Source organism: Larimichthys crocea, chromosome I (genome assembly GCF_000972845.2).
Source record: "Larimichthys crocea isolate SSNF chromosome I, L_crocea_2.0, whole genome shotgun sequence".
Classification (NCBI taxonomy): domain Eukaryota; kingdom Metazoa; phylum Chordata; class Actinopteri; family Sciaenidae; genus Larimichthys; species Larimichthys crocea.
In genome coordinates this window covers 15,944,653-16,066,548 of record NC_040011.1, presented here as the reverse complement: position 1 = coordinate 16,066,548, position 121,896 = coordinate 15,944,653, and the positions used below count along the sequence as shown (strand labels likewise).

The 121,896-nt window shown below is 41.0% G+C and overlaps 1 protein-coding gene across 7 annotated transcripts; it reads right to left on the bottom strand.

Annotated features, from left to right (window-relative positions):
* Nucleotides 1-2,048: 2,048 nt before the first annotated feature.
* chl1b (cell adhesion molecule L1-like b) lies at nucleotides 2,049-65,861 on the bottom strand. Of its 7 annotated transcripts, none has more exons than XM_019267290.2 (29): nucleotides 65,734-65,861; nucleotides 31,261-31,450; nucleotides 30,053-30,070; nucleotides 28,940-29,048; nucleotides 28,535-28,725; nucleotides 27,798-27,920; nucleotides 26,733-26,903; nucleotides 26,421-26,447; nucleotides 26,129-26,240; nucleotides 25,822-26,003; nucleotides 24,501-24,632; nucleotides 22,914-23,054; nucleotides 21,544-21,655; nucleotides 21,115-21,281; nucleotides 20,869-21,034; nucleotides 20,614-20,741; nucleotides 20,170-20,271; nucleotides 19,639-19,836; nucleotides 19,344-19,414; nucleotides 18,334-18,556; nucleotides 16,688-16,803; nucleotides 16,247-16,451; nucleotides 15,992-16,114; nucleotides 12,684-12,863; nucleotides 11,530-11,559; nucleotides 10,603-10,674; nucleotides 7,419-7,550; nucleotides 6,331-6,403; nucleotides 2,049-4,340 (listed from the first exon to the last, which is right to left on the bottom strand). In XM_019267290.2, the coding sequence occupies exons 2-29, from the start codon at nucleotides 31,358-31,360 to the stop codon at nucleotides 4,136-4,138; spliced, it is 3,609 nt and encodes a 1,202-aa protein (XP_019122835.1). In that variant the 5' UTR covers nucleotides 31,361-31,450; nucleotides 65,734-65,861; the 3' UTR covers nucleotides 2,049-4,135. The 7 variants fall into 7 exon arrangements, with proteins under 7 accessions (XP_019122835.1, XP_019122837.1, XP_019122836.1 ...); XM_019267292.2 differs by having other exon boundaries at nucleotides 20,614-20,738; XM_019267291.2 differs by lacking the exon at nucleotides 65,734-65,861 and adding an exon at nucleotides 40,190-40,523.
* Nucleotides 65,862-121,896: the final 56,035 nt, after the last annotated feature.

The following is a 121,896-nucleotide window of genomic DNA, read 5'->3' as shown; positions in this document are numbered from 1 at the left end:
CTTTACAGGAGTAGAAATTATCTAACAACATAACAAAATGAGTCACATTATTCACACACTAAGTAGTCATAAAAAGGTGAGTTTGTGTTTTGAACGTGGACAGGTTGGTGCAGAGGGAAGGGGCAGCTATGGAAGTCCAGTGCTTGGTCATTAACAGTTGAGACAAGAGGTCAGCATTAGAGGAGCAAAGGCTGTGGGATGGAGTGTGGTGGTGGTGGTGGTGGTGGTCTATGAGGTAGCAGGGGGCCTAGTTAAGGAGGGCTTTATGAGTTAGAAGGACTTTGAATTGGATCCATTGTGGGGCAGAGGGCAAGTGAAGTTTTTGGAGGACACGGGTGTACATTGACGTTATCTGTAACTTCGCTAACAATGGATGCACGGAAAAGTATCTGTGGGAGTGTGTCTGTGTGTTTGTGCTCAGCTCTCAGCCTCTGACTGAACTCAGAAGTCACCAGAGACTCCAGTTCTTCTTGTTATTTTCCTCCAGTCTGTCTCCTTTTCCCCCCTCATCTCTGTACATTTGTGAAGCTGATTTACTGAAGGACTAGTGTGTAGGATTTAGTGGCATCTAGCTATGTAGTTGCTGACTGCAACTCGCTTGCTCCTTCCTAGCATGGCACTAAAGGGCCTATCTAGAGTCAGTATTTAGTTTGTCTGGGTTACCATAGCAGACAGCATCCAGAAGACATTCAGCTTGTTTTTTTTATCTATCGTAGTTAGTATCTATCTAGATATACAGTCAATCATATAAGTTAATGTGTTACCGTACAGCATCTGTGAATGCAGGACTGCAGGCAAATCTGGCAGGCCACTTGATTTTGCAGCCAAGGCATCAGAAGACAAATAGCATTTGTAATCTTACCACTAAATATGTCTGAAAGTACCTGTAATTATGTAATTATACACAAATGAAAACACAGTTATGAATATTATATTTAATTTCGATCATATTCTGTAAATAAAAGCCCTTAAATCTGACACACTTTTACTACTTTACTTTTAAAAGTAGTAAAAGTCATTAAAGTTGGTTGATGAAGACTGTAAATCTGGAGGATACTGAAGCAACTTCATTTCCCCAGTTCAGATTGCTGAAGCTTCATTTTAGATTCAGTTGAGATTAATACATTTTCATAAAGAATTACTGTGGGTTTGTCCCCCAGCTCAAGTTAAGTAAGCTCTTCACAGTCAGTATGGACAGCAGGGATTATTACAGTGACAAAGAACTGTGTTGTATTACTGTAAGATAGACTTTCTAATCCAACAGATCTTTGTACCACTGATTTTGTGTCATATTGTATTTTCTCTAAGAAGCTTTGTCCAAACTACATTTTCTCTTGCTGTGATGTAATTCACTTTCTCTCCAGGGAGAGATAATTGTTATGTTGCAGTCAGAATTAAGCTCTGTAAGTAGCTTTCTCCATCACTGATTGCATGCGTAGAGACACATCCAGCTGTTCGCATTGTTGCTAAGAAGCTGAGGACCTTCAATATGGCTGCCGGAGGGTCCGTTATCAACACCTGAAGGTCGTATTTGTGAAATCTCAAGCCTCCAAATGCAGCAGCTGAGGCAAACCTGGCTGAGTGATGACAGAGTATCTGAGGTAGATGTGAGCCATGCAGTGAGAACACTCACACTGACACTTCCCACTCCCTACTATCAACCATCAGACATGATTACAGCTCTCGCTCCATGATCCAGTGCCTGCCTGAGCTCACTCCTTTGATTTCTCGTGATTCTCTCCTGCAGCCAAGGTAATCAAACAAGACGCTCAACTCAGACAGAGACTTGACCCCGGCGCAGCATTTGTTAAAGTCATACCGCAAATGGGAACAATTTGTCAAACATCTTCTGCTTTATTCAGAGGGAATGAGGACGTTTCACCAGGAACTGCTTTCTCTCAAGTCATATTTTACTGCTGACTCGAGGTGAAGGCACACATTTATTCAGTCATGTATTCATGGGGGCAATACAATATAAAACACTACTGTGGATACCAAGAACATTAATAATCTGTCACCAAACAGGCAGTCAGACTATTACCAGGATGTAAGAAAGTAAAGCAATTTAATGACATCAAAAACACCAATTAACATTCTTAACATGCAATGGCTGAATCTTTATAAAACACTGCAATTTTTTTTCTGAACATGGTGCTAATGTTAACACAGGACAACAACAGAAGGACTGTGTCTTGAATGGCAGTATATTGAAAGTAAAGCTTGTTAAGACTGATGCAACACTGAGTACATTGTATCCGAGTAGGTAGGTAGGAAGATGGCAAATGTCACGCAACCAGATCAAAGTAATCTGATTACAAAAATATTCATTACAGGTACCATGCAGAGTACTATTCAGTGTATAAATACTGTTGTAGTGTTCTGTGGCTCTGGAGAAGTACTATCAAGTCTCAAAACTTAACCCTGATGATGTCACAGTGATGTCACCAGGGTTGTCTCAGCTTGGACTTGAGACTACACATTATGGCATTACAAACTGGAAGTGTGGAATGTGAAAGACCTGGGCATTTACCTGATATTATGTTTCTAATGAGAGAAAGGTGGATTGTGGAAAGTATAGGATCTAGTATTTTTTAAGTTTGACTCTTAAAAGTCAGAATATCGTGGCCTCTGCTGCAATTTTCATCATTATTTCTTTAACATGTCTCAAACATTATGGAGATATGATACTAAATCACTGGAGCAGCTTAAAGGAATAATTATTAAATGTTTTGGGACATAAGTTTATTTGCTTTACGAGACTGTCTGCACACTGATTATAGACTACTGCTAGCAGTGTGTTAGCTTTGCACAAAGACTGGAGTAATAGGAAAACAGCCACCCAGGCTGTCCAGAGGAAACTAAATCTGTTTACCAGAACACTCACCAGCTCCAAGCTCATTAATTACCACTGTATACTTCATCTCTTTATTCCATGAACGTTTTATAACGACATTTACCTGTTTCACAAGAGCTATTTATGGTTTATGGCTAGATATGGTTTTTATTGAGATTTACAGGTTTCCCCATTTCCAGTCTTTCTGCAAAGCTAAGCTAAGCTAAGCTAAGCAGCTGCTAGCATCATACTTGCTGTACAGACATGAGTGATGTCAATCCTCTCATCTCACTCTTCATAATACAATAATAAGCAAACACATTTTTCCCAAAATGTCAAACTATTCATTTAAAGATATATAATTTAACTAAATTGTGTTTTCAGAGAAAGTTCATTTGAAATAGCAGCTATTGGCAATGGCAGTATTATAAAACATGTTGTCTATAAACAGGATTGAACTGTAATTGTACTTTATTAAAAATTCTGATAAAAAGTGAATGACTGATTCAAACATGTTCTACTCATAATCAGATTTGTAATAACAAGTGTTGGATTACATTTTTGAAACTGTCTTTCACATCTGCTGCAGCAGTGATGTGTAATGGTATTAATAAGTGCAGACTGAGGTTTGTGATTTATACTTGCCAGTGGAACTAAATGCTAAACAAGACATAATAATTCATTATATTTTCTTCTAACATCACAGGGAGAATCATGACTGGAGAATCAGTGAATGATATGTAAGGATATGTAAATGTTGTTATTTTGTCAGGTATAAAACCACTGGAAAAAATAAGTTAATAGGCAACCTTTATACACATCTTACATCATATTTAATGAATCCATTTCAAATATAAAAGGTCAGTAATATTCGCTCCAATCTTGATATCCCCACGTGGTCTACTACAAGATGACATCAGAGGCAAAGCTGCATTTAATGATGTGCAATGGAGAGTGAAACATTTGTACAAACAGTACTGCAGCTGAAGTAATGGACATAAAAAAAGAAAGAAAATCCAAGCCCTCTAAACTTTTTGTGTAATAATAATTATAAAAAAAAAGACACTCCGCACGTACAATATACACTATATATACACAGTATTTAGTAATGGTCATTCTGTTGCAACTTGACAAAACAGAGCTTTATAAAATGAGGGTGGCAGTGTGCAGTTTGCAATGACGCATTACATTTGACACAAAACTTGTGCTCGGTATGGATAATGTCTGTTTCCTTTCATTTGTTCATCGAAGCAGGTTTAATGAAAACGGTGTCCGGGGGACAGTGGATGGCGGTTCTGCTCCTCATGCCGGGGTCTGGACGGTGGCTTTGATCTCAGCGGACACCCTCTTCTCCTTTCGCCCGGCGTACTCGCCGATAAAGGAGCCGTCCTCGTTGAACTGAACGTCCTCGTCACCGTAGTCCACCAGGCTGTCCCCGCTGTCCCCTGCTTTGATCTCTCTGCTCAGCGAGTGTTGGCTGCCCTTCAGTGGCTTCTCGTCGTTGTCACTGCAAGAGAGGCACAGTGGATTTCGAATCACCTCATTTCACCCATGGCTTCACACTATGGCTTATTGGAGGGGACGGGAGGGTACAAGCTCGAGCTATCACTTCTTCTACGATGAGCCTGTGTGACTGACATGAGTATTTACCTCTGGCTGACCAATGGGAAATGATCACAAACGCACATGTTGAGACATTAATCACTACGCTGTGTGTGCATTAATGCACATGACAAAGTGATGACTGGAAGAGAAATGAGATATTAAGGAGATATTAAACTGGTGCTTATTATTGAGGCAGCACATGCTGTGGGGCCTGTAACGCTTTTTAACTGCCAGACTACTAAACACTATGTGCTTTAATATGATCAGGTTCATAAGTAACTTTCTGGACCTTGACCGTTGAGCTGCTTTCACCAGCTACACCAGCTGTTGGTAAGGTCAAACCCAGCCTAGTTATATTATTATCATTGTTAAAAGTATTTGCTTAGTGGAGATTTCGGCATCACTTTAATATTTTAGAGACAGCTACTCTCTCCTTAAGAACTCATTTGTGTCGTGCAACCAGTTTTAATGGCGTAACAGTGTCAGGTGCAACTGTTATGTAGCAAGCAATTTATATTTAAAAAAATAACACTATACTGCAAATACTGCAAATAACACTATGCCAATAACACTGCCAAACCCATTCTGAATAAATACTTTGGGTGTTTGTCTTATGTTACAGTGTCATTCCTGCTGTTCAGGGAGTGAGTCTTTATGCAAGAACCTTTTTGGTTTTGGCATTTCTACTTTTTGCTCATAATTGTCTTCTTACTACTACTATAAAACTACAATTACCACCCCAACTTGCTAGAACCACTAGCTTCGTGCAAATACTGGAACCAGAGCGAAGCGGCTAACACGTAAAACGTAAAAATGGTACGTTGTGGTTTTACAGGTGGTTATGTGACCAACTCTTCCTTAGTTAGGGGAAGTAACTTCCTAGACCCTCATGGTCACTGTGAAGGGTAAGGCAACCAGCAAACACTAAGAAATAGTTAACTGAATGCTGGAGGTATCCTCATATTTTCTAACTTAATTACTGTCAAAGTAATGAATAAGCATATTTATTTAATATATTGTTTTATCATTTATGTTACTTATATTACAAACTAACACAACATCCTGTTTATGTTGTTGATTCTTTTTGATCACAGGTCCTTCATAGCTACAAGTCCTGACAAAATAAGACGAGTTAAGTAGTAATGGTGTAATCAAACATGGTGTGAAACCAGCTGGTAGTTAAGTTTGCTTCACACACAAACTTTGTGACAGATTTATTAATAGCTGCTGCAGCCAGCTTGTGGAGTCAACATGACAAAATATAAATCCCTGACACACTGAGACACTTTTGACTCCATCACATCAGCATTTGTTGTGCTGTGCAGATCCCACTGATTGGAGAATTACACTGGGATTCGTACTGCGGGAGACTGTTATGAATTGGACCACTAAAGGATTAATGAAACGTGCCCAGATATTACTGCCCTGGAGATGAGCCGCTTTCAATTACACTGATTGGTTTTAGCTTCCTGCTGTGTGCTGGGCAGCTTGCATTTAGCTCCATCCGGACAGAAAATGGCAACATCTGAATGGGCCTGCGGCTCCCTTTATGATGGGATGTCTATCACAAACACCAACACAACACTGGAGCTAAGCTCACAATGTCCTATAAAGGGATGCTACTACCACTCTGTCAACATTGATGTGTAAACAGCTCTGGGATGCTACCGCTGTTTATCGCATACTTTCCAGTTACTCAGTCCTTCAAATGTCTTGAACAGAAGACATGTGAGGCTCCACGTGAACCTCGTGCCTGCTGGGTTGTCTTTTCAGCGGCGGGAGAAATACAGAGAGAATTAACTGAGCGAAGAGGATGGAGAAGGGAAAATCACACATGTTGCGTACAAATTGCAGTGAGGTGGTGAAATATGAGCTCTGAGGGCTCTGCTTACCTGTATTCACAGAATGTGTCGTCATTCATGCCCTGGGACTCCACGTCTGGATGGAGGTCCTCTTTTTCTTTTACTGCTCACAAAATGAAGAAAAGATATCAGTGATTTCCACAAGAGACGGCAGCCAATGAAGATCACTGCGTCCCCTGGCTGGTAACGTTGTTTGAACAAGTTTGAGTGTCAGTCCCTGGGTCCCTGCACTTATTCATTGAACGAAAGATGAGCGCAAGTCTTAGAAAAGCTTTGTTCGACAAAGCAATGTCAAACAAATGTTTTCAAATAAGTTCATACCTTTGTATGTCATACTTTTAAATACAAATCTAATTATATAAAAATATATTTATATAAAAATCAAGCTCAAATATTTGTGCATTTTTTCTATACGTCTTCATGATAAAATAACAACCACAATCCACAAATGGATGGGTTCTATATGTGATGTAATGGGTGTGGGGGGGGGCACATGGCAAATGAAAGAAAAGGTTGTTGCAGCTACGGGTGATAATGAGAACTTAATGAGAAAACAAAGGACAGAGCTGCGCCTCGCTCTTTTTTTCTGCTGACAAGCGAAGCGATCGCTGCCCAGACGACAACCTGATGGCCATTAGCTGTGAATAATAAAGCCGATAAGGACTCTCGCGTCCCCAATAGGAGGAATAACATTGAGATACCACAGAGCTTATGTCATCATTCCCTGTGCAGCCACCCCGTGTGCAGCATTTGCATTTTGTCTCGCTGTGGGCTGCACTTTGTTTAGATTGTTGCTGGAAAAAGGCTGCGTGTCTAAATGATGCAAAATTCAAATGCTGGACATACAGCAGAAATGCTCATTTTCCTATCAATACACCAGCCTATTTTTTTGGCGCCTGCATTTGCATTAAAATAATTTTGTGGGCTGAAATTAAAAAAACATATCAGCTTACATATGTATTCCTGTAATGGCTTCTGGGATGATTGATAATTTCTCTCATGGCAACAAACGGGAAAATGGAAATATAATGAAGCTCGAGGCAGCAATGAGTATTCAAGCAGGTTGGTGTGTGTGTGTGTGTGTGTGTGTGTGTGTGTGTTTGGAAGTGAGTGCCTACCTGAATACTTCCCTCCCTTATTTCTGTTGACAAAGCAGGCGATCAACACAATGAGTGTGAGGAAAGCGATGGCGCACATCAGGCCGATAAACCAGCCCTGGGTAGATATTCCTCCGTGGATGCTGGCCAGACCTGAGGAGAACAAAACCCGGTGACTTTGACACGCCTTGGCCTTTTCATCGGGACACTTGATTGAATGTTTATAATCGACAAAGCCTATCTGATGCAGAGGCAGAAGGTGGCAGGGCGCGCCGCTGCTGGAATCCATCCAATATTAATATTAAACAGCTAATCCTGCTTGTCTAATTAATCAAGTAAGGAACGCTGTACAAATGTAATTCCTCTCAGCGAGTCCACGCAGACAAATTAAATCCTAGTGACACAGCAAAGGACCACACACAACGGCTTGAGTCACTGCTCAAGGACGCGCTGGGTGCACCTGCACTGTGTTCAGCGAGAGGTCAATGAGTTTTCTTTCTGTTTTTGTTTCAACTGTGGCTATTTTGGGTTTCCCTCCTCACCTGTAGACCCGGTCGAGATAACTTCTTCAAATATACTATTATTATCAACCCAGCTGTTAGGAATAAGGCGAACAGTGTAGTCTGTCCCAGGTTCCAGCCCGTCAATGATGTGGAAAGTCTTAGAGGTGTTTAAGGCCTCTGATATCTTCCAGAGACCATCACCTGTGCAGAGGGTGGATGATCAGGATGAGTTAGTACTCATGTGAACACTAAACTACCCAATCTATGAAGACATGAATGAAAACACACAAAGGACCACATGAGATACAACACATCTAAAGCAGTTAAGATGTTTCATCTACAGAGTCTACTCAGAATCACTCCAACAACATCCAGAAACCAACAGAGAAAATATCAGCTTACGGTTGCTCATATATGCAATGTAAAACTCTGTGTGCTCTCCTCCTGAAATCCAGCTGATATTTGCAAAGCTGTCACTAACAGCTGAGCTTACGTTCAACAAGGCCGGGACTAATGGAGAAATGAGAGGAAGATGAGAAAGGAGAGAAATGGCAGAGGCGGGTTAGTAAAGGACGAAGCAGATCAAGGCCATGGCGGAGGTGTTAGGAGTGTTGTCGTTATGCGATGAGGGATGATGCTTTTCACCTTCCTAAAGAAGGGGCGAGCGTGCTCTTGTGTTCCCTAACACTTGTATAAGGAGGCATCAATTTCGTCTGACGGAGGGGGACATCAGGTGAATCTCTCAACAATAAAAATGACAAGAGTGATGTGGATATGGAAATGAAATGGCAGGTGGAGCCTGGAAAGCTTGGGATCTACAGAGATCTGAGGGGAGATGTGCCATCAGAGCGGTGTGATGATTTCTGAATGTTCTATATAATTCTTACTTTATGTTATTATCACATCACAGGAAGACATTTCACACACCCACACTGGCCGGCACTAGTTCAGATACTCAGGGCCGGGGGATTTGAGAAATATTGAGGTCAAATTTCCCCGACAGAATTTTTACGAGCCACAAGAGACATTATGAAAATGGGTTCTTCTTCTTTTCTCATCGTATTCCATCAATTTAATGTTCAAAATATATATCATGTAATGTTGATCTCAATGCATGGTGATCTAAATAACTCTGGTGGAGAAATACGGAATACTTTTATTATATTATTTTTAATATTTTTTGCCAAATAACAGTCCCATTTAAAGATGTTTGTAGGGCTGCATATGTTCATTACATATTAATATTTTGATCATTTTTACAATTCAATTTTACTTTATTTTTATAGTGCCAAATCATGACAGAAGTTATCTCAGGGCGATTTTCATATAGGTCTAGATCTTATTCCTATATATTAATATGAATTATTTAGATTTGAATTATCATAACTTGTCAGGACACAGTGATCTCTATGGTAGCAACAGCTCTGATTGTACTCTTTCTCTGTTTATTACTGAGCTTTAAAAATCACATTTTCATGTCGTCTGATCTGAGAGCAAGAGCAAATATCATCTGTTCAAAGCTTCACCTCCACACACATCGTGTAATGTAGCCTTTTGATACCCAACTGGGAAGAGGAAAAATCCAATAATGTAGAGAATGATGTGCATCATTAGTATGGGAAAAGTATGCTTTGACAGCAGCTGTCTAAGCTAGTCAACAAAGCACAATCCACTTCATTTCCCCATGGCAAACATGCAAATCTTCCGCTGTGTCTCCAGCTCAGGTGCATTATTTGCTCAGGTGATAATTCAACACACAAGGACACCTGCGTCTACGCTGCCCATCCCAACCACAGCAAATGACACCCTCTGACTAACGTTGATGGATTAGGCTGCAACTACAGTAATTCCAATCATTGGAACTGTGTGATGACTTCGACTTCCCTGAAACTAAAAATATCCTCGGGCTGGCTGCCGCGGTTTTGTCGCCGTGCTACTCAGCTTGCTATTAAATGCTGCAGAAAGCAGCTGCTCACCCAGCGGGGAGCCCATGCCCTGGAAGAAGCCCCTTCAAAGTCAGAAGGCCATTAAATATTCTGATATCGGCGCTTCTAACAGCTTCCACTTATCCACTTATCTCAGTGTCCTGTAAATATCACCTCCCAGTATGAGCTCACACCTCCTCGCCACTGCCCAGGAGGACGTTCCTCCTCACTACATTCTCTCAGCTCAGATACTGCCCCGGACAACCTCTTGTCTCAGAGCGGTGTTGCTGTTTACCCACTTGAAGATTACATGGAAATGTCAGGTGACTGTTGGGTCAATATTCTGATGTGTACAGGAGGGACTGAGGCCCAACAAATCAATCACTGACAATTAGACATATTTGTCCCCTTCAAGTGACTGCACTCTACAGCTACACTGTCGGCTCGGGATATAGATCTAGTAGCCTAGATTTCCCCCGTGGTGCAGCAGAGAAATTAAAACCAGCTTTTCCATCAGCATGCGCTCGTCAAACTGAGCTGGTTTAGACGGGAAACAAGAAAAATACCTGAAATAGCTAATTAGCCTACATAATATAGATGTGTGTTGTATCTTTGTTTTTATGTTCTCAGTTCATTTTGAGTCAAGAGCCAACCGAATGAGTCCGGTTGGTCACCTAGCAACCGGAAAACGTTCTGACAAAGCATTTATTTGGTTTCATATTTCTCCATATGTATTTATCTGGCTGGTTGTGTCAGAATGTGCTGCAGTAGCTCTACCTATGGTGGAACGAGTGGGTTTGGTCACTGGGGACTTTGGAGTGCTTGGAGGTGAGGGGGAAGCTGACTTGCCTGGAAAGAAAGACAGAGCTTGTGGTTATCAATTGAAACAGAGCTCGGGGGCACTACATTCTACGGTTAGCAAACATGCCTCTCTTTTTTTGAGCTAAACTCTAAAATTAGTAACGAATGGAGAAGACTACGTGACTACGCTGAAACATTTTGTTTACAGGCGAGGTGAGATGTTGTGTTTTTTAATCTTGTATACATATTCTTTCTGCATATCTTTAAAAGGATGCACGTGTGGCACATCTGTCTGATGCTCTTCCTGGGTTTGGCTCTCAAAGCATCATTTATTTCCTCAGCTTGACTTAGACAAGTTGCACTCAACCTGCTGTTGCTAGGATAAAAGTCAATATTCGTTTACAGTCACTAATGAGCCAAGATTAATATTAATTTATAATTAGGTTACTAATTATCATTTTTATTTGAGGGGAAGCCACAAACTTTATCTAGGAAGAAGTTGACATTTTTCTAATGAAAGGAGGCATCAGAGTGCTCTCTGCTGATGGCAAGGGCAAACAGCAGACAAGGTCAATTATCCGCAGAGGAGCCAAGTGTTTGGAGCTTTTTAATTCAGCGCATGCAAAATAAAATGTGTGGAAATGTTTGACACATGGTGATTCATTCAGGCCCGTAGCATCCACACCTGTCCGCGTTTCTAAATCTAAAGCATGCACCCTCTACCTAAAATAATCACTGTGACTGTTACACATGTCATACCCACATACGGCAAATTTAGAAGTGTATGATTCCAAAATGAAGAGACAGTTTGAGTGTGTGTGTGTGTGTGTGTGTGTGTGTGTGTGTGTGTGTGTGTGTGGGTATGACGTGCCACAGTTTCTACGTAAGCACAGATCTACATACTGAGGCCGACAGTGGAAGCCAAAGTGGAAGCTGCAAGAAAAAAAAAAAAAGTGAAAGGAAGAAAAAGAAAGAAAAGGACAAACAGTGCATGGCTAAGCAGAAGTGAACACATTCACAAGCATTGACAATGCACACTGTGTGATCAAAGGTAACGCTCAGAGCGATGCACTTTTTAGTGGCGTCGGAGAAGCAACACAAACATGTAAACACTGTACAGATAGCACAGCTGCCACAAATAACTTTCATGCTTAACTCTTAAGAGCGCCGCAGAATTGCATTTCAATACATAAAAAATTAGTCCTTCTCCCTGTAATCACCTTCACTGGCTTTTCAGCATGCTAATAAACAACCCCAAAGAGCCAATTAAGTTTCTTGTGTGATTGTAAGGATTCTTCTAGTAAACTAAGTAATCACTCGCATATTCAGCACCTGCAGGGTGTTTTGACATTAACTTGAGCTTTTTGTTTTTGCATAACTTTGAATGACATTTCTTTGGGGGTGCATTTGTATTAAAAAGCGCAGTCCAATTATTTATGCTGACGGTATCTATTGCTGCAGTCCATTTTTAACTGACACTCAGGTGAATCCAAGTACAGTTTCCTGTTTCATTTCCTGTCCAATCATTCATACCGCCGGCGCCTGCTAGCTCGCAGGAGACATGACTTCTGACTCGACCTGAGTCAGAGCCAGCTCGAGTACAACGTGCAGCCCTCCACAAATGATATGTAATTGAAAAGAAAAGATTACATGCTACGAACTGGCTCATTATGATTACTTCAGAATCAAAACCTTCAGTTTCCCTTTTGCTTAAAGCAATTTTCTTTCTTAGCTGATTGTTTCATAGCTTGCGCTCTCCATCCAATCAATAAGCACTTGCTCTCTCATGACAGTGACAAATGAAAACCTCTACTACACCCCTATGAAATTGTTTATTCACAAAAATTACTTACATGGAGATATGAGAAGCTTGGCTGCCCAGGCATATATCATATTCCACTAGTTCAATGCCATTTTGAAACTGAAACATCGTCACCTGCTTCACTTAGCCCGCATTCCGCCGTCGCCTGTGTGCTCATTGTCTCCACCGGGAAGTGACACGCTCACGTACATACACACCATCTAGTCATTTGCTTTCCGGGCCCTTGAACACTCACTTGATTCTAGGGTGGTGGTGCACTCTTCGCTGACGACAGGCCCGCAGCCCACCGTGGTGCAGGAACGCAGGTAGAACTTGTATTTGCTCACGGGCTCCAGGTCGCGCAGGATCCACTTGGTTGTGTCGGGGTTGCTGATGTCTACACTCTGCAGCTGCCCCGCTTCATCTGTGTCGTTGACTAGGTGTAAGAATAGCAAAAGAAACAGATGTTTTGTATGTAAGATATCACACCAGGAAGATACTGGTAGGTAAAGGAAGTAGTACAGAGAATAAAGGCCTAACAAATGAGCATTTAGGAGGTACATTGATGTTTTCCAACTTCATTAATATAACTACAGTACAGTATGTGTACCCTGTTCATTAATAATAAGAGTAAGTCCACATACCCCGTATATACACTGTAATAAGGGGGCGTTCTCATGCTTTCTAAAAAGTTAGATAGCGTTAAATAGTGAAAAAGCTAAATGTTGTAAATGATTTTTTGCCTTGATTGAAAAGTTTAACTTTTAGCTTGCACTCCAAAAAACTCTGGAGTCACTGACATTTCAAAAATACTTCCAACTGACAATCACGAGAGATTTCAGGGACGCCAAAGAAAGCAAATGTCACTTGTCATTTTGGCTTCCACATTTGCTTTTTTGGCTTCCGCAATAGACAAGTTGTCATTTGCTTGTTTGGCTTAAAACGTTATTTGTATGTAACAAAGAAGCAGACTGCAACGTGCACTTTCACAACAAGCAGAATGCATTGGTGTTCGTCTCTGTCTACATGGTGATGGGATCTCATTTTTCACTACGTAAAGCAGCCCCAGTAGGTAGGGAAGTGGCATTTATGTTCTTTGTAACAAAAAAACAAACACAGCAGGTGTCGAGGTGACCTTTGCTGTGAAAGAGGTGCCGCGTCTCTCTGGTAGGAGGCGACAGAAACAATGACAAGAATGTATTGGTCTGCTTCTCTTTTTGCCTGGATACCACCCACTGTTATCAGACATCACTTCTTTTTCTTTTTTTTAAATTTGTTTTGTGTTGTTTCATCTCCGGGGATAAAAACAGTTCAGGTTTGGTAAATTCAGTCCAGGCTGTTGCAGAGAAGAGGCCACGAGCACGATGTCTTCTACCTCTTTGGATGGATGCTCTCTCACTTATCCGGAAAGACTCTGGCCTGACAGCTGGTGCACATGATCGTATAGAATGAACTGGCTGCAGACTTTGGCTCTTCGGCTGACTTCAGACAACAATATCTCCAGATATTCTTCAGCCCTGCTGGGCCAAATACGGTTGGCCTTGTGTAGCGTGAAACAAACCAAGACTCGAGAAATGTGAGAATGATCTGACAGTTAGCATGAGTTCAGCTCAAATGGGAAGAGAAAGAGAAGAAACTGAAGCCAAGGTCATTTTTAACTCCCACTCGAGTATATATTTCACTCGCTTCACAGTAACTCAAATACAGAATGAGTATTGGAAACATACATGAGCTGTGTAAATGTATACTGCAGCTCCTCTGCCACACAGCAAACAACAAAATGCAACACATATCTTTAAGTGTAAACGACTGCAAACAAACAGGGAACATATCTTGAAATGACAGAAGGGATGCTTCACCTCTGTGACACACTTATGTATGCCTTGTCAAGTGATGTGACCAGCTTCCTGACAAGCAGGATAATAGTTGTTTAGTGTGTGCTGGCCTGCTGTGCCCCAGGCTTTAAGGCAGTGTGACCATGCCACCCACTCAGTGGTTAGGGGAACTTCAGGATACATTTAGTCTTAAAATTCAGGAATTTATTTAGAAAATAAAACTTTCTGCACGAGGTCAGTGAACAGATATTATTACCACTACACTGTGCTGGTGTCTACATCTGCTGGATGTATTCCCCCACATCTATCAGCGGGCTGGTCTCGTGACAAACTCCCTGATCTTCTTCGGTGACAATCTGCAATGATCAATAGGTTTCCACATAGGAAATGTAGCATTTCAAAGCAGGTTAGTTTAACTGTTCAAACAGGATGATAATTCCGTGTGCTCATTGTGTGACAACAGGTCCTTTTCCTAGGAAACCTGCGAGACGTGAAGCCATTAAAGGCTGCTCTGAAGCTGGGCGTAGCCGTAAAACAGATGCACTGCAAGCTTGAGATTTCACTTGTGTCACTGATGATCTGCTGTCAGCTGGTTACATTATCCTTAACATTTCACACATGACTCCCTATCAAGGGGACTTGAAGAAAAACACACACTTCAAAGAGCTTTATCGCTGTGGGCACAATGAAAATGTCCCCTCCTGAAATACTGTATGACTCTTGCCCCTTCTTGTGCAGACGCCAAATCAAACTCAATTAGCCGGGAAATGCGGCGCTAAGACATCGTTGGAAGTTAGTCATTAGCTCGGTTGGGACTTTTGTTTAAGGACAGCAAAGTAGGTGGGATGAGTTTTGTGGTGGTGTCCCCCTGTGGACTGTGGGCTATGGTGAAAATGTCCACTGTGGACAGGACTGGGTCAGTAAAACTAGACCTTAACAGACTGTGACAAGCCGGCTTTGGTCAGCACAAGCCGAGCTGTGATCGTGACAGCACGGGCCAGCAGAAATCACCTTGACATGTTTCCTATACAAACACTCTGATCTCAGTATGACCCTGGCCCTATTGGAGAAGCACAAATGATTTTTCGTGCAGAGGATCATGGGTTAGACAATCACCAGCAAGCCAAAGATCCCCCTCCTTTCTTTTACCAATAGACTCCTGCACTGTCTCAACACAGTGTGTGAGGTTGTGCATTTAAAACAGTCTCGGATATAAATGGTAAAATGGTCTGTACTTATATAGCACCTTTTTCTAGTCTTCCGACCACTCAAAGCACTTTACACTACATATCTCATTCACACATTCACACACAGATGGCATTAGCTACCATGCAAGGTGCCAACTGCTCATCAGTTTGAAGAGCTAACCTTTCACACCGATGGCACAGCCTTCGGAAACAATTTGGAATTCAGTATCTTGCCCAAGGACACTTCGACATGCAGACTGGAGGGGATCAAACTGGGAATCGAACCGCTGATCATCTGATTAGAGAACAACCTGCTCTACCTCCAAGCAACAGCCGCCCATATACACACTCACTGTTTCCAAATTGAAATATATGGCCTGTGTGTTTTTGTATATATTCTCATTTTCTCTTGTCTTAAGAGGCTGAAAGATGTAAAAGGAACAGAGGGATGTAAACAAACGATATATCCTCGTGGCAACACTGTGGCATCACCATTATATCTGAGTTAGTTAAGCATAAGCATGAGATGCATGGATACGTACTGAGCTGATAGTCGAGGAGGTACCCGGTGAGAATCCCATTAGGCTCCAGTGGTGGGGCCCAGACCAGAGAGACACTGTGCTTCTGCACATCCGTAGCCCTGAAAACAGGATTTTTCTCCGGGACTGCGGGGGCAAAGAAGGTAATACACACAGTAAGCAGTCGAATTCTGCAACCCAGTTTCCTCGGCTATTATTAGATTTTCTCTTCAGTAGTTGTGAATCAATACACTCCATGCTGTTTTTCCACAATCCTACCTCCCTCTGGGGTTTTGAAGTTGATGGGATGGCTGCCCGGGCCGTTACCCCGACCGTTGAAGGTCATGACGATGAGGGTGTACTCGGAGAAGGGCGTTAGTCCCGATACCACAGCGTGGTTCCGGTCCCCAGGGAACGCTAGTGATTCTTTCTCTCCATGGTCTTTCTTCGAGTTCACCAGACTCCGCAGACGCCACCAGCTTATCTACATTTGGGAAAGAGATATGCAGAGCCATCCAGACATCAAAGCTTGTACATATGTATATGTGTGAGAGAATGCTGAATTAGTTTTTGTGGAGTTTTTTGCTTGTTGTGGTGTGTGCACTGAGCTGGCCAAGTAGAGAGACAGAGTGGGGTGAGAAAAGTAAACGTTTAGAGCAAGGTCAGAGCCATTCCTTTTAAGCTGTGTCTAAAAGCAAAGGTCTGTTTTTGAGGTATTACCCTGTAGCCTCCCAGATGTCCATGTAAGTTGTCCTTGTGTACACGCGTCCAGCTAACCTTGACCACTGAGCTGTTTATCACCTCCACAGCTACATCATCAGGTGCAGCAGAGGGAACTGCAAGGCAAACACACATTAGAATCTACAGTGAGGCAAGGAAAAACAAGCACTGTGGGGAAGACAGACGATAAAAACAGTTGAGTTGTCCTCAAAGCAACTCAAATGATTTCATCTTAAGGCTACACAACAAAGCAAGAAAAGACAGCTACACTGTCATCACCTATTCATAGGAAGACCTACTATAAGACTGATATCACTAGACTCTACCTACAGTCACAAACGATAAGAGCTAAACGGTGTAAATGCTGCATTTAAGGACACCACATCAAGTGAGGACACAACAAGTGGAAGAGTCATGACCTGAGGCGACCTCCTGCGGGCAAGTCCAGAAGAAAGCTAAACACAGGAAATACAGTAAACTTCTGTACATGCTGCTTGTAACCGCTCCAGTACGCAACCTTGAAACTGAGAGTCTAGGTCAAATTCCCAAATCTGAAATATTTCAACCAAATCACAGAGCTTATAAATAAATCATTTCTCAAGTACACCTGAATATTGCAGGTGAAAATGTCAGAGTTAGCAGATAGTGCAAAAAAAGTTTTTTTAAATTGATCTCAACACCACCTAATAAGTTTAAGTTGGTAAACTCCAGACGCATAATCAGTTTTATACACGACAACTATCTGCAACAAGAAAACAGATGAAATATTCAAAGGTCTCGTGTTCTTTAGACTGTGCTCGTGTTCCTCAGAAAGAACTTTGTTTTTTTTTTATTTGTGACCAAAATATTTTCTTGCTAGTTTCGATTGATTTGAGTTTAAAGCTGACTTTTGGGGCTGACCACAAAGTCCATAAAGACTGTTTAATGAAGTTGAATTGTTTCTAAAAATGTTTATTGTAGAGTGTGGCTCCTTTCAATGCATGACACACAGCCTATACGACAGCCTTCATTAAAACGTTTGGAGGCAGGTGTAGATGCATATTTATGAGATGTTATCAAGTTGGAAAACAATTATAGCTAATGACAGGGCTAGTTAGAGTCACTTAAGCTTGAATTCATTCTTTTTTTTTTTGTTTCCTCTTTTTTTAACAGTGCGCCTTTTTAGCTACTTTCAAAAAGCAACTTATCGCCGTGGTTTGGCCGCAGCAGAGAGTATAATTCATAGTTTATGAATTCAATTTTCTGTTTGTTTTTTTCCACAAGTTTCATAATGTTACTTCATCATCCATTTCAAGCTGTGTTTCTTGGCATCTGGTGAATTTAAGTTGAGTATTCACTCTCCTTTCAGCATTGTTTTGGTCTTCATCAACTCTTGAGGGAAATTTGTAGCAGTTCAGCTGCTAAATGCTCCACTATGTTCACCAGCTAGTCACTAACTTTGTCTGCCGGTTGTTACCAGGCAAGTTGTGGATTTATTGGAGGTTTTTTTTTTATAACAGCTGCCTGCTGCGGAGTTGCAGATGGGGAAACGAAACAAGTTAAAAGAGGCTAAAATATATATATGATATATATATATATATATATATATACTATTATGTGTTTTTTTTTTTTTTTTTTTTAAATCACCAACAAAGATCAACACTCACAGTCCTCTCCTGAGAAGCCAGTCACTATCTTTGGCTCGGGGCCCCAGCCCTGATGGTTTCTGGCTTGGATCTTGATCTCGTAGGGCACAAAGGTGGGAGTGTTCTTCACCACAAATGAGTGTCTCTTGACCATGTGCTCCTTCCAGTCCTCCTCCACGTCCTGTCTCTTATAACTCACCTTATACTCCAGACCAGGACCATTGTGCTCAATGGGTAACAAGGGCTGAATAATGGAGGGAAAAGAAAAAGGATGAACAGTGGTGCGAGCAATTTCATAGAGACTTTCATAGTTGCATAAGACACTCCTTGTATTTCACCGCTCAATGTCACTGCCTCTGTGGGATTAAAATGACAAGCTAGCCCAGTGAACTGTGCCTGGAGTGCTGACACTGTTTTATCCTGCTATCTAATAAAACAATAGAACAATTGACCTGGTCTAGCAGCACGGCTCTTCTTTTGATATAGGACTTGCTAAGACATCACAGATGAAAAGATTTATCTCCTCATAGAGAGAAATGAGAAATAGAATGAGATACCATTATCCACAAAAGCAAATCATTAACAGTGGGAGAGCCTATGAATCCAGGGTTCAGGGGCCTGCGTTACCATGACAGGGCAACCAGATAATAAGTGAAGGAGAGATTTATCTTTCTACAATGAAGCTGAATATATTACTGTATGCATTAAAAGAAAAGAAGAAAAAATCCTTTTCACACGTCTCCTTTCTTTTTCTAATCAAAGAAAGGGAGCAACCATTCAAGGTGTTCCCAGAAAATGGTGATTCTAAAGATCTGAACCTTAGAATAAAACATCAGCAGTGGACTGTTTCCACTTCTTATTTTCTATTGGTGATTTCCTATGAAACATTGATAAAATCTTATCCAGGCTCTCTCAGATAAATTCTTTGACTCCCCAAAACTGTAGAAGTGAATAATTAACTATGCAATGGGTAGAGGTATTACAGAATTTGCAGAAAGATGATAATAAAAGACCAAACAGCCTTTTCTTACCTCCCAGTTGATATCCATTTCATGTGGCAAATGACCTTCGATTTTGATATTTTCTGGGTTCTTGTCAGGAGCTGCAGAAAAGAGGGAATATGGATTTTGTCGGCATTGTTAGTGGAAGAAATCTCCGGTGAATAGGCACACAAGAGAGCAGATTTTCAACGAAAAATGGAATCAATTATATGGCAGGTCTGAGTGTTTTATAGTTCACAGAGCAGCAGTGTTGGCAACTCAAGTGGCCTGAAGGATCTTATCAAAAAAAAACTATAATAAACAATGAAAGGAGGATGCCTCAGACCTGCAGGCTGGGTTTTGTATCTCTCTGTGGGCTCACTGGAAGGACCCCTCCCTACAGCATTAACGCCAGACACGCGGAAGCAGTAGTCAACGTGGCCGTGGAGTTTAAGGACAGCCGAGTTGTGGTTCCCGGGTACGCGGAGCAGCTCCTTCCAGATTCTTGGCTCCCACTGGCTTTCCTCGTACTCGATAATAAACTCTGTTGACAGGCAGAAAGACAATCAGAGTGATCCCTTGCTGCTCTGGTTCTCGCCAAAGGATTGCTTATCTAACTACCAGCTGTGCAGAAAACTCCTCAAACCCATCTCTGGGCTTGTGTATTCCTCAGGGAGACTAATCATAATTCACGCCTGGATGAATTGATAATAGATTCATATTGTACAAGATGGTATCAAACAAATCTATTTACATTCAGAATGACGCCCAAAAAATTGTGTATGTCATATTAATGCCATTCACGGCAAGAAGCAAGTGATTCAGTGTGTACCGTACGGTATGTGCTGACACCTGCACACACAGATGCTCCTTTTACCTGTGGTTGTACTGTTGTGATCGTCCCCGGGGATCCATTTCAGTTTCACACTTTTGCTCTTGTGTTCAGACAGTACCAAGTACTCAGGTGCATCAGGGACATCTGAAAACCATCACAACAACATGGCTTTGGAAAATCACAGACATCAATCTCTGCAGCAAAAAATAAAAATAAATAAAAAAAGGCCAAGGGAACAAACGTTCAATCAAATCACCCTGAGGATGTGGAACGAGCTGCGTCTCTGCGTATGGCTGCCGATATTTCTTTTAGACTTTAAAAATGTCAGAAATATCTTAAATGGGGGATTGTCAGTCGCAGGGCTGCACTAATAAAGCCGCGGTCTGCATGTTCACGCTCTGCTTTGGTTTCCTGACATATTGATCAAACATTAATGCAGCACCGGGGTCTCTGATCCTTTGGTTCAGAGCAGAAATGTTTTCTCACCTAACACCATCAGCAGCGCAGACGCCGTGTCTTGGTCCACTGGAGTTCTCGCCACACATGTGTACACACCCTGGTCCCTGTGGCTTACATTGAAAATCTGAAGAATGCCGTCCTCTGCAAAGTATCTGCTGAAAGAAAAACGGAGACGCGGTATTGATTGACAAAACTAAAAAGTAAAATTACTTTCCAGCTGGGATTATGTCTTCAAGGCTGTCAAAAAATAAAAGAAATAAATAAAAGAAGTCAGTATCCTACCTTGAATTCTCCGTGTAGTTGAGGGCTATCTCCATATCATCTTTTTCCCACAGGAGCTCAAAGTCGTTGCTGAAGGACTTGTCGTACTCTGCGAGGCATGAGAGCTGGGCCGTGGTACCTATTAAGATCTGCTGGCCCTCTGGGGGCGCGACTATTCTGGTGGGATCTTCAGTAGGAACAGCCATATTAGTTACATTTCAAGGACTGGAAGCCACTGCAAATACTTTTACAGGTAAAACTGTTTACCTTTCACATAGAGCATGGCCTCGACGGCTGACGTTCCCTCTGTGTTTTTGGCTAAACATGTGTACTGCCCCGTGTCATCTTTCTCGACGCTGTAGATCTCCAGAGAGCCGTTGTCGTGAACGGTAAACCTCGGTCCCACCACTGACTCAGAGGAGTCATCTTTGCTCCTGGAGAACATTCAGAACAAACATCCATGAAGCTCGCAATTAAAATGTTGTCAATTAGTTCAATTAATAGGAACCCAACAGATATGACAATGTGGCAGTTGAGAAGAAATAAAAGTTTCTGAATTGAGTGTTGAGTGACAGGGTTGCTTCAAAAAAACACCAAGAAAGTCACATTGTATACAGAGGGGCCGCATGCATTGGCCAGCTGAGATCTACTGCTCTCTGCTGGTGTATGGCAGACAGGAACAAACTGCACACCTACCAAGTGATTGTAGAAGGAGGAGAGCTGAAGACCTTGCAGTGCATCATCACTCCTTTCCCCTCCACAGCCGAGTAATCCTCCCCACCCGTGGTCAAAATCATGGGGGGCATATCTGTGAAGACCATGCAGCAGCAGTTAAGCTTCAAAAACTGGTTGCTTGACTCAATTTGAGTTTGTTTGCATTGCTGTTTGTATGAGGACAAAAAAATCAAGAAAACTCCAAGGCATTCTCTTTAAAATGCTTAAAATGTCTTTACCGTCACGGCATGATCAAGTTAGACCTAAAAACAAAGTTTTTCGGCATCAAGCCTTTGTCAGGGAGTTAAAAAATTTGTCAATTTGCTAACTTGCCGTGACAATAAAGGCATTTTATTCATTTAAAGAGAGTACCTTGGAGATTTCTTGCGATTTTTGTATCAGTTTAACCTCATTTGAAAAGCAGAGGATGTGAGGAGGAGTGTTCCACCGCAGCTAACCTTATGTGTCGCCCTTGCCGAGTGTACTTTTAGCAATAACAACAACGCTGAACTTGATCAGGTTTGCAGTGATAAAAACAGATCAAACAGGAAGGAATGAGGCAGATAATTGGGGCTTTAATGAGGCGACATCACTGTTACCTTTCGCTGTGTGTGTGTTTGTGTGTGTGTGTGTGTGTGTGTGTGTGTTAATTGTCGTTTCCTTTTGTGTCAAGAAATGATTCAGCTGTCAGGTTGTCAGAAATGCGTCAATGTGAAAATGAAATCAAAGGCGAAAACAATGGAATAATGAGTTAGCCGTGCACAAGAACCTTATCAGTTGTAGCCAAAGCCTCCCATTAAAATGGTCTGTCTCTCCTAATTGTTTACAAAGGCAGCAGCTGGGGCTTCGCATTCAGAGACTGTCCGGCTTTATTAACTCCTGTGTCACCGAGAACAAACTCTCTCATGTTTGTGTATAGAGACGGAAAGCAACATTTTGTCTTTCTGATTTATTTATCTGCACTTGTAAAGCAGCACATGTTTGTCTTATGGCCCTGAAATCAGTATGGAATTGAGAGAGGGGTGGAGGCGTGTTAGCATATAAATGATGGAAAATTGGGCTTGTTGCACCACAAGGGAGAACTTCCAGCCTGAATGAAGGAGTACAGCTTGTAGACAGGCCCTCCTTCCCCACGCTGCTCGCTGCTTTATGGTCATATGCCATCATCAGCACCAGCTCTATGGCTTGACACGTCAGTCAGCGGTCTCACTGCATGACTCACTGCAAAGCCTGACACTCACTCACAAACTCAGTGAAACAAACACTTCTTATAACTGGTATTTGCATGGTGTTTTCAGTGTGCTAGTGATGTACAGTGATGAAAATGGCGAGCTAAAAGCTGTTGTACTTACTCATGATCATGATGTTTGCGTTGGACAGAAGCGTCCCGTGTCTGTTGGAGGCCTGGCACTGATAGACTGCACTGTCCGATGCTTTGGCGTTGTGTAAAACTATAGTGTCATCTAACACCTTCCTGTTGGATGCAGGGGACTCTGTAATACAGAAAACACAAATGTTTAAGATTACTATTCATGCTGCAGCAGTGTGTGTAGAGGAAAACTGGACTCAAGATCGTTTTGTATATTTCAACAGTTCTGTCATCCTCAGATTATCATTCAACCTTAAACTGCAGGTCAGATGTGACTCTCGTCGCTGACTTTTCTCCATCAACCTGGCCCCCTCTCTGCCCTGTACTGACTTTTTACCCTCCTGACACGCACATATGGTGGAATTATCATCCTGACTCAGGTGGGACTGCAAAGTTTCAGGCTACAAAACCCCCTGGTCTTTTGAACCTTTCCAACTTTGAGGTTTTAAACTTTCCCCTGAGACATTCTGTCTCGCATAAAACACCCACGAGAAAAGCAGCTGTAGGGGTTGTTACCATATTACAGTTAACTTAGTTCCTTGTGTTGAATGATGTTTTCACACAAATCTGAACTGAAACTTTTTAATCTTGCTGTTGAATAGTCAACATCATGTTTAGAAGAGAACTCCACATATTTAGCATCACACTGCTGTTAAACAATGGATACACAGATATCAGATATATGTCATGGTCTGGCTGTACCGTTCCCTTCACACACACGTGTGTGTTTGTGTCCCTGGCCACCTAATCATCCTCCCCCTGCCGCAACCCACATCTCATCCACCACTCATGACTTTGCAGTATATCTTCCTCGGCTCCTCACATCAGTGTCAGATTGTATAGTCACTTATGTGGGACTCACACTATAGCCAACATTTTAATTCTTGCCTGACTCTGCTCTCCTCTGCTTCAGGTTTATTACCCGCTGGTCTTTCCCTGTTTGCCTGTCAAGCTGCCTTCAGCTCAGTCTGCCTGCCCAGCTCCAACACTGTCTGGATTCACTCAGTCAACTTCAACCGCTCATTCTTGTGAATAAACTTGTGTTAACTATTTTTATCTTTAAGGTTGGAGTTCTGTTTTGGGGTCCAGGTCTTATAAAACAGCAAGAGTTATTCCATGCATTCCAAAAACTGATGCCTACACCACAATGCAGACACATTGTGGTCAGATACTCGGGTGTGTTATGCTGCTAACTAACATAACCTCAAGCTGCTATGCTCAAGCAGAGATGAGGAGCCGGCTACAGAGGTCTGTTAAGCTCACTGCTTTCCACACATCCAGATTTTTTTCAAACATAGTCTCCAGCTTTAAACTGATGCTGACTCAAGTGACCTCACTTGAGGCAATTTATCTGGCGCAACAAAAGACTTTTCACAAAAAAACTTTTTCACACATGTTGTTGTACTTCCCAATAGTTTTCCCAAAAGATTTAAATGCTTTGGTAATATGTTATGTAAATTACATAATGTAATATGTTGTATTTAAAGTTAAGCCAGACAACATTTAACCTTTGTGTTCACTCAGAATAGCTCTGTCAGGTGAAGTGAGGCTGTTGTGTTGTTGGACTCACCCCGCAGCGGCACGCCGTTCACTTTCCACGTTATAGTCGGCTCAGGACTCCCGCTGGCAGAGCACTTGATGGACACGTCTGAGCCAATCATGCTAAGCTGGCTCTCAGGCTCAGACACCCACTCTGGAGGTTCTGGGGAAACACAGACGGCATATTATCCAACTGATGAGTGTCATTATAAGAAAAACACTGAGCACTTAACAGTGGACGCAATTTCAGGAACACTAGTGCAGTATATGTTATTCAGTATGAGAGCCCTGCTGCCAGAGATGCTACATTTACAAGTCTACCCCCTGACAGACAGACAGACAGACAGACAGACAGACAGCTGCTTACTATCGGACCACAATCATCGTAGGGAAATATTCTGTATGAGTCTAAAATGTATTTTTAGTATTTTACAGTACATACAATGTACTCATATACTTTATCAGTGGTGGACAGTAAAGTACAATCCAGTTAAGTATAATCCTGAGCTTGTACTTAAGTATTTCCATTTCTGATATACTTTATACTCAAACTCATTAATATTTCAAAAGGAAATGTAGTGCTTTAAACTTCAGTACATTTCTTTGACATTCATCTGGTGTGTATACAAAACATTGGGTAAGCCTATAAATTAAATAAATAAATAAATGTATTTATAAATAAATACATTATTATTAAAAGATTAAACCAGTGGTTTTCAACCACTGGAGCTTGTGAGCTCTTACATAAAAACATTGTCTAGTCAGATTTCAGATATTTGTGTTGTCAGAGACAGAGAACCCTCCACACTCCCTCCCAGAGTTCTCAGGTGGTTTCTTTTAAATATCAGTTTAGGAGAAGAGAAAATAGTCTGCCTTACTAATCATCATATGACTCCTTAGATTTCTCTTGTGACACTTAAGGGGGGCTGCATGCTTAGGTTGGAAACCAACAGAACAAGTACCCAACAGTATATACTGTAAAATACTTTGACCAGCTACACAAGTAAAATGCACATTGAAGTATTAACAACCTGATGTTGTCCTAAATAATAATAATGATGTTTTTTTTTCCTTTTATGTAGAATGAGTATTTTTAAGTACATTTAGTTGATAATACTTCTGTACTTGTATTGAAGTATTTTTACATCTTTGTTTTTGTAGAAAAGGATCTGAGCACTTCTTCCATCACCCAACTTAATCTCCTCTCCTTTTATATTCTCTTTTTAAATGACCATTAAAAACAGTTTGTTCATTATAATAATCTAATTCTGCACTGTTTTACAAAGAAGTGAAGTATCTGTTATTCAAATGATTTCAGTCACAGTCAGATGTGACAACACCTCTGTAGTTACCTTCTACTGTCACTGTGAAGTAGTGGACTGCTTCCCCGAGTGTGTTCTTCGCCTTGCACATGTACTTCCCGCTGTCTTCCTGCTCAACTCTCGGCACAATCAGCAACTTGCCATGATTCTCCAGTTTTGCTTTAATGGGGAGTCGATGACCAATCTTCACCCACTCAACCTGTGGAGTTGGACTAACAGAATGGAGGCAAAGAGTTAGATATCGCCTGAACATGAAATGGAAATTATGCAACATTTTTTAAAAAGATTTTATTTGTTTTTGGACAGAATATAAATAAAACATAAAAACTTTACTTACAATCCCTCAGCAATACACTCTAATTTCAAGTCCTCTCCTTTGACCAGCTGTGTCTCTGATTTGACACCAGAGGGCGTCAGAAGAGAGGGTCTTCTCTCAAGGATTGCATTAGCTGAGAAAAGTGCAGCAGAGATTAGACATTATAATAAAAATCATGCATGTAATGCAGTTTCCCATCAGCTACACTTCTATATTTAATTCATCTATATTAACACAGCTGCATTATGTACACAGATGTTTAGAAATTAATCAAAGCACAAGGATGTTTTACTCTTAAAACCTTCAAACTCACCAGTTTCAGGACTCATGTCACTTTTTTCTGAAATGGAGGTGGATGAGACAAAAAACAAATAAGCAAAAAAAAAAACAATGAACATGAGGACAGTATGGAAACATCACAGACATAACAATCAACAACCAAGATTTTAAAAAATCACCACGTAAAACCAAGGAGGTGCACAGAAAGAAGACAGCGTGACACTTGGATGGCTTTTGAAGTGTCGCTATGAATATGGACATCAGTGAACATGTTGGAGATCAAAGTTTGCATCACGCCCAATCGAGAGCGCTCGAGCGAAGGCGAAGAAGCCCGAGTGACACCTACTTGTCTTGACAATGACAGACATGGCAGTCTTCTGAACGATGGTTCGTATTCTCGGGAATGCAGCGAAGCAGCAGTAATCTCTCCTGCTGTCCTTCTCCACCGCGTGAGAGAAGTAAAGGTCTCCGTTCAAGCCCATGGACACCCTCTCATCCTGCTCGATGTGCTGAAGATCTAAGCACAGAAAGAGGAGGGTAGTGCTTATTCTGTCATGACCTCTGTTTTCACATTACATTTACATTCCCTCAAGTACAATTTTGAGGTTCTTATACTTCTGAAGTATTCCATTTTTAGAAGCTATAGCCCCATGTTACTTTTCAAAATAAAATTTTATATTGACATAAACCACATGACTTGTGACTGTTTATAAAAAGTGTCTAATTTGGGCCTCTTACTCTTCTCAGTAGGGCCTCTTATCTAACTTTAAACACATGATTACATTCAGAGGCATAAGGGGGTCAAATTATCAAATGTTTCTGAAAAAGTAAAGATTAGAGGTTCACACAAACTCATTTTTGTAGCAGAATTTTGCCTTTTCTCCTTTTCATTAATGATCACTGATCCCTCAAATTTATCTTGTGACCATTTAGGGGCAGTCACATGTTTGGAACTACCTATATGTACAAATCTCAACCAGCTGAAACTGTAAAATCCTGGTCAGGCATTGATGCATCAGTATGAATTTAATAGGGTTAGGTAATAGGGTATACAATAATACATCATAGAGGACATTTATATGCAGAAAGTGCACTTTGATGCTTTAAGAACATTTTACTGAAAATAAATCTGTGCTTTTCAAACACATGACCTCGACTTGTATTTGTTGGATATGTTGTATGATATGAGGAAATGCACATTTCTACAGAATTCATCTCTATTTTGTATCCATGGGAACCTTATAGATCAGTGAAGTTTGATGGGTTAATCAGTTCAGGAGGTGAAGAGAATATTTCTGCTGTATAATTATATCAAAACACAATATATCATGGGTGAGAATCAAAAGTTGCATCATTAAATATTTTGAATTTACACCATATTAACTAATAATAAATAAGAGTTATCGCTTACTGATGGTCATCCAGTAGATCTGCAGGGGAGGTATTCCTTTAGGTGGGTCACATTTTAAAGTAAAAGGCTGGCCTTCCTCCACCACGACAGGATCGAGTGTCTCTTTAGGAAACTTTGGAACATCTAGAAAAAAGACAGAACATGCAGTGAGTGATGGGAATAACTAAACACACTGTGCAGTTCTCTTCTTCTCCAGAAGATGGCAGTGATATCATTCATGAATTTAACAGGAGGCGTAGCATTTCTGAGGTCTGTATCATTCACTAGATTGAATTCTATGGGGGTGTTTTTTTTTTTTTTTTCCAGTTCTTGGCCTGCAGAAACAAAACAGACATCACTACTACTATTGTGTGTGGCTTGTCACCACCGCTGAGTGCTTGAAGCCCAGCCAAATTCAGTCAAAGTCGCCCTTGGAGTGGATTTTCTTTGAGGATTTATGGACTGTGTTTTGGGAACAAAATGAAAAATGTAGCAAAGGAAATGATGAAGAGGCTGGATCACATTCTGTGCTTTCTCCAATACGGAGCTATAGATGGGATGCTGAGAGGGGTGGGGCGCTCGGGAGCCTCAATGACTTTCTGCCACGTCCAATACAATGAAAAGCTCACAATGGAGAGGTGCAGTCATTACACAGCACTGCTGGCCCTGAATCACTCTGAAAGACTGTAACAGAGCACCCCCTGCACACACACACACAGACACACACACACACACACTTGCAGATGTATGTTACTCACGGGGCACAATGAACTCAATCTCCTGCGATATGGCGGTCCCCAGTTTGTTTGAGGCGTAACAGCGATAGCTTCCCTGGTACTCTGTAAGGTTCCCATTATTGGGTATCACAAAGGTCCCAGAATTCTCCTCTTTCATCAGCCGGGGGTCTTGTGAGGGGTCGAATTCCTGGCCATTCTTCGTCCATCTGAATCTACATAAAGAAAGGCGGTATTGAAAAGTCCTTCAGATACTGCAGCATACTCATTTTTCAAAGTTCCAGTCCAGAGCGCCCAAAGACAACATGAAGATGACAAACTGTTGCTGTTGTTGTTGTTGTTGTTTGTTATCAGCGTCTGTCTGGCAACTAACAAGCTCTCCATCCCCTCCTCCTCGTCATGTGTAGTGATGCAAGGCTCAGTACTCACTCTGGCTCGGGATTCCCTTTGGCTTCGCACGTCATGGGGTAGCTCTCGTCAAAAGGGAAGGCGATGAGAGAGCTGGGCGACTGAGCCGTGATGGTGGGCAGCTGCTCAACTGGGCAACAAACAAAACAAGCATGGAAGTGTGAGAACCACAACGCGGGCCTCAGTGCAGAGCTCTATTCACAACTATGTCACATTAAATATGATACTACGGCAGTGGCTCCCAACCTTTGTAGCTTCAAACAAACCAACATCTACCTATGACCCCTCATTGTCGGTCACGTGGCCTGTGATGTACATTAAATTTAATTTTTACATGACAGATGTTCAATTTAAAGGATTTTAAAGGACCAGCGTGTAGGATTTAGTGGCATCTAGTTGTAAATGAATGAACTGAATACCCCTTGCCTCACCTGCCTCTTTGCAGGCGTGAGGGAAAAGGCTACTGTAGAAACAGGGCATACTCCATAGAAGAGAACTTGTTTCTTATTTTCAGGTTATAAATAAATGAAAACCATTCCATTTCTGCCAATAGATCCTCCTAAATGTTACTATTGGACCTTTGAGAAGGCTGAAGTAGTAGAAGTGTACAATATTTCAAAAGAAAAAGCACAAATGAGTAAAATCTGAAACAAAATAAAGCAATTCTGTCTGTCAGCCTACTTATATTCATCTTGGGACACTTTGGGGGGCTTTGACCCAAAGGTTGGGAACCACTGTATAACGATGTTAATGACTGCTTGTCAGAGTTCTATCCCAAAATACTATTCTAATCATTTTTAGACGTTTTAGTCGTTTTGCTGGACTGGTCTTATTTTGGCATAAAACTCTCTTTCATTTGGTCCTGTATGATCTTATGATGACAGAGTTGTGACATATGCTGAGCATGGGAAAAAATCCATAATGACAGTACAGTTACAGTTATGTGTAGAGGAGGATGAGGACATGAAGCTAGAGTGGCAGTATTACAGAGTCATGACTGATGACACGAGACACAGATCCAATACATATGGCTGTGAGTAAAGCTGCTGCTCTGCTCAACGCGATCCAGGAGATTAACGTGGAAGAGCCGAGGATGTCACTAATACCAGCTACAGTATGGCAGAGTGAACTTACTGTTTACATGGCCTAAAACTACACAATCCATGGCAGCCCGGGTTGGGAGGGGAATAAACAAAACAAAAAACAGTCAGTTAATCCCTTCATGTCACAGGCATTCTCTATATAAACTCTGTTAAACACACACGAGTAATGCAAAACACAAGACTGAATTAAGAAGTGACATCTGTGAGCTTAAAATTGCTTTTTGCCTCTTCAGAAAACCTGTTTGAACTGTTCTTCATCGAGCCCTTAAGAGAAATTTCTGAATAATTTAGAGAAGAAGGTTTGATATGCGTTTCCAAGGAAACTGGGAGTCATGCAGATGCAACACAAAAGAAACAAGAAACCTGATTCAAACCAGATAATAGCTGTAAATATATTCCATTCACAGAATGCTTGGTGACTGCAACAGTTCTCTGTGGTGTGGTTTAGTCTCCTCAAAATGATTCAAAAGTGCTTGTCTGATGAAAGTTGAACCAAGGACAACTTCAGTGATATGCATAAACAATAATCAAGACTCCTCATACATCATCTTTCCTCGTCTATACACTTTGTTCTATCTTTTTTGACTGACTTGGAATGTTTTTATTGTGTTTACGTACAGTAAATGTTATGATGACACTGTAAAACATCAAACAGAAGTGTTACTCATTTTCACATGAATTGATGTACATAGTATGTATTGTTGAGTGTTCACAAAACTTATCAAAATGTATTATCAACATAATATCAGAATTCCCAGCATGCATTGTTTGAGAAACCCTTTCTTTGGTAGTTCAAATGAAACACATGAAGGTGTGTGCATTTTACTGCATGTTTTAGGTTAATAGGACAGTTTTCTTCAGTGGTCAGTGAATTTAATTCAACTAGTTTCACATTTTTACAGCAAATAATTTACATTTTATTCTTTTAACTCATATTTTGAAGGCAGTCAGGGAACTTATATTTTCAAAGTTTTCGGTGTACAAAGACTAAAAGGGCCAAGCCACTCAAATTCCAAATACATTATTTGTTGTATTCATGCAGATTTGTGAAGTGGTCCTAACACCACTGCAAATGTGTACATTATAAAGTTAACAGCAAAGTTGTCTTTCCAGGAAACAATGTCCCCGATGTTGTTGTTTTTCATTTCTTTGATGGAAATAGTCACAATGAAAATTGCTGACAGGGCGTTACAGTAATTGAGAAAACAATAGCAGCCACCGAAACAAATCAGCACTCACCCTCCAGTGGGATGTCGATGGCTGCAGTCGTATGAAAGGCACAAATATAGGTGATGGCGCCCAGCACGGCGACCAATCCCAAGCTCCTCTGCAACCTCATGGTTTTCACTGTAATTCTCGGACGTCCTCGGAAAACTGTCTCTTCCCGCGTCCTCAGTTAATTTCTCTGGCGCTCTTGGAGATGCTGTACCTGTGAAAGTGGCACAGACAGAGAAGGCCCCGTGATTCCACCCACGCCTTGGCAGACGGAAAGGCAAACCCAAAACACAACAAATCCCTCGTGACTGGGAGCCCAACTGCTCTCTGCTCAGTCAGGCATAACCGTGGCACATCAACAGGAACTGTGCTGTGCGCTGGTTCACATTTTGCTGCGACAAAGAAATATTCACATTAAAGCCGCCTATCACCCCCTTTACCCCTGGGACTCAAACTGTTTTGTAGTTTGGTGCGTGTGAAGCAGAGAGTGTATTTTTCATGGAACAATGGAAAATAAATAAATAAACAAATAAAGGAGTCTGTGGATTTATTAATGCATGGCAGATGTTCAGCATCACTGGAAGAAAAAAGGCATTTACTCCCAAACTAAGCCAAGATTTAAATCAAAATTACCATCAAAGTTAAGGTACTATTCAGACGATTTAATCACGGTGCTGTTTGGATCTGTGCCTGCATGTTTCTGATAACGAGGACTCAAAGAGATTAACAATGCAGCTACACATTTATCTATTATTGCAGCAAACAGTGCTGCCTGAGGGGTGTTAAGGCATAAATAACATACATAGTTAACAGTCAGAGAGAGTAAGCTGTCTGCACTCACACTCTGACATGCTGCAGACTTCAGAGCACTGGATCATTTTCCAGCTAACAGACCAGAGTCTGGACCATAATGAGCACACGATCGGTCCAGAGTGCAGAAGGGAGGAGGCCTAAAAAAGAGTAATGTACTCTATGTGAATCTTAGTGTCTGCAGCAGGGCTCTGCACTGTACACCCTCTGTGGTGTCAGTTCATTAGTCTTCCTCGTGTTGGCTGTGACCCAGCTCAGCAGGTCACGGCGGAGTAATTAGCTGAACAGCGAACACACCACAGAATAGTAGCAAATTATTAGCTATTATATAAAATATTAGCAAATATATATATATATATACATCGAGGCCCATGTTTAACTACGTCAAGCACTCAAATTGCTAGTGTGCACATGAGATACAATTCATTGCCATGTTTCATGCTTTATTGCAGTCATTCATGTGAAAGTGATCTGACAAGTGTTACCTGCAGCTAAACACAGGACACACCATAACCTTGAGTACCCTGCCTCCAGTAATTACTGTTTTCACCGTTAGCTGGGATTATGATAGGGATCTCAATGTAAATGAGACGGCAAACATCTGAAAATGGTAAATGTACATACTTTTAGATCACAGGGCTAATTATGAGAGACAGTCACACTGTATGCGTTCATCCATACATTACATACTACATTTACCCTAACCCACTGTAGGACAAACCTATGAAATCAACTTGATCAGTTCTTCACCAAAAGGAACCTACGTTTGCATCTGCCCACCAATGAGGCACACATAAGAGTTTGCCGAAAAACTCAGATAATAGATTAAATCAACCTTCTGTCCCAAAAGCATATTAGGGCTACTTAAAAAACAAATATTAGGAGGATTTCAATATTCCTCCTAATATTTGTTTTTTAAGGTCCAAGGATATGTCCAAGGATAATGCATGAACGCAACTAACTTAGAATGTAACAGCGCCAACAATTTAGAGGATAGAGTTGTGTGTATCTTGTATACACAGTGGGTATACTTCTCCTATGGCTACTCTGGGGCTCTCTTAGCGAGGAGCATTGCACTGATAAAGTCAAGTAATTGTAATTGCATCCAATTGGTATCAAAGAAGGTGTGTGTGTTGATAAACGTAGTGATCAAGACATGAGCTGTACAGTGACTAGCACACGCTGAACCAGCTGTGCAACGTCTAAAAAAGAGCTCACTGTTCACACTGATGTTTGGATCCAACTCCTGCCCTTTTCTAATCTTCTCTCTGCCTTTACAAATTCAGTAGCAAACTCTGAGGTCAAACTCCTGTTCAAGACATGTAATTGAATAATTGACCAGGGAACAAAGGAGTCGATTTCATGCATTAGGTGCAGGTCTGTTTTCAGAAGAACATGAACTCTGAACTCGTCACCCATGCCTCATGTTAATGGTATTAACTCTGTCTGTGACTCAATGTTGGCCCCTGTGAAGCAACTCGTGACCCCTACCCCACCTACCTACAGCATCCCCAACAAGGCTCGAGACTCTTGAGTGTGCTATACACAATGCGCATCAGCCTCACTCAATCACAATGTAGGCCTATTGACTTTATATCCAACTGAAGATCTGTGTCTCGGAGCTATAAGTCATCCAGAAAACGCCTCAGGCTTTGCTTTGTTTCAGTGGTTCCCAGACATGGTGATTTATGTTGCTAAACACAGATTAAAATCCAAAGGTAAGGGCTCCGTGCTAATTGGCTAGTGTTTTGTTGGTAAGATTGGCCTGGTTCGAAGGGAATGAGGGGAGTTAGAATCCCCACAAGACAATGTGTTCACATTGTCCTATTGTGCTGGCCAAAATCCTTTACCAACCTAACACCACCTCTTAGATGGATTACACTTTGTTCACACTGTGCTTGATCATTTGCCTTCTGATTTAATTTGTTTTCCCCTCGTTAAACATTTATTGAGAACCAGCTTGGCCATCTGGTTGAGGGAGGTCTGCTCTTAGGGCTTAACTGCTGCGAGTTGTGATGTCTGCATTGAAGTCATAGGGTATGGTGTCTATACGCTGCACACGAGAGGGGCCCCTTTAGGCTTGCCTGATTTACAGACGCAGGCTGTTCTTAATCCCCGCCCCTCTCAGCAGCGATCACACCGGCCCGAGATTGATGAAGCTGGCAGGAGGTTAAAAGCTGCTCACTGTGGGAAGGCCAATATGAACCCTAACCTTACTTAGCCAAGGCTCAGAGGGGACAGAAGCTCTGCGGTGGAGGGGGCACCAAGAGGGAAATGAAGCGATGTGAGCCAAGTTGAAATCTGCTATCGTACTTTAAAGTACTCCTTCTGAGTGACAGATGTAGAGCACTTTCTGACAAACTTTCTCCTTGTCAACAGCAAATCACTTTACAAATGTAGACCAATTGGATGCAAAGAGATCGCAACCTAATTTTTCACATCATCATTAATGTCTTCACTACAATAAAAAGCTACCCACTTTTTAAACTTCTAACTTCCTCAGATTCTGACTGATCACCATCATTCTCTTCACATCAGTTATTCATCATGACATAAATAAAATCACTATTTATGTTGAGCTCCTAATCTTGTCTGTCTATGACAGTTGTGAAATATTTAAAGCTTGTATCTTGGCTCAGTTTTGTATCAGATGCCATCAAAAATCAGATATTTGTCGTTAAAACCTTTCTCTAATGAGGCACAGTCACATTCTGGTTTGTTGCGGCGGTGTTTCTCTCGTTCCAGGATGGGTCTAATTGCTGGTGTTTGGGGGTATCGGCGCTCGCTCTCTGCATCCTTTGCTGGATGCGTGCTTCAGGTGATAAATGTAGTTTGTGGTGTTTGCCATCTTTGGTTGGCACAGATTTCTGTCTTAGTTTCATTTCAGACTTTTGGAGACCTGTTCCATTTGTCTTTGTCTTTGAAGCGTATTTTTAACAGTTCTTTAGAGCTGTTTATTTCCTCAGAGGAAGTGCTCAACTATCCCATATTTTTCTGACTTTTGGTATCAAAACAAGAGCATGTGGCATTAAAAGCCATATAATTGGTTAGAAATAACTTTTTCCAGATATTCTGAACAGGAAGAAATCCCGATGGCGACCAGTCTTTTTATTGTTTTGATTAAATGGCTTTGTTGAATGCTTGATGGTGATTGGTCACTTTTGGCAATCTATGATGTTATTTCTGTATAGCAGACAGCTAATATGCATAATATGTATTTTTTATCACATACTCTGGAGCACTACAGCTAACACAATAAAATCAAGTCAATACAACCTTTTTTTAAATCAATATGTTGTATGCATCCATGTAAAAAGCAGGATAATGAACAGGGTTTAGGGTCCTGCATCATACTGTCAGGTTTATTTTTCGACAATGACTTGCCCATTGTACGTTATCGTTACATATCACCCAGCTCTACTTCACTTCAGTCCTCTTGCTAGTGTGTCAAGTCTTTCGGTTCTCAAACTACAGCATCTCTGATCACTGTGCAGCTTCCACTGACTTTGGCACACTTCTACAGTTCTACAAATACAGTTGGCAAGCTCTGTCTGTTTCTTGACTCTTAGTTCAGCCATCTGGTCCAGCATTAAATCTGAACTCTGACCCAGAAACACATTTACACATACAAATGGAAAAAAATAAATAAACTAATAAACAAAAGGAAAGAGGTACCACAACAACAAAAAAAGGAAAGAGGCACCACAACAACAAGTTGTTTCCTCCAGCATTCTCCACACTTGTGAATGTGTTGTTTAGTAACCGGGTGGGGTCCAAGCACAGCCATTCAGAGTTCACTACAGTAGGCTCTTTAGCTGGCACCATCTGCTTCTTTCTCACACAAAGACAACAGGCAGAGAAGTGTGGGCCTACTGTAGTTTAATGTGCAAGCTTGTAATAGGATTAAGCAGATTCTCGTCTTGTCAGGCTGGATTAAAATATTCTCTTCGCTAAAGACCTGAGACGGAAAGACAGCAGCTCCACACTCCCCTCTCACAGTCCTGATAATGCCTCCGCACTGATTCCCATTTGATCGCTCAAGAACAATTAAAACAACGGCCGAGCTGATTAAGGCTAAGCGCCAATTGACTGGCGTTGCTTCTGATGTGTGAAATGCAGTTTTTTCTGTCGTTATTTTGTCCTTTTGGTTCAATCAATTACTCATTTAGCTTCCAAATCTGTCTATAGCTCAGTGAAAAACAGCCTGTATAAGTAGTAGCGCTTTTTTTTTTTAATGCAGAAATGAATTTTCCTTTTTGTTCAGAGGTTTTGTTTTTCCTCCTCCCTCTTCAGAACTTGCAATAGCTTGTATTGTGACCTTTGGCAATGATTTGCACAATCAGTATTCTACGACAAGCTTAGCCATGCATTTCATCTATTATTAAAATATTAATAGCTTGAGAAAAAAAAAACAGAAACAAGACGCTAAATGAGATTAGGAAGTGGGAGCAATATTAGATAATATGCTTGTCTAATTGAGATTTAGCTCGATTTTCTAGCACTCCAGAAGGCATGACAGTTCAATTATTACACCATTAATATTTCAGTGGTTTGTAGCTTTAGCAGGATGAGGCAACTGGAGACTAGTGGTGGGCTGTGAAGTGACAGGAGGAGGATGGAGGATGGAGGAGGAGGCTCTCAGGTGTGGAGGAATGAAGCCCGGCTGGAGAAATATATAGAGCATCAGCACTGATGAACTGTGGGGTGTGTGACTCCCCTGTGTATGAACTAATGAAGAACGACCCTCGTGACCCTACGTGAACTCTCCTCACCAGGGAGATACACCACGTGTGACCTGCGGCGACCCCGCAGAGTCTTACGTAACCGCAAGCAGCACGACGGCGGGATGATCATGTCCACAGCTGGAATTGGACGTCCTCGAACAAGTGGATGCATGATGTAGTTCATTCGAAAAGAAAGAGAAAACAGACAACTCAAGAGCTTTTCAACCACTCGAGGGTTTCATCTTGTCAGTGATGTGCATTTTTCTAAAAGCGTCCCCTTTTTGTCAGAACAAAGAGCATGAAGGCTTTCCCCAGCCTCTAATTAGCGGCTCTTTTGTGCGTCTGAAAGCTGTTTATCTCTGCAAAATATGAAGTTGTGCTCAGAATATTCACAGAAAGGGGATGAAAAAAACCCCAGTGCATCTCTATTTTTGCCTCAGATAATGATTTTTAATTGTAGTCTGCTGCATAATTTATACGCTGAATTAAAACCACTTGAACCAATCATCAGAGCATGTCACAAGACATGATAAAAAAATCACGTATGTGGACATATGTGTTAAAAGTGCATAACAGATGCTGTCAGTGTCCTCACTTTGAACCTGTTAATATGTTTAAAGCATAAAGCATTTCATAAAGTGCTCTGCACCTGTGTATATCACAGCTTTTTCCTTTTTTTTTTTTTCATTTTCCCTCTGATCTGCTCTCTTTGAAGTCCCACAGGAGTGCCCCGTTACCCAGGACAATAATCACATTAGTGTGTGATCCTCGCTGAGTAGCCGGCAGAGAGATGAATTCACAAGTTGGACTGCGGGGACTGGAATATTATTTTGTGAGAACTAACACAGCGTGCTCCTCTCCACACTCATTCACTTCGTCTGACTGATGCTGGCAATTTCCCCAGACGAAACTGTGCCACAGCAAGACATGATCGATGGCTCTTATATCCCAAATCCTTACCTCCATCAGACCCCGAAGCAATTTATTTCTGCCAACAACCAAGAATTTCTGATGTCCCCACAGCACACACAGAGCAGCAGCAGAGCTGCACTTTTACAGAGATACCTCTGCTGCCTCATCCGGTTTTTGAAATCCCTCCAGGTGTTCAATATGCATACAGACAAAATCATAATTTCAGCTTGTGAAATAAGAGGTTCTTTGCCGGACGAATTTCCCAGTTTGAACTTTCCTGTTCCGCACCCGAGCCAAGTATCTGGACAGCGTTACTTAAGCTGTTTGACAAAGCTGTCGGATGTGTGCCGCAGTTCCTGTGGCTCTCCATCACCTCTCAGGGTCGGGCTGAGGTTGTGTTGAGACAAATTGAATGGAATGAGCTCCAGAACACTCGAGATGATAAAGATTTAAGATTATAAAACATGACAAGGTAGAAGACAGAATCTCACTATTTGCAATGAATGCTTATAGTCTGCAAGCATAACAACACCATCACAAGTCATTCCATCTACTACTGAGTTCCTAAAAATGTGCCATATATCTGTCCCAGCAAGTTAGTGTCAATGACTCAAAATGATAAAGCTGCATCAAATGCTACAAGGTTAAAAAGTGTGCACTCACTTAGCACTCAGTCAAAACAAATGCAGTCTAGTAGGGCTCAGCAGTAACATTAGCAACCATCTTGAGAAACCGGAAATTAATTCTTGGCCTTTGGTTGTCCAAAACAAATATTTTATCATGTCACATTTTCACATATAACAGCTTAATTAATCAGAATATGATGTGACTAAAAAATGGCAACCATTTTTCTAGTTTCAGTAACCAAAAGTTGAGGCATGGTTGCCAACCTGCAATAAACCCCACCAGTGATAATCTGGTTGTTTAAACAGGTGTTTCTATTGATTTGTCCACACCTTCTATCAGTGTGGTTAGGCTAAAAATAATAAAGTCATACAGTTAAATCAACCCAGACTGACTGTTATAAGCTTTATTTTGGAGGATGTAGTAAGTTGTATTTAACTAGCAACTGAGTGTACTCCACTCACTGAATAATGAGAAACAGGAAGGAGCATCATTCTTTCATTCTCTGTATTTTCATCTCTGAAGTCAAGATAATAAAACGTTGCTCATTTTGCGTCTGTTACATCACCGCCTGCATTTAACACAATTCCCTTCTGGCAACACGCCAATGAAAGCAAGATGCTTCCAGCAATATGTCTGACTAAAACAAATGAGCTCTGTGACACTGATGGAGACAGTGCAGAGCTTTAACACAATTCTCAACTTACTTATCTATCAATTAAGAACATGAACATTCATGTTTCACCTGGTAGTTGAGAAATTCACTTCAGTTATCTTGTAATAAAGTCTTCTAGGTGTTTTATATCACCATGCTAAAAGCATTCAGTCCATAATGAATGTTAAATAAAAGTAATTGGAGTGATGCTATCACTGTTACTGTTCAGGGTTTCATGTAAATTTGCTTTGCCGTGACGAAGAATGGACTTGAGTGAACGAGGAAACAGTCTGGATTTGTTCAGACAATGATCCTGACCCACTGCACTGTATGTTTAGTCCACTGTCCATTAGTTTGAGGCTTCCTGAATTTAAGATCTATCATCTATGAGGCCTGAATGTATGACAGAATTTTTCACAATCTCATTAAATTCATCTTACACAAAAAATATGAGCTCTGATCCAGAGTGTTTGTTCAGTCTATATACAGAATCATAAACTCACACTGACTTAAGGACACTATTATTTTAACATGCTTTATACACTCCATGAAATCTTATTGGTACATTTCCAAACATGCCTGCAAATACAACAGATGAAACTTTTAACTGGTCCCATATTTCCCATGAAACACTTGAATGTTAAATGTTGAGATGCTTATCAGACATCTTAGTAAATAAGACAGGAATGACTCATAAACATGTTCACTGTTATAAACTGTTGATCTTTCTGTGACAACTATTTGGATTTGCAGAGTACTTTGTTGAGTCATAGAGCTGAATTGGCTCTACAAATGACCATGATTGATGTGATCTGATAGAGACACCTGCTTATTCATCAAATTCATCAAAGACTTTTTCAGAGCCAGTTTGAGAATTTTTAGAGAATTTATATTTATTTTTATGTAAATTAAAAAAAAATCAAAAGAACTTTAATTTCTAACCATTTGTTCTAAAAAACAAAACAAAACTGGGATTTTTCCATTTTTTGCTGCATCGCTCACGTTTTACCTTAAAGTATGTTACATTATCAAAAAGTAAGAAAATATAATGTAACTGTGTCAATCCAACATCATCCACAATGTGAATCATAAGCCACACAAGTCTAAGAAAGGAAGTCTACTGAAGGTCTTCTGAAGTGTCTCCTGCACATGAAAAACCACAAACACGCTTAACCCAAATCTGCTGTCGCAGCTTAATACACATCCCTAGATACTACGGCATACTTACAAGATTTTACTTCATTCTCAGCTCTGGTCCCCATGAGAGGGTGTAACTATTCCCATCCAGGTAATAACATCCACAAGAAAAAGGAAATCAGAGAGTTACTTAAAATCAGATTTGCAGAAAATAAAAGGAGAGTGCTGAGTCCGTCCTGTGTTGTGTCATACAGGCTGGCGACAGAGAGGAACAGAGCCACTGTAATCACATGTTGCCAGAGCCTCTAGCTTGGCAAAGGCGCTCATTAAGCCACTGACAATCATTCCCACAAAGCCCGATCTAAAGGCTATTCACCGGGTGTGTACAAAAGAGAGTGGAGGAATGCAAGTCCCATCTTACCCCCCTCCTCCTCCTCCTCCTTTAGCGTCATGAAAGATGTTTGCTGCACCTGAAGGTTCAACCAAAAGTGTTTATTTGTAATGATCAGTTGTATTAAATCTGGACCACATAGTAGGGGGGAGCAGAGATCACCTGCTGTGTGAAAATCTGTTATATTTTGCTTTTGCTGCAATCTTCCTCTGTCAGCCAGTGACAATCGCCTTAATTGCTAATACTGCTGAAGACTGGGGCCCAGCATCAGTCCAGTACTGTCACAGCTTTGAAGCACACTCCTCCCTTCCTAAAGGATATTTGATGGAAAAATCAATGAATCTGCGTTTGACTGTTTTTTTTTTTTATTATTCCACCGGATTCAAGTGGACCTGATTTTTTCCACGCCGGTGAACGGGAACCAGACGACACACAGATGGACTGGAGTGGAGGCTGGGTGACATGTCAGGGGGAAAGCTCAGTGCGCGGGGAGTGCTGAGACTGTCGATAAGAGCCTTCCACCAGTCCAACACACACATAAGACACACAGCAAAAAAAAAAAAAATGCAGTCTCTCCCACGACACATGAGGGGGAAGGGAGGAAGCGCCCCCAGTCTGGATGATGTATGGTGTGGACCCTAGTCTGAGACTTGAGCTTTAACCGGGAGAAAGGCAGAAAATGAAAGGGGGGAGGAGGGTCATGCTTGAATTATGCTGATGTGGGTTGTAACCGTGGTGGAAAACCAACCAAAGGCATGGCTTCGACGGGAACTTGCAGCCACAAATGAGGTTATTATCACTCGGGCCTCACAAATGCTGACAGTTGGGGAACGGTATAGGTGAGATCTTTTAAGGGACCGGATGGTTAGATTTAGTCTTTCAGCAGCTTGATGTGGGCAATTTAAATATATTCATTTTACTGGAAAAAAAATTTTTTATTTCAACCGTCTACAACTAATTCCACTGAAAGTACATTGCCTGTCTGTTATATTGAACATTAATCATCTTGATTGAACTCGCACACGTAGCTTTCTTTGCTTGCTGTTTGAGTAAATGAGTGGACTGAAGTGAACGGATTGACTTTTCATTTTATCTAGCTTGAGGGTTTCATTTAGAAAATTGGGTTTTAAAAGGCAGACAGACATGATGAAGGGAGTGCTAATAGTGGAGACTGAGATTGGGTGAGGGAGGGGGGACACTGGTCTTTTCATAATGGGAGCAGTCAGCCAAAGTCAGGTCAGTAACTGAGAACACTCACTCCTCTGCTGCATCGCCAGCGCGAGGCCCTTCAGAACCCTATAAGCACTCTTTGAGCTACAACAGGATGGAGCTGCCATTATGGCCACACAAACAGAGGGAAGCCTTATGAACTTTGCACAAATGCTTAGTGCTCCGGGGCTGGACAGCTCTGGAAGCCGGGGGGAGATGGGTAGGTACCGGGGCGGGCTGCCAGTTCCGAAAAGCTTAGTGTTCATGCACTCGGGCCAGACAAACCTGACATTGTCCTGGGCACTGCCCCGGGGAAAGCCTCTTCCCTTTTCTCTCTGCTATACTCCGGCTCATTCACACTTTGAGCCCAGTTGATTCACTGATTTGGACATGACTTACAGAGGCAAGAAGGCAAACATTTATTCACACTTTGAACCCATTGTTAAAATGCCATAAAGGAAACTCATGAATTGGAGCTGTCACCACGCTTCACCGGCACCTGATGTTGTCATTCGTCACATTTCACAGTCTGATGTGGTTTGAAGAGTGTACATTCTTGACTTCACCTGCTCATTCAGAAATTCAATTTAAAAACAAGATAATCCGCCGCGCCCTCGCTGCAAATGTTTACAACATCTTTTAATTTATGACAGGTCTCTTATCTCCCTCAAGCAGCGATCACTAAATGTTTATCTGACCGCTACAAGATGGAGGTCTGCAGCCGTATCGTGTCAGTGGAATTAAAATAATGCTCTCTTGACCTGCTGCCCCCCTTCAGGCAGAACCAGGGCGAATGTGAAGAGCACAAACAAGACCCAGCCCCCGTTCAAAACTGAAACCATGCTTCTCCCTGGCTCTCAGCATTGAGAGCAGAGAAAGATTCGGTTCATGGCCCCACTAAAACCTCAATATGCAACGTGTGCTCAGTGAAACCTGAAAATCTCCTACGACCTGTTAAGATTAGATAAATGTTCATGTATTAAAGGGAATTTTTCAAAAACGAGTTAAGGCAGCGCCATCAATATCCCTGAAGGACAAGCAGATTGCTGAGGTGGCACCAAGACTGATTTATACTTTTTTACACCATTTGGCAAATATGCTTGCTACACACAGCGTGAGGCTTTTAATTGAACTTTGGGCACATGGCCCATTTCACCGAAAAGTCGTCTGTTACTCAGTCTGTCAAAAACGGTCAATAAGCCTCTAACCTGGCACTCGCAGATACTCTACAGGCAGGGCAACCTGCCTTTGGCTGATACCATGACCTGCATTCTCTGAGCTCTGAATCAATATGAAAACCAAAGCATCTGTCTGTATGGGTTTCTTCGAAGTTGTCATGGTAACAGGTGCCCCTATCTTCATACTGATCACTTGAGGCATTGATGAAAAGTTGTCCCGGGTTGATGCATTGTGGTGTTGTTTACTGCGGCAGGCTACATGAGCGACATTATGTATTTATTTCAGGTCACAGTTTGGAAATTCCATCACAAACTCTATCTGAACTCAGCAAGAGCCTAAGCATTGTTGCCAAAGAAGTGACTGGTGCTGTTTATGACCTGTGACTGCAAATGAAAAACAGGCAAAATTCCAGCAATGAAATTGCCCACATTTATGTGCAATTCTCTATTATCCGTGGCACTTTAACAGTCTCCTCAATTATTTCCAGATCCGTGCTGACAGCTGATTTATTCAGCGCGGCACACTACAGAGAACCTGATCAAACAACAGATACCCAAGAACACATAAATCAAAAACATCAGAGGGGGGCTACACACATTCTGCGGTATAGCTCAACTAAATGTTTGAGATTCTAATAAGAAGTGTGCGCGAGCAAAGTGTTAAGTGTTTCCAGGTCTTCCATAACATATGAAAAAAAAAAAAAAAGCACACTCATCGGACAGCGAGGAGACAGAGCTGACTGAAGCCCTGTGAGGACACAGACTGTACCAGACTGCCATCATCCAGCCCTCTCAGCCAGACTGCCGGCCGTCAGAGCATCACAGATGGCGCGCTCAGTGATCATGGCAGCGATCGGGGGATCTCTACTCCTGATTAGCACACCTACTGAACACAATGTGCACAACAACGTCTGTTCCGTCTCTGGCTGCACGACGCCTACGGTGGGCCGGCAGACACCACTTTTACAAACATGGAAATGAAGCACAAACACTGCACAGTTTAATTACAACTCTCAATATTTGCAGTCAAAGCACATCCTAATCTGAGACAAGTTCAACATGTTGATAGTGAAATAACTGTAATTTTGAAGACTAATAACCACTGTTTACTGCGACAAGAGACAAGATTATATGTTGAACCAAATTTATGTTTTAAATTAAAACTTCAAGTCAACATAAGTGCTTCTATTTCCAAAAGAGCAAAAGGAAGTCATGAACTGAACCACATCAAAGAGAGAATAATGGACCTGAACAAAAGCCGAGAGGATTCTACACTTTCTTATCTTCTCTCATGTAGACAAGTTCAGATGAAGTGTCCACTTAGACCTCAATTTAGTCATGTTTCCCCCAAGAATCAATAAGCTGTTTCCCCCAGGTCACTTTTAGCAAAGGGAGAGGCCTCTACTCCACAGCTATTTAGGGTGTGTACACAGCTGACAGAGAATACAGAGGCAAACATGAGCCTGAAAATGAATTCATTAACATAAATCCAGTGTCTCTTAGTAAAAAAAAGTGTAGGCATGGTAACCAGACTTGGCTCTGCTTTGAGATACACCCTGGACATGCAGCCTTCCAAATGGTTAGACGGATCAGACACACACACACACACACACACACACACACACACACACAGACCTGGTCTCACCAATGCACACTCTAGCCTAAATCAAATCCCCTTCTCCAGAGAGGGTGGCTCAGTTCTAATGTGATTTAAAGGTCCTGCAGGCAGGAAGCTATATAAGATGATCATCTCCATCAGTAGCGGCCCACCTGTCAGAGAAAAGGGTTCATCAGGAAACACTCGAGGCACCGGCGATGCGTTTCCCTCAATATTATGATGCCAACAAGTAGGATTAATTATTTCCGGAAAACAGGCTTTTTTTCTGCCTATAGTCCTATGACAAGGGAAAGCAGGGTAGACACGTCAGTTGCCCGCCCACTCATAATAAGCAGTAAGGATCTAATAGCCATTTAAGGAGTGGCCCGCTGGCCACCTCTTCACACACATCTCAGGGTCAGCCCTTTAGGATCACTGAGGCAGAGCAGCCCGTCGCGCTACACACTTAATCCTGCGGTGGAAAATGTCGGTGGGATCCGTCTCACATGGACGCACAGCAGGAGATGAGGAGGCAGACCAATATTTGAGACGAATTAAAGCTGTGTGTGTGTGTGTGTGTGTGTGTGTGTGTGTGTGTGTGCATGGAGGTGTTGAGGGCGAGTCCTTGTCTGAGTGTGTGTGTGTGTGTGTGTGTGTGTGTGTGTGTGTGTGTTTTTACACAGAACGTCCTCGTCAATAGGCTGGCTGCACCACTTTTCAAGCTTCATCCTCATGGCCATTCACTGGGTGCATAAAAAGAACACTGGCAGGTCTACCTCAGTGTGTGTGTGTGTGTCTGTGTGTGGGCTGACAATAGTGTCTAGATGTTACTCTGCCTTAGCAACACTGGGAAATCCTTGATTCTCAACTATTTTCCTTAAAATATGTCTGTTTAGGAGAACATACACCCTACTTTTTGTTAGTTTTTCTCTACTTTTGACCATGGGAAGCACACAGCGGTGGGAAAGTTGTATCCCTATTATTCTCAGAGCCTCTCTTGATAGCCAATTAGCCCATGTCAGGTGTAGTAGCCCACAGGCACAATTCTACAAACTACACCAGGAACTGTGCTCTGATGCAAATATCCCTTCTGGCTTCACTTGATAGATTGTGCTTATCAGTGTCTGCTTATGTTTTTATGCTATATATGTTCCAGGAAAATCAAGAACAGCGCAGGATACCTAGAAGTGGCTTATAAAACTTTGAATCAGTATAAATTATTCACTGTGTCTGGAGGGGCCTTGTTGAGGAAGTGCAAGAACCTGACATGCCTACAACCTCATGAATGACATGGACACTTTAATAAATTTCAGAGTGCCTGAGGAATTTATGGATGAGCACAGAGCAGCACCTGGTGACTCTGGGCAAAACAGGTATATATTTTCATATTCAGGCTGATACTGAATGGTCAAGCATAAAGAATGGCTGTATTCCATCATAATTTCCTGTTGACGTGCACCATTGTCACAGTATAATGATCTAACAGGAAGAAATCATGAAATGAGATAATGGAGGTATGCTGCAATATCTACCCGACATCAAACCTTTATGACAGACGAGGATTGTCTCACCAAATCAAGAGCTTAAAGCTTTCAGTGTTTCTAAGAGCTGGTGCCACTTGAAAGGATGCTCGAACAAATGAATACCCGCTTCAAACTGAAACACAAGGCACACCCAGAAAGTTATCTTTGCACGACTTGAAAGGACACATGGGGCATTAAAAAATCCAGTGAAAGGGGCTTTTGGAGTTGGTGCTTTTGTCAGGCTAACATCAAAAGCTCTGCCTGAAGACAGAATATAGCTTTGTGCCTTGTGTGTGTGGGTGGAGGTCTGCTGTTTGCTCTTCTAGAAGTCACATAGAGGAGAGCTAACTGCTGTATGTTTCCCACATCTTGGCATTTATTATCACGCCAGATTCTGACATAGCTTATCAAATAATCCAGTTCAAGTAGTAAGATTATTTTGAATTGAATTTCAAACCAGATGTGATGCCCCTGCACATTCGAATATTAACATTAAAATACAGATGTTTTTTTTAGTTTGTGTTTTTGAAAAACAAAAGTACCAATTATTCTATATTAAACAACTCAGAACAGAATGTGGGGAAACAAAAATTCTTTAGGACATCCTTGTTGTAACATTTTAAAATATACAGCGAGCCTGGTTTTCAGTCAACCCAAAGGGGCACATGTTACACCGCTGCCTATCAAGCTCCACTGGCTACCTGTAGCAGCCCACATTGAATTCAAATCTCTAATGTTTTGGTTCTGCACTGACCTACTTGAATGCTTTTATACAGGTTACACAGTTCCTATCAGATCAGAGATGTCCTACCTACAAAAACCTCCTAAAGGCCCAGCTCTTCAGAGAGTACCACCTCTCTGAGCACTACCAACAACTGTCCAATGATAAATCTATCCCTCTCTAGAACTGTCACAGTTTTATTGCTGCACTAACATGCCCTAGTTGATCTGTAATTTGACTGTTTCTCTTTTTTTTAAGTCGCTTTCGATAAAAACATCAGCTAAATGACTACATTTCATTTTTTTGTCCACTTGCCAAGTGGTTAGTGAATGTTCAAATGTTACCAGCCCCTCAATAGATTACCATTTTTTATTTATTTTTTTGGCTGGTAAGTAAAGCACATCTACCAGCCACTTGCATATTTTACAAGCATCTGGCTGCTGGCTGGTGCTAATTTAGTGGCCTGTCCCAGACATAGCTAAGCCATGTGTCATAGCTTGATAATTACGAGCACAATGAGGTTGAACACTGGAAGAGATGTTTATGGAACCCTGCTGTAGGCCAATCAATGCACTTTGTGTCCAGATTATGAGTTAGGAGCAGTGACTCTGGCTGCGGTTCTCATGTTTCCACTTAGCAAGCATTCATTTTGTTGAAGCGGGTGTTGAAACAAACAGAGCCATGCAGCAACTAATGAAGCACAATATGCACTTAGATTTCAATATTACATGCTGCATAAGGGGTTAAGCTGTGGGAGGCTGAGAGGTAACAGCTCTACATTTCAAATGAGCAGAGAGGGAGTTAATTCAGGCATCAAGAGGTATCAAGTGGCTAGAGCAAAGGGAGACTGGCGTCCTCGGGTTGGAGTACTGATGCAGCAGCAGCAGCAGCAGCAGCAGCGTTTAGCTGCCATGCTGCGGTCTAGCATCTGCACTCAGTGGGATCAAATCTAATTTGCTTAATCATAAAATCGAACCTTTAACAGGGCAGGGTGAGGGAAGAAAATGGAGATAAAAATCATTAGTGCTGACATGCTATCGGTATCTATAGATTTGGAAAATAGAGGTGTGCTCTAATCATGAAAGCTACTTCAAACACTGCTGGAATATAGATTTGCTTTGCGGTTTGGACTACATCCTAGTAACGGGTTGGCTGATGGCGAGCCAGGCACACAGCTGACCTCCTGGTAGTTCCGTGTGGCGGCTGGCTAATCAGGTTAACTGATGATTGAACACCGCAGCATTGTGAGCTAAATGACAGGCCATCCAAAGGCAAACAACACAAAAGTGAGGAGCTCTTTGGGACTACAAAGTACCAGGAACCTCAATCTGATTGTTCCTTTTGATGCGCATGTCGACAGATTGAAAGAAACATCAGTGATGTGATGGTGAGGATGTAGTGTACACTCGGTTCTAAATAAGAAAAGAACTGCGGGACAATGAAAACAAAGGTGGGTCATCAAAAAGGATACTAAGCAGTGGTGAGTGATTTTTGTCTTGGCACAATAGCAGTCTGTTTGTTTTTGGCAGAATGCTTAAACATGCTTTGAACAGCAGCCTTTAGACACGGTGGGAAACATGTGCATTGCAGACTTTTGTTCAGTGCTTATGACTCATCTTTCCGTCATCCAGATTCATTTAAAGTTTAAATCTCTGAGTAAATAAAAACTAGAGCTGCATTGATTCAGCTTTTTCTCTCCCGATACTGATTCCAATACCTCAACTCATGGCATTTGCCTAAGTACTGGTGCAATACCAGTGCTCTTGTCCCCAAAATTTAAATCTGTATACTTTCCTGCCATTAGAATCATATTTACGTAAGTCAACAGGAGAGGAGCCAGGGATTAGTGTGGCACTAGAAACAAAGTGGGCACCCGGCTGTGACTGACTGAATGTAACTGATAGTGGAAATTTAACAGACCTGAGCACAAATGTTGACTGGTGTGTGTGATTAAGGCTGTATAAATGATCCAATAGTGACACAGCTCTGGAAAAACACTCCTGTGCAATAATTCACTCCTGTTAAAAAGTACCATCGATGGCAGCATGTCAGTCTGTTGTCCAAGCATTGCACAGTCCATTTACACTAATGTTCATCATTTAACGTCTATCAAAACATCAATAACGCTATTGAGAGTGTAGTCTTGATAGATTCCACCTCCTGAATACTTCAATAATGTCAATCCTGTGTGTCTGTCTGAAACAGCTGCATGCTTTGGGTCATGAAATGACATATTGAAAATGGAGTTAGGAGTTGAGAGAAAAGTTTGATGTACTCTGTCGTCTAATCGTTCAAAGCGGTCAATACAACACTGAACGTGCTCTACAGGTTGACCAGGATGTCACTCAAGAAATACCTTTTGAGCAGTTGACATAATATCAATCCAGCATGGACTGGAGGCTGGAGTCTGGCTCTGCAGACTGCCTTCCAGCACCCATACAGATAAGGAGTAATTACTTTCCCAGGCAATCACTAAGCCCTGCCTGCCCTTCATCTATTTGCTTGCAGAAAGTTTCTCCAATACAGACCCATGTGTTGTCGTGATTTACATAAGGGAGCACATAGTTACTGGAATTCAATATTACCCACTGGAATGGGCCAACAGTTCCAGTGACAGCATCTGTGCTATCGGTCACTTTATTGCCTCCTTTTTCCCTCCACAAGTCCACCAAGTCTCTGTCTACACTGATGTGTGGGCTGTTATAGTAACAAAACCACACAACGCCAGTAACTTTTTATAGATATTTTAAATGTCACAGGCCACGCTCGGTTCCAAAGGTTTCAGTGACTGCAGTCATTGTGAAGAAAACAAACCTCAATGTTCGGTGGGACCTTGTACGCTTGCGTGCATCTTCCAGAGGGAAAACAGGGGATTCGGATGCCACGTTCCCCAGGAAACCAGCAGCCTTGTTGTCATATTTGTCATGTTCTATAATGTGTCTGGCTTTTTCATGCAGTCCCCAGCCACAGCCACCATTAGGGAGGACTATGCCATGTCGTGACATGGGAACCCTTATAAACGTGTTAAGAGCCGGAGGCATTAGCATTTTGGACGCTAATGAATAGAGGCATTTGTTCCTCTTCCTGTGCCTCCCTGAAAGACTCTATTAAAGGGAGGTTTAGGAGTTGCTCTGTTTTGGACATAGTGAAGTTGGGACAGCATGGAGAGAGCTTTTGACAGTGGATTTTCCTTGAAAACATTTTGTTTTTCTTCAGTTATTACGAACAAGTCGTGACTTTAATAAATATTTGTATGTACATATAAAAAGGCGTAGATAAAAATATAGAAGTATATGGTAAAATTACCACCATTTTCCTGTTTTTTGAACATCTTCATGACGTTTTTGCTGCCAGTGTCAACATTTCAAACGTGAAATACAGTATAAATACTGTATGTTAATATTGTTTGCCTTACTAGAAGGTTACTGTGTGACAAATAGAACAAGTCAATAACTGTGCTGTATTTATGACCTTTTATGGCTGTTGATAGAGGACACAATCCACCAATATCTAAAAGAAAATCTATGTGCCTTTAACAGACCCTAAAGTTACAATCTCTGTCTTTTTTCATATATCTACAAATGTCAGACATAAAGACAGATGTTCTTATGAGATTCCACCTTGTTGCCAGTGATAGAATCTAGCAGAATTCCTCTTTGCTGTTGGCTCCATTAACGAAGGCTTTGATTGATCTCTGATTCTATCTCATGCTGTGGTCGCAGCAGGATCTGTGGTCAGTCCTAGGGAGGCTCTTCACTGTCTGACGTTCCTGCTTTCATCTCGAAGCCTTTAACAGTTTATGTGTTACATTTGGAATGACTACATCATCCATAATGCATATTCCCCGGCCCCATCTAATGATGAACAATGGTTGATACACTGCATCTTAGCAGCGTTTGTACGCCTCTCAGTGTGATTCTCCATCACCGGTTGTCAGCAGTGCCCGAGTGCTCAGCTGCTGATCCACAATGAGGTTATTGAAGAACAGAATTGATCAAAATGCAAGTGAACTGGATACAGTATACCTCTCTAACAAGCATCTGTAAACCCATGTTTAGCTTTGAAGATTTGTTATACTGGGATGAAATGTGTCTCTTTTACAATTAGCAGACTCACAACTGATACTTGAAGTCTGGTCGATAGCAGGAAGCAGGGTTGTTTAATCAAGAGACAAGGAATATGTTCCTGTAGAACAACCTTCTACCTTTATTTCATGTCTATAAACCCTTCTAATTTGTATCTCGGCAACCATTTTTGAGGCTGGATTTGTAAATACCTAAACTAGCGAAGGACACCTTTGTCAGAGGACATTTCAAGAAAATGACTATAACCTTCTCCCAGCTAGCATATCCAAATGGTTTTGGTACTTCGATAAGACTAATGGGATTACCCTCATTGGTCAGGAATCAAAGCTAATAGGATTTTAACCAAAATTTAGGGTCAGGTTGATAAATCGAAGGGCTGATATTATTGGCAGAAATTAGCTTAACAAAGACAGATTGGTATCGCAGCAGGTGTGAGTTACCAGAGCAGATACTACAAATGAGAACATGAAAAGAAGGTTTATTCTTCAGCTGTAGTCAGCCTTTATCACTACTCACTCATAATCAAAACTAAAGAAGAATCATCTGATATTTCGTCAGTACTGGTTCTAACAAAATCTAGTTTTGTTCAGGCTCCAACCAAAAAGCAGCACAGGGGATCCCGGCTTCTGCTCTATTTTGGATTGATCGCCTGCAATACGAGTATTGATCGGCATCAGGTAGGACAGAGCACAGCCATTTGGCTAATCATCATCAATGGCGCCCTAGTTGCCAAAATCACAATAGATTTAGTAGTCGTACCATCAGTCATGTGCTATGGGGCGAAACCCTGAGAAATCCAGGAAGACCCAGCAGACATCCAAGTGATACCTTTCTGCATATAATTTGGTTAAGCAGCTTATACGGAATAAAATAAATATATCAGGCCACAACAAAACATACCGTCTCTGCCATGACATCAATTAACCAACCTGTTCAGTGGCAAGGGCGACTGGGAAATGCACTGATTTAATTCTATCTGTGATATACAGTGAATTTACCGCAAGCTCTCAGGGGGCATGCAGAGTTAAATTACTGTGGAAGCTTATTGATTTGTAAAGTGTACATTTGGAGGAGGGGATGATTGTGCCTGAAACCAGGGAAAGGCCAAAGCACAATGACTGCAGGCTCTTCTGTAAAGAGTTCATTTGGGTGGCTGAAAATCTATACTGCCGCTGCCGAAACAACAGAAAGGGGGTTAGACTACGCCTGCCTTTGCATGTAATTGGAAAAAGATGGCCATGTAAAGCTTTCCACCATGACTGAAGAAATAAACAAACTTGATGAATGTGCCTTGTCATGACCCCTTTATTGATTTTCAAATATTGCACTTAACACTTTCTTGAGAAATAGAGGTGATAAATCTTCATTCTGCTGAAATATGTATGCAGACATTTACTACCACACCTTTTTGACGCTGGATTTCTTTTTCCGCTTGTGCTCATTTGAAATCTTAAAACGCAATTAGGAGCCCACGGACAAGCACATCCATTGCACATCAATTGTACCAGCCCCATCCCCCAATTTAACACTGCCACCACTGTTTGTCTCCCCTCCCCTCTCCCCCCGGTCTCAATATTGAAACGAGTAAACAACGCCATCTTTTCCAGCATTTAAATGAAGATAAACGAGGACAATTAGCCTCCTTTGATGATACGAGGGTGGTTGAAAGGGGACATCGCGGTTAATGCACTCGTGGTGGTTCTTCCCTACAAAAAGTTCCTGCATCTGCTGCTCTAAAGCAGGAACGGGAACAGTGGATTCATCTCTCTTGAATTAATTCATGTGTTCACGCTCTCAAGTCTCAGATGAGCCCACTGAATGTGCCGAGGCAGCAGAACAGGGACAGCCATTAGTGTCCACAGCAGTAGAGCTCTAATGATGATGGCTGTGGACTTGCTGTGCTCTGCATTCTGGGCACCAGAGCTCTGGTCAGGCAGGGAAGGGAAAGGACTCCCCAGCATACTCTTCTGTAGATAGTAGCCTCGATGCATTTACAAGACAGGAACCAAATGGGCTCAGAATATCTCTTTGGAGCCATGGAGCACATACAGCTTTGATCATGCCTGTTTTTTTGTTTTTTTCTGTTTCCTTCATGTGAATGTTTTACACTGCTGCTTAAGTCTTACATCCCCTGTAGTAAAACTAAGCACCCTAAGCATCTAGAAATTAAGCAAGCAGCAGACTCCAAAGCCAAAACCAGCAGCCTTCAAACTGGCTGCTCTTTATAGACAGTGACAGAGAAGCAAAGCTATGTCATCAGTTTAATGGCCCCACCTCCTGTTTTAACACAGCAGCAGGAAACTGGACACACTGGCTTATAAATCAGCCACTGTGTTGGGGGAAAAACCATTTTGATACCATTTTCGTCATTTATTGAGCAAAACAAATCCCCCCTCTGGTTCCTGTTGGAACCAGTGTGGGGTCCTTTCAGGCTGAGCTTAGTAATGGATTCCCCAACCTGGAGCCATGTTTATGGTTGGCTTGATCAGCACTGCCCCCCCCCCCCCATTTCACAATTCACAGAAAAGACAGACAGACGTGACTCCACTGGCAATACTCACACTGCCGGCGACAATATGCTCCTCCGGCTACATGCGGTATGAATCACCTCACAGACAGTCTCTATACAGTAGATGAACATCCATTACTCACACCACATATTCAGTGTTTTTCCATCTCAGCATGCAGTCATAAAATGATGTAGGAGGGTCTTGATCTAGTAGATGATTTTATCCTTTTTTTTTTGCTAATTCTTTCAATCACAGCTGTTCCACCATCTGTGTTACAAAAACCATGTAGATAATGTAGCTTACAGCTGCAACACCAGCCAGTATCAATGTATATCAATTACTAATATTGTGAAATAACTATCATACTAACATACATCAAAAGATGATGAAGGAAGATGTGAAAATTTAACACTTTTAAGTGATGCGAGCAAATATATATTTGAATACTACAGATTTTACTCAAAACTGTCAGCATTTTATACACACACTGTGTTAGTGATATCACACAAGAAGTGCAAACAGCATCCCCGTTAGCACTTTGCATCTCCCTGATGCAGAAGACCAAAATACCACTGCTGTGATTGCTAGAAAATCCTTCTCTTCTTCACTGTGATGCTAACATGCCTCTGTCAACTTACAAAAAGGAGCATCAGCCTCTCTTTGTGAAGTTAAGACACGCTCCCACACACACTGGAGAAGACTCATTGTTTTTGCACTCTGTTTGAATAGTTCTTTACTCTGTGCTCGTGTAGCGAATGGGGAGGAAGGATGTTGTTTACTTCACGACCAAGAATGCTGAAAGAAACCCAAAAGGAGGAGCAGCACTGCTGCTAACAGGGTTTGAAAAATGAGGGTTGTGTATATGGGAAGAAAAGAGCGTCCGCTGTTGCAAAAGCTGCGTGAAGTTCTTTGAGAGCCAGCAAAGTATGTCCGTGCTCATTGGAAGGAATGCAGTCTGTTCTATTATGAGCAGGGGGGGAAGTGTCTGCCAGGGGACTGCCCTTCATAGAAAGACACAATGCACAGGGTTAATAGCGCTGCTTCTGGCACACTTTCGACCCCAGCTAAAATCCCATCACACAGCAGGTGGTAAAGAAAAAGAAGGGCTTGAGTATTAAAGAGGCCTCCGTGTGTTAGTAATGACATTCGACACGGCCCAGTAGAGGAAGACCTGCATGTGACCTTCAAACTCTCCACACCTCTTCCACTGGCGAACCACGGGAGGAGGCGAAGCCATCTGTAACTTTGGTTTGGCTGCAAATGGGGAACCGGGGACTTCTCTATGCTCGGGGATATGATCCAAATGTTTCGACAGCAGGTGAGTTACACCACGCAGCAGAGCCAAGGGGCCTGTACGCCGCCGGTTCAGAAGAAGACAAGATACGCACCCTGAGGGAGTCAGACTTGTGGACAGACTTTCATGAGGGCCTGTTGGTTGCTGCTTCACCCACTTCACACTAATCACAAATCCATGACACAGGGTGCAAACTGTGCCTCAGCTGGTACTAGTAGCTGTTAGAAAGGGATTACTGAGGTGTAAAATGGTTTAAAAACAGGAGGTATGAATTTGTTATCTCTGGTGAAGGGAAGGCACACGTGAATTCGTCAGCTGTCAGCAAACTGACAGACCTCAAGGCTAATGGTGTCAATTATACGTGCTTTCGGAGGTGATCCCTGTGAACATTCTGTGTCAAACTGTCATCCCGTGAGCACGTGGGCCCCCTAAATTATCATGACCCCTGCTGTGCTGGCAGGCTCTTGTTCCTCTATTTTTGTAAGGTGGATAAATAACCGAAGTGACATCAAGATGACTTGAAAAGAGCTTTAGATTAATAAATGTAGCTTTCAAGTGATACATACGCCAAACAGGTGTTACTCCCCTTTTTGTGACACTGGAGCTACAGGGTGATGTTGGGGCCCATTTTAGTGTAGGAACACTTGTAAAAATGTGTGAGAACACATGTCAGACTGCGTTACAAGTCAATCTGCAACGTAGTGCCAAACGAGCCCCGTGCTATATGGTGACAGGGCTCTGCTGTTAGCTTGGTTCTGGGAAAAGTAAAATGTTCAAAATTCTTAGGAACACAATCTTCGAGTGCTTTCTTTGAGTTTAATTTTCTTGACAACGTGAAGAAATATTTTTTTCCTCACTACAATTAATTCCTGAGAAAATCCACCGCGCTTGACTGGCTAGAATTTAATCTGCAGTTTTGAGCGAATTGGTGAGACACAAGTGGTCTGTGGCTGGTGTGCGGCTGTAGCACACTCTGAAACAAAGTTAGACTGCGATTCCACCAAATAATAATCCTGCTTCTCTTATCGTACTTGTGGCAGATGCAAGAGAATTAAACTCTCTGTCACTCGCTCAAGAAAATAAATCGCGGCGGCATGAAGTCAATTTAAATGCAAATGTCAATGTTTAAGACAACAAACTGCCTACAGTGGCGTATCTCAAGGAGTTGTGCTGCTGAAGTTGAAGCAGACGTCCTTACCAGAGAGATGACACCCTGCCTGTGGCTGGTGACACATCGCAGGAAACCGGAAGGGTCAGCAGAAAGCCACAGAGAAGTGAGCATCCATCCAGACAAGAAAAGGCCTGTGTTACATGTCACATGAAGACTGATGGGAGCATTTCCAGGCTGAGTCCCAGGATATCAAAGCAGGATTTCTCTAAGATCGCCTCTATTGATCTGTTTTTGTTTCTCAAAGCCGTCGCTTTGAGCCTTTAAGCCATTTCAAATTGGCAAAGCTTTTACTGTGAAATGGTGGAGGGTTTTTTCATACACAGACCTAAAATATTTTGATAGGGCTCAAATATTCAGACATGGAATCTGTTTGAACCTGACCAGAGCCTGAACTACTCCAGACTGTAATGAACCCAAACCAGATTTAATCCAGATTCTCACCAATAGCCAACAGATGCCTGCTGCTGAACAGAAACCAGATGTAATTTTATTTTCTCTGCTGGAGAAAAATCTCTGGGGCAAACTCTTATTTCTTGTTTTGACATTTTCACTTCATATTACTGTTCTTTAAGCATAAAACAACGTGTAAAGTCTGCCTAAAACAATTTGTGATGAACATAATACAAGTGTAAACTGAGATAAGAGGGTTTTACATTGATGAATGCATGCAGACATTTGTTCCTCTTAATATAACCAGGATTAATCTGAAACAAACACCTGCCCTGCCCTAACATATCTGCAATTCTTTTAGCTGTTCGATTTAGCTGTTAATCATAGGTTGCGTCTCCAACAGAACAATATCATCATCATTTTCCTGCACACTGCCCTTTAAGAGATTTTCTTGGGTTGTTGCTTTTTGTGAAATGTACAGTGCTACTTTATTCCAGCTATGCTGTTATTTGTCTTTGTGCTCTGGAGAAACACAACAGTTCACACATTGCACAAAAATACAATGTTTTCTCACTCTTGGGATCATGGCCGATAGAAAGGCCCTGCAGCTGTATTTCTGTGAAGGAACACAACATGGATGCTATTTCAAGACCAACCTTGAAAGAACTTTGGGTAAATCTACCTGTGAAACTAAATATTTTACTTTTCTACTCTATTTTATTACAAAAGAAACAAGGTTGATTAAAACATGGGCATACACAATATTCACAGAAACAAAGTCTAAACATATTATAATCTATCTTCTACACTATCCTGTGTGCCATGTTGCTACATTCCAGTGTTTGAATGATGTTTTCTAAAAGGAAAATGATTCCAATTATAGTGGACGTTAAACTCGTTGGCATTTCATAATGAGCACTACACTCAGAATTAGCCTTGCTCTAGTAGTACTTTTCAGGAAAGCCTGCATTACACTGATTAGCTAATGCAATTAAACACTATTTACCCCTACCACTGCCCTCTTGTGTGTTTGAATGAGTCAGTTTTGTTACTAAAATACTCAGCGATTTAGCACCAAGCTATTTTCTTTAAAGCACAACATCCTAATGGCTCTACCTAACCGGAATCAGGCACTGTGGTTGCTCTCGTTTTGTGGGCAAAGCCCATCCCGAGGCACTCATTAGAACACTGTAAACCGCAGAAAATGTTACAAGGTGAGATCGTTTGCGATCCGATACGAGGCCATAAAGACGCACTCTGCGAGAAGTCTTGGTTTCTGACCAAAAAATCTAGAGCTGTAAAAATAATGAGGTCAAGAAGGGCTGCAGTTCATAGCTGGTGGTCTGCGGGTCACACTTGTAAAACTGGAGAGTGGAGGTCCCCCAAGCTAATGAATTAATTTGGATTTGTACCAGCTTGGCAAGATTCTTTCACTCAACATTTGCTTGATCTGGGGCTGGAGTACATTAAGAAGCAGACATGCTGAGTTCTGGCTCTTTTGTGGGAGACCCTAGAGGACGACTGCAAAGACGTTCGCAAACTATCACAACATCAAATACTGCTGCACATTTGAGTTAAGAGGAAAATAATTAAGTTCTGGCACATAAAAAGGACCACTAATAGCAAAATACTACAGTGGTACCTAATGGCCAGTCACAGAACAGTGCTGCAGGACCAGGCTGCCTCTTTTAGTTTTATATTGTTAATAAAGGTCTATAAAATCTTGGATCCCCGTGAGTGTGAAAATATCACATAATCTGTGTTGTCCACACATTCAGCCACTATGATCGAAGCTAAATGACAATTTGGGACAAATGAATCGATACAACTGCTGCAACAGGAGACAAAAAAGGATTATACTTCTTGCTCGTGTGTTAGCCCACTTAGCAAATTGACCACTCAGCAGAACATCCTTTTGTTTTCGTGATTCTAATGGTGCCCGATCTGCTCTCTAATCTTCCATTTGGAGGATAGTGCTGTGCTTGACTCCAGGCCTCAATGGGCCAGTAAACAGGCTCTTACTATGCAAAGCAGACACGGGGCTAGCATGTTCACACCAAATCAACATACGTGGAGCTGTGCTGGCTCGGGGCTCCCAGCAGTCCACTTACAGCACCCAGCGGAGCCCAACACTGTATAATGAGGTCCCAGGGGAAGCCTCTGGACATAGAGCACCGCTGCCCTTGCTGTATACCTTCCTTGTCACACTGACACATATTACTCACCTACTTCTAGACAGACTACTACAGCACTTAGGGGATACATTATCTCATACAAATGATCAAGGACAGGTTTGTACGGCACCACATCACATTTCTGACAGTATTTATATTCTGAATATGCAAGAGAATTTAGGGTGGTTTTTTCCTTGAGGTTGAAAGCTGTGACAAGGTTTCAGTGAACTTTAATTAACCTTTTTCACACACATTCGGTTATGGTGGACAGGTGTAATTAGCAACATCATACATGAATGCATTCTATTTATGTGAGCTGACTCTAGGGTGATGGTATGCTGGCATGGTATCCCACTAGGACACTTCTGAGGCAATATCACCAATATATATTTGATCTCTGTGTACCTGCTCAGAATGTCTGCTGTGAAAAGTATCTTAGTAATACCATAATAATACTATTTTTGACTCATTATGTACCTAATTTAGACTTGCTAGTGCTAGCAATGTCAGTCTGTCAGTCCATTACTTTGGTTCAGACTGGATTTAGATGGACTGGCATGAAATGTGCAGACATTCATGGTCCCCCAGATGTGTCTGAACCTCTGGCTTGACCTCAACTATAACGTGAAATTTTAGTCAAATATCTCAGTAACTGTTACTGAATAAAAAAATTAAAATGAAAATTACATTAACTCTGGGTATTTGTTTTCATCTAGCACCACTTAACTTGATCTATACTTGTGTTTATGACCAAACACCTGCATAACTATGGTGAACAAACATTATGCCTGCAACATCAGCATATTAGCATTATTATTGTTTGGCTCCAAACACAGCTGGCACGTTGTTCTAAATTCTTGCTCTCTACAGAAGCCTCTTCAATTTATCAAAATAAACCAAAGTAGCCATTAAAGAAAATTAGACTGTTATATAAAGAAGCAATTGTGTAGTACAAATTATGTACAACAATATATCTGATCTAAAAACATTTTAAAAAAACATTTATTGAGTCAAAAGTGAAAACATTAGCTGGTTCCAGCTTATCAAATATGAGAACCTGCTGCTCTGGTTTATATGACTGTAAACTGAATGAGGTTTGCGGTTTGGGGGGCTGCTATTTGGACAAAAACAAACATGGGGTGTTGGAAATTGAGATGGGCAATTTCATCAAATTAACTGGCGGCATCACAGCATCATACTATGAGGCGAGCTTCACTTCTGTCCCGGTACGTCCTCTGTGTCCCCTGCCTGTCACACGTGTCCTCCCTCATCCTCTGTGCCCTTCACTTCCTCATGTCCCTGGGGTCCCCCCGCAACCTTATCCATGCAGCCGCACACAATACCCTTCATGGGACACAAAGCCAGTGATACCGCACTCCTCTGTTCCATTCTCTACATTTGTCACTTTTATTCCTACCTTCTTTGTTCCTCTTACCTCTGTATGCATGAGTTATCCCAAATTGAACCCACAATTGAAATGGAAATCATCCCTGTATCCCAGCCACTTAAGGGCAATAACTTCTTCCTCTTTGAGGCATCGCTGTCATGTTTGTTGTTCCTTGGAGGACCTTATGGTTGTGTTGCCCTTTTCACCGAGCTTTTTAACATAAACATTGAATTTAGAGGATATGTACCCTGTGATTCAACAGCGGTGTTATAAATCTGAGCGGGCATGCAAGAATTGGGACAATACGATTGGAAAATGAGTTTTGGAGCTGACAGCAATGCACAGTGGGATTAGAATTGTTCTCATAAAACATCTCCTTATTGGTTATGGTTTTCATGTGAGCATAATGTAAATCGATTAATTAAACATAAGACAATTACTATGTGAGGCAGAATAACAGCACATATCACTGTCTTTGCACTGGATCCCACAGAGACTGGAAAATTCCCATGAAAAGCACATTTGCAAACAGCCTGGAGGGAAGGATCATAACACAACAAGTGAAGGTTGCGTGTAAATGTTGTCACGTGGACATAACAATAACATGTGAGATTATTATTTTTTTTTTCTAAATGATGACATGTAAACACAAGACATTTTCAAAGACGTGAAGAGCTTGCAAGTGCCGTTGCTTGCAGCAAGTAACAATTTGTGTGGATAAAATGTTCTGGCTTTGAGAAAACAATCTGGGCCCCGCAGAGGAAGGATGATGAGGAGCCAAACTGTACCTTCAGGCAGGGACGTGTGCGCAGCGCCAGTGTTGGCTACTGACCTCTCATCCCCCTCTGCTGTGAACAGAAGCACTGAGCACATGAGATAACACTGACCTCACTGCCGCTTTGTCCTTCAGTATTAACTTTACTGATTAATTGTCCGCGCAGTGCGAGGAGCCATTGATCATGATCACCCAGTGGCCCAGATGATGCAGTGGCCTGTTAAATACGAAATAAACCTTGATTCTGATGATCAGCACCTCTTATCCTCCATCCCCCCACCGTCAGAGGCTACGTGGAGGGAATCATTTCCAACACTTCTCTGTATCTGCTCTGAACCGGTCGCAGGTATCGTGAAAATTTAAAATAAATAAATAAATATGCACATTGCCAGAAAGCAGGCAAGGAAATGAATATTTCATGTAGCCAAACACATTTCCAGAACATACTGGCTAGAATGTGCCTTTCCGGCTGTCACCGGTGACAAACATGAAAGAGGAGGGCTCAGGTACGCTGGCGCTGCAGCACTCTCAACTCTGCCTGCAGCGCAAGGAGCGAGAGTCGTCACTGTAATTGCTTGTAGTGCTGGAGCCTGAGCTGAACCTCAATTAGGGCCCGGGTACTTGCTAGGCTCCACATCTTCCTGCCGTGTCTTCCAGCCAGTCCAGGGAAAAAACACATTCTTAACGTCTCAACACACAGCCTGGTATCAGTGCAATGTTTGTCATTATCACAGTTTAGGTTTACACTTTGTATCCACGCTTGTGGGATAGACTCTTTCCTGGAGATCATTTTTTTGCACTACAGCCAACAACACATTCTAGATAGGGTGATAACAGGGGCAGCTTAAATGGACAATTAGTCTGATGCAGCAATTCACTCTTGCTCACTGTTGTTAGGCTACTTTTCCCAATCTCTAACAGCCATCTGATACTCCAGATCCCATCCGACAGACTGAGTTATAGCCCGAAATTACATTGCTGATTGTGATAAGAGATGCACCTACTACAGCCTGCGCAGATAAGACACAGACAGACACTTTGGAGTGCTTTGAATGCACAAATCTGCAGACAGAAAGCATCAGATACTAATCCCCTCTGTATTAAATATGGAGGATTCAGGTTGCACACTGAATCTTGATACATATGTCTTTCAGTGTGTTCTGTTAAAGGCCAGATGGGCACAAAGAAAGGCCTCTGTGTGTCCTCTCTTCTTTTCACTTTCATCCCCTTCCTTTCTCATAATAAAGGACAATAGAGCACACACACATACTGTAAGTCCAAACCTTTCTGTCTGCTGCAAAGGAAACACACACACACACCTATATGAACAGGTAAAGACAACACATCTTTAATGCACTTCCTGACAGTGGCTGTATTTCCAAACTGTGCAGAGGATAAAAAAACACAGCGGGGCGGAGGCTCAGGTGTTTTTGATCACTCAGAGTTTCAACGGATAGCACACTGCGAAGGCCTCATTGATATTCAGCATTGTAGATCCCACAAGGACCTACAGCGCTGAATATTGATTTACCACTTAGGACTGGCACTGTACCCACAAGCTTCAAGACTACTGTGGTTAACCCTCGATTTCAGAAAACCACACCTTGATGCAGGATCTCTGAGTCAATTATTGAACTGTCTCTCTCTCGCCTTGTAATCTTTTCCAAAGTACTGAATATTCGGCAAAGTTTAGCTCATATATCAAACAGTAATGTTTTTAACCCTTTCATCGTGTTTTCACTCCACTGAATCTTCACTTACTAAACTTGTGAATTATCTGCTTTTACTATGGATTCAGATTCCACCTCAACACTTCTATTATTCAATTTCAGTGCAGCTTTTAACACCACTCTATACTCCTAAACTGACTGGAAAATCCATTTGGCATCTTTAGCTGCCTAGAGCTGCCTACTTATCTGAAGTACCTCAGGCGTCTGTTCTTGGGCCTCAGCTTTTCTCTTGGCCAAATTATAGACACGTTTGAAATTAATATCCATTGCTACACTGATGATACTCGACTGTATGTGGCTGTCAGGCAGATGAGCAATCAAATATTATGAAGTTATAAAATTAAGAAAATGGGATGTCGAGCTCCTAAATTCTGATAAAACTGACGTGCTGGTCATTGGTCCTGCTTGACATAAGACACCAACTTTATCAACTCTTGAAAACTGTGTGAAGTTTGACAGCTATGAATCTTGGTGTTACGGTTAATCCTGCACTCTCTTTTGATCAGCACTTTTAAAAAAAAATCAGACTGCCCTTTTTTTCCGTTTCCTTTAAACTTATATACCTCAGCTTTCAGAATACTGGGTCATCAGGCTGCGGGGCCTTTTTTTTATCGCACCCCTCTCAACTTTCTCTCTCATTCTGACTCTGTTGGAGCCTTTAAATCTAAATTTAGAATTCATCTTACCACCTTAACTTCAAGTTAGTTGCTTCTCCTTTGATTACTTCCAACCGTGTATATAACTTATACTGAGTCAATCTCAATGAATCCATTAGCTAACATTTCTGTAAACCACTGCATCCCTCTTACATTCTGTTTGTTTGTTGTCCAACAAGCTGTCTGCCTATCTCTCTCTCTATGCTCTCTTCCTATTTTCTTCTCCTTGGACCACCCTGGGACCTCTCTGTCTTCTGTTGGTGCCTCAGATCTTAATCCTCCAGAAGCTTCAGCCTCCTCTTGTCTCTGTCTCTTTCTCCCTCTGTGTGTTTGTTTCTTTATTCCTACCTGTGTGAATGCTGTGCTTGAGTTTTGCCTGTTGTGTGTCTCTTAGTCTGTCTTCTTTCTAGGTCTCCATGGTGGAGATGAGGTTGTGCAGCTCAGGTCTGTTTGTCCTGATTGTCCACACTAGTTTTACTATGTTGGTTTATTATGACCAGAATGTTTATTGTATGTCTGTCTGTCTGTCCTGTTCCTTTCCTTTCCTTTCCTTTCCTTTCCTTTCCTTTCCTTTCCTTTCCTTTCTGTTAAAGCCACTTGATTAACATTTGTGATACACTGGAATGTAGAGAATTGACTGAACAGTTACAGTCACCATAACAGAGTGTTTCTCCACATACGAGCAGTTATGTGTAAGTGGCTGTGTATGCCAGTCACTAACGCATAACGATGAGTCTGTCTGCAGCTACAAAGGATGTTCTGTTTCCTGCATTTTGTAATCTAAATGATTAAAAGGATGAAGAAGGTCCATGAAATGCGTCAGATCGGAGCTGCATATTAAGTGGCGAGAGGGCTGGCTGACATGGACCGGCTGGGAGATGGTCGACACTTTTGCTTGTCCAATTACTGGCTCTCGCTCAAATTGTTTGGTGAGAAGCATTCGACCTACTTCTGGACACAAAGCACCACTGCCCTGAATACAGAGAGGCTGGGGACCACGTGTGATGACAAGTGCCATTAGAAGCTCTTGTCTTTGGCCTAGAAATTAAATTCTGGCAACTTACCTGGTGTGCGATAATTCTGGCTATGAACACATATGTGCTTATGGTGTGGCCTAATGGGATGGACCAGGGGACAACATAAATAGGATCTGGTCTTGTTGGAGAGCTGCTTGAGATGATTAGATTCACTAATGGCTGTATGACCTTCAGAAGGTCTTTGTGTTTAACATTAAGCACCAAGATCACTGCTGGTAGTGCTAGAGGCAGCATGTTTACCACTTAACTTCTGGAAAATGCACAACAAACTGTGTTTGAGACTATATAGGGCAGGCAGATTGTGTTGTGAACAATAAAAAGAAAGCATCAAAAGGAATACAAATATGAAATTATGGATAACTCTGAAACATTGCTGTTTCCTGGGATTCCCTCAAAGGCATAATCTGTAATGAGACACCACTGAGGAAACAGAATTCACAGTACTTTTCACACACTACGTGCCATGCATTTGCATAGGGTGTAAATATTCATATTGAGGGAATCACTGTGTTAACCATGTGAGATATATCAGGTCTATAAATGCAACACAGCACACACACAAGCCTAATGCACAACTGCTCCATCCATAGCCAAAGCTGTAGGTAACCACAACACCAGCATTTGAATTTGAATGTCACTATAATGTGACTTTAATCACACTCATCAAAGCCTCATCAGTCATTGTAATCTCCAGCAGGCGTGCTTTACACTTGCACAACAGATATGCATGTGATGAAGTGCAATTGGCTTAAATGTGGGGATGAAGTAAAAAAAAAGCAAGGTGTAATTTGTCGGTTTTGCTCTAAAACGCTTTGTTAGTGTTTTGTCAGGGATGTCAGCTGAGTAAAACTGAGAGTAAAACAAGCTTTCTCAGACTTTCATGACTGTTTCTAGGGCCACATTACACTTACCGTTTCACACTACAAGAATAGATGTGCTGAAATGGCACATGTGCAGTTTCTCTACATTCAAATCTGCACACAACATTTCCTCCTGTAACCATCAGTAGGGCTTCTGTACACAGATGTGTGCTCATTTCAATTTTTTCCCCTCCTTCCTCAACACAACTATCCCTGTGCCTGTCACACCGCACGCAAGATGAAATTTATGCATTTATTGCCAATACAGGATGAGATAATGCCATCGGGCACACAGGATGACAAGGTGTGATTCACTTCTGCGGCTCAGTATTCATCATGAGAGCCTGTGATAAGCAGACTGGGATCATTACTGTGTAATGGGCAGTGTGGTGGTAAAGAAGAAGGATGGCAGAGTGTGATCTTTAGTCTCTGATTATTATCACAGGCACTCATAGAAGGGGAAATGAACTATTCAGAATGACAATAATTCATACTCATCAACAGCAGTAGTTCATTTAAAACAGCCTGAGAGCTCCATGAGTGGGTAAACCTGGTAAAGCTAAGGTGAGCCCTTCACTGGTCCATCTCCAACCACACTGCTTATGACTAAACTGTCAGTCTAGTTGTTATTCCACTCATGAAAAATTGAAGGTATTGCAACAGGAGTCGTGACTACTCTTCCCTGTAACAAATTTCCCTCTTTTCGTCCTCCATTTTATTATTTCTTTTATATATATATATTTTTTATTATTATTTCAACCACCTGCCATGAAGGGCAGCATGCAGTCCGCGCAGGTGCGTGCGTACCGGCGTTCAAAGCGAGCCAGAGATGTCAGAGTGCAACAACTAACAACACTCAACAGGGATAAAAAAAAAATGTGAAAACACAGCTTCATTATTATTATTATTATTATTTATCATGCGATATTAAAATTGTGAGAACTCACCTTCAGGTGCAACTCATGCCGCGGCAGCCGTTCAGAAAGTTGAATTTTCTCCACCCGCTGGAAGAGAGCAGAGAGGGGGAGGTGTGACTGCTAACGTGACGCCGCTTCGCCTCGCAGTTGGTCTGGACCGGAGCGCCTCCCTCCCTTGGATGCTACTATCGCTCCCCGCACCACCGCCACCTCCACCCCGCCTCTGGAAGAAAAAGTAATAGCGGTTTCTTCCTTCTCCTCCTCCTCCTCCTCCTCCTCCTCCACAAAGACAGACCCAAAGAAAAGACCCTATCGCAGTCAATAGGTTTCACAAAAAACCCATGGCAACGCAGAAAAACCGTGAGCAACTTCCCCGCGTTGTGACCGGGTTAAATCGGCTCAGTCCCCCCCTCCAAAAAAAGAAACCAGTGACAGCGACATTATTCCCAAGCCCCAGAATGAGCAGGTTTTAATGGGAGGACGAGGAGGAGGAGGAGGAGGAGAGGGAGAGGGGAGCACAGAACCATGTTGTTCAAATATGGATGAGAATAAAATAACATTTAAATGTAGTGGAGGTTCAGCAGTAGTAATATTTTAGCGATGAAGTATATTCTCAGTAGTAGATGATAGTTCATTATCATCTATGACGCAACACCTAATATTCTGCAATAAACATACTGGGGTGTTGGCCTATAGTTATTTATTATTTCATTTATTAGGTTTGACTTAAGTTGTGTATTTAATTTGTATGATTTCTATTTAATGTTTAGATTTTTTTTACCTTAAAAGTCAGCGAAAGCACCGTCCTGTTGCAGAGGGGAAATGTTTCTTGATCATTGAGCTTTTATTTTATTTTATTTTTTTTATAATAAGCTGTAAAGCAGCCTTCACTGTGGGATGCAACAGAAAGACATTTCAACAGTTTAAACCATCAAGGTTAACATTTACAGAAGTGAAGAAATTCAAGATTCAGGATTTTTGAAGCCAACACCAATGTCGATATTTGATTTCTTAAATGTGATAATGGTACAGAATATCAGCTTCTTTTCATTTTCCCCACTCCCCACCCTCCACGAGAAAAGCACAGGTGTTTCTAATAACACTAAAAGTTGGCTTTGATTTACTCACAGGTCCCAGGACAGACTGTGTGACAGTGGGCCAGCATGAACAACGCCAGGACCCTGAAACTGAAGCGGCTACATGGAATTCAGCCAACATTAATTATACCTGTGATATCCTACTGTGACATGTTAGAAAGTCTGCACTGCAAAAGACCTAATGTGGTCCAGTATATGATGGTGAAACTTGAAACCTCCAGTGTATGGACTTTACACAAGGCAGGAGACATGTTGTGTCCAATAATTCTACTTGCTACTAATGCTTTTGAATTTAACATGTTCATGGATACTTAATTTTTCATTGATGAAAATGTACCTTTAAATGAAATGTGCATTTTAATCATGTCTGAAAGTGATCTTTAAACATGTTTTTAAAAAATTAATGTTATCTTTATGGTAAAAAAAACTGTCAGCTTTTTACCGTAATAAATATGGGGTAACTTTTTTTCCTAATACTGTAAAAGGATATTAGTACTGTTGATTTCACGTTTAAGGTTGGCATTTTGTTCCATATTTTATTATATCATCTAATTCTTTTTCCATCAATGAATCGCTGTTTTGCCACATAATTGACATGAAAATACCATATAAATGTTTTGCCATGAAATATTACAGTGCTTTACTGTACAATTAACAGTCTCTACTATAAAGTACGACTTAATTCTGTATAAATTCCCTTAAAATGCAGTATAAATAGTGTTTTTTCCATGAAAAATGACTTTTACTGTATGGAATGTGGCTAGAAATACTGCTTCAAATGCAAATTCAAATGGCCCTACAGCATGGATTATAACAACAAATGTTAAAATTCTAATGTAAATATGAAACAATTCAGCTTAGAAACCTTTAAAAACATAACTATTATAGATGATAGTGAACTAATAAATATTATATGAAGTAGAGAAGAGAGTTTCATCATACATGTATATCTGTGAGAAGTGAAATTGGTTTACCATAGGATCAAATTAACACATTTCTGAGGTCTCTACAAAACCACCACAAACATAGTATTGACTGTGTGTCTGCTGTATAGGATTGCATTACATTAACAAGTGTTGATACCGCTGTGTCAACCTGCTGTAAATCAACACTGTTCACTCCTTTCATCGTAATGTCGGCCTGTGTATTGCGGACTAATAGTCTCTGTAGGGGTCTGTGATTTCAGCACCTCTGACAGTACAAGATCATTAAGAACCCTTTGCATTGGAGGAGCGGGCAGTTAAGGTCGGCTAAAAAATCAATTTATCCAATAACCTCAGACCCGCAGACAGAAATGGAGTGGGCCTCCAACCTGGAAATGATGAGCTGGGAGGAGCGTTTCACCATTTCCAGTCATGTTCAGTAGCTCACGTTGTGTCATCTCTGACTCAGTGGCTCATCTTGAATGTATATCTGTTTGTTGTCAGACAGCTGCGCTGCCAAGTGACTGGTTAGAGTCAGAAATGAAAAGATTTTGTGTTTAATGACAGAATGGAAGATTTATTCATCTTCTCCAGATAGAATGTCTAGCTCCTTCCTCTCTCTGCTCACATCCATCTCCTCCACTCATTACTGAATGTCAGTGTCAGGAGACAGCTGTCGTGTGATGGGTTACAGTGGATCTGAAATCCGTTCACCTTGTTTTTTCCCCCAGAGCTTCCCCCAGAGTCATTTATTCTGCTGTTAGTTATCTGTGTTTTGTGTTGGTTTGTTATCACCAGTACAGTACCACTTGTTATAATCCATGCTGTAGGGCTATTATAATTAGAAACAGCGAGTCTTCACACTGCCAAGAATAAACTTTTTGGGGAGAAATACATTCCTTCCATCTTTCCATCCTTTATTTAGTGAAATTTGCTGACGCATAATTAGTCTAATTCAACTGTATCAAGACTAAATACTTGTGAGTGAATTTTCTATTCTGCCATGTATGGGAGGTTACACATGGGTCAAGCAAATGTCTTGAGGTCACTGTAGGGACACTGTTAAATCTTAGATAGTGGAGGACACTGATTTATTCTTATTACGATACAGAGCAGCTGTACGTGTTTCAAAAGCAGGCGCCATTCTGATCTTGGTGACCAAGGTCAGAGGATAGGGCTGTGTCACTACTCAGACACAGCAGATTGCTAAATAACATAGAAGCCTCTACAGAGTCAGATAACAATGTTGGACCACTAAGAGCATACAATTTTGCTTGTAGACTTTTAAATTTTGAGCATGTAGCCAAGCCAGAGAAGACAGCTTTTTCAGAATTTAAGCGGCATCATGTCATCATCAAGCAACCTATGTGGCTGTGAAGTGAAGCGAATGTGGAAGTGCTAAAAGCTGCAGTTCCTCGAATGGCCACTTAAGGGTTCACAGCAGAAATAAACATGTTTACAGCCTGGTACAAAAAACTGTTTTGATCTCTATAGCTAATTTTCCTGTTCATGACAACTGCACTGAGTCTGAATCACTCACTTGTTCAAGTGATACTAAGGCTTAAAGTTGTTCATAAGTAACGGTGTGGTCACTGTCATTGACATTGCAGGTGGCTTTGAAGACCCAGGTGTTATTCAGCCCTCCATTTTTAGATTTGCCAGAAGGCAACAGAGGCAGGACTGCCAAGATGGCGGCAGTTAGAGCCACAACACTCTGAACTTTTTAAATCTATGGGTGATATCACAGTTTTGTTTAATTCTTCCCCATGGTCACGATAAGTGTATTGATGAATCTTCCAAGGTTCAATAAACCTCTCAGCATATTAGGCATCTTGTACTCCTTTGCACTTTCTCTCCTCTGACTGAACTCACCATTGATGAATAGAATTTTCCACAACAAAACTAACATTTCAATGATTTTGCATTACCTTGGATTAACTATTATGTCTAATTTTGTGAAAACCAATTTCAACATTCTCACTTTTCACAATATCCACTTACGGCAACTATGATGTAGTTAAGTTTAGGAAAAGATTGTGGTTATTGCAGATATAGTTATTGTATAGTTGGGGTTAAGCAACTGAAAAAAAAAAAAAACATATATTGCATTCAGTAAAAGGATTCAACCAACTTTCATCCAGCAACCTGTCCTCCTTACACAATGACATCCCACATTGCTGTATTACTTCAAATTGTTAGGTGGCACTAAACATTGACAATACAGTGGTCCCTCGTTTATCGCGCGGGATACGTTCTAAAAATAACCCGCAATAAACGAAATCCGCGAAGTAAGTTTTACAATTATTATACATGTTTTAAGGCCGTAAAACCCCTAACCACACACTTTTATACACCTTTTTACACGCATTTTGTACAGTACTCCCTTAGTTAATCAGGACGCAGAACACACGTGCGGGTCTCACTTAGCCAATCAGGACGCAGAACACAATGCGCGTTCATACTGTACAGTACGCTGTAAAAAAAAACATGCAAAATGACACTAAAAAAATCTGCGAAACAGCGAGTCCGCGAAAAGTGAACCGCGTTATAGCGAGGGACGACTGTATACCTAATACTGTGAGGAATAATCCAATATTGACAGGATGGATGATACGTTTTTAAAACTGTAGAATCTAACTTTCCTCTAAGTTCTCTCTCTCACACATTTCCAAGAAAAAAGTACAGGACATGACCTGACTGTCCTCAGTGCTAACACCCTGAACCCATGCCTTCACTTGGTTTCATTCTCAACTCTTTGGACTTGACTATTCTGTGGCCCAGGTGAAAAAGTGTAGAAATATGCAACACAAAAACAAACAAAACATAACAGAGCCTCTCCTGTGGTTAGCTGGTTCACATATGCAGGTCATAAAAGGGCTAAAGGTAACCGAGGCACAGGATACAGAGGCAGGTTGTCTTCCTGTTCTGTCCACAGTGGATTCATCTTCATCCAACTGGCACCACAGAATGGAGACTAAGACCTCTCTGTTACATAAATAAGGGAAATGAACAGATTGACTTGAATCCAAATAATCTGATTTAGGGTATCATAATTGCACTGAATGGATTACACAATGGCTTGACTGAGAAATAAGTGTAACACGATATCTTTGTGAGGTGCTCCGTGTTATAGTGAGTGCTCTTATCAAATCAAATTCGATTTTGGAGAACATCTGCTTCTCTTTTTTTTTTTTTCAGCAGGAACTGCCTCATCTATGAGCGGTAAATGTGATACAGTAGCTTAAGGCCCAGTTCTCGGCTGACCCCTCAGAGGCCCAGGTTAAAAGATGAGTCAATAGGTTCCTGGTTTACAGATGGTACCATCCTAAAAACTTGTGGCACTGAAAACTTACTTTCACAATCAGCTTATTACCTGCCAAAGTTAGTTGCTCAGTGCCCTAGATAAATAATAACAAGGTTTTTATGAAGATTTCCATGAAATCATTCTTTACTTTTCTATATAGTAGTTTCCATAGTTAGTGGCAGAGTCTGCCATGTGCTTGATTCAAATTGCCTTCACACACATGGAATTATGAGAAATGCAGGAACTCAGACAATCCAGCACAATCTCATTGCTATCAGTATCACAGTTTACCCTCTAGAGTTACTTGTAATGCAAACTGTCGCTGCTTCAAATTAAAAGCATCCGTGAAAAACAGGCGTTTATTGTGAAACAGTCACAAAAATCTATTTGTCACAGAGGTTAGCGCTCATAGCGATCGTTCATCAAAAACCTGTCTACAAAACAAGACAGCAGCCACGGAGTGTTGGATGAAGAGCTGCAGGCGACAGCCTTACACCTCCTGCCGCTCAGCAAGGTAACCGACTTTACTGTGCCCTGCTGTGGAAAACTACTTTCACTGTGCATGGCATAAGAATCAGATCACAGATGCAGTTATTATCGACTGACCTATTTAATGACTGTGAGTTTTTGGTTGCAACCTAAAGAGATACAAAGTGGCTACTCAAGGAGAATTATGCTATATGCTATAGTATGTGGTATAATATTAAGCTGCACGCAGGTAGCACCAAATCCACTAGCAATGAATTCATTAAGATTCCAACTTAAAGGAAAGAAATTTGAAACCAAGTTTTCAGTTAATGCAAACTACATCAAAACATCTTTTCAAATGTATGATTTTTGCTAGTATTGTTAAAGAGAAAGAATTATCTAAAAGAAAAAGGAAAAAGCTTTCACAGGTTATTACAATATTCTTCACCAAGTATTCAATTGCACTGCACTTTTCTTTACACAGTTCTTCTATTCAGTATTTTCCTTTCTTTACAAATAATTCATGTTCAGTCTTCATAATATCTCAGGTGACATGTTGCCGGCCATATAAACTATAATTACTGGAGGGAGGTAAACCCAAGATATGAAATCATGCCACCTCCCCAGCTAGACAAGCCAGGGCCTCATTACGTGACAGCGAATGTGAAATTTCCAACGGAGACTGAGCAAGGGGGAAAGAATGAGCTGGTGCCGTCAACGTGGGCTCTGAAAACAGACCCTATGTTGTCAAAGGTGTCAAAGTTCACGGGCGGAGCATGAATGAATGCACCCCCCCATCGCCCCGCTTCCGTCTTGTTTTTCCTGATGTGTTCCCCCATCTCTCCCTCTCCTTCCCTCTCCTTCTCGCTCCCTGTGTATCATGGAATATCACTGTGGGGCAGAAATCCCTTCATTGACGTCTGCAGGGCTGCATAATGAGAATAAATGAGCTGGAAGTAAATATGCAGGCTGTGTGCTGTTTGCCGCTCTATACCAGTCAGCCCATAGGCTTTCATCAAAAATTAAGATGGATTGTGTCGCCAAAAGCCTATAACTATGCCACACAGTGTTTTATTTATCTAAAGCGGAATTCAAAGCACATTTTAAAGGATTTAGCATGTACATTCATTCCCATTTAGAACGTTTTGTTTATATCCTTTTACCCTTGCTGCTAATATTTTTTTTAAGTGAATAAGATGGTAAAGAATGCAATGTTAAATTGCATTTGCAGTGTCATTTCACACTTACAGAAACAAACAGTTAACATGTGTTTTGTATCACAATGGAGAGAAGGAACCTTATGTAGCTGTGGAGGTCTACTGATGTGAATCACCCACTCCTTCAGTCGCTCCTCCCCCAGCCTCTTGTAGCACATTTGGTGGTTTTCATTATATGTAATAAAGGCCACATAGTCAAGTCATCAGTTTCTCCTAAGGAGGCAGTGAAAAAGTGGAAACGTGCAGTAAATGCAACACAAGGCCCCACAATTGAAATATCTTCAAGGCAAAGAGTTATGACATCAGGTGAGATGATTTAGTATGACTACAGCTCCAAACACAAAATAAAATCTCAGCTTTTACCATAGAAAATGAAAATGCAACAACACGGCACAGGCAACAACTCACCCGCCACATGAGGTAAACAAACAATAAGTCAGGATGGATTAAAGTGCTGCTTGTCACCTCTGGAGCCACTGGAGAGAAAATCCTCCTTTTTTAAGGATTGTGTTATCAAATGTGAGCGCTCCGAGCTCTGAGTCGTTCCCCAACAGCCGCCGGTCCACAAATACTTATACTGCGATGATAAGAACATGCAGAGAATAAAATTGTTCAAATACACACATAAATCACACAAAAAAAATGTGCTTGAAATGTTTAATTATGTAGCATCAGTGCAAGAGTAAACATTAAAACAAGTTAGTTCCTAGATAGAATAGATAGATGAAAATAATTCTGTAGGGAAACTAAACTTGAAATTAACATAGTTTAATAACGAAAGAGAAAACGGTTCATTTTGAGATTAAGATAATTCAGTCATAAGTAATGGAGGATGTAATAAGCTAAATAAGTGTAAAATAAACAGTCCAAGCAATGGGGTAAACTAAATATAAAACAGAGATTATTCCTTTAGATTCAGCTGATTCGTTTGATTGGTTACTGCAGGTATTAATCTGTGCCAACTGTGGTAATTGGCTGTAAGTACAGAAGTGACCGGTAGGGGGCGGGGTGAAAGGACTAAAAAAAGGGAAAAAAGCAGAGGAATGTTAATTTAGGAGAAGATAACCTGCTGAATGTTTGTCAGCTGTAGCTGGGGACAGTAACGCCCCTTTCTAGTTGGTTATGGGGTAGGTTTTCTGCAAGTATGCCGCTGACGTTGAACCGTGAGTTGGACTTTCTATTTATTGTTACTGTTACTTCTCTACTCTATTTTTATTTTATTTTATTTGAGTGTGTGTGTCGGTCCACTGTGTTTTATTCTAGGTAAGTAGCCTGTTTGATTAAGTCTGTATAGTCTGTGTAGATGTAATAGTATTAAAAGCGATATGGAACAGGGGCTGCGATTGAATAGTCAATTTTGCTTAGGAACCTTCCTCACTCTGTGAAATGACCCGGTATTAACATAGCCGCCATGATAAGAGCTGTTCAAATTCTCTGTTAAGGAAAGGAGCTTCAATGCTTCCTTTATTATCTCCTTTAGCATAGGATACATCGGCCCATCCTTTTCCAAAGGAAAGGAGGTAATGCTGTCCCACAATTCTTTGCAGCAGCGACAAACTGTGTTGACTGAGGAGCTGCGTTTACAATCTTTGCCATAACTTGCTAATATGTTTCTATATAAGTGGACAGAAGGGTGAGCGACCATACCAGCGTAACAAACACTTCATCTGACTTCTGTGACAAGTGGACAATGCATGAAACAACACAGTCAGAGCGCACGGGGAGTATCTAGTAAGTATCTCAGATTAGCGTTTTGTAGTCCATCTTCTTAACTTTGTAGTTTTACCACAGATCGCATCAGTAACATTCGCTATCGCGTGATGTCATAGTCTAGTGTAAGTGCAGTCGGATTCTCTGAACACCGCAGTCATGTTCTCCTAACTCCTTAGGAATTCTCCTTCACATCTTTCCTTGACCTCGATGGAAAATGTCACAAGGTCAAGGAAAGATGTGAAGGAAAGGTGGTTAGGAAACGACATTTTAACACAAAAGAGTAGGTCAACACAGGTGTTACCAATGATACTAATTAAGGTCCTGTTCCATTCAGGTCAAACAGAGTCAGGGTGCTGCAGTGGTGCATGTTGGCTCACTGGAGCGTCTCTGCTGCAATAAATGGAACTGAACCTGATCAGTATCATTGGTAACACCTGTGTGGGCCCTACTACTTCATGTCAAAATGGCTCCTGCTAATTTGGGTTATTGTATCATTTGTGTCTTGTATCCTTTCAATATGATTTGTACTATATTCCAAAAAAGGTTAAGTAATGCATAAAAACATAATGATAAATTACATAACAACAATAAATAATAACAACAATAAAATATAGAAAGTTAGTTAAAGCTAGTCTATAAAAATGTGTCTATAAAATGTGTACATGGGGCAGATGCTCTACCAACTGAGCTAATCAACACCCCCACGAAAATGTGTTTTAACTATCATTTATTTCCAAAAGAGTTGACTCTTGGGTCGTTTTAAGTACAGGATATTCTGTCTGAATAGATCCACCACTAGGTTTGACAGGCTAAACGTTTCAACAGGAAAACCTTTGTGGTAGCTACCTTTTGAATACTGACAAAAAAAACACCCCACCATTCCAGTCTAATGGCAACTCAGGCATAATTTAGAGTGCTGCGGTGCTACAGTTAGATTCAAGTCAAAGGTAGTTCTTGGTAACTGTAACATGTCTTAAATACATCATGATGTTGCACGATACCCACAGTACCCCACGGTTCCAAATCGTAACGCTTCCTACTATACTAGAAATTTGACATGACGGTACTACCATGGATTACTATACTACCGGTGCCAGTTTCCGCTACATAGCGACCGCCTCTATGGGATATGACAGGCGGACCCGCATGCTGGGTCCGCTCGTCTGTTAGCTGATTGGCTGTTTGTGTGTTTCTGCCGGCAAGAACGAACTCCATGAAGACAGCTCTGCTTCGATAGAAATTTGCTTCAAAACAAACAACAAGCTAAATTTCTGTCTCTCCCAGACATGTGCACAGCTTCCAGTCACAAACACGAGACAACACACTCACCATGTCAGAAGCACCGGGCCCGAGCGACGAGTCTGCCGCGTCGTCGTCGTCAGTAACACTAACACTAATTTTCCTTATCATGCACCAAACAACGTTATAAGTAATTAATAAGTATTTATAACTTGTACAAATACATTGCAGTTGAGTAACGTGGTTACTCATTTCGGTATTATGACAACTCTAATGTTTACTACCATGGAGGTCCTTTTTCACAGAAGACATTTTAACATGGTAGCTAATAAATGATAAACAAATTCCATTTAGCTGCTTCTGGGTCACGATATTGTTCATGCTGGTTCACTGTCAGACTTTGACTCATAGTTTACTTGGACATTTGAATACAACAGTGCCGTTATTAATGTCTTTAGAAACACCTGTGATTTTCTTATGACAAGTTAATCACTTTGGAAAGAAAAATGCATATTTGCTCTCTTTCTGAGATCGACATGGAAAAATGGATACCACATCTCATATCTGTGAGCCAAAGTCAGTTTAGCCTAGTTTAGCATAAGGACTGGAATCAGCTAGCCTAGATCTGTCCAAATATAAAATATACATGGAACAACACTTCCAGAGCTCAGTAATTAACATATTTTAGTGTGTTTGTTTTATCCACTACAAACAGAAATGAAAACAATGTCATGGTGCTGCATGCTGGTCTGTTTGTTGTGCGGTAGTTTCTAGTCCATATACCAAGTTAGGCTAAATATGTCCTAGCTTCTGCTCAATAACATGAGGCATGGTCTTGATCCCCTCGTCTCACTTTCAGAAAGAAAGCATGTATTCCCCAAAATACAATACTTTTCTTTGAATTATGCGTTTTGTAATTCAAAGAATTACTGAGGAGGCAGAGAATACAGATCATACAGCAGTGCCACTGAGGCCCTGCATAGCAGATGAGCATACAGAATACATTGGTATCTATCTTATTTATTAATGTATCATTTTTAACCTTGTAGGCACTAGACTGCTGAATGATATAGCACTATTACACACATAAAGCCACTCCGACAGGATCCAGTCGTGCAACAGATGAAGGTTCTGAGCAATTTTTTTTTATTTACAGTACGCTGCCGGCTATATTACTGGAATACATCATGGGAGTCGACACAGCAGAGTCTTTGGTTGATCACATGCCGTATGATCATCGAGGGAAGCTGTGAGTTACTGCACAAAGGCTTCCCGTGCAGGCTTCTAGTGGCTCGGCTCTTACCGATCCACCTACAGGAAAGAGATCAGAACAAAGCCTGAGCATCTCCCACTTTCTACCATAAGAATGTACGAGCAACATCTGTAGCTTTCCCCGTGGCTTTTGAGGAGCCAGCCTCAGCTACCCCTCCCAGCATCACACGGGAAGCGCCAGAGGCACAGCCATAGCTTCTCGATTGGTAATTAATATCAGCAGCAGGTTGGGAGAGGGCGTTTTCCTGTGGCAGATTGTTCTGTGCGTAGGCGCTCTCCCCAGAGACGATGCATGGCTCTGCTCGTAGAGCTTCATCATATGCCTTCGTGGAATCATTTACTCTTTATGAGAGCGACAAGGAGCATCCTCTCACCCAATAAAGGCTGGGAGATACCGTCGTGTCTGGATGAAGGCAGGATGGGAGGGGAGAGAGGGGGGTCTCACAGTATGAAAGCTGTTTCCATAGCAATCCAAATATTGCAGCTATGAAATTTGAGCTGAGATGGGAGACTAGTGCCAAACAGCCGTCAATCATTTAACAAAGGAGGAAATGGGGAATAAGCTTACAGTATTAGAACCGCTGGACCACTTGATATAGACGGAGTGTTATCATCACATGTGAGTGTGTGTGGTTTTAAAGAGCGTGCACAAGCGTGGTTGTCTGTTGCAGCTTAGCTTTTTATGGCCACTGAGATGAGACAATTGATTCGACTAGCCTAGCATCCAAATCCATCATCACATCTATTATCCATTCAGTGACAAACCAGCACTAAACAGTTACAACATTTAACAACCAAGCTAAGAGTCTGAATTACATGTGGGGCCTCTTATCTCTGCACACAAGACATGAAAATGCAACTGACCACGCCGTGCTGTGAAAGAAATGAAGCACCACAGCAAGAAAAGATGGGGGCCGAGCCAGCTCTCTTCTCCTGTGGAAGAATTTACCGTCAGATAATTAAATTTCTGTGTGGTTGGATGCAACACAATGACTGTGTGATCATGCAAATAATTGCCTTTCCGCTTGTACTTGGGAAGATAGGTCGACAGGCATGGCCGTATCAGATCTCCGGGATCACAAGCGGGACACCCGTTTACACACAGCGATGTTTGTATATTCATTCATTATTGTGTGAATGAGCATAAACAACATCATCAGGTTCTGATAAGGAAGATGTCATCCGGCGGCTTTATTACAACAGGAAAACATCTCTCATGCTCTGGCTGGCCCTGCAGGCTGTACCATCAGTCCAATATGAGGTTTGAAGGTGTGAACGATGCACCGGTGTTACACTTGGTTTGCGGCTGCATGCCGCTCTCGGGGGAGGTGCATTAAGAAGGTAATAGAATTGGGCCCACGGGATAACAGGGGTGTTATTTTGTCTGTTTCAATTAAATGTCTTTGGGAGCCATCCGTGGGGGGCGACTACATGTTTGGAAAAGGGGCAAACCCTGCCCACAGGGGAGCGGAGGGATTGGTAATAACCAGCAGAGTGGCTTTAAAGGAGTCTACCAACAAATCAATAACTTTAGATCCAGACCTCCATCTAATCAAGACCGAAGCCCTGCAGCTAATTAAAAAGAAACAGTGGAAATCGATAGAAATAATCCTTCACATTTGCTTTTGTGTGTTATCCTTTAATAACTGCAGCATGAGTCAGAGTGAGAATTCACACAATTTCCTTTTATCTGCGAAGATAATCATATACATTAAATATGGAAAGTGTTGACAGAAATGTACTCTGTCTGTCTGTACGTGGAGACATTTGCATTATATTCTGCACATGACATAATGATCTCTGTGTTACCGTGACATTATTGAGTGTGACAAGTGACATTTTCAGCCGCTGGGAAAATAAGTTTAGCAATTAGAGGACATCGTATCAGTGTTTCTCTTCCTTTTCTAGACCATGAACCTGTTTTTAGGTCTCAAAATTCCCAGTGGCTGGGTTTGCCATTCGGATTTAAGAATGACATTCTGCATTCCATTATAAGAGAGTGGAGGGCTGTAAACATACTGTATATTACCATGGTGATCTAGAGTAAGGTAAACCTATTTAAAATCAGCGTACTAGTCATGGGGAGTACTACTGTGTGTTGTGTTAGTGCGTTTCTATGTGCAAGGTATTACTTTATTTAGCTCAGCTCATAAAAAAACATTTTTAATATCCTGTTGTCTTCACAGTGTGAGGCTGAACAGATGAACAGTTGGTTACAAGTGTCAACAAGTGGTCAGATTGAGATGGTTGACATCGGGTTGAAAGATGGCCACTAAAAGCAACATTACCGGTACATCCACTCCACAGTTTGATCCTGACATTAGCTTACCTTTCATCTGAATTTGATATATGAATCAAAGCTTTTTGGCTGACACTTGTTCATTTTCAGAGTGACAGTTGAAACATTAAGTCCTTTGATTGTTCTCATTTACAAAAACTGGTAATATCAGCTAACATTTTTGGCTCACATAGCATCATTGTTATACATGTTGGTGCAACAGGTCAAGCAGCTAACTCAGCTTATCTGTGTGATCCTGTACAATGCTGTATAAGCTATTATGGTATGGTATTATGGACGGAAAATGGAAAAAGTTCTTCTTCATTCTTGAATTTTTAGACACAAACAATATAGAAAGTGCATTACTTTAGTGAACATTACAAATCTGTAAGTCAACTACAAACCCAGCTTCTTATATCTTTTCACCCTACATGGGGTCCCGTCACCAGGACTGAAATAGCTTGAAATATAATATATATTTTAGTTTACACTGATGCCAACATCCACCATGAGCAGAGGAAGCCAAGCTTAGGAAACCAAAAACAAATCAAGAGTTTGTTTGGAGGAGCTGTGTCTGCAGCGTGTTCTCGTGCAATTTTCCTACGAAGCTTGTTTCCTGTGTCCCTCCAGCAGGACGAGACATCCTGGATCTTGTTACCCGTCTGATGCGGACACATGATCTGATCTATGGGGGGGGTCACTGTGTCAGTGAGGGAGAGGGATTCACAGAGGCGCCGTCAGGAGGCCGGCAGCAGTGATTCAGGGCCAGTTGATGTCACTTTGACAGAGAACAGAGAGGGCCATGTTGGTGTCAGCGGGGAGCCAGACACACCGACAAGCCCCACTCCTCCTCCCTCTTCCTCCATTGCAATCTCTCTTTTAATGACCTTACCTCACAGCCTCTTCCTCTCACAGCTCTGCCTCGTACGTCTGACTCATTAATACTTATGCTCCTAACAGATATAATCTGTGTATCATCATGTGCTGCACTGATTAAACCTCATTATTTCTTTTAATAACATTAGCTGTTAATAGCTTGGAATGAGTGCAAAGTTGAAACGTAATCGTCAATGTATTATACAGAGGAGAAAAGAGAACACGGTGAATGGGAGCTGAGAAAAAACTTTTCTGCTTTTCCTACCAAAAGAAATGGCTCCTTTAGTTGCCATGGAGATATAGGCTACGTGGAATTCAGGAAGTCAATTAGCAATCTTGCTGCATCTCATTAAATGTTGTCTGGCAGCGGTGAGGGGTTGAATTTATTTTTATCAGACAGAATAACTCTTATAAGCATTCATGGGCTTCTTATCCAGCGGTCTGCTTCAGCGAGCAGCGGCCAGTTAACAATCTGTGCATCTGTGACCTGTCACTGTGGCCAAGGTTGATGACTCAGGGCTCCATTTAGATGCTTTAATGTGGCTATTGTAGATCTCAAATGAGGTATAATCTGGATAGACCACCACGTTTGTCTCCACTATCTGTGCTGGAGCAAAAGGTGCAGGAGGCTGGGGACAGTCACAAAAGGCCCTGCTAATAAATCTGTCTGTGTAACAAAGTCCTCAAAAGACACACACACACACACACACACACACACACACACTTAGTCTGGCGTGATTTGCATGCGCTTTTCGAAGAAGTTGCTTGTTTTTCCGTCTTGCAGCTTTTGTGTCTCCGAGGATCAAGGGTGGAGCGTGAGCAATGAGCAGCAGTACCAAGAAACCAAACCCCCAGATGTGCCGAAGAGCAGATCCTGATATTGCACTGTGGATTCCAAACAGCATTACACCAGCACTAATGAAAAGCAATATGGATTCACCAAAGGCAGTGCAGAGCTCATCATCAGCACAGGATATATCACAGCATATCAAGCCAACGAGTATCCGGGAAAATGCTAATGCGTTCTCTGTCCGTTATCACTGCCTTGACCAGTTTCATTGCAGGACCTGATGAATGCACCAGCAGTCCACCCATTCATTCAGTCATTCATTTACGTGCGTCTCCCGGCTGCAGCGAGGCTTCCTGTCATTGTGTCTGACAGGCAGATGACATCAGTGTGCCCTCGGGCAGCTCTCGGGATGCGGCATCTCTTCCTCATCAAGCAAAATAAAGGAGGACTTTGATGGTATCATCTCGGAGTCACAACCCCCCCCCCACACTGTCACTGTCACACGACAGGAGACTTCCATTTCCCAGTAATCGAGTTTTTGTCTCGCCTCTTTGTGTTCAGATGAAGATCTGATGAAGTCCCCCCACCACAAAACCTCGCCTCACCCCTTTCTCTGTATAGAATACCACCCCCTGAACCGTGTTTGTGTCTATTCATTTCCCACTTCAGTACACATAATGAATATTTATTTAAGGGAAATTAAAAAAGCAGTTTGAAAACATGTACTGTAATTTAAGCTGGGCTATGTTTTCAATAAAACATTGTACATTTTAATGAATTAATTAAGAGCATGTTTATTTCATTCACTTATGGCTGTAGTTAATCAGTCAAAAGTACAGTCTTGATTAGCAGTATCTATTTATGTTGCTCATCATTCAATCTGCTCTCAAGCCTTTCAGCCAATCATATGCCCCCTTAAACAAACAACAACTGCTACCATTTAGCCACTTAGCTCCAATTATCTAAAGCATTAACAACGTCAAAGTAGTTATGAATGGACTCTCTGACTGCTGCTGTAAACACAGCACAAAGACACAAAAACTAGACTCTCTGTCTGTGTCTGTCGCTGAGGAACATGGCTGCTGTCAGTGTACTATGTGGCTCATTAAGACCACTGCTTAAGATTACTTAAGTTTGATGTGATTGGCTGAAAGGTGTGGAGGGGCGGGGACAATAATGTCATCATGAAATTCAAACATTTGAAAAGTAACATTTTAAAATAAAAAAAAAGTCTTTAATCAAATTAAACAGAGTTCCAATAAAACTCAACAAAGTTTACAAGGTAAATTATTTCACTGCTCATTTTACAAAATGAATTAATGTGCTTCTTTAATTACTTTAATGTTGGACACTTTGCTGTGGGTCCTTGTCTGAACAGAAACAATGACTGTTCCTTGCTCTTGTTACGTGTTTTTTAGTGTCTTTTCTTTAAACTTCCACATGTTCTCCGGTGTGCTGAATACTTGACTGCTCTAACAAGTAGCAGGCTTTGATGAGTAGATTTCTATCTGCCCCGTGTTAATAATTTGTGTCACAGTGTGACCTTGCAATCAGTGGTAAGATCAGTGATGTTCTTGAGGATTAATGTTTAGCAGTCTGCTTTGTCAAACATCATCTTAATCCTTAGAAGATAATGGGAATTTGAAGGTGAGCTGCAGAGAAAAGATAACCTCAGATGTGTCCTCGGTAGTCAGTGACTGACACAAATTAATTACTGGACTCAAAAATCCACTGAAACTGCAAAAGATTTCAGACTGCAGAAACCTGCTTGTAAAAGTTATACTCTGCTTCCATCTGTTGGTTGTAATAAGAATTACAGTTTTGGCGCAAACTCTATTTCCCTCTGATTTTTGTTGTCTCAGTCGCCCTCCACTGGCTCTGTGTGTTCCTGCACTTTAGAAACCAGTCTTCATGGAAACCCAGCCTCCTCAAACCCTACTGAATTTAAATACATTAGTACACACAGTGGTTTTTACAATTTAACATCCAGATCACACATGCCAAATCAGCTGTTGTCAATCTGGCCTAATCCCTGAAAAACGATCATGCATCATAATCGAACACCTGCCCAGAGGGCGGCAGAGGGTATTGCCACCGTAAAAAAAACATGATGTTTTTAATTCAGTATTTTTTTCAAGCTCCTCTTGACTTTGAGATCCTCTTGCCACTGGGGTATCCCATTATTTTCCTCCACTATTTTTTGCTTGAATATATAATTAAAGTCCTTTTTCTACTGTGTCAGCAGGGTGTATTACGCAGGGTCAATAGCCTAGTGATTTAACACCGGCGAAATGAATCCAAAGAACCACTCATATTCATGCCCTTGAGCAAGGATCTTGTCTTTAATTGCCCCAGTAAAAATACAGTTGTTCCAATGTGCTCCTGAATGTATAAAACACATCATATTTCTTTAAGAGTTATGGGCTTGGATTGTTATTAATGAACTCCAGCAGCAGTATCATCCTACTTTATGGTAGCAATAACATAAAGAAGTCTATTTTCCCCAGCACAGCCTTATGCAAAATAGGGCTGGTCAGTGATTACTTAGTAATTCATCCTGTTATATATATAAACTTCTGGCACACAGTTCATCCCAGAGGGAGAAATGGAGCATAAAAAGCATACAGTAGTCTGTGCTGACTGTTTGGATTCTTTTAAGAGAAGAAATTACGTTGAACATTCTTCCCCCCGAGGTGCTGAGAAATCCAGTCTGAGGCTGACTTAGTGATACAGACGTATGTAAATCTACTCCTCCTCATCGCTAGTGCTAATTCCCATGGAGAAGATCTCTGAACTCCACTCTCACCCACAGCAACTTCACACCAGCGCAGCCTCCTGCCATGTGTCAATGCCAGTCTAATCTCACACCCCACACCATCTGCTGCCAGCCCCCCCAATTTGGCATTGGTCGCTCTGCGGAGACAGACCAAACATGCAATTCACACCTCTGCACATATTGACCACGTTTTAACTGATGCTGACTGGAGCAGGCAGGTTATCGAGCAAGACACAGCGGCACTTCTTCCAATAAAACCTCCACACTGCAACATTTAAAGCTCTTATAGCTATCATGAGCTAATGGGCTAACGCACCACAGCATATTTTTTATGATATTTTGGTTAAAGCCTGATCAGATGACCTGATGTGTTCTCACTGCATACGCTCTCGACAATTGCTGTTGTTTGTACTGCTTGTGCTTGTCTTTAGGAGCTTTTGCAGATCTGTTGCTCTTTTCCTCTCTTTGTAGTTGTGCCTCGAAACACTCTGGCCCTCACTTTTGGCTCAAGAGTATGTGTTGCTCTTAACACCAAAGTGGTCTGAACAGACCAGCAGACAGTGCTGTTCACACTCTCACACTGCATCAGCCACTTGCTAGAGGAGTTATTGATGCTGTCCTTTTAGTGTCATTACTAGTTATTTGTATGTTAGTGTTTGTGTATGTTGATTATTAAATAGTTTCAGTTCAATATGTTGATAATTAGCCTCAGTTCCTCACAGTCAGCAGATATATACAGAGGACATGAATTGATTTTAATTTCAAGCCAATGCTTTTAATGGTACATTGTGAAAACACAATTGATTTAGCCACCAAGCACTTATCAGGTATCCACTGCAACAGAATGTGTGGCTGCTAATATGATATTCATTGGGGATTTTTGAAAACATTTTTTACAGTTCAGCTTATGTACTGTAACTGTAGGAGAACTCTCTTAAGAGAGAGATATAGCCTGCAAGAAACATGCTATACCCATCACATATCTATTCCTACAGCACTGCTTCTTAAACTGTGGTACAAGTACCACTGCTGGTACGTGAGCTCCCGTGGGTGGAATATTTTTTTTAGATTAAATAAATGAATTTAGAAACATTCACACAACCATAATAATTGTTTCAAATGAAAAAAGTTAAACTGTGAGTTCATAGGAATGTAATGTTTTTGATTTAGAATTTCCTGTAATATTTTGTTTCTGTTCACACGTTCATGCAGGTAGCACACACAGCGCCGGTCCTGGCCACATTTGCGCCCTGGGCGAACAGCCCCCCCGAGGCGAACATTTTCTCGTGCGCCCCTTGATGCGCTGTGCGCCCCCATCACTCTGTCCGCCGCCCCTATCAGTATCATCTGACGTGGTATAAGGTGTCAAATATTTGAAAAGTACCAAAATATTACTCACTGTATAGATTTGTTTATCGCTAGCTAGGGATATTTCGGTACTTTTATTGGTACCGACCGAATTTCCCCCAAAGTACAGAGTATCGATTCACGTGAAGTCAATCAGTACCACATTTCGGTACCTGAATGCACCTTCATGTCACGTCTCGCGTGTGTCAGTTAGAGCAGAGGTCGCGGCGATGGCAGTGGACGCAGAAGAGCGTGCTGGCCAGTTTGGCCCAAAAATATCTTTGTGTGCAAGCGTTTCCACTCCATCTGAGAGAGTATTCTCCACAGCTGAGGACACGACACACTATCCACGCCATATTTTTCCTTGTAAGTCCAGAGTGTTTCATAAATATACAGTTTAATTCACTCAAAGAAACATTGTTTCTGAACCTAATCCAGGCAGCAATTATGTCATTTTAAAAACATTTTAGTAATATACAGACCTAATTTCCAGGAGACAGGTTGGACCTTTGTCGTAAACAGTTGCTCATTTACACATTCAGCAGTTACAGAGCAACATTAGCATTCATTTAGAGTCATGTTTGCAGCCACCTGCTGAATAGAAGTCTAATATTCACCCGTTTTTGGTCTTTAACTGGTCCTGAGGGAATTTTCTGGCTCCATCAACAACTCATCTCTTTACCGTGTCTGTCTGCTGTGCTGTTTCTTGCATTGCACTTACAGATTAGTCATCATCACCTTTTAAATTGACATGTTTTTCATTGCACTTGAGAGATCAAGTGTCAGTACGGTAGTGTCTTTTTCCTTTGGTTTTCTGCTGCCGTAGTTTGAGCTAGTGTTGGTGGTGCTTCTTATTACAAATAAAGCACTGTTTCTACTGCAGTAAACATGAAAAAATATTATGTTATGGTCCCAGTAGACTCTTCCCTGGAAAGACACCACATACATAAAAAAAAACTAAACTAAACTAAAACTTTTTATCGACTGAGCTGAACCCAATTGTTGTGCATCAGTTTTTAATTATGAACAGAAAACTAAACATGCACTGTATTCTGGCTTCATGAGATCGACTTAACTAACTTGTACGGCTAGGCCATGTGAGAACGAGAGCATCTGTTCATTTGGACTAATTGAAAACAGCTTGTTTGGCTGGAAGGGTATTTGTAAAATCTGTACAGTCAGTAGTGACTGGCAGCTAAATATTTGCTGTGCTGTAACCACATACTTCAAATTATTTGGACCATAGAATTAGTTGTTGCTCATGTGCTGCTGTAGGGCTGAGGCAGAAGAAATGCACAGTGGATAAGATTAACTGCATCCTCACAAAGACAGGACTAAATGTGAGGAACATGAAAGCACTCTAGTCTTTATGGATCATTCTCAGTCGAAATACAGCTTTGGTACATACCAATATTTATTATAAAGATATGTTTTGATCTATATATTTAGCATGCACTAAGAACCTTTTGGTCCTCGCTTCATCCTGCAATATTGGAATTTAATGAAAATGCTCTGCAGTCGTCTAGAGTGTAAAGCATGCACACATCCAGGACGCTGCCGGATGTGGTCTGTAATGAAAGACGGCTCAGTTAGGCTTGTGTAAAAATGTGTTGATGACAACGTGTCCATAACATAATCTGCATGCGCACAAACACTGCTGCAGCAAATATTTAATTACAGCATCGGAGCACATTTGCCACCCTACTTCAGCCTTGCTAACAAGACCAGCAGGGATCCCAATTATTACAACTGTCAAGACCACTTCTCTAGGGCTGCAATCCTTTTAAAAAAATGCAAAAGTGAGAAGCAGAAAGGCCTTATTTGATTAATCGGTGCAGCCAGTGTAAAGTGTGTGGCAGGCCCAGAGGGAGCAGGGCAGTGGTTAGGGAGCAAGAACCCCGGCTGGCTGAAGAAACACTGGGGAAAGCTGTTGACAGTCACCAACCTCATTAGAGAGTTAGTCAGAGGAAGCTTGTTGCAGTGCAGTCTGCTGGAATGTGTCTCCACCGAAACACTGGAAGGGCTCTGAAGCCTGCTGGTGCGTTGTAGCCATGTCAGGCCGAGAGCGGAGCCAAACTGTGTTTGTACCACTGCACTGTTTTGACATTAATTATCCTCCCACAGCCTGCAGCCTGGAGCTCATTGAGAACTTGCTCTTGTAGTGGTGTCTTTTAATTTCCGATGTTGGTTTTAAAATGTTCTTTGGAACTATTTTTGTATCTGAGCTACGTTAGCATTTTTGTCTATCTGTTGAATTATTGTTTTATTTTTTTTTGGCAAGACATCCCCTGTCTTTGTGCTGCAGAATATTAATATAATATATATTTGATATACTGTATGTCAGAATGTGTTTAATGCGACAGTATCTTCACCAGCCGAGTGCAGATCCTGCTCGTGTTCGTGCAGTGATACAATGCAGATTGAGACAACCTTTTTATAGAAAGTAGATGTGTCTGAACAAAGCAGACATTAGCGGCTGTACTGTGGAACACTGGTCTGACTCCAAGTGTCTCAGAACTGGGTTGAGACTCTGCACCACTGGTGACATCCTGCAGCTCAGGTAATGTGAGATAAAACTGACAGAGCAATAACATTTCCACCCTCCCTAAACGGCTGCAATGGGAGCGAGGTGCATTCAGAGGAGCAGACGGGTTGGTGAAAGCGGCGCTTGGGTACTTATTTATCGCAGACTTCAATAAAATGGGTTGAATCAGCCATGCCTACCTCATATCCTCGGTTTAACTGCAGGAAAACAAATTGATGCCGCTTTACCTGAGAGAAGACACATCACCAGTGAATTACCTGTTGCAGGATAAAAGTACTGTAAAACGAAGAGAGCCAGCCGTTCATTATTTTATTTTATTTTTTCCAAGTGAAAAATAGTGTTGTGATGCTCACAGATTGCAAGAGTGAATACAACAATGCTTCAACGCTCCCTGGAGAGAGAAACATTACACTATTTACAGCCCTGCTCTGTCCCAAGAAGCAGCTTGAAAAACAACCGGTGTCACTCGCCGATGGGATCTGGGGCCCGTAGTGATTGCAATGCAAGGCGCAATTATCAGAGCAGGGCAACATGCAGAGGCAGCGTGGCATCACAGCAAACTGCTCTCCACACGGCTGCATGAACAGCACAGAGTCACACCGATGATGTAGAGGTGTGCAAAAACAATTCAAACTCTAGTTGGTATCTTACCATGAACAAGTACAGTAGTAGCAACTTAAAAGTTCCCGTTCAAGCTGAACGCCAGCTGAATGGCAGCCGTCTTCCAGCTGACTTCCAGCCGGTTCCCTGCAAAGTCCCGGGAAAGGAGAGACCCCCCTCCTTCTCCCGGGCGTGTCTATTTTTTACTGTAACTCCACCCATTCGTGTAATTACAGGGTATGACCAGGAGATGGCGCTTCTCTCACAGAACTTTTTTACAGTTGTTCTACCTGGAGATGACGTAGCTTACACACCTCGTTAACATTCTCGTTGCTCAACCTTTTGTTTGCGTTTACAGTAATGGGCTTATTGGTCTCCCAGTGTCACAGATCACAGAGCGGAAAATGCAGCTGGTTTGACTACTGCATACTGTACAGTAGCCGTATAATTTGAGCGTGTACATGAATTGAAATTAAATTTAAGGTGTTTATATCTAACATGTCAGCATTCACCAAATCAACAACATCTAGGCTGTTCTGTCTTTACTAGCGGTGGGCCGTTATCGGCGTTAACGTGCTGCGTTAACGTGAGACTCTTATCGGGCGATAAAAAAATATCACCATTAATCTATTTGCAAAGCTGTTCCAGCCTCTCAGGTCGCTTTTTTACTTTTTTCTCTTTTGTTCGTTTTTGTTTTCTTCACTGTAACTCCGTGGAGTCCTGATCTCTATAGCAGTTTAGAGAGTTTTGTGCTTTTGTCGTGTTTTTCTCATGGTTTTTCTTGGTGATGTTTTTTAAATGCCGCTTCCACCTGGACAGCTGCCTTTGTTTACTCAGAGAAACAGCTGATCCCGCTAATGCCGGCCGGCATTGGCGCAATCAGCTGTTTGATTGGCGCGACTAATCTATGGCCACCACTAGTCTTTGCATAATTACAGGAGCGTCTCTTCTCTTGTGTTCGCGCCTCTCTCTCGTTTATCTGCATGTAAACAACAAACTAACCCTTAAAAAAGTTACAAAAAACGGTTCGGACGTCTCAGGGCTGCCAGGCCTGTGTGTCAGACCTGCAGATACAAGCGATGGTTTATTTTTAATTAACAGTTTATTTGGAGGGGAGGGCTCGTTGTTGTTGTGCGACATAGAGCTGCAGAGACGAGCGTTTTGGAAGCCCTTTGTTATGCAGGTATTTACTGTAGTGCACGCTTTAGGCCAGGTAAACCATACAAACCTCATTAGCATCTCATTGTTTGCACTTGATGGGCTTTTTGGTCTCCCAGTGTCACAGATCACAGAGCGGAGAATGCAGCTGGTTTGAGTACTGCATACTATACAGCAGCCTTGTGATTTGAGTGTGTTCATGAACATGAATGACTCCTTTTCATTTTCGTCCATTCCATAGGCTAAATGGCGTAAATGGAAAGAATATTGTAGTGACCCGGAACAATGAAACTACGAAGCAACTGGTTTTGCTGGACTTTATTCCTAATCTGGAACACAGGCTCCTGTGGCCGTAGCCAACGGCAAAAAAACAATAAAACCAGGCAAGCACAGCAGCATATAACATTAACACATTAGCTACTTCGTGCCCCTCATCGCCATGGCAACTGCCATGACTGACAGGCTTCACAGCCTCTAACAACGCCACCCCCCCAGGCGTCACCCCATACACTGCAGCCTAACTTACTGAACACAACTCAACAGCCACAGTGTATACACAGCCCGTTACAATATGTATGAAATAAGTGAAGTATGTTTGGTCTTAATAAAGTTTGCAGTATATATGTTATGTTTTTATTCTACATGGACACCACTGTTTATTTTCCACTATGCCTCCCTCCATTATAATAATACACGGCACAGCTTTTTAAAGTCCAGAGAGAAGTCTGTTGCAAAAGTCCACGGTGACTCTCCTTTGCCAAAACGTCTGTATGTCCTCGACGAGCTCCTGTTTTGTGCCTGGCTTAGCCTCCTTGCGAATAAAGTGTTTCATGGAATGCCTAAATATATGTTTGATGGTTTCGTAAGCTTATACTGCAAACTTTATTAAAACCAAAAATACTTGACTTATTTCATACTTGATTCACCCGTAATTCTTTCGATTTGCGCTTTACGCCATTTAGCCTATGGTCACTGTTTAAATCAACAACATCTAGGCTATGTTACGGACGTTACGAGCGGAGTTTTCTTTAATAACGCGTTTATGTTGGCATGTTCTTGTTGCTGCCTCAGTGTTATCTTATCACAACTTTTTTTTTTTTCCATCAACTGATCCGCTGATCAGCTGATCAGCTCACCCCGGCGTATCTGTTCAGATGTGTCTTTAGACAGTCGACGGTGAGAGCGGAACATCACTGCTCCTCCCCGTGGACAAATGAGGCATTGCAGCTGGTTTTCAAACAGACTGCTTAGGGGCGTTTCCAGTCGGAGCCTCACTGACTACGTCATCGCGGGGGATTACATTTCGGTCACGCACCAGCCAAGGACCTTGACAGGACCTGTGACGGAACAGCCACGGTCCCGTCACGGTTCCGTCACGGAAACACGGGAACTTTTAAGTTGCTACATCTGTATAATCTCCCAAAATAGGGAGAAATACCTGTAATACAGCACGAGGCAGTAATTTAATGGTCTGTTTTTTTCACAATGTTTCATGTGATTAACTTCTGACACTGTTATTAATCTTGTGTACTATTGTGTTAAAGCTGCAGACAGCTGCATTTGCACTGCATTAACTATCTTTCTGGCAAATGACCTGCAGTCTACACTCTACAAAATAACAGTCCCACTCAGTGTGAACCACAAAGTGAACGGAAAGACACCAAACTGATTTATTCACAAGATTATCATATGTGTGTTCTTAAAGGTCACTACTTAGAAACGCTTCTATCTAGAGCTCTAGAGAGAACAAAGCATTTTGTGTTTTGTCTCATTAATATTAATGAGCCTCTCTTCTAATTGGCTGGCTGTTTTTTCTAAGAGAAATATGAGCAGGCCAACCACAGGAAAGAGATTGTAGCCTACCTGAATTGTGGGGACGGGTAGGCTGCGCTCGAGCCAGGGCTGAGGGCAGTGACTGTATTTATACATGCGTAATGACAATAAAGTTGAATCTAATCTAATCTAATCTAAAATTGTGACATCACAACCCTACAGAGGTCATGAGGCTCATTTAAAGACACAGTTCCTGATTACGGGCTGTCTCTGTCTCTCCATGGGTTGAGGATTTTTATACTTTCACAGTATCTGTATAGAACCTAGACCTGCTTTATAATGAAAATAGTGAAATCTCACTTTCTGCAATTCGTGACCTTTAACCTGATATCAAGATTACATTTTTAAAATACCACAGTCATCAAATTGTCAATACCATTCTACTGCAATACACCTAGTTGAGGCCCACAAACACCGCCCTCATGAGCCTCATTTCTGTATTTCTATCATTTCTATCTAAGGCAGAAACGTAATTACAGAGAAAAAAGCTCTGACTTACACTGTGCACTGCCTTCTCAGCAGCAAACAGCAGACAAAGTTAGCGAGTATCTGGTGCACATAGTGAAACATTTAGAAGCCAAAGAGCCTGATATTTCCCTCAGGAGTCTTGAAGAGCAAAATGGCTAAAAGGAGAGTGAATATTAGACTTGCATTTGTCATGAAGCCGAAAACAGGACTGCAAATGCTGCTCCATGTCTGCCGGATGTGTAAAAAGCATATGTTTGCTAATATGTTGTAATACACCATAACTATATGACATGACAGTATGCCATAGGTTGTGTTCCACTGCCTCCAAAGAGGCTGAAGAGATCAATTCATGCAGCTTCATGCTTAGAACATCCTAACATTTCCCAAAAAAACGATCTACCACACTTCTAAAGGTAACCAGTGAGTTAACAGTGAGGCACCCATTGGCTAATCCTTTATCGTGGATATCACAGTATCATTTAACAGGAGAGGAAATTAGGCTAGGCTTCCCAATATGAATTCTACTATGTATCTCTATCCACTGCTGTGTGCTAAATGAACAGAAAACTTGTTGGGAATATGCTCCACTAATATCAAGTGACACGATAAGAGCGTTAACAGAGGTCCTGATTTTATTTCTTTCGGGACCTTCGTTTAAATTTTGTGCTTACAGTGCATATTCACAAACTACTGTGTTTAATCAAATTAATATACAGATAGTATTCCAACATACTGTAGGAAGGTTAATAGGGGTCCAGCAGCTCATTTTGCCCCAGGGCCCCCTGGCAGCTTCGTCCAACCATAGATGCTTACATTAGCCCTCTAAATGAGGAATATACAGAAGACATTACCAAACAATATAAAGGATGAATTCAATAACAATAATATGCAAAGAAAATCGTGTGGTCAGTTAGGATGAATGCACAGAGATAGCATTGCATCCAGTGTTTAATAAAAGTCAATAATGTTCCAATATATTGGTAAGCTGACCTCTCTCCTCACATACATCTTCTCATGTTTCCTTGAGAGCAATAAAAACTTGACCTCCTACTGCACTTCCTCTTGACAGTTAAAGGATGTGTTACGTACGCTGCCGATCACAGTTGAGCATTCAGAATCGCTTTACAAACTATGTGAAAGTCCTACTTGACATGCTGATGGAAGATACCAGGTTCAGTGCAACACAGCTGGACAGTATTTCTCTCATACTTCCAGTGGATGTGTGCTCTTGGTTTCAAGTCTGTCCATGTCCGGCAGCCTCTTTCACCTCACTGTGTTTCATTGGTCCACGAAACACAAAGAGAATAGACAAAGAAGGGGGGGGGGGGGGGGGGGGCTCCTGGAGACCTGATGCACATCGATGTGTGAACCAGGTTTTCCAGCTATAGCTGTCAAAAGCTAAGTCTGGAGTGTGAAAGTGCACCTACATCATTGCACTGCACTACAGTGAACAAAGAGACTGCGGTATGAGAGTGTTCTGACCATGCTGCACTGAATCAGGGGTATTACTTGGAGCAGTCTCAGCATCCAATGATGCCCTTGGACTAGGTCTCATAATTTACTATTGACGCAAACAGCATTATTTAGCATCATTACTATCTATTATTACTAAACCTCCATAATGTACATGGGCATACAGTACAGCAGAGGCCACATTAAAATGCAAAAACATGCACCTTCGGATCATTACTGTATCCTAACAGAGTATCACGAGACAGCCGTTCCCTTTCACAGCGGCACTCAACGTTCTCCAGACGTTGCTCGCACAGTAACTGATCATGGTTGTGTGCACATATCAATGTGTCAAGCCCTTTGTCCTTGAGTTGCACCCTGGAACTAATTTGCAGCTGGTGGGAAGCGTGCAACGGGAGACACAAACACACCAATTAAACTGACATTCAGCTTTTTGCTCACTTGTCTTTCAAAACACACAAGGTCTAGTCCTCCAAAGCCCGATGAGAGGAAGTTCACGAGTGAAATCCCTCGATCCCCGAGAAAGAGCAGAGGCAATAATTACTGGCCAACACATTTGATTTATCGTCGTGCTACCTTCCCCTGGCATGGTTATAAAATACTCCCAAGGCCTGCCTGAGTGTGATGCAAAGAAGCATCATCATCCTACATATATGCTGTGGAGGTATTTCTGGCTTAATATAACAACATCAATAATTCATTTTGCTTTGGGTTTACTAAAACAGGATGAAAACTGGATTTCAATAAATTGAAGCCTATGCAAATTCAACTCCACCTCTTCTAATCGGAGTATCAAGTGAACGTCAAAGACATCTTGAGACAGACAGATTGATGACATTATTAGTGCACAGAGAAGGCAAAAGATTGAAGACAAACCCGATATCTCTCTGAATCCTGTGATTGAGTCCCTTCTTGGCATATGCTGATGGCTGAGCCTCTCACAAGCTTTAAATATCAGCCAGTCAATACAATGTTGAAATAATGAAATAAAACGGCAACAGAATATGTATTAACGTGGAGAAGTACGGCAATGTCATTTTGAAAATATGATACAGACGGCCTGACTCAGTCAAATTTGAGATCACTATAAAAATCCTTTTACCGCAGCTCAATCCTGAGCCGCGAGGTCAGATCACATCCCTTTAAAAGCTCAACACAAACCTCACAGAGGTCCGCTGCTTCCCTAACACAGCTTAAATACTACAGCATACACTTTTTCCATTAATAGCTTGCGCAGCGTACACAACCTCACTGGTGGTGTTTATAAAATTCACAGCAACGTGTGGTTTATGAGGTTAACAGGCTCTAATGGGGAATGCATACTGTAATCATGTAAAGGTTATAACAGACAGTCATTATCTATCATGCAGCCACAGCTGCTTACCTTTTAGTTCATGGTTTGGAGTAATCACTTGAATTTTTAATGGACTTGACACAATAAATTAGGCTCAAGTTTTGTACCAAGACTTAAAGCTTAGAGTGTCGTCTTCCCTCCATCACCTCCCAATATGTGTTACACTGGATTATGCAGAAGCAGTGGAATAAAGGAATGTGAGAACCAACTTGGTTATTTTATATCTCTGTATTAGTTATGTGTTACAGTTAATTATGCGTGCAGTAATTTGAATTTTAGCGTAGGATCATCCTGTAAACGACTGCAGTTCTCTTATTACTAGTATTATTATTAGTAACATGAAGGCTTGTTCAGGTATAATCTGTTATTTCTGCACTTTAAGCCATGATAAGGCTGCAGTTAGTGATTGCTATGATGTTTTTGTGACAGCTTCAATATATTTCATTAGCATGTAAGTGGCAGTGGATAGTTTTGCGATAGCTAATGCCCTTATATTGTTTGTACAAAGTAGCTGTGCTGAGATCTTGCACATGTACCCGCTGAACTGAGAATGTTGTGAAGAATAAATGTATTGATCTTTTCTGAGGTAAAAAGAAAAGGAAGGAGGTCTGCTGTAAATAATTTTGGAAGCCGAGAATGATTTCTTTAATTCTTTGCTTTATTTTCATCTTCAGACCACGAGTTAATCAGCAAAGCTGTTTTTCTCATGTTATTTTATCTTGTTATCTCCAGAAAACAAACAAGTTTTTCAGACCAACTAATTGCTACAGTTAGTGCCTGTTTGGTTGTTTGCGTCAAATAAACTGCTAAAGTTGTTAATTCCACATTGAGTTGTAGTCAGGAAGGTTCCTCTATGGTTGATGTTTAAGATTACTCTAGTACTCTAAATCATGTTGATGTTTTTCCAGTTTATGTTGAAATAAGGGCACTAACTCAGTATTGTATATGCGTAATGTTTTCAACATTGATATACTAATTATTTAAGATTGTCTCAATGTGTCAATTGTCAACTTTCCCTCCAAAATATTTCAAACTAAACTTTGGAACAAAGCATTTGAGGGACAACTTCTTCACCGTGGTGCATGGAAGTGTTTTGATGTCAGATGACAAAGAAAATGAAATCATTTATATGTATTGAGGAATATATGTTAAAGCCATTAGAGAGTCAAGCCATGCCCCATAAAAAATATGTGTCCAACTGATCATCTCTCACCACCTTGTGGAGAAAGAGTTAAACAAATAATTTTAATTAAGGAAAACGGTCAACTTTCAGTGTCATTATTATCTCTGCAAACTGGTTGGCTAATTGTATTTCATATTTCCCCCGTGCCAGGTTTATTATATTTTAATTTATGTTTGATCAGTATGTATATATTATATTAAAATAGTCATGACTCATCCTTAGTCGTCAAATGTTTTGAATTTTATTTACATGTTGAGAACAATATCATATTTTATAAGTAAAGAAAATATTTCTTGTAGTTAATCAGTGTTTCATTGTTTCATAATATATACAAACTAGAATTCAGTTGGCACCTTTTTAGATGATGGGTGAATCAGTATTGATTCAGTGTCAGTTATGATTGAAAATCATATTCAGCATAAAACAGAATGAGCGCTTTCAGTTTTGTTTCAATGTCAGGCCTCAATGTAGATTTAATATTTTGCCTTGAAAACATTTCACTCTTAATCTAATCATATTCTGCTTTTAGGGGAAAACTACAAAAACACTAAGTGGTCAAAGTTGCTCAAAAAACACAAGGTGAAAATGTCAAATGTTTTGTTTCAGACTGAACACTCAAGTTTGTGCACCACATTTTGTTCTTTCACAGAAAAGTTAACATATGAACTACAATTCTCAATCAGAAATTAACTGCCAACTGCCAAGCGCACTAGCCTTTTTATGGTTGAAGCCACATAACTTTCTTGACAAACTTTTTATCGTTATCACAGAAAACGTTCTATCAAAAGTTAGCTTGTCATTTTAACAAGAAACGTTTCTTTTTCTTGATGAAATCCTATACTTTGTATCAATAATAAGAAAAATGTGTCATTATAACTTGAAAGTATTTTGTTATGATGGGTGAAAAGATGTTTTTGTGTGTGACAATATCTTCTTGAGTAAATGTCAAGGATTAAAAGGGACTGTGATCGCGGTGCCTTTTCTTTTCTCATACTACCCACAAGTTAAAAAAACAACAACAAAATAAAGGCCTGTTCTGTGTGTTCTTCCAGAGCTTGAAACTTTCTGACTGTCATTTTAAGCAGAAACCCTCATGGTTTTGTGGTCTCCTCAAGGGCGTGAGCCATTCCTCCCTAACAAGGAAGCGATAGCCACAATGCAGCAATAAGCACTTGTTGCTGGGCAAAAAAGGCTTTAAGCTCTGCACTGATTTGAATTCATTCAGCTCTACAATATAATTCAGCTTTCATGGCGACTTAAGGTATTGAAGCGTGTACATTTCAGAAGCTCATGTGAGGTTATTCATACAATATGGCTTTTTTTGTTTTGGAGCTTGAGAGCAGCCTGTCCCCCCCTCCTCTCTCTCTTTTTAATCTTGACTTCGTGTTACAGATGACAAATTCTCTGGCACCTGTTTCCTTTTGTGCTATCTCAGGTTTACAAAGAATAATAACAGCTGTCATCTTTTATAGCAGAGCCATTTCAGCAGAGCAACTTCACAGCAGAGACAGTGAATGTCCTTGATTGAGTGAGACTAAAGATGCAGTGGTTCAGTATATTCAGCGGTACAAAAATGAATGGGCAACACAAGCTTTCATATGGCTGTCCGTAGGTTCTGAAGCCAGAGGCCACCTAAATGAATACACATTATGATATTATCAAGCCCTCATTGTTGTATTGTTTTTTTAGCTACAACAAATGCATGTGTAGGTGTCCTTACCATAGCCTTGACCATCTCCATCCTTTCACAAGATGTGTCTATTGTGCAATTTTTCACCCAGCTTCACCTATTGATGGCCCCACTAACACCCAACTCCATCTTTTCAGTGTGGCTGCCTTTAGTGCTCTCCATCCTGATAAAATCTGGACGACACCTTGATAAAGGCTAGATGACTTTTCCCTCACAGTGTGGGTCCACACACATGACCACCTGGTGGAGGACCAAACAGTGATTTGATCCTTATTATCGTCACGATGATTCTCTATTTGCTACTGATTTAGTAAGAAAACAAAGGATCCAAGCAAACGCATTGGCCTATTTCAACACAATCGCACAACTCCCCCCAGCTTGATGAAATAAATTGCCTGTCATGTAGGCTGTGTATAGACTGAATGCAGACTCTGATACTATTTGTTTTAGAAGTGTTAAATCTGCCAATTGTATAGAAATATCCAGTTCACGGGACCACAGCTTGCCTGATAAAGACATTAAGTATTTATTTCATTATTTCAGCTCAGAGGTCTTTAATTATGAATGAAACATTGTTATCTATCAGGACTCTGCCCACCCACATTGGCACCCACAAAAAAATTACTTAGGACTAGAAGAAAAAGTCCTATTTCTACCTATGCATTTTCTGGCATCAAACTTTGTAATATTATAACACACACACATACACACACACACACACATATATTGAATATATCGAATGAAGTCTCAATATATTTAATGAAACCTTGAGTTTAAGTGTTTAGCTGGCAGCATGTGATAAACAATTAAACATGTCTTATATTTCTGATATTTATGGAGACTTATTTGCCTACATCTATTAGATTTAGTGGCAGTGCACATAAGCAACAGTGTTGTCATTTAACATGCACATCTTCTAAATCAATTTAGATTTGTTTAGATACGTTTTCAATATCTAACAGCAGAGCAGAGGCTCGTAATATAGGAAGTAAACAAGATGTTCTTGCCTAATAGACAAGTGTGAAATACCATCATGAACAACATGGTGGTTTGTAGAAAGTGGGCACACATCCAGCTTGGAGTGACATTAATATCACATTTTCAATGACTTTCCATTTATTAAATTCATAATAGTGTTTGGGTTGTTATTTACACACTGAGGACAAAATGCCTCCATGCTTTTATGGGAACAATTACTCCTTTATTTGTCATGTCAGAAAAATTGCCTCCACTCAACATCATGTTGAAAGCACATTCAAGCAAGACACGGCGCATTTAAGTATTTCTTCTTCGTCGTCTCCAACACAAACTTGATCATTATTTTAAAAAGATTTATTTATTTAACAGTATCATTATTTCAAATGGGATTTAAGGGTGTTAAAATGATCAAAATGATCTTTGTGTCAGACTATTGGGCACGAGCAAATGAAGCATCAAGGGTTGAAAATGACTCTTGTCATCGAGATACCAATTCAAGAGCATTAGGGTTGCATTTGGGTGACATATCAACAACCACAGTGTCACTTTTACTGTGCTCCATGAACACCACGTAGCTTCTTGGCACTTATTATTGGCCTTAGACATCCTATTCTTTCATTTGCCTCAAAATGAGTATGGCTATATGACAACCTCTGTATCACTGCCAACCCTTTTATTCATCTTCAATGTTTTCCCTCCCTTTGCATTATTGTTTTCTGCTGTTGCTGCTTTCTAAGTTTTATTTGAGCTCTTTTCCTCTTCGCCTGCCAGTACCGATACATTATAACCGTAATCTTCAATTATTGAACTGCTCGTCTTTTTTCTAACAAATGACTTAGTGGGTTTTTTTTCTACTTTCAAATATTTTCCTCCAAAGTACAATTCCTTCATTCCATCAATTTTTCATTTTTTCTAAATCTTGTGTCTGAAAGGGGCTGCATTCAGACTTGTGCTGTAGCTGTGTTGCCATGGCTGCTTTTTAACCGGAGATGCCATAACATGAGGAGAAAATCCAGCCAGTGGCTTACAAACTAGGAAAAATACAAAAACTTTGAACCACCCTACACACTCCATGTATCCATAATGTACTCATTAGCTTAGTCTCGGATCTGATACATTCTCTCTAAACATGGCAAGCAACTGCACCAGGAGTTGCAGATATGTCTCCATATGCATGTCCATTTATCAGATCGAATATTAGGTGAAGACATGTTAGCAGAGGTCCAAATCTCACAAAATTTACTATCATCATGTGGCTCGCACACACATTTGTCACATTAAAAACCCAGTGAAGAGGGCAAATTTTATTTCTCAATATCTGTCAGAAATAAAGTGCTGGATGTCCCAAAACCTTCAGCTGAATGAAAACAAATCTAAAATCATTTCCAAATGAATCTCAGATTATTGGACCTCAGAGCACAATAAACATAATAAGCCCAGTCTTGAGCTTTTCAGTGATGATGGAGGCATTTTTCTGTATATATTTCGCTGTAGGCAAACAGGAACAGGGTTTGCAGCTTTTAAGTCCTCAACACAATGACATAAACACTTCAGGAATGTAGGAAAGCAGCAAGGAAGAGAAGAGCTCTTCTCCATCTACTTCCCTTTTTTCATCTTCTTTCCAGGCGCAGGTTACGTCAGTATACCAGCTGCTGTTTCAAGGCAGACAGCTCATCAAAATGAGTGACGTTCTGGGGCAATAACACACTTCCTGTCTTAAAAATGGGTCTCTGAGGATAGTATCAGGCTGCGTGTTGTATAGGCTTCAGAACAGATGTATGTACAGACATTGTGTACAGTCTGCATGGATGCTTGTAGTTGCTGAGTTACAACTATGTTAAATAATGTACTTTACTGTCATTAATAAAAGCCAATAAGTGGGCTGGCAGTGTTCTTCAGCATGAATTAGGTTTTGTGGCCTTTTGCTCAGCCATCAAGGACACAAAGATAAAGACTAATGAGATGTAATAATGACAGCACCGTCAGTAAACACCACCGCTTTTTAAAACCAACCCTTTCTTCTTTTTCCTTTGTGTTCAATCTGGTATCTTCTCTTTGAGCTGCTTGATTACCTTCAGTGCTGAAACGGGCTGTTTGTGAAGTCCAGGCGGGGTTTTAATCAGGGTACCAAAAGATCCTGATGAGTTACTGATGATGCAGCAGAGGCTGGGCAGTCTGCTTCTCTGGCTAAGTGGAACAGGAGGAGCAACAGCTGTACCCTCAGACTGGGGTCAACTGACAGAGTCTGAGATGTCTGAGGAGTCTGTCTGTCGTCGTTCTGGATGCGCAGTCCCAAAGTCCTGACCTTGAGCCAAATGTCTGACACCACTCAGGTGTCACCCATCACCCAGGACTGCAGATGCTAATAGTTCTATATCTGCTAGTTAAGACCACTGCTGCTGAGGCTCTTAAGTGCCCTAATGGAGGTCTACAGCTATGGCATCAAATAATGGTATTACTGAAGCTGTCAGCGGTCTCTCCGGGTCACTCAGAAACAGATCCCAAAATTATGGGAAGTGCCTATACAGCACAAACGCTGCTGGCAAGCTACCGTGATGAATTGGTGGGTTATTTTCAGCTGCGATCCCAGCAGAGCGGCTGGCACTGTGCCACGGAGGGGTCAGCCTAACAACTTCAGATGAGGGCCTGGGGCGGGAGGGAAAGGCCGGGCCGGGCAGGGCGCTGGGCTAGCAACTGGGCCTCGGCCAGCTCTCTGTAGTGGTTCCTCCAGGACAGCAGATGGAGGACTATGTGAGCTTGAGCTGCGTTCCCACAGCTCAGTCAGCCTGCTCCCGAGGAATCAACCAGCTGGGCTTTGAATCATCCTTGAATCATCTGGCTTCTGTCGCTGCGGGTCCCACCAGTGAAATCAAAACTTGCTCTTCCAGATGGAAAGACAGACAATGCACAATATGTCCTGGTGCACTCCGCGTGACAGACTGGTGCCTGCCACAAATGAAGCGGCAGGAGCAGACTGCAGATACAGAACTGCAGCGAGTGCGGCAGTCCTTTAACTGTCTTGGCATCTCATGCACTGTAATTACTTTACTGTAACTTGTCAGCACGTACAGCATGATTTATTTGACAACGTTTCCTCAAATATCTCACTACAGTTGGGCTCAAACTGGCCTCTTAAAAGTGCGCAGTTAGCGAATAGCAATAATTAATGTCCATAAATGAGTCCTCCACTGACAGTGCAGTAACAGTCCTAGTGAATTCCATTGAGTCCCTTCCACGCCACTCTCAGTGCCTGTCACCAGCTAGTCAAGGGCAGCATGCACTTCACACCATACCTGACATGCTGTGTATCGTTATGTACATGTGTGTGTGTGTGTGTGTGTGTGTGTGTGTGTGTGTGTGTGTGTGTGTCAGTGTCAGGGGGGTGTTTTGGCGATAGAGGGCCTGGATTTAATGAGGCACACCTGGCCCTCATTCATAATGGAAGGCAGATTTCATATTAATTAGGTGGCAGTCTCAGTGTCCAGGTTGATGTTGAACAGCTGTAGAGATCCAGTTACCGCTGCATAATGTATGATATCTCACATTTATTTAAAACCAGTGAGAGTGAAGTCTTTATTGTTCAAGTTGTAAACAACAAAATGGCAACTGATTCATGAGCGTACTGAATTAAGGTCTAAACGAAATAAAAACCTTTTACAAAGAAAGACTGAAGCCTGAAAAGAAAATGTCTTTGAAACCTTCAAGTTCTTGGAAAGTTTTTTTCAGTTTTTCTTCCACTGAAGGATTTAGTGGGTGGCTAGGCGAGTGTCAGTGTAGGTGGAGACTGCAGGTATCACGTATCCCCTTGTGTGAGTATGTGCACAGATCAGGATCGTTACTCGATGCAGGAAGCTGGTGCCCCCGGCTAAAAATGAATCTGGCACAAAACTGTTGGCAAAACCACAAACTGATGTTACAGGTTGTTTTTTGTGCAGATTAAACAAGTTAATTAGTGAGCTTTGTGGGTGTCACTTGAGGCTCTGTGAGTTCTTAACAAATGGCATAAATTATTTGCAATAGTAGTAAAAAAAACATACTAAGAACTAAAAAGAATAAAAATAGAAAGTATGCACATGAGTTTAGTTTGTTTTTCTATCTTTTAGATGTCTACAGTATAAGTCACAGAACAGTACATTTTTCTTACTGCCAACAAATCCCTTAAAAAAGACTTCATTGTTGTTTCAACTCCTAAAAACACATCAGCCGACTGCACTGTTGCACTGGGTGACATGTAGTGATATAAACAAATATGAATACATTATACTGAGATGAGCAGTGCACTCTCAGCAGATAAGAACAGCATAAGAATTTTGTACTCTCCCAAACGGATGTTTCAAAGCTAATATGTTTACCTCATGATCTGACCTTGAAGCTCTTTGTGTGACTTGACTGTAGACAGGAAACTTTGATTGAAATTGAAAACATTATATATTATTTATGTATTTTTTTTTTTAAGGTGGGCTTCAAATACAAATAGTAATATTTTTTTAATAATAATAAAAAAGACAAATATTTGATACATGGTCTTGGTCTTAGTATTGGCAACAAAGCATGAACATATAGAAGTAGAAATGCCAGTAGAAAACAACATTAACACAGAAAACAACATAATGCATACTGATATAAACCCAAGTACATTTTTTGTTCTCTGACATAAAAAGGTGAAATACCGATGAGAAAAGTAGCTTTGAGTTAGACTTCTAGTGACATGTCCCTTTGTTACCATGAAGGCTGCTGTATTTTGAGTCAGTTACCACATACACCATTGTGCTAAATACTTACTTGAATATTAAATGTGTAGAATCACAACAGAAAATAGTTCCTAACAAATGTACACAATGCAGTCCTGTTTGAGTAACATAAAAAAAACTACAATGCTCAGCTGATTTATGAAGTTACTGAGACTTTCAGAAGATTAAATCCATTGAGTAGACTTTTCTATTAACACGAAATTTAAAAATACTGAGAGACAGACTAAAAAATGTTCAGTTTTGTCCCTTTGTGGCATTTATTCCAATTAATAAAAACACCAAATAATGAAAACCTTTCTGAATCAATTCATGGTGAAAATCTCACAACTTATGTAAATTCAGGTGCAAGGTGAGAATTAAAAGAACACTTGAATAGAATACAGTGAGGTTCTCAGGTGTTTTATTCTTTCAGTTATTATCATATATCTGCGTCTATTGTTTAACACTGGAGGTATGAATTTATAGACTATTTCATATTATTCCAACTGATTACGCTCGAATTCAGATGTCACAGTCAACAAATCACATGCTTTTGTTCTCTTGACGCTCTGTCTTTGGACAGCTGCCATGTAGCTAATGCTCAATGAGATCGTCTGCTGCTAACTAGCGAACTTTAATGACAGACAACATCACCTGAAGATTAGAACACTTCTACAAGTAAGCCTGAAAAAACATTGGCAAGTGGCTCACTGGCTGCAATCACAACTCCTACTGCTGTATCTAGGAACACTGCACACTACAGGCTCATCAAAATAAAAGTCCTTTACTACTTTAACATTTTTATAAGGGAGGACAAATGCATGTGTTCTAAATATTGAGTGGGACGTGTCCCCTGAGTCCCTCCCAGAAATCTATGGACTGAGCACTCACTCATCCATAGATTTGAGCAACTAAATGTCTTTAGTGCCCAAATTTCATAAAAACAGGGTTTTTTTCATCGTGCCTTTGAGGGCTTCTGTAACAAACAAGCAATCATTTTAACAGCCTACTACACCGAGCAGCATCTCAGAGTCTGTATTTGTTCACTTAAAAAGGGAATTTCATAAAACCTGAGACGACATGAATACACACTGAGGGCTGTGTCATTAAAACATCTCAGTAGAGGTTGAAGTGTGCAGTAAAACGCTCAATATGCCACATTCCATACTTCATTCATCTAAGAATACCATTAAAGGATGATGAAAGTTGTTTTTGTAACAAACCACGCATGACCACAATAAAGTTTGTATCTGCAGCAGACATTGTGGGCATCTGGGTGTGAATATGTTTTGTCCCACCTTCACTGCAGCACAGCAGAGTGTGTGAACTTCACAACTTTTTAGGAGGCTGCAGTGAGATTTTAGAAGGTGTGATTTAGTTCTGTCACAGCTCCTCCAGTAATGTTCCCTGCGGCCTTGCTCAGTGATACGTGTGGATACTTTCCTTCGAGCATGTGCCCAGATATTCTATGCCAACTATGCTACAAAAATACATGCTACGTACACGTCCTCCTGTGTTTTTACATTGATTCATCACATGGATGATTCATCAAGAACAAAAAGCATAGCTGCTATTCTTATATCATGTGGTCTGTGTAGTTAGAAATATATTTACATTTTAAAAACAAGGATGACACCATAATGCAATGCCTCTGGCCAATATGTGAGTCAGCTTTTAATATTAAGGTTAACATTAATTTTAGTTATGCTGCTTAAGAAATATTTGAGTTTAAAGGCCTTTGATGCCCACGCAGGTATTTCCGTTTTTTCTGGCTAATTAGACTTCTGCTTCTGTTGAAATTTGGCGGAGCTTTTCTGGGACTTACAGGAAGTCTCTAAAGTCTATATCCTAGTAAGGATGACAACAGTGTTAATGGTTCCACATACCTGGGATGATGCTAGGTGGGAACCGAACAAGATAAAAAGCCTAAAAATATGTAATGATTCTCTGACAACGCACTGCAACTGAAGAAAACACACAAAAAACAACAATCAAAGAAAGTGGAAAACATCTTACATATTTAACGACACATTAGGGACCGTGCTCCAAATATGTAATAGAGAAACTTCCTGCAAATTCAGACATCACATGAAACACCTGTGTGGGTGGACCATAGGTGTGTAGTTATTCATAGAAAAGAAAAGTGTGTGTTAAAATGACACATTTAACCACCTTGGGCACAAAAGATGCCATGAGCAAGAGCAATACTGAGTATTTAAAGAGTTTGGACTGTGGTCTTTATTAACCTCTCCAAAAACAGAAATACAAAAGTAAAAAGAATGCATTAAAGTTGTGTATTCTTTTGCTCTAAGGTAATCTACAAAAGCTAGCTTGTTTGGCTAACAAGCTTACTACGTGCAGTAGTAGCCCAGTGTTACTTCCAAGGTCATGAAGGACAGTAGATCTTTTTCACAGCAGCCATTTTGACATGAAGTAGTAGGGTCAATGCAGGTGTTTGCATTAATGCTAACTAAGGTTCTTTCAAGACTTTCTATTGAACCAACAAGCCCAACAGCAGCACCCTGACTCTGTCTGACCTGAATGGAATGGGACCTTAATTAATATCATTGGTAACACCTGTGTGACAACACCATACAATTTCATCAAAATGAAAAAGGCTGCTGTGAAAAAAGCCTACTATTAACTAACTACATTAGTTTGTGGGGTTACAGTCATGTATAGGGCTAACCTTTCCATGATGTAGGGTAGAACTTCCCCCTACCTCAACCCTAACCTTCAACAGTAGCCGCTCTGGCCTGCTCTTTATTGGCTTATGTTTACTAGGAAACTTCACCCTTCAGCAACCACAGCCAAACTCCTTCTTGGACATAGCGTTACGCTCACCACATACATTTGTTCACTTGGACCTCATCCTGAATGCTTCTTGTTAATTTAAAAATGATGAAATACACCAGCAGGGTATGTTAGAATGTAAAAACTAGCTTTGGCGTGTTATACAGGGAACAACAATGGGTGAAGATGATAACTTTTTGCCTATGACCTGTTAGCTTTAGGTTCTGTCTTTAACCTGATATCATGTATGTACCCTTCATATTTAATTGATTCAAGAGGAGAAAAAAGACTCATCGACTCATGAAGGTTAGGCCTACTATGCAAGCTACGGCTACTTAAGTCTGCCAGCAGCAGAAGACAGTTTGTGTCTGCCTCTCTTTGGTTTAATGGCTTCAGGAGTTTCAAGTGGTAAATCTGGCCCCAGGACTGAGGACACTTGAAAGAACTGATCTTTTTATAGTTGTTGCACCTGTGCTTTTCCTATGACAAGTCAAAACGTCTGCTGTGAGAAAGGTCCATTATCTTCATCAATTAGGTTTGCACATGCAGAGAGGTTAATGTTCCAGCAAGCACAGGTTGTTGTGTTTGGAAATTTGGCTAGTTCCCCAGCTCATATGACTGAAAAGCCAGATGAGAAATATCATTACCCAGCAGTCCCAGGCACCTCCCACCCTGTGGCCACTCACTAATAATTCTCTCCTGACTTATTATCCTTTGGCCACATAGGAGAATTTGATGCATTGGAAACTGTCACATAACAGGTAAAATATTTATTTTGTTGGTTTTGCTCTCGGTTTCTGCTGCCAGGGAAGGTTGATATATTATACAAAGGGCTCCACAGAAGCAATGCATGACAGTGTACAACAAAACACTTTATGTCTCAAAATGAAATATGATATTGATTGATACCGTTGTGTGTTCACCTGACAGTGTGCCATAGGGCTGAATAGGAGAGGGCATATTCTGTCAGATGACTGGTATCCGTCAGAGGCTTACAGTCAACAAACACAAACACATCTCCATATTAACTCTAAAGTAGACTTTGTTTTACAAAATACAATTCAAATATCTATTAAAACCTCTGAAAAGTGAGCGTGTGTGACCACCTACAGACCAAAATGCATCGGATGCAGTTTTTTGACGTGTCATTCGATGCTTCTAGTGTGATGCACTGCAGCTGGCAGCACAGGACTCTTTCCCCATCACAATGAGTTGTGTCAGTGTATCATATTCTCTTGTCAACAGCCTCCTCAGCAGGTCGATTCATATGTTTAGAGACAAGCTAGCAGAGCAGCTTGGCTGCACTGTATGCTTGCTGTTTTATCTATGCGTCAGGCTTTCTAAAGATTTTTTTTTTGGCCTTTTATGATAGTACAGCTGAAGATAGACAGGAAGCAGAGAGAGGAGGAGTGACATGCAGTAAATGGCCCTCCGATGCGGGATTCGAACCGGGGCCAGCTGCAGCGAGGACTGTAGCCTCTACACATGGGGCGGTCGCTTAACCCACTACGCTACGGACCGCCCCTGCGTCAGGCTTTCTATTAGCTATTTCATAGCACCATTAAGCAATACATTACTGACAGCTATCCCGCATTTTCCTTTTCAGGATTTTGTGAGTATTTCCGAGCGTAGACTCCAAAATAATATTAAGTAACACACACAAAAAGGGTCCACTGAGCTCAGAGTTAAGTCTAGGCCCTTTATGCTGGGAGGCTACATTGCAATGCCACTGAGCAACACCCCTGGACGTTTTTTGATTTTTGCTTTGATTAGCCTTTCTTTAACCATGTCTTGGCAAACTGTGGCCTATACTTACCATATTTACAAAGATGCACAGTACCATGAAATACAGAACTCAAAAAGCAGCCGTTTTTGTGCTCTTTTAATATTCCAAAATCAAATTAAACTCACGTTGGAGGTGACAGTCGAAGCGTTCGTTTAAAACAATTGCATTTCTGAGGTTTTGCCCTGAAGCTGCTATAACACATTTCCACTGCTCCACTGCACAGACTGACCAGGATATGCAGTATTTGTTTCAAAGCTGACTCTACTGCCGCTAAATCCCAGTGACTAAATGATTACTTTGTCAGGTGCTGAGACTTCTGGATTTAAAAATGCACTTCTTGCTTTACATGAAAATGTTCCTCCCTCTTGGAGTTACAAAATCTCAATCTAACACCACCCACCATTCTGGCATTTACTCAATGATGAGGGAATACAAACAAAACTGCCTTGACTTTTTCTCAAGCCATGGCAATATTATGATTATATCAGTTCACATCAGCACATAGCACTGCTCCTCTGGGAACTTCTGCAAATCAGTGGAATTACGTCCATATTGGACAATTCTATAGGGCATGGTTTACAATCAGTGTAGTGTAGTTAGTGTTTCACCTATCCTCAGTCAAGCATTTTAATTGCCTCACCTTAATGACAATTTAACCGTAATTTGTTGTGTATAATCACAATATTTCCCTAATTATAAACCTGCATTAGCCACTGAGGGGGAACACGAACAAGCTGTAAGTACAACATTGATATGAAAGCAACACTTTTGATGTGGCAAATGTGTTAGCAAACGTTTTGTTTCATATTTTCATATTTCATTTCATTTAGGAGTAAAGAAGCAACATTATTTTATGTTTCTTTGTATTTGATTTATGATAAATCCACCATGACTCTTCTTTTAGCTTTAGTTTACTCTCCACTAACCTTTGAGGAAACTATCCTCCATGTCTAGTTGCTAACTAAGTTTAGTGCTGGGCAGGTAGTGTGCAGTGTTTTTTTGGGACATTAAGTTTTGAGTTGGGGGTCATAAAAGTCAAAACGATTGATTAAAAGAGGCTGAAATAGAAAGAAATCTGTGTTTTTAAATTGGTATCTGGCAATAAGGTTAGTCTCTGTTGTCTTTTAATTAGCAAACTTTATCCTTTTTATTGCATTTATGTGAACGTTGAAGCTAAACAATAAAAACAGTTATTTGGCTCTCTTACTGTCTACCAGGCATCTTTGTCTCTTGAAAACCTTAAAGCTAACATTTTTTTTTTACATTTGTTCTGGGGCCCCACAAGGATATACTCTAGGCCCATTAGTGCTGCCACTTGTTTCCATCACAATGTAGCACAATGTAACTTGCCATTCATATGCTAAATATACATAATTATATATTTAATTTTCACAAGACCACCTCATCCCTATGAACCGAGACAAGACTGAGATTCTTGTGGTAGGTGCTGGAGATCAAAGACAACAAATCTACTCCAAACTGATCTCACTGTCAGCTGTCACTGATCTCAAGGTAAGCATTTTACTACCTAAAATATATTTCCAAAGTTAAATCCATCTTTTCTTGGTAAGACACTGAAAGCAACTCATGCATTCATCAGTTCTAAGATAGACTACAGTAATGCCCTTCTTGCTGGACCTGACTACAGGATGGCTCACTGAAAAGAAAAAACTGAATACACACTTAAAATACAGAATTGATTTTAAAATTCTGCTCACTGTTTTTTGGTCTCCTGACTCTACCCATGATCAGAGGTAAATCTGTGGAAGTGCATTCAGTCACTATGGACCTGCTCTCCAGAACAGAACTGCCCGATGACATAAGATGTACCACAACTGTACTGTCTTTTCAAAGCAAGCTTAAGATCTACCTGTTCTCTCCATCTCTCTGTCCGTCTATCTGTCTCTCTTTTCTCTCCGTGACTTACTCTTGGGTGTGTGTGGGTGAGTATGTTTATGTTGGCGTGCAGGGAATGAATAATTTTTAGGAATTCTTTTTTTTTTTTGTCTTTAAATATTTAAATATGTATTCTTGTTCTATGTTTTTATATTTGGATGTCAAGCACATCAAGTTTATATAATATAAAATGTGCTATATAAATTAATTGAACTTAATTTGCCATATTAAAAAAATATGATATTATATACATTTAAAACAATATATATTTAGAAGATAAGTCTCAAAGTAAATAAACAATTAGGCTGTAATTCAGGGCAAACCCCCCCCCCCCAAAAAAAAACAACAACTATTGACATCATTGCAAAATATCATGGCAGTAAATATGTGTCTAGTAAATAAGCATCTTCTATCAGGAATGTAATTTCTAGTAGGGCAGTAGCTCTGTGTTTAGGGGCTCTGAGCTCTACCCAGGACATTGTGGTGCTGTCTGATGGTGTCAGTGGTGCTTATTCAGCACCTAGAGACCAGTAAATCAATGATCCTTTAACTGTTAATCAATCACAACTCACTGCTATTCTCATAAGACCACGGTAGCTTCATTACTGCTTAACAATTAACACTGCCAGGAGAGTGACTGGTACACTGGCTGCCATGATTAATGTGACTATAAAATGGGAGGAGGTCCAACAAATTAAAATTTAGATGTCAATTAATTACAGGACAGTCATTAATTAATTATAGGATAAAGTTAAATGTTTGTTTGCTACCTCCTGACAAATGTCAACATGATCTGGACTGGATTCACTCAGGATTATGCAATTATGTACACTTTTCTTGTTATGTGTTGTAAATATTCTAGCTGTGTGGAGAGCATCCTGTCTTTTGTGGTGTCTCTTGGCCTCTGCAAGGACGTCAAAATCACAATAGTGCTGGATCTGTCCTATTCCGTCCTAAATCTTGTTAAAGTCTGTCACAAATCAGTGAGCCTGGTAATTGCTATTTGTAGTCCCTCGTGCCCGTTATCAAACTGTTTTCAAGCCATACACTTTTGGAGGCCCTGGACTGTTGAAATTGATTTTTTAGTAATAAGTTGTTTATAGCCAAACAAACGTATGACTTCAAATGAGATCCTAATTGAAAATGATTATCGGAATGATTGAAGAATAGCAAGTAGCAGGGAAATGGTGAATTGTGTCCCCAAGATGAGATGACTCAAGACACGATCACAGCACCACCTACACACTGTTGGCCCAGATGGCACTTTGCAGTAGGTCTTTGCAAATACAATGAAATGTCACACATAATCCCTGCCTTCTCACTGCACTGCCCCTTGTTCTAGATTTAAGCATTTTCAGTGTTCAATGCATGTTTGCTCAGTTATTTATTTATGCCTTTATTTGCAGAATGTGTCTTGCTAGTCGCTGAGGTTAGAATTACAGTACCTTGAGACCTGAGAGTGATCTGATAACAAAATAGCCAATAAAATAATGTTATCAGCTGTCATGTCTAACTGTAATGAGTGAGCTTTTATCTGTTTTTTGAACAGCAGCCTGTGTAGGACAACACTGTGAAGTCAATACGTCGAGCTCTGAGTTCATATCCTTTTGCATCCAGGCTCAGTTCATTGGCACATCGAGAACTCAGTTTTGCACATTTGCATCAATTCTCTGCCAAAGTACTAATCACATGGGAACCTGTAACCACACTTCCCGGCAAAAGAATTGAACGCTGATTAAATTTTAATATGGCAGCCTGCAACAACACTGAAAATTTATGTAATGGTAAAAGACACAATCAGCAAGAGCTGCTAGATGCCATATTTTAAATGAGAATATGTTTCTGATAAGAGATTTGCTAGAAGCATTTTTGCCACAATACTCTAACACGGAAAATGTTGTGCTTGTTGATGTTGAACTTCTATACCATGTTTGAGACCTAAGAGAATGGGCAATAGGCAGTGTAGATGTATTGAAGTTTTGTTTCTGTTTTTTTAAGCTGGGTTTGAACTTGCTGCTATCGTGTCAGTTGCTGAAATCAGAAATATAAAGCCAGTCCAAGGACCAAGTCCTCAAACCTCAGATGAATTTATTCTGTCATTTTAGGGAAAGCCCTAAAAATACCCATTTTTAAACTTTCAAACCCTGGAACGCTTGGTTTCAAAACTTGAGCACAACAGCTGTCTTCATGAACCTAGACCTGAAAATGTGTTTGAGCTGTCGGGCTGAGGCCAAGTTGTTCTGCATGTTTCTCACTCTCGATTGCATGTATGTATTACAGAAAAGAAACAAATGAAGCATTCCCAGTATTCGGGCAAGTCACCAAGTTCAACTAAACTTCTTTTTAGGGTCTGGAGCTGAAAAAGTTTGGCAACCCCATTAAATATATACTATATAGCTAAATAAGCAACAATCGGTTAAAGCCCAAACCCCCAAAACCCAAGCAGACAAAGAAGCATCCGAGGTCTTATTTGTTTAGAGTTTAACACTCAAAAACTCTGTAAACCTTTAAACTTGTAAAAACGTATTTTCCACCTACCCAAACACCCAGTCATCCATCTGACCAGTTATCCATCAAACACCAGTCACTGTGGCAATAGCTCACACATAAATGTTTAATGTAAAGCAATGGAGTCAACACTCTCCCTCCTCTTAGCTCCTTTAGTTGCTTTTAAGATAAAATGCTTAAGTAGGAACTTTTAGTGCTACTTAGGAAGTCACCTGATGGTAAGATTCTTTGTCCAGGGGGATATTTTACTGATGGAATAATAATGTTTGGACCAGTTGTAGTTGAAGTGGTATTGACCAATCCTGTTTGGGTAGGCTTTGGTTGCTTTTAGGTAAACAGTCCATGTGGAGAACATTAGTTATCATGTGATGATTGTTTGATTCATATCTGTTTATAGAGATAATTTAAAATTTGTCTTTCTCATCATTCTTACGTATCAATTGATAATCAGACTGATAATCGAAAGTCTATGATATCAAATGGCCACATCAGAAGCCCCGAAACACTGGCTGTTCATCCAGAGGCTAAATCATTGTCAGATGATGGGTTATGATGATAGGTGAAAAATGATTGGCTTTGACACTAAACTGATACCACTGACCTCCCCATAGACAGAGCCATTTTTGTAGCCAGCAGCCATTAGCTCTTTATAGCGAATTACTGGTGATTCTTAGTGTTTATCTGCAACAATATGACGGTTTGCGTTGTACATTGCATCTGTGGCGGGGAGTTTGCTCCTGGTATTGCTTTACAACAGGCCCCTGTGGAGATTGAACACCCTTTTATCCCTTCACCTCAAGTTGCAATCAGATAATTGTTTCTCAGAGCAACCATTTGAGACTGCAAAATCATGTAATCCCCTTTGCTACTCTGATGGCGCTCTGATGGTGCCACAATAGCAGGAGACCACTCTAAGGGTCTCATTGTGAGCTTCTTTCTCAAAAGGAATTATTTTCACAAATTGTTTATTGTTAAGGTAAGAACTACAAGTCATAGTGAACTTTTTTTCTTTTCTTTTTTTTCCCCGAAGGTTGCACTTTTGTTTCGATCCCGAAGGATGGTTTCTGTAGAAGAAACAAATTGTATCTGTCAGCTTTTGTTGTTGCTATAGTAGCTAGAAATGGATGAAAGGCCTAATTTATTCTTTAATTAAGACCTCCAAATATGCTTTTGCTACGATTTGAAATCCTGTTTTTGCATCATGCATGTTTGCAATCCTACACTGAGTGTCCCCATGGCATTTATCATGACTATATTACCTGTCAGCTTTCTGAACCCGTCATGTCCCCTCTATGCCGTATGGGAATTTCTGTATGCATGTTCTGCTCAACCAAGACAGTGTAGTACTGGGCTGTGTGGGCTGCTTTAAAGACACAGCTGTAACATTGCTGCAGATAGAGTGCCAAGATCCTCAGCAATATGGTGTATTTTCTCACTGAGTATGGCTTACCTGAAATTGTGAGAATCTGGGAAAAGAAAGGGAGGAGAGGAGAGGTAGAGAGGAGAGAAAAGAAAAGAAGAGAGGAAAAAGGAGAAGAGAAGAACCTTTAGATTGACCTTTGGAGACAGACACGGTGAAATCACAGCCATGGCATTTCAACTAAGCCAAATTATATTCAGAAATGAAATGACTAATTGCAATAGAGAGCTCCAATTCCCACCTCTCATTATTTATTTCAGCTAAATAATTACTCAGAGTAAAGAATTGATTGAAATGTATCAAGGATTTTTTTTTCCTTCTCCAACAAACAACCCTCCCAATATATTCTGTTTAGTAGCAGCTTATCACTCCCTGAATGCCTCTATTGTACGATCAAGGGGGCAAAAGAACAATGTGAGTTTGCATTCAGGTATAATTTCCATCAGTCTTCTTGTAAGGTGAATAGTCTATTTATAAACGGAGTGAACAGCTTGGCTACTTTTCAGCTTTTTTGCAGGTTAAAGTGTTGTTATTCCCCACGGGCAATCAATTTTTCATGAAAGCTTTTGGTTGCAGTCCTTAATGCTTTTAAAAGCATGGAGGGACAAAAAGCTTTCCTGCGCATTGCTTTTGTTTCTCTCATTTAAAATGTAATTTAAAAGAGGAAAATCTGCTGACCATGTGCAGAACAAATATTTAAAATGATGGAAAGTGTAAGCAGCAACACCACGAGCATACAAATGGTTTCAGAGCACTTCCCTTCACATCAGTATCCATTTCAATCAGATTTACAATGCTAAAGCTCCATTTTTCTGTTCAGTGCAACACAGCACTTTTGTCATTTGTGACAATCTCTTGAGGATTGTGATGCTAGTTGGTCATTTTCTTTTCATTTCTCTGCTGCACACAGGACATATCCTTCATGTCAAACAGAAGCTGAGGATTTCAAAGTCACCACTTTCTGTAGAAATCAGCCAAGGCTGGTGCCTGCAGCCTGGAGGTGTTGGTCTGTTCAGCAGCAATGATGAGACGTGCAGGGCTGTGCGCTCGTCTCTAAGGTGTCAGTCATGGTAGAAAAGGACTACTTTCTGGGTAAGTCCCATTCCCAGCTTGGAAGCCTTGGGCTCTGTGACTGCAAGGTTGACAGACAGGTGCTCTGAACATGGAGCCAACTTAAAGGAATGTGATTGAATTCGACAAAAGACAGGAGTTCTACTAAGGGAGTAAAATGGCCTCTAAATTCCCCGCACATGAACAATCCTTCTGGAGCATTTGCACCTTAATGTTACGAGCCAGCTTGTAAAGGGACAGGGAAGCTTCAATACTTAAGTCCCCTGAAATACATCCTCTGGATTGTGGAGTCGGACCTTGTGTTGCTCTAATCAGAACACAACAAGGCTTTATTACATGGAGTGGGCGTCGGCTGCAGCTGTAACACACAAAATTAAATATTTATACAGCATCTGGTGGAACATGCACCCTGTGTGGTTCAACTCCTACAGAGTAAAAAAAAAACATCACATGTGGATGAAGTGCACAAACTGTACAATTAAGAACCAAACTATAAAATCAAGTTTAATTTGTCATCAATGTCTTCACCATAACAAAGCTAACATGTAACTACAACATGTCTTACAATAATGGTGGGTATATATAATAAATATATATATATAAGTAAAGACGCACACAGCTCATAAAAAAGAGCTATGTGTTTATATATGTTCAACCTCTCTAAGACATTCAGTGACTCTAAGCTTTAAGGCGTGTTCTGTCCAAGCAGCAACCTCTATGGCTGTGAAATGAAGTCATAGTGGCAAAAACTGCAGTTCCTTCCTTGCTACAGGATGAGTCAGTCTCCATAAGTCCCCATGTTAAAATGTCCAACTTCATAAGTCCCCATGTTAAAATGTCCAACTTCACAGCAGAAATAAATATTGGTCTTTTTTGGTCTCATGACAACTGTACTGAGGGTAATTTTTTATCGAACTCTCCTGTTCAAATTATATTAAGGCTTAAAGTTATGCACAACTAAGATAGTGGCCATTTTGACTGACAGGTGGGTGCTGTCACGAGTGGCTTGTTTGAATGCCCAGGCGTCATTCAGCTCGCCTCAGGTCCGCTCAAGATTTACGTTGTTGACCATTTTTAGAGGCGGGACTGCCAAGAGGGCAGTGGCCAGAGCTCCCACACTTTGAGCTTCACATACGGCTCTTCAGAAACCTGTGGGTGACGGGATATGACACCTATATTTTATGTAGTCTATTCTGTCACATCTGGGTTAATGGTAAGGTTAATTTTAGTGACAAATGAAATGGTGTTGTCAGGTTCTGAAAGAAAGTTGTACAGCTGGGAGAGCTAGGCGCCACAGTCACTCTTCACAAGAAGACTTTTCAGTAGAAGGAGCTGAGCACTGATTAGGTTTTACCCCGTGCTGTTGATGAAAATTTCCAATTGTGAAGTTTTACATCACCTCATCATCCCAGAATGAAATAACACATCCATTATCATTTTTCATTATTCCACAATGTTTATGTCCATGAACATCTCCATGAACAGTAACACATGTATTTAATGAATCATCTGACATTAACAACTCTCTATGAATGCATTGGATTTGGAAAAGTACTAAGTGGTTTTGCCTCTTCCATGCAGTATTGATTTGTTTTGAAATGAACTTGAAGTGACGCTCGGGTCACATTAATTTGTACTGAGGTGCTACAGTATTTCTAGCAGTTCTCATATACCCTTAAGATTAAACTGAATCATTACAATCAATCATTAGAGATGGTGTGGGAATAGCGCTACAACTGCAAGATATAATTATACACTCATGTTGTCCACATCATATACTGCCTGCTGCACAATTCAGTTTCACACCGATCGGAAGAGTCGCCTCAATCTAACATCACAGCAGGTCAGTGTTTAATTCAGAGAGGGAAGGCAGACGCATGGGAGCAAATGATTATCATAAGTAATTATTCCAAAGCTGCTGCTGAATTTAATTATTTATTTTATTTATTTACCACATCTCTGTACATATATATAAATACTATATTTGTATTATTATATTTGAAAGATTCTGCCTGATTTAAAAACATAATAACATCAAATGTTTCTTGCACAGTTTGAGTGATCTGTAAATTGAATTATGGTACAATACCTTTACTGTATGTATAGTGACACTGACAGACGGTGTTCATCATGTCCATCTCCATAAAATAATGTTGTTGTTTTTTATACCTCCCCTGATGGCAATTGGGTACTCTCTAGTCGAGGAAAGCTCATCTCAAACCAGCCTTAGGTGTTTCATTTTGTTCAATGCCTGCTGCCTTGACTGTTCTCTCCTCACGTCTCTTCTTTCTGCTCGTGTCTCAGGTAGGAGGAAAAAAGACGCAAGGAGGACAGAACGTTCAATCAAGGTTGTACAAACAGAGGAAAGGGAAGATCGGCCCACCTGATCACATGTAATGTTTTTTTTTAATATAAACTTCATGACATAGAGTAGATAAGTCCCAGCTGGTTGACTATATGCCAGCATCTGCCTTGAAGAATTTGATGAGAAAACGTCGATATGAACACCAGCATTTCCAGCTGCAGACACATCATTTCATTTGGAGCTCAGAAAAACACATTTAAGTGCGCAGCACTTCTTTAAATATGGTTGGATGCCCAGCACTGAACTCTGTTAGAAATCAATCTGTAATTCTGACTTGAACACATTTCTCATTTTCAACAAGAAAGACATGGTTTGGCGTCCACAGTTAATTAAGGTGTGTAAAAAACATTAAAGAAATTTTGTTAGAAACACGACTGTGATATCTGAATTTTAGTTTATTGGTTTGTCCACCTCAAAACGGAGAAACACATTAGGTAGGTTTCACATACATTCATTTGAATTCATTTAAACCCAACCAATATTATAATTGGACCACCACAATTTGCCCCTGAGGCCCGTGTGTGGTTAGGTTTAGGATGAAGAAGGATTTTTGTTGAGGTTAGGGAAAGTTCATTGTTAATAGAGTAAAAACAGTACGTCTCATGCTTATCTGGCAGCTGCAGTGTGCTGCGAGGCCCTAAAAATGACGCCAAGTTTAATCATGCTTTAGAGCAGATATTGTTTGGCAGTGGCATATTTTAGCGGGGAAAAAAATGAAATACAATAAGTAAAAAGATTTCTTCAGTATTCCAAATTTGCTGTGGCAAAATAAATATATATATATATATATATATATGAAGGGAACTTGTAGGATCCAGGGTCAAACTAGGAGGAGTAATGATACTTATCCACAACAGGAACAGAAGTGTGAGGATCAGCTCAGGTCAGTCTCATCTCGCATTGCCAGACAAAGCTCCACGCAGTGATTACAGTGCTATACTGTAGAGGACTGAGGGAAAGAGAGAGAGAGAGTTTGCTAAGTGTTACACACCAAGTTACAGATGTAGCAGTGAAGTCTTGTCTCTTCACCTGCACAAAATTCACTCAAACTAGCACCATTCTCTCTCTTGTTAGATAAATTGACTCTGTGTCCTGACAGGCTGGAGTTTGTGTAGCACAAACACAGTAGTGTTTCTTAGAGGAGGTGATTTGCAAACTAAATCGAGCAACAAAAAAAAGACAGTTTTACTGTATGACTGTCAAAAAACTGTCCAGATTCACTACAGTGCACTACTGCACAGTGTGCTGTAGGGAAACCGACACCCTTATGAGATCTGATACGATAAAAGAACTATAAAGCACATTTCACTATAACCTGTAAAGTATATAATCATATATTAAAAGGACCAATGTGCAGGATTTAGAGGCATCTAGTAGTGTAGCATAGAAATCACCTCTCATCGGAGTACATTCAGACAGAGTCAGGGTTGTCCAACAGTTTGTGGAGGTTGGGAGGAGCTGCTGGGTGTGTCTGTTTGTGCTTAACGTAACCACTGTAAAACAATTAGGAAATAACTTTGTATTTCGCTGATTAACCGGCTTTATTGATGCCAGCACTCCCTCACTCTCATTCACTGTCTATATCTCTTAACCTTTGCTCACTCTCACTCAAACCATCAAACAAAAACCAAATTAAACTTCTTCTTGTCACTATTTAGCAGAGTGAATTGCGAGTCAGACTCAGATTTAGAAGCTGGTACATTAAATAAACAAAGCCAGAATACAACAGATATCACAGTAGAGAGTATCAGAGTTTAGTCCATGAATCCACCTGGATAGTCTCAGCTTCAATTTCAGGCTCTGTGGAGCGTTTGAGCGGTCAAGCATCTGATTGGCAGTTGCAGCGTGACATGACTGTGTTTTTTTTCCAAAATGTGGATCCGGCTCAACTTCTTCACTGCAGGTCGCTGCATTATTTGGCGGGCACCCTTGTGACCCACAGTGCCAGAACACACCATCCTGAATGTGACTCCACCCTCTCCTTCTTAGAATGAAAGAAGAACTACAGAGGCCATGAAACCTGCAGAGGTTAAGGTTAGGTTGTCAGTACAAACATGGCAATGCATTACAGTGGGGGGAAACAAAGAAAGAAAGTGATCACACACTGATAGAAACATGCATATTATATTCCACTTCTGCCATGTTCAGTAAATAGAGCTCAGTAAATCTGACACACTGGACCTTTAAGTTTTCAAAACATAGCTTGTATGTTATATAGGTTTGGTAAGAAACTGTTCAGTTTACAAGTTCCTCTTCAACCAGCTGCTTTTATGACTTGTTGCTTAATGCAGGAATTCTAGCATTTAATTTATCCCGTGACAGTGAATACCACTCTGAGTGGGCTATGATTTGTCTTACTTAATAATGCCAGCAGCACTATGACACCCTGTGATTTGCATCAGAAACATCTTGCGATGAAAGTGGCAGTAACACCGGCAACGCTGCGATGTGAGATACCAACATTTGATCAGAAGTGTGGAGGCTCTGAAATGTTTATTTGGAGTTTTGTGTGGGCGTGATATTTGAAAATCCCACTGCAAAAATGAGTTTTGTGTTGTGCTTGTGAATCATTCCAGGCAGGCATTTATATTCAAATATGCCTATTGAGCCAGTCTTATTCAAATGCTAAAATAAATCTTCTTTGATAATATAAAACAGCATGTTACCATCACGACAATGTCAGCGAAAGAGATTTGGCTCCAGGAAAAAGAATCACAGGTGTTTAATTTTTCAGGAATCATGTCAGGTTGGCAGGATGTATATTGCATGGGTTGTGCGTGATAATAAAATTCATATCTGAAGAACACTGTCAAATGATTAATACAGCAGAGTCATTTATGATTTGTGCGCTTTGTGAAAGGAGCTGAAAAATGGCACCATGCAAATCTTTCGAAAAGGACATGAATAATGACAAAGCAGTGTGGTGTAAGTAGGCATGCTATGTGGTTTCATGTACAAGTGCTTATACAGGCCTATCATTGTATTCCTTCTTTTGTCTCTTCGCTCCATCTCCTCACTTTTGCTGTGAAAAGGAAGACAGCTCTGCAGCAAATGCAGAAAACAAGTGCAAGCGCCACACAATACTTTTTATTTTCCAGCCATCCAACTGAAATTGTCAAGCTGTTTCTCCGTTTCAGCTTTGAGACTGTAAATTCATGTGCTTAGATCAGAAGGCTATCTGGTCCCAGCTCTGTGGGCAAAGATTGTTGTCCAGGCCTGTCGATCTAATCCGGGCCACACTACTTGTTGTATGGGAAGAATAATGAGCAGATTCTTGGCTGATGCTCTGAGCATGCCAGAGGCAAATCTGCCCTCCATGTGTCTCTCCAAGCATGAACCCTGTGAACAGGGTGACCCCAAAAGTTTACCAAGTCCACAGAGGGATTGTGGACATGGGGGAATATGATTAAATATGGTCTGAGACATGCTTGAATACAGTAAGAGGCTACAACTGATATACTGGTAAGTGGCGACGGTATACAAATGTGCCTTTGAAAGCTGCAGTTGAAGTATTTTCTGATTGTGGCAAATACGATATGGTAACAGCAGAATATTCAATACAGGTTGCAGTCGTCATTCTGAAACCTTCATAATCCATCGTCTCCCCCAAGACTGTATTGAAATGTACCCTTCAAATTGACGATCATGGGATGTTAAAACTCCCAGGAGAGTATCGTTGATTGACTGTTCTAGCAGCTCTTTTTAAAGGTGCCCTCTGGAGGTTTTGCCCATAGTGACACAATGGAGACAGTTTTTGATGATAGGGCCCCTCTTAGCATGCAGACGACACAATATACACTCCTGCCGACTGTTTTAAGCAATTCCGCTGATTGGCGTTGAGTGGTGGTAACGCGCCGAGTAATGTAGCGCTGCATGCAGCAAAAGACAGGGAAGAAGAGGGCCGCTAGCTACCAAACATAACTGCTGACTAAGCAGGTTTCAATTCAAAATGTTCAAGAAATCTGATGGTTACGTTCTGGTTAGGTTTAGGCTCGAAATCTAATTTAGTGGTTTGTGTTAAAAAACAAACAAACAGCCCAGTTAAACCTGCATCAAACTTTTTGGCCAACTGGGGGCACTGCACAGAGCTGTAAACCCAACAGTGATAAACAGTCCTACTACTATCCTCCTTGTTAACAAAATGACCAAAATTCATCTCTCTTGTTTAACCTGCCAACTCCCTCCCACCCTCCCCCTAGTAGCAGTACAGAGGCAGTGGTATTGTTTAGATGAATATGTTAGTCTAGTCTGCCTGACTCATTGATCCCTTTTCTACTGAGTTTTGTTAGAATCTATGGCCCCCGACCATGGCTCTGTGTCAGCAGTAGTAGTATCAGTAGCCTACCTGTGCTTTGTATTGATAAATCCATGGTGCTGTCTCTGGTGCTCAACTCACAGATGGATTTGTAAATGTGCCTTTTACTCCCAGTTACAACCTTCTGTCAGTTTAATCTTGGATCTATAATATTCTTTCAACTATAAATACTCAAATGTGAACTATACTGTCGCCTATACACACTATAGTGTCACCTTCTTGATTTAGTTGACGGTGTGGTAAATTTTACTAATGTATATTAGTACTATGGATGTTTTTGTTTGTCTGTGTGTTTAATGGAACATACCCATGACTTAAATCCACATTTTCAGGTGCTTACATGAAGTAGTGTGTACAATTTAGTAAGATCTAGAAGTGTAGTTGCTAAACCCCTTGCATCACCATAACCTTCTTAGCATAAAGGAGAAACTATGGTACCCATAAAATACACAATCCAGAGCCAGTGTTTAGTTTGTCCAACATGGTAGACATATTCCATATCTGCCATATTCTGTAAATTCCTAAATGATTTTTTTTAAAAACAACAACATTATTTGAAAGTTCAAATAAACGGAAAAGATAAATTACACAGAACTGACTGACTGTCAAATAATATAATCACATGACAGTAACAGCTTGCTCTTGAAGAGCCCCCGCATTGACAGACAGTGTAAACACATACATATTACCATACAAAGATTGCATTGCCGTATATATTCTCGTACAT

What these genes read in the sequence shown, in the direction of transcription:
- chl1b (XM_019267290.2), bottom strand. Translation starts at nt 31,360, where the DNA reads ATGAGGTTGCAGAGGAGCTTGGGATTGGTCGCCGTGCTGGGCGCCATC. An exon ending in CTTCAAAACCCCAGAGGGAG is followed by an intron (nt 16,115 to 16,246) that starts GTAGGATTGTGG and finishes TTGCCCCCGCAG; the next exon opens with TCCCGGAGAAAAATCCTGTT. An exon ending in TAAGGGAGGGAAGTATTCAG is followed by an intron (nt 6,404 to 7,418) that starts GTAGGCACTCAC and finishes TTTTGTGAGCAG; the next exon opens with TAAAAGAAAAAGAGGACCTC.